The 135,124-nt window shown below is 43.0% G+C and overlaps 2 protein-coding genes and 2 long non-coding RNA genes across 4 annotated transcripts in view; 2 read left to right on the top strand and 2 right to left on the bottom strand.

Annotated features, from left to right (window-relative positions):
- LOC134475292 (uncharacterized) overlaps window positions 1-2,437 on the bottom strand; it is a 4,820-nt gene extending 2,383 nt beyond the window's left edge. The window contains exons 1-2 of the long non-coding RNA XR_010046432.1: window positions 2,102-2,437; window positions 1,101-1,273 (exon numbers count right to left, since the gene is read on the bottom strand). This is a non-coding gene — a long non-coding RNA (uncharacterized LOC134475292). The remainder of the gene's footprint in view (window positions 1-1,100; window positions 1,274-2,101) is intronic.
- Window positions 1-3,920, top strand: part of LOC134475291 (uncharacterized) — a 10,818-nt gene extending 6,898 nt beyond the window's left edge. The window contains exon 6 of the long non-coding RNA XR_010046431.1: window positions 2,929-3,920. This is a non-coding gene — a long non-coding RNA (uncharacterized LOC134475291). The remainder of the gene's footprint in view (window positions 1-2,928) is intronic.
- A 19,734-nt stretch (window positions 3,921-23,654) lies between these two features.
- Window positions 23,655-31,873, top strand: Glrx (glutaredoxin). Its single transcript, XM_003479439.5, has 3 exons — window positions 23,655-23,947; window positions 28,541-28,660; window positions 30,595-31,873. The coding sequence occupies exons 1-2, from the start codon at window positions 23,741-23,743 to the stop codon at window positions 28,652-28,654; spliced, it is 321 nt and encodes a 106-aa protein (XP_003479487.1). The 5' UTR covers window positions 23,655-23,740; the 3' UTR covers window positions 28,655-28,660; window positions 30,595-31,873.
- A 23,694-nt stretch (window positions 31,874-55,567) lies between these two features.
- On the bottom strand, window positions 55,568-122,723 carry Rhobtb3 (Rho related BTB domain containing 3). The gene is made up of 12 exons (XM_063245381.1): window positions 122,576-122,723; window positions 122,237-122,462; window positions 117,040-117,226; window positions 103,945-104,099; window positions 101,013-101,124; window positions 98,389-98,751; window positions 91,917-92,029; window positions 85,174-85,294; window positions 72,159-72,332; window positions 67,915-68,081; window positions 63,332-63,428; window positions 55,568-58,391 (listed from the first exon to the last, which is right to left on the bottom strand). Coding segments are annotated over exons 1-12 (1,833 nt in total). The 5' UTR covers window positions 122,578-122,723; the 3' UTR covers window positions 55,568-58,275.
- Window positions 122,724-135,124: the final 12,401 nt, after the last annotated feature.

The raw sequence follows: 135,124 nt of genomic DNA, 5'->3' as shown, positions 1-135,124 counted from the left end.
GGTGTTATGAGGAGAAATGGCACTATCATATTTAAGGATCTAGGTGAGGTAGAAGGAAAGGTGCCTTTGATTTGGATATGTCATTTTATCAGGACCACGTTGAGATAGAATCATTGCCACCATAAGGTACAATTCTGAAAAATAAGTGTGGGGTTATGAGAGGTGATTATTCCCCCATCTTAAAGGGTAAAAGTTAAGAGAGTAGGTAGGTAAGACTTGTCTCTGGCATGTATGATGTGGGATCTTTAAGAAAGACTGTGGAGAGTCCTGCTGTAAAAAAGGATAAGAAATTAGGAACCAAATTAGATAGCAAAACATGACAGCCTGAGAGTTGTGGCTGTGAGGCCTTGGTGAGGTGGAGATGAGCGGGCAAAAGGATGGTTAGATCTACGGCTGGAAGGGCACCACTTCGCCTGAGTGATGTGAAACCAAGATGGCAGTCTAGCAACTTTAACCACTGTTGAGGTTGCCAAGAAGACCAGGTATGGGCTGCTCTAACTTGATTGTAGTCCTTGGGATGATTTGCTGTAACAGGAGTTTAGTAAGTATTTTAGTAGTCTCCCAGGTTGTGGGAAAGGCATTTATTTATCTTGAAAAAGTATAAACAAAGGTGAGAAGATAAAATTTATCTGTCAGTCTTGATCAGGATTGTGTCTGAGAAATTGGTGACTAAGAAAGGAAGGGGTGCTATATATCCCTGAGGAGAGGTTTTACTAAAGATAACGGGTGTAAGCTGTTGAGGCCTCAGAGTGTCTGGGTCAGTCTGCATAAACACAAGCAGTCTGGAACCTGCACAAAATAGGCCCTGTCTGTAAAGGCTGCATAGGTTGGCCACCAATACCCGCTATAGAGACTGAGGACTTAATATGGCAGCCTGAAAGCTCAGGAAGAACTCTATACATGGTTTCTATGTCCTCAAGTATAGAGAATGTCTTACCTGAGACTTCTAGTGGGACTTGAGACTCTGAGAAGGACACCTTAATGGGGGCTGTGGACCCCAAGTCCTGTCAGTCTTCAGCAGCAAGTTTAAGCAGGTCTGTCAGTGATGAATCTGGCAGTGTTGGCATTTCCTGTGAGGGCTAGAAGTTAGGATGGCTTACCTACTCTCTGGTGGCTAGGACAGTCCAATAGCCCTGGGGTAAGGTCCCAAAGGAACGCCAGGATGGGGCACTCTCTTGCCCAGTGTCCTGCTGCATTCAAGGCATGGTCCATGGGGGCTCAGGCAGCTCCATCTTGTGTCAGTTTATCTGTCTCAGAGCTCCAAGTGTCACTGCTAAAAGATCAGATTGTTATTTTTATCTCTGTTGTTGAAAACACATATTAAGAAGGTCTCCCTATGGGGTTTGAGGGCCAAGTTTAGCCTTTTGTCTTGGGATCTGGCCCATAGTAGAAGGTATCTGTAGAATTAATTAAGTATGCAGGAGTCAAACAATACAATCAACAGGATTTTTTTGTCTTTTTGTTTTTTATCAGTACCAGGGATCAAACTCACAACCACACAATTGCAAGGCAGGGGCTTATGCCACTGAGCTAAATCCCCAGCCTCTCAACAGAGTATTTATAACTTTAGTAATGGCTTCCCATAAGGAGGATAAGGTCCAGGGAATTTTAGGAACTGACATGTCATTTATGTCATATATAAGATCTCTTTATGTTATTAAAACGTCTAATGCCATCTGATTTTTGGAGGATGGCCTGTTTTATTATTTTTTTTTATTTAGGAGAGAAATCAGCTATGGTGTCATTTAACATCAGTTGAGTACAGTTAATTATGGCTCAGCAGAGGGCAGAGCCAGGGCAGGGGGACAGACTGGGAAAGGCTCAAGCCTGGCCTCTGTCTCAGTGTTGGTCTTATTGTTTTGCATGCATCATATACCCTTTTTTTGGAAAAGATCTGGTGGTTCCCAGCAAAAGGAATCCAAAAGAAATTTATAATTACCTCTTAATTTCAGTTGCTAAACATCTAGAAGATTGATAACAGTACAGTACATTATAGGTAGTAAGCTTAACAGATTCAGAAACTTTGCTGATATTTTGTTTTCTCCTTAAGATCATTATTACTGCTCCTTGCCCTTTGTACTTCCCCAAACTTACTCCTGACCTTTGATGTTGCTGTCTCCTCTCCTCAAGCTGAAGCAGAACTCAGGGAAGCTCCCCTGCTTCAGGGGAAGTCACATTACTGAGCCCTGCAGAAAATACACCAGGGTGTTATGTCATCTGCCCCTTGCTGCTCCTCTGAGGGTTCTAATGTCATTACAGGAGGACCTGGGGACCAGAGAGATTAAGTCAGTTGCCTAAATTCAGACAGCCAGAGAGTAGCAGCTGAGGGACAGGAACTAGGTCTGCCTGGGCTGAAGAGGAGCTGCTGACTGCCACACCCTGTCCTCCGGGACCCCTGCTACAGGAACTAACAAGAGTGCAGGGACCGGCCGGCCGGGGGTATGACTCAGCATCATAACGCCTGCCCGGCAAGCAGAGGGTCACGAGTTGGATCCCTGGTACCAAAGGCAAAATGGTGTAGGTGTGATTTCAGTCTCATTGTCTGAGCGCACGTGTGCACACACACACACAAACATATGCCTCCCTCCCAACTGATTTCTTCATCTTGGAGTTGATCCTCTTTTCAGTAAAAGGGGCGGAGTTATCACCAAACATGGGACAATGGGGATTTCCTCCAGGGCTTACCAGCTGGTTCTCAGCCAGAACCACCCCCATTCACCACACCACACCGCTGAGTGTTTCTGGACCTCTTCAATCCAGTCCCTGCTCAGTGAAAAACTCTCATGACCATCGCCCCAAATTCCAGGGCTGTCTTCCTTCCCACTCAGTGACTTACATTCCTCAACCTTGCCAGCCAGTGGGTGGGGTGTTGCTGTGTTGCATTTAGTGACTTTAATTGTAAAACAAATCCTTTCTTTTATTTTCCAGATGTCAAATGACCGTGTAAAATTGCAAGTGACTTTCAGAACACACCCAGGCATATTTAAAGAAGTTAGCACCTCAGATGGCTTCAGCCTCACCAATCAACTGTGCTACTCCCTACTACACCCTGGTGAATGAATGCTGGCTGAGCTGGAGCCCTGCACACCCGGCCAAGGGTCCCCCAACACTGCCCAACCTCTGTCCCCCTACAGTTGAAAACAGCTGAGCAGGAGCGACTGCCTCTGCTCACAGTGTCATAAAACTCCACCGAATGAAGAAGAAACAAAAATGGTGATACTTTTTTTAAACGCAAACCTCCCTCACTGCTGATCTCTTCTTGTCTTGGAGTTGACTGTTCTTTCCTTCAGTAAAAGGGCCAGGATTACTATAGATGAGTAACAGCCAGAAGTGTCCCCATGGATCAGAATGCAGCCCTGTGTGTCATGGCGTTGTTATCGAGGGGCAACACCCTTCACTCCTCTCAAACCTCACCTATTGGGAAATTTAGCAGCTGTCTACACAGCACCCACCCACTTACTTGTCCTCAGAGAATTTGTGCTTGCTGTTGGATTATGAAAAAGTGGAAAGCCCTTGGTTTCATAGTCCTTGAACATTGACACAGTGCTGAGGAAATGAAAGCCAACAATCAAGCTGGAAGGTTTCCACCCTGAAATGTTAGGAGGAGCAGGGGACATGGCAGGGAACAAATGCCAGGGGCTCTGTTCCTGGGGAAGCAGTGCTTACAGGCAGACCTGGGTGTGTTATCAAAAGGAGGAGCCTCGCTCAGCCCTGCTCAACAGCAGCAGGCTGCAGAGATAGGCTGGGAGTGGAGAGGAAGATAAACTCACTCAGGACACCACATAGTCAGTGGACGGACTTCCTCTAAATGCTTGCAAAATGCCCTCTGTTGATTCCCAGAAATGACTAGAAGGTCTGCCCAAGGACTACACATTTCTACCAGAAGATTCAGAGAAAAAAATAATAAAAGCGTTATGTATTTGGTCACAAAAAAATGTTACAGTAAGCCTTTGGTGTCTGTGACTTTCACACTTATGAATTCAGTCAATCACGGATAAAAAATATTCAGAAAAAAATTGCATCTGTACTAAGAAATGGACATACTTTTCCTTATTGTTTCTTAACGAATGCAATATTACAATTATTTGCCTAGCATTTGAAAGAGTTTTGCCCTAGAATAAATTACACGATATTATGGAGGCTGAATCAGGGGAGGCAGAATCAAGGGATGTTTACCTTGAGATCACTTCCTCCTTCCCCTATTACAACAAGTTCCAATCAGCTCCTCACGCGTCATCAATGCCCACCCTAAGCACTACCCCATGATCAGAGGTCATATGTATTTCTCATACCCCACATTCCAGTCAGAGGAAGCTAGTCCATCCATGGTCATAGACACCTCTCCATGTCCTTGGAATAAAGGCTACTTTTACTTTATATTTTGCTCTTTTATCACACCAAAAACACTAACAGCATTGACATTGTCTTGGGTGTCATGCGTGATTTAGAGATGATTTAAATTACACAGGAGGATATGCGTGGTACTATGCAAACAGCATGCCATTTTGCAGAAGAGATTGTGTATCCAAGGATGTTGTTTTCTAGCAGATCCTAGAACCAGATACCAGATTCCAAGGGACAACTGCATATTTGATTCAGTGAGATTTTATGAGGGCCTTCAGTATAGAGAGCCCTTTCCCTTCCTCATCATGGCTGAGGAAGCTTATATTTGTAAACCCATGGAAAAGTTACGGGAATTCTAGCAAGCTAACTTTAATCTACCACTTCCAGTGCACCCCACCGTGAGAATAAAGACACTAAGACATATTTATAATTATTAGGAGTCCTTAGTCTGGCCATGCTGAAGGTTCATTGGAACAAAGGCCTTGACCCAGGGCCCAGCCAGTTTTTTTATTAATTCATGAAAAAGGGACTGGTTTGAGGATGACTGACTGTGAGAATGGCAGGAGACACATGAGTACTGTGAGCTGGGCTAGGTAGGAGGCCAGAAAGCACTTCTGCAATACACAGAGAGAAAGATATGCAGAAAGACCAATCTGCATAACACAACTGAGATAACATTAAAGTTTAAAAGGCTGGTGCTTCAGCTGTGATGTGCAAACATTTTCTGTTCTGAGAAGTCATACTTCTGTTTTGTTTTGTTTCTGATATAGTGTCTCACTATGCAGTTCAGGCTGGCCTTGAGCTCACTTTGTAGCCCAGGCTGGTCTTGAACTCCTGATCCTGCTGCCTAGCCTCCCAAGTGTGAGTTTGCATGTGTGTACCACCACACAGCTAAATCATAGCCTCTTATCTTAAGGCTCAAATCCAGTTGACAGTCCTAGAGCAGTGGCTATGCCATCCCGCTGGGCTCAACCATGTTTTGATGGAAGTCATGGGATTGGGAAACAGCAACTATCTTGCCTAGCTTCAATCAGCTAGCCCTGTTTACATTGTTAAGAGCTAATTGAAGGAAAAACACAATGGCCCAGCCAGTTCTGTGCATGGAGAATAGGGCCAGGCTTAGCCAAAGTAGAGGTAACTGCTCTTTGTCCAGGTTCCTCCAAACTTCAGGTCAAGAAACAGAAAAGTCTCCCTCCTTATGGCATTCAGGCAAAAACACCAAGGGAAGTTGGTCACATATTGCTGGGATTCTGCCAAAGGACAAAACTTAAATGTTGGCCCTTGAGATCTCTTTGGGGTCACCTCAACTCTCCATCACTTTGCCTGCATAAGCCCCAGAGTTCCCTAATATTAACCACCAGGATGAAATCTCTGTGAGTCCTTATGCTTCAAGCTCCTATGTCCCCTCCAGCTGCCTCTGCAAATCTGGTTGTCCAACACACTCGCACAAAGACATCCACTGTTGTTTCACTGCTAGCCTAGAAACCAACACTCCTCAAAAGGAAACTGAGTCTAGGTATTATGACACACTCCCACAGTGGAGTACTGAGGAGCAGTATAAATAAGGGCTGGAACTACATCTATCCAAAGCAAACTGTTAAGTGACAAAAGTAATAGCAGCAGGTAGGTTACTGTTTAAAGAAAAAAAATACTCCAAAAGCATCTCCAGAAAGACACACATGATGCTGAAAGCTGTGGTTGTCATGGAGAGAAGAATTAGGGCTAAGGTCAGCAGTAGGACAAAGTTCATGTCTGTACATTTTTTGAACAGTGAGCCATTGCTGATGAGGAAAGGTGGTTGGAGAAGCCACTCACCCAGGTGTCCTGGACAAGAGTTCTGGAGGAGGATGAGGAAACTCTGGCATCTAACACCCTCACACTCAAAAGATTTCTGGTGCTAAAGTTGCTCCCTGAACACCTGCTACCCATCGCTGCAGCCCCGCCTTCCCCCATGCACCTTCTGTTCCATGGTGTCTTCCACGCATCCTCATTCCTCCACACACCTGCTTCTATTCTGCACCCTCCCTCGATGATCATCTACCACAATGTCATGGTTTATGTTTGGGGCCCCCCAGGCCTCATGTGTTTGCATTATACATTTGTGATTGGTTCATTGTCCAGAGCCTAGATTGATGGTGTCAGTGCTATGCCCACCTAGGAGTGGAGCCAACATACAAGGTAATGGCAGAAAAAAGTGTGTCTCTCTCTCTTGCCAGTTTCCACCTTGCCATTTACAGCCACCATAAACTGCAGCCCCACCATGCCACCCCGCCTTCAATCCAACTAAAAATAGACTAAAACCTCCAAAAACTATTAAAAAAAAAATAAAACTTTGCTTTCCCAACTTTGGGCATCAGGTATTTTGTCTCAGTGATGAGTAAAAAATAACTATGACAGAATTTGGCACCAGGAGTGGGGTCCTTTGCTGTGACTATACCTGACCATGTTAAAAATAGCTCATGGGCAAAGTTTTAAAAGGTTCAGACATGTGGCTTGGGTGCATAGAGCTGGAGCAGATTAGGCTGTTCTATAGAGGGGATTCTGGTCAGAGCTCAGAAGACCAAAGCGCTGATAAAAAGCCTCATGATAAAGACCAGGCTTGGGAGATTTCTGCTTAAAAAAAAAAGGAATACATTGGTTATTGGACTCCCTAGAATGTGTGTTATGGCTTGGAAGAAAGTTTGTCTGCATTTTGTTCATGCCCAGAGACTTTGCCTGAGCCTGAGACTAAGGGCAATGGACTAATTAATCTGGCAAAAAAAATTTCAAGGCAGTCAAATGTTGAGGCTGTGACATGGATATTGTTGGGGGCTTTTAGCCAGCTTTATGTTACAAATCAGGAGCAAAAAGCCCAGCAAGATAATTTACAATGCTGTAGTTTGGAAAAACAAACAAACAAAAAAAAAAAAAAAACAAAAAAAAACCTCCAGTAAAGCTGTAGATTGTAAAGACAGCTGACACTTTGATAGCTAAAAAAAAAAAAAAAAACCAGATAAAAATGATGGCCAAGGGGCATCCCAACAAGCAGCGGGTCCCTTCCCTTTGCAGCCTCCAAACTGTAAAAGTAAAAAACTTTGCTCAGAAAAAAAGCTACAGAGTACCATGCTCCAAAATGGCAACAGAGACCACATGAGGTTCCAAAATGGTGGCAAGGTAAAAAAGCTTTTCTTCACAATCAGGTTCACAGAGCCCAACAATCCAGGTAATCCACCACTACGCAAAAAAAGAAAAAAAAAAAAAAAAACCTGGCTACTGCTCCAGCTGACAGCAAACCTTGGCGTCATCCACATGGTGCTGATTTTAGGTACAAAAAAATGCACAAATTCTGAGGGTAAAACAGCTTCCACCTCGATTGCAAAGGGCCTGGGAGGCCAAACAGTGTGCCCCAGAGAGGGCAATTTATAAAGATAAAATGATAAAGCCAAAGGTGCAATAGAGATCCCAAAAGTTTAAAGCCAAAAATGTGGATAATCCAAAAAAAGCTGCAAAAGGTGAGCAGAGAGGGTTTTTTTAAAAAGCTGCAAGAGCTGATATCCCTAAAAGTGCCATGGGGATGGAATCACCCAAGCCTTTTAGAGTTTACACCCAAATTACATCAAATGCTGAGTATAAAATGCTAAGACTTAATGTTCGCCCTGCTGGATGTTAGACTTGCTTTGTTTCCAATGCTTTATATTCCCCTGTTTGTAACTTTTGGAATGGTAATGTTTATCTTGTGTCTTTACATTTCAGAAATGTTTAACCTTGTTTCATTTATATAGGGGGTTACAGTTAAGAGTTTTCCATTGATCTTAAAAGAGACTTGAGACTTAGACTTTTCAACAATGCTAAAACTCTTAAGGCTTTGGCAACTCTTAGAGATAGACAAAATGTTTTTTATGTAAAAGATGTACACGAGTCCCGGGGGCCAGGGGTAAAATGTCATGGCTTATGTTGGTGGTCCCCATGCCTCATGAGTTTGCATTATGCACTTGTGATTGATTCATTGTCCAGAGCCTAGATTGATGGTGTCAGTGCTACACCCACATAGGGGTGGAGCCAACAGACAACGTAATGGCAAAAAAAAGGTGTGTCTCTCTCTCTTGCCAGTTTCCACCTTGCTGTTTACAGTCACACTAAACTGCAGCCTCACCATGCCACCTTGCCTTAGAGCTAAAAGTAGACTAAGACCCCCAAAAACTATAAAAAATAAGACTTTCCTTTCCCAACTTTGGGCACCAGATATTTTGTGTCAGCAACAAATAAAAAATAACTATGACACACAATAAGCCTGGACATGGGATGTGAATCACCCCCACTACCCCAGAGCACAGGAATTGCCACATTTCTTAATTTCTCTAAAGAAAATTAAGATCAGTTCAGTTCCACCCACTTGGCCCTGCCTTCCCTTGGGAGGGTGAGAGCTTCTGAGTTCCAGGATTCCTTCACCCAGCAGCATTGTGCATGAGCCCTGGTGCAGCATGGCAGCCAGTGAGCACCCAAGCACTGCCTCCTCCAGCGCAGTGACGGTCCCTGACACTTTCGGGTTCCCCAGTCATGTGACCTCCAGGCTCCTCCCCAGGTATCCACGACCCTGTTTCACTCTTTTCACCCCACATACATCTGGGCCCAGGTGCTGGATGGTGAGGGCACGTGGATTCCTAACCCTCCACACCTGCCATTCTCTCTCAAACTCGGGGTCTGGCTGCTAATGTTTCCCTCCTCTCAAAGCCCAAGGACCACCCACTGCCTCCCTACAGCTGTTCCTCATATTTTGAAACCAATATTGCCATTCTGAGACACAGAAGCAGAAGAGACTCTGCCAATTCCTACCCAAGACAAGAGGATTCACAGCTCAGAATGTCAGCAATAGGCCAAGCTTTGAAGAAGTTAAGTGCATGGTGAAGAATTTCACCTAAGGTTTATCAACCCAATACTTTATCACCTAAGGAAAACTTTGAGCTTTATATGACAGAAACATACTTCGCAGAAGTAAATGAGAATATTCTGAGGGAGTGTTAGAAAAAAAGCTACTCAGCAACACTTGTTAAAGCACAGTAAGTAGGATCTTTTGCAGGACCATTGGGAAAGGTATAGGACCATAGTGACAGGGTCTTGCCTTGGTGGGCAGAAACTGGGCTGGTTCCAAATGCAGCATGGGCAGTGGGTGGAAAACCCAGATACAGCCAACAAATGGCAGGTGGAAAATTATGAAGAGGAAGCATCAGGGGTTAAGGAGGATTCTGGCTTCCTCAACCTAACAGGATTCCTGGAGAGAATGGAACAGGGTGACTAGACATCACCTGGGAATGGGGGAGGAGGAGAAACCCGATCTCATGTCAAGGAGGATGAGGTCACAAGAGCGGCCAGGAATCAAAGACAGACGAGGGGGTCTTGCTAAACTGACTTTCAGGATTCTTTGCTAAGACTGAATTTTACAAAGAACTATAGAATTGGGCCTAGCAGAAGATTCAGAAACCTAAAGTTTGGCCAAGCAAAGCATCTTGGTCAGGAGGCAAAGGCTGTTCTTAGCAGGGGTCCCTGAGAGCTCTGTGCTTGGATTTAACATCATCGGAGAGCAATATTCATGGTCAGCCTGCACCTCACAAGGTGTGTCAGCTTCCCTGGAGCAGCCAGCTGCAGGACCAAGTGAATGCTCTGCCTCCCTACAAAGACAAAAAGTTCACCATTGAGAGTCTGCTCTGAGCAGAGAAGTCTTACATGGGAGCATAAATGTAAGGAGACTCCATGGTTTAACTTCATTGATGTAGGGTCAGGGACTGGTAATTTTAAAGCTTCGCAGGAGCATTTCATGGTGCAGACAGAATCCAAGGTGATCACATAAAGGCCTAAGATTTTAAGTTTCCTCTGTGCTATGCATTTCTCCTCCTCAGTCTCACTGTTATGTATTCTCAGAGTTTCTGTGCTCCCTAAGTCACTAGGCCAACAGGAATCAATGCCCCTGTTCATGTTCACAGACCTTCCTCCCCCTGGGTGCCCCTTATGCCATCCTGCATGTTGGAACCTGAGGCCCTGATAACCCCCTCTAGTCCTTGCAGAGGGACGGTGGCTGCCGCCGTTGTAACCAGCTGGCACCTATTGCCTTGGGAGCCAGAGGAGATGTGGGGAAGCAACACCATGGAGAAGAGTTAAGGTCTGCCTGCTGTGCTGGTACAGACAAATAAACAGCACTGTAGGAAGGCAGATAAATGAGAGGTAATACCGACTCCCAGGATCCTCCCAAAATTGAGTTCTCCCACTTCAAGGCTGGTGTAACTGATCTTCTGGATGTTCAACAATTGACAGAGAGCAAAGCTAAAAAAGACTAAAGGGATAAAAGGACTGCTAATATTTGGGCCCTGGCCCTCTAACCTCCTCCAGGACACAGGGCATAATGGGACTCCTCTGAGATGCGACTCTGGTGAGTTACCCAGCCTCCTGAGAAGGGGGATTGTTAGACCCCATTCTACAAAAAAACAAAAAAAATCATTGGTTATGCAAGATACTGGCCCATCCTGGTAAAGATCGGAGGGAGCCAAAAGGCTCTTCATGTGTCCCCAAAAGTAAGCCCTGAAGCCTTAACTGAAGGTGATAGTACAAAGGAGGTTACTTTCAATTACCTGCTCGATCTTAAATACACAACAGAAAAACATAACACAGAGTAAAACAGTTGATAACGTAAAAAATACTTAATGAACGTTAAAAGGGGGTGTCATGGTTTATGTTTGTGTCCCCCAGGCCTCATGAGTTTGCATTGTTCATTTGTGATGGTTCATTGTATAGTGCTTGGATTGATGGTGTCAGTGCTCCACCCACATAGGGGTGGAGCCAGGACGTGATGTAATGGCAGGAAGAAGGTGTGTCTTTCTCTCTTTGCTGGTTCGAGTTTGCTGCTGGCGGCCGCCATGAACTGCAGCCCAGCCATGCCTGCCTGTCTTGGAGCCAACTGAGTGTGGACTGAAACCTCCAAAAACTGTAAGAAATAAACCTTTCCTTTCCCAACTTTGGGCTTCAGGTATTTTGTCTCAGTGACGAGCATAAAGTGACTAAGACAGGCGGGATCTTTACCTATTCTTCCTAAAGATTCATGGGACTATTCTGATTAAACTATTCTGATTAAACTATTTCCTGAGTATTTTTTTTTAAATCTTAAATGGTTTTTACTAGAAAACCTTTCACATGAAGATACATAGAAATGTATCATCCATATGCAGTCACACACACACCCTTCGGTCTTACATTTTAAAATTCATACCCAAGGCTCCAGACTTTGACTTTTGGACTCCAGACTCACAGGCATCCCTTTGTTGTTGCTGCTGAGAGCTGCACGATACCTACCCCTGGATACCCCAGAAGGCACTATCCAGAAGCCCACTGAGGAACAGGTACACTTTTCATCTATCTGCGTGGCCATTAAACCTCACATTTTATGGAGTGGAAGTGAAAAACATGGAAATCATCTCATGAAGGCACAGATGCTGGAAGAAAGAAATGGAGCTGAGAAGACCGGCAGGCTCTGGCTTCCTCCGGATTCACTTCCTGCACTTCACCGTGGTGCTGTTCCATAATTACCACCAGCTCAGATTCTCATTTCCTGGTTTCCGCTTCTTTTGTTTTACCTCAGGCTCTTTGGACAAGCCATCCCAAACCCCAGGGCCAGCAGCTATTCTGAGTAGGACAGCCCGTCCTTCCTAACTCTGTCCCTGGTTTCCTTCAAAACTCTCAGTGCATACCGAGAGAAGTTTTTTACAACCAGTTTTGCATAAATGTAGCTGTCACTTCTGTTCCAGGTGGGTGTTGTACACCTGATGCTAACAGTGACAAAAAAAGAAACCTGAATGTCCTGATCTGCTGTACCAGTAGCTTATTAGCCCAGATTGCTTTCTCTTAAACATCCGCCTCCCTGGTCAAACAGAACTCATTACTCATGGAGTCATTCTAGGCGGTTCTGTTTCCCAAGAAAAGTTTGGAAGCTGGCTCTGTTGGTTGTGTTTTGTGTTTTTCAAATATTTATTGCTCACTTCAGCATTTCCGATATTGCTGCTCATATTCTAGTCATCTAGCAAGCAGCCACGGAGTGTTCATGTATGAGCCTGAATTTCCTGCCACTGAGCATTTTTAAAAATGATTGTGCTTTAATCTCTGCCACTGAGCCAGTTTTTCCGCCTTTCTATGATTTCAGTGCCTTCCTACCCTGCCCTTTCCTGTCCTGGCTCCACCTGTGTCCTGCCCAGGCTGGGCCCCGAAACTGACTGTTTCAGCCTTGTGTTCAGAGCCCAGGACCCTCTGTCCTCTTGGACTTGCACTGTGGCCATGTGGCCTGCTCCTACCTGGGGACCCTAAATGTCCCTGACACCCAGCACACACTGCAATGTGCCCCATCTATCCTGAAATAGCCCCAAAAGCCACTGTCCTGTCTTTCCCCTTTCTCTACCATAGTCTACACTGGTTTTCTCCACCTCCTTTCCCCTCAATCAGTTGTAAAAACCTTAAACATGAAAGCAACATATGCATATGGTAAACACTTAATAAGGAAAGATAGAAAATAAGTTCATCTTCTCCATCTGACTGTGTCATTTTCCCCAAAGACGATTAAGGATATTTATTAATTATATTAAGTAGTTGACTAACGTGGACCTTGAGTCTTACTTCAGAGAAAAAAATATTGATCTTCTATGTGTATTGTCTCTATTACATATTTTTTTACACATACACCTGTAGACATACAAGAAAACTTGTAAGTGGATCAAAAGATTGAATTTTGTTAAAAAAAAAGTTTCAATGTTCTATCCTGGCACTTGTGTCTGGTTGTCCCCTGGTGAGAGGATCAGAATAGACAGGGACAAGAGTAGGTAAAGAACAGCCCTCATCACTGTACTTTTTGTATAATTAGAATTTTTCAAAATAGCTGTACATTTCTTATTTGATAAATACATCATTTAAAATTTTTATTTTTTTTAACAAAATAGAACCTCTTCCAAACTTTATAAAAATGAAAAAAGACGAAATCATATATACAGTGAAATTCTGTTCATAGAAGTTTCAAAATCAATGCTTTAAACAGTTCAGCACATGGAATACCTACGTAAAGGTTCTAAAGAAAGCGTGTCAAATGTTAACTTCCAGGAACTGAGGTAAATAGCATGAACAGATTTTGTCTTCCTACTTTGCTGCTTTCCTTCAGGTTTGAGATTTTTCAAAATAAAAGGATAAGAAACACTTAAAAACCAGCCAAAGCTAATGCACCCCAGGGTGGTCACATGGGTATAAATAATAAAGAAAATAATTCAAAATCTGGCACAGAGCAAACTTGGGAGAGAGCACACGGTAATGATGGAAATCTTGTGCAGAGCTGCTGGTGCTGGCCGCTGTATACTTGATAAAAAATTCTTTGGGGTTTTTTTCTTTTTCCTTTTTTCAAGACAAGGTTTCATCCTGCAGTTCAGGCTGGCCTCGAACTTACTGTGTGGTCCAGGCTGGCCTTGAACTCGAACTTTGGCATTCCTCCTGCCTCATATTCCTGAGTGCTGGGACTACAAGTGTGCACCACCACGCCCAGTCTGGAGTTCTAAACAAGCACCAATTCTGCATCTCATCCAATTTGGTATTAGGTAATATATTCTTCTAATTAATTTCCAGGAACTGCAGTATGACACCTCAATTTTAGCTACCTTTTGGAAAGTATCCTAATATATGGAGTGTAAACTTTTGTTTTAAGACAACTCTGGATGAATGTTTTATAATTGCATAAATATCATGCCTGATTTATATTGTTCCCGTGACTTTTCCTTATTTTCTATAGCTTCTTCTGATTTCTGCACTGGGTTTTCATAGTATTTTTGTGTGCGTGATACCACCAAAGGCAAAAGATGATCAAAATCACATTCCTGGATTGACTTCTAATGACCCCTACATTAGTGCACTTGATTCTCATCCATGTCATCTAAATCACCATCAAAATCTAAGCCATCGTCACTTTCTTCATTCCTTTTGCATATCATTGATTATTTTCAGGATTTTCTGCCCTTTCTAATGTTTTATTAAATGGAACAACGCAGTCTTCTTTCCACATTCTGCACAAACTTCCAGTTCATGGTCTACACATTATGTGGTAAGAATCCTCCATGGTCTTCTGGAAACGTTTAAGGTACTTACTAGGTTTTGATCATGGTTTACATGTGCCACATTTTAAGAGCTTCGTGACAACACTGACACAATCCATCATGAAGTTTTGTGTTCATTTTCCAGCTTGTCCCCTCCAGGTCAGCCCATGTGACTTCCAGCAGAGGTCAAAGATCAAGCTCTGCCCTCTGGTTACTGTGTGGGAACTAGCTGTCTGGGTGCCCTTTTTGGGGGCTTTTTGTCTGAGACAGAGTCACCCAATGTGATCTCTAATTAGTCACCCTATTTTCGTCATCTCACCAGGGGCCCTGTGTAGTGCAAGCTGGCCTTGGATAGCCCAGGCTGGTCTCAAACTCACAACAATCCTCCTGCCTCAAGCTCCCAAATTCTGGGATTCCAGAGGTGCACCACCACACCCAGCCAAAATTTTTATCTTGATACCTTTCATATTAGGGTACACATATATAACTCAATTTTCTTCAAGAATGTTTTCTATTATAAAAGTTAAAATTGCATACCATATTTAAAAAGCAAAATACAAGTAATGATGTTAAAGTATTAGATCAAAATTATCTCTATAATGCTAAATTATTTAATTTTTTTTCAAAATTTAGCTTACATGACTTTACACAAAACTGTTCAGTCATAAGGTTTAGTGTGTATCTGCCTGCCAGAGGAAAGGACTGGGAACATGATTCATGCTCCTTACATCTGGACTACTTATCGTAAGTGGGGGGTGGGCTCCCCAGGAGATACTGACGCAGTCTGCAGACTTCATCTGTTTTTACAGTTTAGAGGTGATGCTACTGGCATCTAACAATAGCACGTTATTTTTAATGGCTTCAAAGTAGCAGATTGATCCTGATTTGGGTAATCATTTCCATATGGATGGATGTTTGGGTCATTCTCAGTTTTTAGGGTAGCTACTATCAGTACTAGAAACAATGCCATAGCAGAAGTCTTTACCCAAATACCAGTGGTTCCTCGGTGACATTTCTTCTCTTCCATTTTGGAGATCTCAATGAAGTGGCTCTGAGCAGGATTTAAAATTAACTAACTGACTTTCTATGTTTATCTGTGAGTCTGTTCTAGGCCTCGGCCCCTTGCCTTGTGACAGGAGCTGATTCAGGGTAAGTGAACCTCTATGAATCACTGGCCCTGGCTGAGGCATATAGTGGCCTGTGAGGCCAGAGATACCTCAAAGGGCAAGATAAGGCCACAGATGAGGACACATGGCTCAAACACCAATAAAGTAGACAGAGACGGCAGTTGTAGGCATCTTACTCCTGCAGTCTCACTCCTGCCATAAATATTATCGTGGAGATAAGATGGTTCTCCTTAATTGCCATGATTCACTACTTGGAGAAGTGTTTGAAGTGACTCCCAAGGTCCTGCTCATTGCCTGTGCTTTCCTCAATATTCCCACTCTTTGTTTAGAGATGGAATAAATATGGAGGGGGTGGACAGAGAAGCTCTTTGTCTTAGTCCTCATGAAAGCCACAGAGTCAAGAACTCTGAAAGAGAGTTTTGATCCTCCTGGAGCCCCAAAACCATACCACTTGTCTCATTTATTTAAGCCTTTGCCATACACTCATTTGGGAGACTAGGGATCCAGGTCAGAATCCAATACTTCCAACCCTCCAATTCCTTTCCTCTTACCCTATCCAAACATAGATCTGATCTGGTGATGGCTTCTTTTTGACTACTCATCCTTAAATGAGGGGAGTTTTTCTGGACCAGTCTTTGTGGGAGGTCTGCTGGAATTCCATGCCTTCCAGGAAATTCCCATCACCCAGGAGGGGCCAGTGAGACAAGCAAGCAGAGATAATAAGACCGGGAAGCTGTGACCCTTTGGGGGTCCATTGGCCCCAATGGAAACTCACATTCCTTCCAGTCCAGGCTCCACTGTTCACCTTGAGATCATTCATCCTTGGTCATGGGCACAGCACAGCAGGCCAGCTGGTGAGCACAATGTTAATCTTCCCTCTTCCAAACTCTACTTCTTAAGTAGGCTTTTCTTGGAGCCTGTCTTGTTTCCCTGGTTTGGGGGTGGGAGGCACAAACGCTAACATTTTCACCAGGCCAAGTAGGATAGCAGGGCAGGGAGTGTATGCTGATGGCCCTTGGGTCAGTTCTGTCACTTTTAGCCAGCCCTAGAAAGGAAGTCCAACCACTGCCAGAGGCTTCCTATACAGGGTGCAGTATTCACTCTCCCTTGTCCTCAGCTCGGCCTCCCTACTCTATGTAACTAGAAAGTGCCCCCTAGTACACTGCGTCTTGGCACTATACCCGTGACATCATCCCGTTCCACTTGACCTAGGTCTGCCTCCTTTTAAAAAAGCATGTTGTCATATTGGTATCTTAATGTGAAGCTGTCACCCCTTTGATGGGTATTTAAGTTGGGCTTTTGTCAATGTCTTATTTTTTACTGTCAACAGGGGGTTAGCAGGGGAGATCAGCCCTTTGAAAACAATTTGGGGGCATGAATAGGCCTAGACACAAAGCCTAGCTGGGCTACTAGATGCGGTTGGGGCATCCCATTCAGTTGTAAGTGTGATGGAGGCTTTGCCAAGTCCCTTCCACTCTCAGCCTTGCCTCAAGGAAAGACCTGGTGCTTGGTTAGATTTTCAACAACAGTATGTTTTCAAAAAAGCCAAGCCATGGGAATTTACCTTCACTTCCTCCTGGAATCATTTATTTATTTATTTATTTATTTATTTATTTATTTATTTTTTCCACTGGCAAACCTGTGATTCTACTTCCCACACGTGCACCATCTCTTCCTCATCCTGGATCTGTGACTCTAAACAAAAGGATAAAATGTCAGTCTTACTTGCAAGCTGTTCCCCTGTTGGGTTTGGACATTTAGTGCCGGGGTGGCGGGGGTAGCCTCCATCTCCCTGGGGTATGCCTTCTTCCCCGATGTGAATTCTCACCTGTACCAGAGAAGTCTCAGGACAAGCAGCCAGCAGAAAAAATTGAGGACAGTAACATACACCCAGCATTTCGGGTCAGAGCAGGTCATCTTCGGGACCTCATCCAGTCTCAAGTTGCAATCCTTCTAAGACTTTGGAGTTTGCACTGTGGAGTCGGAGGGGGTAGAAAGTACTTTGGACTCATTGACCTGGGCGTGACACCCATGCCTATGCCTCCCTGCCGGAAGCCACACTCAGAACTCCCTACCGGTCCCCACGGTTTCCTCTACTGCAAATGGCAGTACCCATACTTACTGTGTGGGGATATGCATGTGCTCAGTAAATATCACTTCAGCATGCTTGCTGAAAATGCTTAGGCTTGGAAAGCACTACACTGAACCAAAGTAGATAAAACTCTTGACTCTACAGAAGAAGCCCTGCCTTTTATTTCCATGTTTTAGCTCTGTTCACCTAAGAGACAATCCCATTGGTGGCTCCTTCCTACTTTGTCCTAGGAGCTGGCATCCTCCCTAAGGAATTCCTGTCTGCTCAGGAATCCATTCCTCTCCATCAGAAGTCTTCAATCACAAGAAGCTGGAAGCATCTCTGCACTAGAGACAAACCTAATTTTCCCCCAAAGAAACCATGGTCCAAGGTCAAAACTGGTCATTAAAAAAAATAGTCCTTGCTGATATTACATGAGGGTGTATTTATTTGAGGAAGTTGGTATGTTTATTTAACATATCTTAATTTCAATACCACTTCCTATTCTGTTACTTTCTACAACAAATGTCCTAACTGATAAACCTGGCTAGTTCCTGCAACTTCAAAACCTGGGTTGTCATGTTTTGCTTGTTCAGAACTCTCAGTTGATCTGCCTTGGCCCCAAGTACTCAAAATACATTAGAAAGAGTCCAAGTCACAGCCAGAAGCAGACACAAGCCCTGCATCTGTGTTCAACTTGGTCATTGCAAAGCAGCGGGGATGGAAGCCAGGCCTGAGTCACCATCTCGGCCAAGCTCCCTCTGTTTTTAATTTTTATTTTTATTAGTACATTTTTGCATTGCATAATGATTGTATTCATCCTGGGGACCGACTCCCTGTTTGACCTATTTGACCATTGCCTTTCATAATAAGACGGTGAGATTTGTTTTCTTTCATTACCTGCACTTGGCAATCACCAAGAGTGCCTCAGGGCAACTACCACCACCTCCACCACACCTCACTCCCCTCTAGACTTGCACTGCAGTAATATGTCAGGAACTGCAGGTGGGCAAACGAACAGATTATAAGATTAGCCCAAGGGAATAATGGCCTTTGTTCTTGAGATCTAAAAAACTGAGAAATACCTTATGACAAGGATCAGATATGTGTAATTTAGCCAGCAATTTCCATCTGTGGAAAGGTACCCACCCACCTATGATCCATACAAACTGTCCCTGAAGCGGCCTCCTGGACTGGTGGGCCTTTGGGATGAGAATCTCTGCTATCTGCTGATCAGCTGGTTCATCATAACAAAATTCTTTCTCCACCACCACCTTGCCTCTCCGCTAATTGGCTTTTCTCTGTGGCAAGCAGATCAAGTCTGTGTGTGGGAACAGGATATCCTGGGAGGTACGCTGCCTTGGCAGTGGGGGCTGAGAAAAGAGAAATACAATGCTGCTTCTCCTCACTGGTAAAGGGCTCAGTTTGGTTTACATGGCATATATACGGTGGGTGTTCTTCTCTCCCATGAGCCCAATAGCAAGAGTGAGACCACTATGGGCTGAACAACTACAGAGGTGCCAGGCACCATAGTCTTGAACCTAATGACAGCAAGAAACCTCAGTGGGACCTAGGGATTCTCAGAGCACCAGCACTGGCAGGTGATATTCCGTCTAAACTGTAAGTGTGGCCACCAGTCACTCTCCAAATGATAGACAGAGGGTGCTTCAAAGCAGCTTATTCTCCTGACCTTGGTTGAATTTAACGTCCTCTGAGTCAGAAACCATCTCCTCATGCCTCTAGTCAGTCTGGGATCCAAAGTATCTGCCTTTCAAAGTTACCCAAAGGGTCAGGGACAATGTCTATAAAGCTCTTAGCAGGGAGCCGGACGCACAATGGGTACATGGTAAATGAGTGTGGGCATTAAGAGACCCGCAGGGAGACTGAGGGTGACGGAATAGTATGTCAGGGACTCTGAGAGTCGGACACACTTGTCCTCCACAGTCAGATCTAGAGAGGGCCAGGGAGTGCTTCATGCTGGATCGGATCCTGGAACAGGGCTGAGCCACAGGCCAGCAGCTTCAGGTGGTCTGTGAGGCTGGTACCTGGCTCATTCACCTGAATCCCCTCCCAGTGGGCGCAGTAGGAAATCCTAGGGCAGCCCAGAGCACGGGCAGCTCACACCTGTTCTCCTGCCCCTGTGCAGCCACCCCAGGCTCTGTGGGAGTTCCAGGACTGTAAGCTCTGCCTTCGCCAAAGCATCCCTGTCACTCTCACAGCTCTTCTGTAATCCAGCTGCACTGAGCAATTTACTGTGTAACTTGGGAGATGTGATGCTGTCATTAATTATTGAAATGCTATAATTACAAATTTATCCATGTTTTAAAAATACCTGCTCTCCATGTACCTATTATGGCTGAAGATCCGGCCTCACTCCTCTTATAATGGGCCCTTTCCCTAAGGAGGGGCCACTCTACTTCTGCAATACTCTTTTATATCACTTGAGTCCATTTTCCAAATCTGTGTCTCCCACAGACCATAAATTACTAAATCCTGAAGCTGTATGTGAAGATCCTTGTGCCTGGCCCAGAGCGGCTGGTTAAGGAAATGTTCATAGGACAGACAGGTGGATGGATACAGACCAGTGTGTGGCTGCTCATCTGCTGAGCTCTGACAATTCAGGGATGAAAGCTTTATTTCTGTTCTCTAGGAACTCATTTTAGCAGGGGTTTTTGGTACCAGGAATTGAACTCATAACCTTCCTTGCTTGGCTGGTACTGTGCCACTGAGCTATAAAGGAAGTATTTTAGACAACAAAGAATTGAAAAGAACCAAGATGTGTCACAGGCCAGGGCCCCGCCTATCATGTGAGCTCTGCTGGAGGGTGCAGAGCCAGTGGGAGCAGGGGCTATGGCATCCTGCAGATCCTTCTAGTATTGCATGACCTGGACCCTAGAACAGGTGCTCTGGCCCAGCAAGAATCAGCTGCACAGAAGAGGGGAAAGCACGCTGGACGCAAGTGCCAGCAGGACAATCAGAGGGAAGGTGCGTGTGGCTGAGGAGAGGCAGCAGCTCACAGCCCGAGTATACATAGCTGGGGCAAAGGGAGGATCTGTGGAAGCACTGGACTGTGGCAAAGGACCCAGGAAGAACCAGTCATTGCAGCCATCTCTGAGGGATGCTGAGATCAGTCTAGGAGAAACTTAGGCCTGTAGGCACCGCAGCATCTGCTCTCCTAACGGTGGCCAGGCAGCAATGTGGATCCAGTTGCATGATGCGGGGCAGAAGTGCTCAGGGGAAGGCATGCTGGCCTTGCTGGAGCTGTTGGGCTGTCAGGCTGTGGAGGGACTTAGGAGGCCACCTGAGAGCACCTGGCAGTGTGCGTAAGGAGAAGCAGGAGCATAAAGACGCCCTGGCCGAGTGAGTGGTTGACCTGCACTGGAGGCAGCCAGGTGTGGGAAAGGCAGAGGAGAGGGAGGCTCTGGTTAGGTTCCAGTGGGGCTGAGAAGCCAAAGAACCTGCAGTTTTGGTTTCTCAGGAGCCAAAGCATTCCTGGGCTTAGGAGAGAAGCTCAGACAGGAAAAATGAAAGTCATGCTGAGCCAAAAAGTGCTATCGGGAACCACAGGTGGAGATAAGATCTCTCTAGGAGGCTGGGTCAGAAAGCCAAGTCCCAGCATATACCATGTATAGGCAAAATTTCTGAGACAGTCTGAATCTCTGGATAGAATGAAAAGATCAGGCTGCCCTTGGTGCTGGGAAGAGAGGCCTTCCGGAGGGGAACAGTGATTTGACAGAGGCAAATCCTGTAAGTGAGCAAATAAAGGAAAGCACCTGGCGAACATTTGTTTGTAGCCAGGTTTTTGCAGCCCTCATCAGCCTGTAGGTACAAGTGAGATCAAATGAATAACAGCAGCAATTTTGCATAGAGAACTAGCTTTCTGCCAACCATTTGGACAACAAAAACACTTCTCTTTGAGAAAGTTTCCTCCCGTCCCACTCAGCACTCCTGGAAGAACCTGTGTTCTCTCATGGGCTCTTACGCACACACAAAGGCGTCTGGCCCACAAGCCCTGGCAGAGGACCCTCAGCTCAAAGGGGCCCCCTCCTCTTTGCCATCTCATCTGTTTGTCTCCCGTGTCTCATGGTGTCTCACAGAAACACCTTCTTTAGCTTGTGTCTTATGTCCGTCTGTCCTATGGCTTCCCGCATCAGTCCCTCGGTTGAGCTGTGGAGTACAGTTGATCCCCCTGTATCCTCTACCCACGGCACCCCAGTTCCCTGGTGGTCTCCTGCTGACAGATCCTTGGGGAGATTCACTCCACCTAGACTTCCAGCTGGACTCAACCAAAGACCAAGTTGCAAGGTGATTCAGCAACCCAGAGGGGTTTCAACAGCATGGTCAGACTGCAAGAAGGTCAGACCACAATGCAAGGAGGAAAGAGGAAGTGACAAAAAAAGAAAATAAAAACTCAGGTGGCAAACAAGGCAGCAAGGTTCAGGAAAGGGCAAAGGCCAGAAAGCAAGACACAGGAAGTAGAGGTGGTGGTTTTTTAACCTGGGAGAGACTTACCCATAGTTACCTTCCGAGGATAAAGATGGTGAGAAGGGCGAGACCACAGCAGAAACTGAGGAAAGAAAGACTGAGGAAAAAGGCAGGCACAGGCCTTCAATGGACCGAGGGGAAGGGACTGGCCCTGCAGCCTGAGTCTGAGAGAGAAAGGAAGGTGTCTCGCCTTGACCTTATTCTGAGGGAGGTAAAGCTTCCAGCTCTGAGGTCTCAAGGCCTGACACAGATAAATGCCTGTAGCATCACAGCCTACCAGGGTGCTGTGGAAGGAGTTCTCTCAGCCCAGAATCTGAGCTTCTTATTTTGCCACTGTTATTTACATAACAATTACAGCCAAAAAGCTGTCCTTCCAAAAATGCTGCTTCTAAGAGAGTATTTTCTCTGCTTTCCCACAAAATGCTTGCACATCCACTAACAGGACAGTGGTGGCTTCCAGTTCCCACCCTGGCCCCATGCCTTTGAAGATACAGTACAGCAAGCCCCTGGCGTAACATCTCAGGGGACGTAAGCTAGTGACAAAGTGAGGCTTCACAGGACACCTGTGAAAGGTGGCCAGGGCCAGGGCCTCACTGTCCACCGGTTTGTATGTAACACGTCATGGGGGGAAGGATGATTGACTGCTCTTTGATTTGTGTATCTAACTTACTGCACCGGAGGAATCTGAAGGAGACCTGGGAGCAGAATCCTTTGCTCTGCCTGGAAGGGAGGACAGGCATCTGTGGGAAGAGCGGAGTTTCCTGTCCTCAGCCCCTGCCTTGTCTTCCAGTGTGGTGAATACAGTGGCTAAGTTACTATCCCACTCCTTCCCTAACAAGGAAAACGGAAGACTACAGAGTCAAAAGAAAATCCTCAATCTGCTGCCTGAATTCGCTCACAGACCAGACTGCTGTTGAAGATGCTGGTGGAGTGAGGCAGGAGACTCCTGAGGCAGCTCTGGCCAAGAGGGCCACATCTGGGGCCCACTGTCCCCTGCCTTGCCTGCTGCCCTAATCAATGCCAAGCTCAGTGCTGTTGGACTTGACTTTTCACAGAGAAGCTGCAAGTCCAGAGGCTTGTGTGCAATCTTCAGATTTTTAGAAGCTGACAAGTGATTCTAGAATGGTCAGCCCAACACCAGGCACCCATTGCTTGGGCCAAGTGGAGCATCCTGCGAGCACCAAGCCACCATCTCAATCCTACTGTCTCTACAGAGATGCCACAGCTTGTGCTTTCTTGAATAATTGTGTTTATATTTTAAAAACCAACTGTGTCTCTAAGAGGAAAGAAACAAAGAACTGGCCTCCTCCCCGAGGCTGTTCCACGCTCCCCGAGAAGGTGGCTGAACTCCGATTGGGGCCAAGAGCAGGCGCCCTTGGTGGTCGGAGCACAGGGGAGCAGCACAGAGCTCCCAAGGACTCCATAAGCAAGCTGTGCTTTCACAGGCGCAGTGAGTCCTGCTCTCGCCTGCAATGACTTCGGGGCTGTCCCTTTAAAACTGACACACTACCAGGCAAACTCCTCCCCCCCGGGAGGTTCCTTAGTAGATAGCAGCCAGCTGGCCCGCGGTTCAGCAGCTCAGAGCTGTATCTGCCTTTGGGGGTTCTTCCTAGGAGACTGAAGCCTGCGGCATGGCTCAAGCGTTTGTGAACGGCAAAATCCAGTCCGGGAAGGTGGTTGTGTTCATCAAACCCACCTGCCCCTACTGCAGAAAGACCCAAGAGATCCTCAGTCAGTTGCCCTTCAGAGAGGGGTTTCTCGAATTCGTGGATATTACAGCCACCAGCAACACAAGTGAGATTCAGGATTATCTGCAACAGCTGACAGGCGCCAGAACGGTGAGCTCCGGGTTCCTTTGGAAAGGATCCTGGCTGGTTTTTCTTCCCAGGGCTGTAAGCGAATGTGTATCTGTGCCTGCTCCAGGACCCTGCCAGCACTCTGTCCTTCAGGGTTTCCAGAGGCCTTTGGGGGTGTGGGGGAGGAGCCCAGACAAAGACACGGGTCCCTTGAATGGGCAGCTGAGCGGCCAGAGGGTCCTCTCTCAGTGGAGCCAGCGAGGCAGCCAGGCTATGTGGGCCAGCCGCTGGCTGGCCGGAGTCACCAAGGCTGCATCTGGCGGCTTTGTTTTCAGCCCTGCCAGGAACTGACAGTTTTCAGCGTGCAGGACTGGGAGCGGGAGGTGGGCTGAGAGGTCAGTATGATCTGCACATTTCTGCTCTGTGACATGGACCCATGAGCATGCTTCCCCTGTTCTCACATGGCCCCATGGGGCCTGCTGTCCTTCGGTCTTCCTCGTGGCTTTCTTTAACCCTAACCTTGTTTGCTCTTTCTTATCTACTCCTCCCAGTGGAAAAATCCAATCCTTCACTTTCTCTATTTGCTCCTTGTTGTAAGTTAACGGCAGTGGGACTTTTTAAGTGGGCTAGACTTCCGGCCAGACTCCCACAATGGCTTGCTTTGTGGTCCCTAGCAAGTCATATCCTCTGGGGTCCTCAAAGATTACAGCTGCAAGACCACAGTGGGTGACCAGGAAGTCTCCTTTGTGACAAGCACACTGTAGGACTGCGTGCGTGGATTTTCCATGGGATTCTGCTGCTCAAGGTGGGAAGACGAGGTATAGCCCCAGTTCACCTAAATTGCCCTCTGGGAGATGCACTCTAGGACCCAGCATCAGTAGAAGGAAGAGTCCCATCTCAGTGTGGGTTTGACTTATGACGTTTTCTCTGGGTTCTCTGTGTACAGCCCTGGAATTCACTCCCCTTCTCTCCAACCAGAAATGAGCGCTGGAACACACATAAAGGCGAACTATGTCACCCTGCTGCTGTGAGCGGAGACACAGTGACCCTCGTGGCCCTGCCTCTGTTCCTATCTCAAATCCTTCTCAGCCAGGGTTTCCCAAATTTTGCTGGTGAACAGAGTCATGGGGGGGGGGGCGTTTAAAATCCTATGCCCAAGTCCTACCTTAGATCAATTATACCACAAAGTTGGGGCCAGGCATCAGTGGTTTGAAAGACTTTTAGGTGATTTCACTTTGCATCAGTTTGGGAATTATTGTGCCTAGCACAGCAGTTTCTGTTCTCAATTAGAAAAGGCAAAGTTTGTTATTGACCTTTTAGTTTTCTTTTTAAGAAACCTTTTCACAGCAGTGTGTTGTTTATTTTTAAAAATACTGTTCACAGTTTCAGTCTACAATGCATTCCCTACGGAGAAGGACACGTCCTTCAAAATGATCTGCCTCATGATGGCTACAGTACAGTGTTTATATTTAAAGAGATTGAAAACGTGAAAGCAGTTACTGTCTCCATTACCCAGGGGTAACCTGGGCTGCCGGCACAGGAAGAGCTCAGCAGGACTTGACTGATGGTGGAAACTCAGGCTTCCATGAGCCGGAGAGCTTGGTGTGGCCTTTGTGTTAGGGTTTAGGGTTAGGGACCTTGATCAGCACCCTCGGCTACCCCTTTTTCCAGGAGTGGAGTTTCTGATCCACAGTATCTTCATTCTCCAAGAAGAACATCTTGGCATACTTTTTGTAAGGCAGGTGTATTGGCAACAAATTTTCTCAATTTTTACTGGGTCAAGAAAGCTTAGTTTTTTTTCTTCACATAAAGGATTTTGCTGGATGCAAGAGGAAAAAAAAAGGTTTTAAGCACCTACTATGTACTAGGCTGTTTTCTGGGAAAGCAGCCAAGGGTGGGGTGGTGTGTGGGAGGGTAGACAAAGCCTTTTCAAATTTGCATGCTAGTGGGAGAGATAACTATAATAAAATGGTATTTGGGTAGGTAGGTGGGTAGGCAGCAGGATACTTTTAAATGAAACCATCAGGAATCTAGAGATACAGGCCAGACAGCAAGAACAGAAAGCACAAAGGTCCTGTGGTAGGAATGTGCCTCACAGAATGGCAAAGGGGCCGGTGTAGCTGTAGCATTGTGAATTAGGAGAGTCAGAGGAGGTCCGAGAAGATGGATTGAGAGGTCTTTCCAATTCTATTACATGGACGTGGCTGGTACTAGAGCAGACCAGATGAGGGGTTTTCAAGCAGAGGGTGACTCCATTTGTCTCAGTCTTGAAAAGGAGTCCCTCTGGGTGCCATGGGAGGAGGAGACCTTGGAAGGACCCAGGTGTGGCTGAAAATAGAAGACATCTGGAGGCCGCAGTGGTGGTTCAGGTGGGAAAGGACTGAGGCTCTAGGCTGCACTGGAGAATGTTGGGAAACAGGTTTAAGTAGTCGCATGTAGGGCAGGGTGGGAAAGCCTGCCCCAAAGAGGAAGGGCCCGAGTGACCCAGCGACAGTTGGGACAGTGAGGGCTCCACAGCAGGGCAGGGCGGCACAGGGTGTGTTGTCTTTTCCTCAGCTGAGTCACCACCGCTGCTGTTTCCTGTGTCCTCACCCGAGAGCCCCCTACACTGTCCTGCACAGCCCAGAGGATGCTGTTAACCAAGAGATTTAAGGCGGTTTTGCTGCAGTTCTGGCTGGCGGGGGAGGGGCATGGGAGAGGAGCCTTCCTGCTCTCAGGCCCTACAGCAGCTTTACCAGAAGCTGTGTGAGCACAGACTCTGCCCTGGGGCAGCCCTGGGGCAGCTTGGGGCTGCAGTTTGCAAAGCCGTGGTTGTCCTGGAGGAATAAATGTCCGCTCAGTGAAAACCAGTGTTAAAAATGTGGTCCTCGGGCTGCGGGCAGCACCTCCTCATTTGTTAGAAATGTAAATCCTTTGAACACTGCACAGGCTTCCCAAGTCAGAAATCAATGAGAGGTAGGAGAGAAGAAATCTGCGTTTGGATCTGTCCTTCCAAGGTGCTGTCGAAGAATCGACTCCCTAGAGCAAAGGGTGCAATGTGGTGCCGAACGGCCGGGAGGATGGCGTTCTCCGTGAAAACACAGGAGTCCCAGAATGAATGCATGGCTTCCTCATTTAAAGCTCAGATGGTTTTAATTTTAGGCAGCGCCTTGAGCCGTAGGAGCTCTGCAGTGGAATCACAGTAGGCTCCTGTTAACTGTTACAGCCACAGCCAAGTGTTTCTGGGGAGGAAGAAGCTAGAAGGCCCCAGAAATGTGGGCAAAAGAAACTTTATTTTCTCTAACGCAGTGGCCAGGACTTGGGGAAATTTTTTGGTTTCTTCCCTACCCTTCTACAGTTTTTCTCATCTCAGTTGATGATAATAATTTCTGGGGCCCAGTGGATACTACCAGGCACCTTCCAGCGAAGGAGGCCTGTGGATCTTTTCCCAGTGTCAAGGCACAGGAAATAGCTGTGGATTGTGGTGCAGGATTTATTTTTAGTGTTAGCTTTTAAAGGCTACTGCCATTGGACACCCTTCCTAATAAAAATACTACAAGAACTTATGTACAAGAACTCAGCCCTTTTTTAAATCTTCTTCACTTTTGGAGCAATTTGCCTGAATCACAGTATTATGCTTTCTGAAGAAAATCAAACACTTTGAAAAATATTCTCACTGTGTTCTCCCTTTCCTGTCTCCCATCCCTCTGCTACTCTGTGTTCCCTGCGTTTGAGGAGAGGACCTGCCTGGGTTGGGGGCAGGGAGTCCCTTCCTCATTACCCATCAGCCTCTGGAAGTTGCCTATGCGCCATTGGAGGGGAACTTCTCTTCCCTCAGGTTTCTAAAAAACATTGGAATATGGAGATACTTAGCAGCAGGAGGAGTGTGATTGGACAGAAACCCATTATTCAGCAAGTACAATGGCTTTGTCAGGCCTTGGTTACTCACCCAGGCCATGTAAGAACTATACCAGATGGCTGTCTGTGGTCCCAGAGCTGCAGCAATTAAACATCGTTATCATGGGCCAGGGATCAAAGAATGCCTAGATACCATTCCACGGGCCCCTTGCACTGGCACAGCTCACCTGTGCTTTAACAACAGAGAAAGACAATTATATTTAAGAAAGAGCCAATCTGCAAGTCAGACACAGAGACCAAAGGCAAATACTTTTCTTTTTTAATTGGTACCAGGGATCAAAACTCACGACCAAGGCAGGCGCTTATGCTGAGCTAAATCCCCAGCCCCGGCAAATACTTTTCAAGCTGCACTTAGACACCCTCCTGGGTGGTGGCCCAGCTTAAGGTCTCTGGTGTGGCCCCACCTGCAGGGAAACCGAGTTGGACTAAGGTGTTCTGGTTGCAGCCATCACATGCTCCTGAAACCTGTTTCCATGGAGTGACACTTTTAAATCCCTGTGACAAGCTGGACAGTCAAATACACCATCTTCTCAATTGGAAAAACATTCTGGTTTAAAAGCCTTCTTTAATGATAATTTTCCTCATAATAAGAAGGTTTGTCCCCAGAGAATTTGCAGGGCGTGGTGTAAAGTGGCTTGGAAAGCACTGGCTCACAGGGAACATTTAGAAGAAGAGTAAATTACCATTCATTCTGATCCATAGTAATGAAACTGCCCAATGGCTCATTTGTTTCTGCAGGTCCCCCGGGTGTTCATCGGGAGAGACTGCATCGGGGGCTGCAGTGACTTGGAGACATTGCAGCAGAACGGGGAGCTGCTGACCCGGCTGAAGCAGATTGGCGCTCTGCAGTGACTCCAGGTGGGTGGCAGGGAGCCTGGAACTATGCCGTGGGAGGGAAAGAACGATGAGGGGGTGATCTGGGGGACTCTGACATCAATAATTTCTGAATTTCACATGTCACAAAAAGGTGGATTGTGCTAGTGGGAGAAACCATCACTCAGCCTTCATCTAATCAGTACTGATGGAGCACTTCTCATGTGCCAGGCAATGTGCTCACATAGATACACCTAAGAGGAGCGTGGGTCTTCCAGTCTGGGAGATTAGCAGCTCCAGAGGCAGTCAGTCACCCCTGGAGCACATGGGACAATGTGACAGAGAGTGCCAGGAAGCTGGTGGCGAGCTGAGCTACTGCAAGAAAGTGGGTCTTTCTCGGGAGGGGCTGGAGAGGAAGGAGACAGCTAGCAGAGATGAAGCTGGGGTTTCTCAGGCAAAGGGAGTGAATAGTACACACACAGGCCATGCAAGCAACTTGACAGGAGCGTCAGGGAGCAGAAAGAGAGCGAGAGCAGGCGGAGGCCCTACAGTGAGAAGGCACAGCTCCGGGAAGAAAGCTGCACGGGGCCAGAGCACAGAGGCAGTTTGCGTTTCCTCCCCTGCAGTGTGAAATCAGGTCATTTGTGCTTCACTGCAAAACCACCCTATCTAACTGGCTTCCCCAAAGCCAAAACGAAGTGTATTGGAGTCACTAACCTAAAGGGGATCCTCAGCTCAGAAGAAATCATGGTGGTGATGAGCTGTTTAGAAAGGAACCAGCCTGCTGTTGGGACGGATGAGTAACTCCCCCCACCAGCTCTCCAGCCCACAGTGTGAGCCACAGTCATTCCGCTGCCTCTGACTCAGAGGCACTTGGGTGTTCCGTAGTCAAAGGAGGAAGGAGTGGACCTTGAGCCAAGTGTTCTTGGAGGGAATCGATTGCCCAGGGATTAGTAATTTATCTCTGGGTCATATATAATGTTCAATGGTTACTCAGATTAGCAACAGAAGAGAAAAAAATGTTTGAAAAAATACAGCTGCATCCTCCAACATAAAATACTCAACAGCCAAATATAGAGCTTCGGTCACAACCTGGGAACTCATTATCACAGGAGAGTATTGTCTGCCTGGGTTCATTTTTTGGCCTCACACCAGGTTTTAAAAGCATTAAAAGCCCAAGTAGAAGCCAGAGTGGTGGCACACACCTGTAACCCCAGCATTCGTGAGGCTGAGGCAGGAGGATCATAGGGAGTTTGATGGCAACTTGGGCTACACCAGTGAGACCCTGTCTCAATAAATAAACTAATTAATTAATTAAATATAGTAAAAGTTAAGGAAACAGAACATAAACAAAAAACTGAATTAGTGGTTCCGAATTATTCTGGAGCTGAGCTACTGCAAGAGTAGCTGAGTGTCGAGCCGAGCTACTGCAAGAAAGTGGGTCTTTCTCGGGAGGAGCTGGAGAGGAAGGAGACAGCTAGCAGAGATGAAGCTGGGGTTTCTCAGGCAAAGGGAGTGAATAGTACACACACAGGCCATGCACAGCAACTTGTCAGGAGCGTCAGGGAGCAGAAAGAGCGAGAGCAGGCGGAGGCCCTACAGTGAGACATGTGGGTCATTGTTTACATATAAGGTGTGGTTGTAGTTTTTAATTTCCTATCGGAATGACAAATAACTTAAAGTGCACATTTAGCACTTTAAGGTTAGCTTAAGAATGGGAGGGGAAGGGAGAGGCCATCTCCCCAGCTCCCTGTATTTTGGCATGGGCTTTCATCAGCTGTTCACAAGGCCTCCTTGTCTGCATTATCTTCTTCCTTCATCCTCCTGTGAGGTCCCTGCTTGGCTGGCACCTCCACCCCAAGCCCATCTATGGCAAAGTGTGTTTAAACAGTGAGATTGCATGACTGGTGATGAGGGGAAGTGAAGATACAGTAATTTGTCTCTCAAGAAGATCCAATTCTGTGTTTTTTCCCTAACAGAACAGACCCCGTGCTGCTGTCACCCGTGAGAGCTGGATGACATCGAAAAGAATGATGGTACTTCCTGGTGACGGGATTTTTGAACAAAATCAGCTTTTTTTTTTTCCTTCTTCTTTGCCTCAAAAAGTAGACCAACTTGTCCCTCATGACAGGGCCAAGAAGATTGATGAACTACTGTGGGTTTCTTCTGGGTTTGCCCCGTAGCTCCCAGGAGACAATGACAGGTTCTGGTTTAGGAGTCACTCACTGATCCACACGATCTTTCTCTTCTGCGCATTTCTAACAAACTCTTCTCCGAGGGCCAGCACCTCCAGCTCTAAGGCAATGTTCCTCAGTCATGTGTATCCAGACACCCCATCTCCCAGGATGCATCTACAGTTGGTTTTCTTTTGTTTTTGTGGGGTTTTTTCTTCTTTTTTTGTCTTGTCTTTTTGAGATAGGGTTTCACCATGCAGTTCAGGCAGGCCTTGAACTCATTTTGTACCCAGGCTGGCCTCGAACTCACGGCAATTCTCCTGCCTCAGCCTTCAGAGTGCTGGAATTACACGTGTGTCCCACCGTGCCTGGCTATAGTTGATTTTCTGCTATTGCTATCAGCTGAAATTATTCTGAACCTGGCTCTGAGTGATGAAATTGGTGACTATTTTGAACATTGTTCTTCAAACCACACGCATGCACTCTCCTATCCTGTCTTCAGAATCACAGCCAGAACCCATCTTCAGTGTTCCCCAATTTCATAGAGGGTGTGAGCGCCCCATGTGAGAACCTATATGAAAAAATTAAGTCTTGATTCTCACTTGGTAGTCTCTGGGCCATGTGGGTGGCGATTTGGAGCAGACGGTACAGTCACCTGGCAACGCCGTTACATACAGAAGCTGTGTACTAATGCTTTAGATTACCAGAGATATTAAACCATGAAATGCAAAACAAGATTGCAGAAAACTTGCAGCCCCCACCCTAGAATATATCTAAGAAAGAAGCCAACTTTGAGAAACATAATCCTAAGTAATTCCTTCTATGGCTCACACACCTTAAAAATTACTGTGAAATTTGTGTTCTATAATTGCAAGATCAAGTTAATTTCTTTCTGTGGTCTCCAGTGAGGACAGTTAGTTTCTCTTCTAATAAAGCAGTAGCTATGATGTGATTTGTATCTAGTTTTGTCCACATTCTCAAGAATTTTTTAAGGGATAACATTAATGTGAAATATACTGTCTTAAAGTTTTGTGTTTGTCCCTGCCATTATAATAAAGACATGTGGGTCATTGTTTACATATAAGGTGTGGTTGTAGTTTTTAATTTCCTATCAGAATGACAAATAATTTAAAAATGTCAGCACTAACCTACTTCATAATGTTTACTTTTTCCCCATACAGGTTCATTAACCTTCTTTTTCCACCTTATATCCTATTTTTCCCATTACTCACATAATACCTTTATATTTCTGAGTCCCCCCTCCCACTGCATGAGCCCTGCCTACTCCCTTCAAATGAGATTGCTGTAGACAGTGGTGCAGGTTCCACACAGTTCTACACTGTGAATGCTGTCTGGAGATGGGGCACAGCCCCTGGCCTGGTCAGGACCATCCCCTGTATTTCCTTTCACACTTCTGGTTCCTGGCTCCTTGATTTCCTCCTCCTCATCTTTGTTCTGTGTTCACATTCCCCCCCGCTTCATGGCCTGATTTACAGACTCTTTATCCTGTTTAACTCCCCTCTCCCCTCCCGGCCCTTTGACTAAAAGTCTCATTGCTCCCCCTTCTGTAATCCAGCATTCAGGAACCACCGAACTCTGATGAGGTTACGCTGCCATCGATCACCAGAATGGGTCTTTTGCCAGATTCAGAAAGACCCAAAGGCAAGACTCTGGAAGTAGGCATCCTTGTAACCCAGTGCCTAGCCTAGCTCCATTTTATTAAGGCAATGCACTGTGTGCGGCTCAAAAAGCCAAACAATGGTAAAGCCTTTCCTGATCGGCTCCTTGTAAACCTTGCCACACACTTACAATTGCATAGGTGCTTGATCTGTAAAAGTACTGTAACATGGAGCCAAACAGAAAAGAGACTGTACTGTGTGCTTCTACTTCTCTGTTTCTATCTGCTGGGTCAGAAGTAAAACCTACACAGTGTTTCTAAGGTTCCTGGTAAAGTCCTAAGGCCCATGTGGTCCTCTAGTCGCCTCTCTTCCTCTGCACGGTGACCTTTAGTTCGCTTCTGCTGTGTTTATCCTAAAGGCTCCCTCTACAGTTCTCCCTATGTTATCCCTAAGCAGCACATTTTCCTTATGCACAGCAATAGCCAATGTCAGCCGAGCTGTGTCACCACAGTCATGAACAGTCACGAGAGAAGCTGGGGACCCGCTCCGAGTCCTATACTTGTTCAACTTCCCCAGGAGCTTATCAGGGCCTCCAGGGACGCCAGAGGTCCCAAAGGAGTCTTGGTGGCACAGGTCCGGGTGACCCCAGAAACATGGTCAGTGGGAATGGGCAGCTCTGCTTTTCCTGTTTCTCAGCACAGCCCGCTCTGCTTTCAGAAGCAGGTTAGAGCCCACCTCTCCACTGGGCGGGTGTGCAGTTTGAGAACAGAGCTGTCAGCGGCACTAGGCTTGCTAAGCACAAACATGCATCTTCATCAGTCCATCTGGGCACTCACTCCTCCAAAAGAAAATGAAAGCTGGGCCGTGGCTCAGTGATAGAGCACTTGCCTTGCATGCACATAGCTCTGGGTCCAATCTCCAGCATGGCCAAATTAAAAATATATATATATAACAGCAGCGCCTTCCCTATGGAAAACTCACAGCTCCAGTTGGGCCAGCTGCTCCAGGTCTTGAGAGCTGTCTTGCCATCTGGGCTGCATTTCCCTTCACTCCCACACCGCGGATCCCTTTGTCTCTCCTCTGCTGGGTCTTCTATTTCCCATCACCAACATAATTGGGATACAAGTGAAGATACTGTTACTAAGACATAAACGCCTGATACAAGCTTATTTCCCTTTCTCAGAACAGTCCAGAATAGGCACGTGGAATTTTCTCCCAGAGGTCACAGGACTTACATGCATCGCTTTGATTCATGCCCTGTATTAGCAGGCTTTCTTGTGACTGGGACATAATATCCGATGCCACAATGTAAAGGAGGATGTTTATTTTGGCTCATGGTTTTCAGAAGGTTCAGTCCATGGTTTGCTATTTCTGGGGCAGAAAGGGTGTGGTGGAAGCATATGGCAGAGGAGAGCTCCTTGCCACACAGCAGTCAGGACACAGGGCGAGAAGGGAGGAACACACCCACCCAGGTTGTGATTCCAGTGACCACCTGCTCTGAGCAGGACCCACCTCCCAATCCTGCAGTTAGCTACAAACCCATTAATGGATTAGTCCACTGATGAGTACTGAACCCCTACATCCAATCACCTCTTAAACATATGAGACTTCTGGGGAGCATTTTAGACCTAAACCATAATGTGTTCCATAGCCAGAGCAGTGTCTCATGGCCCCGGTAAGAGGCTAAGTCACAGGGCCCCTGGCTGGGAAGTCTCTTGCCTCTATACCAAAGTGTTTTAGGTAGGTCTATATCAAAAAAAGGAAAGAATGGATATGGAAAAAAAACTAGCCTATTGGGTCCTTCTCTTTTTCAGTCTTTTCCCTCTGGGTCCCTATTTTCTCTTTTACAGTTGAAAACCTTCCTCCAGTGTCTGGAGATCTGACTGCACAGTGAAGGATCCTGTCCAGCACAGTGGCCAGTGCCCGTAGTCAGAGCTACTTGGGAACTTTTGGCAGAAAAACTTCTGGGGGGATTTTTCCACATGTTAAATATTAGCCTGGGCAAGATTGGGGACACCTGTCTCACAGAAAGAGGAAGACCCCTAACCCTTTCCTTGTTTCATTTTTCTCTGTCACACTTATCACTCACCAAATGCTTGCTCTCTTCACTACTAGGATGGAAGCCCCTTGGGGCCAGGGACTGATGTTTCTTCATTGCGCTGTTCTCAGCACTGAGAAGAGACCCCGCAGAGTGGGCACTGGCCCCGTATCTGCCGAGTGAGTGAAGAAAGGATTTAGAGAACGCGTGCCCAATCACTGTGAATCCAGGAGGCGTCCTACTGTTGGTTGCTGGATGACCTTTCTTCTGGGCCATTCATTTTCTGCTGGGTCACAGCAGTGTAGCTGGGCTTCCTCACTAAGGTCCTGTCTGCCAAGCAGGGCAAAGGGACTTGGCAGTTCCCTGGCCCCCAGATCACGTCCTGTTTTCTGTCCTGCTTCCTGCTGAATAATTCTGTAAGATACACAGAAAGGACTATCATCCAAAGAGCAGTGTAAGGTTGGCACAGGGGCAGGCAGTGGAAGGCAACAGGAACAACCAAGCAAACATGCTGAGCGGCTATCTGCTCCTCTGCCATGACTTAAGGCAAATGCTTTGCTCCCTGGCAGTGTCTCCTTCCGAGCGCTTTCCCATGCTGCCTTCAGCCTGGCTCCTCATCCTCGACTCCTGACAGCAATTCCTCCCAGTCCATGGCTGTCTGAAGATGGCCCTGCAGGAGGAGGACCAGCAGCCAGCAGTGACGAAGGGTCTGTGTGACCCAGGCCACAGTGTTTAAATCCCCAAGGAGCATGATAAGGGCAGTGTCTTGTCATTTGGTTTTGAGAGAAAACCATCATCCCTAATTTACTTTGCCATAATACCATTCTCCAGCCTGGAAATTATTATTTTTTTTCTTTTTGGTCTTTTTGAGACAGTCTCTCTATGCAGTTCAGGCTGGCCTTGAGCTGACTTTATAGCCCAGGCTGGTCTCGAACTTGCAACGATCCTCCTGCCTCAGCCTCCCGAGTGCTGGGATTACAGGTGTGAGCCACCATGCCCAGCTCCTGGAAAATACTTTTAAGAATTAGGTTCCCAAGCTATTTTACCTAAAATTCATTGCTCATATTTATAGCAGTCTTTGCCTATTAAAGTCACAGGACATCTGAAGCAGTCAGATTTAATTTTGCTCCTCAGTGAATGAGAAATCTGGCCAGGTCCCTTTAAGTGCTGATTAAATGTGGGTTCGTATCTCCCTGGCAACTTTTCTGGCGAGCCATGGAGAGCTAAAGGGGGAACAAAAAGGGGAAACAGAAAAGATACAGAATGTTGTGCAACCTTGGGCTGTGGGGATTCACCCATAGTGACCTTCCTGACCACGGGGTCTCTGCTCTCTAGGTCACTCTGGATAGCCGCAGCTAAGCCTTGGTCCTGTGTGCTTGTGAGACCTGGAATATGGCTTTTAGGTAACAGTGAAGCTGCTTATAAGATGCATTGCCTCCCATCTTATTCTTCCAAGTCAGCCTTGAAAACCAGCAACTCCTGGGAAGGCAGAAGCTAAAGGGATCTGCTGGAATCTGTAGATATGAGGACTGTCCCCTCATATCTAGAGTGTACCCCATGTGTGGCAAGGGTGGTTGTGCAAAGCTGACACTGGGTGTCCCCTCCCAGCCCCTCTGAGAGGCACCCCGGTTAATAACTTCATAAGACAGGCATTTATGATTGGAGAGCTCCAGAGATTTAAAAAAAAGGAATAAAAAGGTGACTCAGAGGCTGTCTCCAGAAAGGGAGGAGGACAGGCATCTTCAGACAGGTCAGGGAAGCCCAGAGGGGTCCTGGCTCTCCTCTCCATCCCAGGAGCTCTTCACAGGCAGCTCTAGAGAAAGGACAAGGTTAACGGCTTGACGCCGTTTTGGAGGTCATGCCCCCATGTCTTGTGTTAAGCTGTGGCCTGGTGACTGGTAACCCTTCTGCCTAACCAGAGGAACAGTCTTCGTTGTCCTCTTCCAGGTGAGAGAAGAGCAAAGGGTATGAAGTGTTCCCTTATCCCTCAAAGAGAAATCTCCCCAGTACAGGGATTTGAGGAGGGTAAGTGTTCCTCACCGATGAGCATCTCCGTATGAAGACTCAAATTTTCTCTGCTGATTTTTCCTGGCCTGCAGGAGACTGAGGCTCTGTGGGCTGCAGAGCTCATGTGACCAGGCGTCCTTGGGAACACTGTCTGAGCATACACGTACAGAGTCCAGTGTTCTACAATTATATAAAGAGGCTTATTCTACATTCCTTTTACTGAATGCATTTCTCCCTATATTTTAATACAGATAAGTAATTGGTTTACCCTGCTGCAAGTTTTTGCTGGTGTATTTTCTGTCTGGCAACAGCAATAGCGAATAAAATCCAAACTCATTTAAAGGATCCATTCATAATATTTAATTTACTTTTTAAAAAGCATCCCATGCTCCCGGTCGCGTCTATCACTGTTTTCTCAATGGATACTCAAGCACAGCAGCACCTGAGGAGGGAGGCTGCGCACAGAGCATCAGCCCTCCATACCTGTGGAGGCTGACACAGGTGCTTCTCAGGTTTCCGCTTAAGCGTGGTCTACCACACAGATAGGTGCAGCCTCAGGCAGTCTCAGCTAACGGGCAGCGCTCACCAGTGCCAGTGGTGGTGGGCTTTAGGCAGTGCTTTCGAAGCATGTTAAAGGGGTCCTGTGGTTTCTCCATGGGGTGAACTACAATAAATGGAAGAGCCCAGACGTATTGGTGGAGGACAGTGTACAGAGAGACCTGGCTGCTCGGCTATCGGGAACTCACAACGTGCTATGGCCCTTCTAAGTTTGATGCATCTTTTTACTCATGTGATCTCATGGCAACCCGACAAGCCAACCTCTATGACCATTTCCATTTTACAAATGGGGAAACTGAGGTACAGGGAGGTTAAAGAAGTTGCCAAAGTCTATCAGCAGAGCTGAGATGTGAGCGCAGGAGGCTTCCAGGAACACATACTCCTAAGCACTCTGCCTTCCAGCTACCCTTTCACTCAAGGCAGCTGGGTTTCTAGTTGAGAGACCTCTCTAGGCTGCTGGGCTCTGAGCCACAAGCCTAAAAGGTACATCAGTACATTTCCACAGAGAACTGTCTCTCAGCTCAGAGTTTCCCAGAGCAGGCTCCGAAGGACACTGGCTCCATGGAAGGTTAATAAATATTACATGAGAAAAGAGGCTTGATGCTTAAATGAGGTTAAGAAATGCCAAGTGCCCACTGTACTGGCGCATGGAGAGTCTCTTTGAATCAGATCTGGGTAAGACTCAAGGCATGATTCGTCCTGCGGCAAATTCCTTCCAGTTGGGAATACTGTGAGATCGAAGCATCTTACTTATATTTAAAATACAACAGCGGGACACGCATAGGAGAGCCATTCCTTTCCATTAGTGAGAAACCAGTAAGAAAAAGAGGTAACCAGAGCCAAGTACATCCGCACATTGCACTCGGGCAAGGCAGGGAAGGTGTAAGTTACAGAAGGTGGAAAATGGGTGTGTTCTACGGGTGTGAGCAGGCCCGTGGGAAGCCTCACTACTGCTGGCTAAGGGAAAGGGGTCTTTAAAAATGTTTTCATTTCATTGGTGCAGTTCACAGGGTTCTCAATCATCTTGAGGAATGGGTACATGTGCATTCCACAGCTGGTTTCTTATTGTAAATCCTCTTCTCCATCCCTCCCTCTTCCCCCTCCTTCTCTAGTTCCCCTAAACAATTTTCATTCTCGTTGATTATCTTATTAATTACAACTCATGTGATGGCTTATAATGTTTACATCCATTGGGGTTATTATGTTCCTGCAGGTGGAATATCTTTTCTTATTTCCCCTTCCCTTACTCCAAACCCTTCACCCGTCGCTCCCTGAGTCTACTTTCCTATTGCAGGAGATCCGTCCCCCTGTCTCCTTCGAGCCACCCTTTAATATTCTGTTTGTACTCTGCCTCACTCAAATGAGAGATCCCATATGGTATTTCAGTTTGTGTCACTCAACATTATATTTTCCAGGTGCATCTATTATCCTACAAATTCATCATTCTTTACAGCTGAGTAGTGTCCCATTCTGTAGAGATGCCCCAGTCATCTTTGTCCAGCATCTGTTTTGGTGGGCACAAAGGCTGCTTCTAGGATTTAGCTATTACCAACTGTGCAAGCAATAAACATTGGTAGGCATGTATCACTAGGTGTGATGTCTTAGGTTTTCCAGGGCAGATACCCAGCAGAGGGATCTCCAGCTCATAGAGGATTTCTGATTTTTGAGAAATCTCCATACTGATTCCCATAATGGTTGTACTAGCTTATACTCCCACCAACAATGAAATAGGGTTCATTTTTCACCACCAGCATTTGTTACTGTTTTTGTTAATGGTTGCCCTGGAATAAAATGGAATCTTAGTATTGTTTTAATTTGCATTTCTTAGGTAACCAGAGATCTTGAGCTTTTTCCATATATTTGTTGATCAAGTTATATTTCTTCCTCTGAGAAGTCTCTGTTCTTTCTCTCATCTATTTCTTGATTAGGTCTTTAATTTTAGGGTTTTTTTTTTTAGTTCTTTGTATATTCTAGATACTACGCTTCTGAGTAGCTAGCAACATTTTCCCCATTGTTTAGGTTGTTTTTCAATCTACTGAATGATTCTTTTGCTTTAAGAAGCTATTTAGTCTAATAAAATCCCATTGTTTATTCTTGCTGTTATTTTTTGTGCAGTTGAGGTTTTGTTTAGAAAATCCATTTTAATATCTATGTCTTCAAGTGTTTTACATATTTGATCTTTCAGTAGATTAAATGTTTGTTTTAATGTTTAGATCTTTGATCCATTTTGATTTAAATGTAGTATATGGTGAGAGGTAAGCATCCAGTTTCAATCTTGTACAAACAGAAAATCAGTTCTAAATTAATAGGCTTTCTCCTCTAATATATACATCAAAGATCTGAATATTTCTAGGGTACTTTCTACAGATTTGATTCTGTTTCATTGGTCCATATATCTGTTTTTGTTCCAGTGCCACACTGTTTTTATCACTACTGTTTTGTAGTATAGCTTAAAGTCAAGTATTGCTATGCCTCCTGCTTTGCTCTTGTTGCCCCAAACTGCTTTTGCTATTCTGAGTCTCTTCTGACTCCATATGAATTTTTACGATTGTTTTCTCTAGATCTGTAAAGTATGCTGTTGGTATTCTGATTAGGACTGCATTGAGTCTGTACCACAATTTTGGGAGTAAGGCCATTTTGACAATATTGGTTCCATGTATCCAGGAGCAGGGGACATCTTTCCATTTTCTGGTGTCCTTTTCAATCTCCTTTTTCGGAGTGCTGTCATTTTCTTTGAGGAGATCTTTCACTTTCTTGGTTAATTCCTTTCATTTCTAGAAGGTACATTGAGTGATATTGTGGTCATAATTCCCTTCTTATTCAATTAATGAATTCATATACACAAATACTAATAATTTTATGTGCTGATCTTATATCCTGAAGTTGCTTATTAATTCTAATAGTTGTTTGGTAGAGCTCTTTGCGTCTTCTGTGTAGAGTATCATGTCATCTGCAAATAATAATTTTAGTTCTTCTTATAAGTATTCCCTTTATTTCTTTTCTTGCCTAATTGCTCTGGCTAATATTTCAAGTACTATAGTGACTAGAAGAGGTGATAGTGGACATCCTTGTCTGGTTCCCCATTTTAGGGGAGATGCTTTTGGTTTTTCTCCGTTTAATATAAAGCAGGCTATTGGTTTGCCATAAATAGCTTTTATCATATTCAGATATGATCCTTCTGTATCCCATCATTTCTTCAGTTTTCTTTTCTTTCTTTCTTTTTTTTTTTTCTTTTTGTCATTTGAAGACAGGGCCTTGCTACACAGTGCAGGCTTGTGTTGAACTCACTTTGTAGTCCAGGCTGGTCTCTAATTTGCAGTGATCCTCCTGCCTCAGCCTCCTGAGTGCTGGGATTACAGGCATGTGCCACCATGCCCAACTTCTTCAGAGTTTTTATCATGAAGCAGTATTGAGTTTTGTCAAAATTCTTTTCTGTATCTATTGATATGGCCATATGGTTTCTGACCTTGCTTCTGTTCACGTGATATATTTATTGACTTACATATGTTAAACCATCTTTGCTTCTCTGGAATGAAACCTACTTGATTGTGATGTGTATTTTTGACAATGTGCTGCACTCTATTTGCTAATATTTTGTTGTGGATTTTTGCATCTATATTCATTAAGGAAATTGGCCTACAGTTTTCTTTTTTAGTTGGGTCTTTATTTGGTTCTGGGGTTAGGGTGACACTGGCTTCCATAAATTAATTTGTGATTACTTCATCTCTCAATTTCTTTGAAGACCTTAAGAAGTATTGATGATATAACATCCTTAAAGGTTTTATAGAATTCAGCAATGAATTTATCTGGTCTTGGGATTTTGTTTTAGTTGGTAGATTCTCTATTATTGTGTCAATTTCATTGCTTGTTATTGGGTTGCTAAGCATATTTGTTTTCCTGGGTTAGTTTTGGTAGTTTGTATGTGTCTAGGAATCTGTCCATTTCTTCAAAATTTGCTAACTTGTTGGAATATAATTTTAAAAAGTAATTACGGTACTATCTTCTGGGTTTTGACAGTGTCTATTGTGATTTCTCCTTTTTCATTTCTAACTGCAGTAATGTCTTTTCTCTTGATGAGTTTGACTAAGGACTGATCTACTGTATTCTTTCAAAAACCAGCTCTTTGAATTGCTAATTTTTAGGGGTTTTGTCTTGATTTTAGTTCTCATTTTTATAATCTCCTCCCTTAATTTTGGTTTGGTGCCAATTTATTGTTGTTTTTCAAGGTTTTTTTTTTTTTTTTTTTTTTTTGAGACAGGGTCTCACTATGCACTTCAGGCTGGTCTTGAGCTCACTTTGTAGCCCAGGCTGGTCTCGAATTCAGAATGATACTCCTGCTTCAGTCTCCTGAGTGTCAGGATTACAGGCATGTGCCACCATGCCCAGCTCAAGTATCTTTTTAAAAGTATATTTAGTAATTGCTTTTTATTGAAAGAAATTTCATTTACTGAGAAATGTGAAAATATTGTATATGCTGCTCATTCTTAAATGTCTCAGAATATAATTGTATGTATAAAGGAAAAATTGGAACAAAAAAGGTATATAAGAGAATTCTTTTAACTAGTCTTACCTGTTGTAGCTTTGCATTTTATAGAAAGTATTTTAAAGTTATTTAAGCTTACTGTTTTCCCAGTGTGAGTGTTGACTGCAACGAACTTTCCTCTTAGAACTATTTTCATAGTGTCCCAGAGGTTTTGTTGAGTTGTGCAGTCATTTACTTCCAGAAATTTTTAAATTTTTTCTTTGATTGCTTCTGTGACCTATTGGTTATCTAGGGATATGCTGTTAATTTTCCAGGAGCTTCTGCCTTTTCCGAACTTTCTTCTGTTGTTGATTTCTACTTTCATTACATGGTGTTCTAATGATATGTGTGGGGTAATTTCAATTCTTTTATATTTATTTATGCTAGTTTTCTGCACTAGCATGTGATTTTTTGGGGCAAAGTATCATGTTGCTGAAAAGAATGTACTGTAAACTCTGTTGTAGAAGGATGGAATACTGTCTCTCTGTCTCTGTCTGTCTGTCTGTCTGTCTCTCTCTCTATATATATACATATATATATATTATCTATTAAACCCATATGTTCAAGAGTGTGGCTCAGCTCTGATATTCTTTATTGGTTTTATGTTTTGTTGATCTGTCTCCTTGTGAAAGTAGGATGTTAAAAATCCCCTAATATGAATGTTTATTTGGTCTTTTAATTTCAGCAGATGTTTTATGTAGATAAGTGCTCCAGTATTTAGTGTATACATGTTTATTGATATAATTTCTTCTCCTTGTATTGTTCCTTTAACTCGTATGTAGTGCCTGCCTTTGTCTCTTCTAATCAGTTGTAGCCTGAATCACCATGTCTTATATTAGAATTGTTACCCCTGCTTGTTTTCAGGGTCCTGCTGTATGAAATGCTGTTTTCCATTCTTTAATGTTTAGTCTATGAATATTTTTAGATGAGTTTCTTAAATGAAAGAGTCTGTTGGATATTAATATTTGATCCAGTCTGCCAGGCTACATCTTTTAATTGGAGAGTCGAGGCCATTAATGTGGAGAGATTATTACTGAGATGAGCTAGTTTTTTATTACCATTGCCTTCATCTGTTGGTGAATCCTTTTCTTTTCCTGACTTTTGTTGTTGTCGTTATTGTTATCCACTGACCCTGATCATTTCCTTTGTTTTTAGCTAGGTCTGTTTCATTATCTCTGTCAAGAGTATTAAGTATTTTCTCAAGACTTGATTTAGTATTTCATACATCTTTTGAGCTGGTTGTTTTCATGGTAATTCCTTATAGAAAGTGGTCTTTAGAATCCAAAATTCCTCGGTGCAAATAATGAATTAGGACATTTCTGCTATCAAAACATCACCTTGCCTGGCAGATTAAAACTTCCCTGCCTTGCAGAACCTTCTCAGATATAAGTGAAGGATCAGGAACAATGTCTTTGGATTGCTTGTGCCCACATGCAAATGAAGGTTGAAAAGACCATCTTCCAGTTAGTCTTGCGAAGATTACCAGATGCAAATGAAGGACTGAAAATAGCAACTTCTGATTGGCCCACAGTGTTCAGCCATAAGCCTGACATTATTCTGGGTCTTATGTTCTGTACACATCCTCTTTTTTTTAGATGTTTCACTCTGTTAGCCATGGGTTTGTATGGCCTTTGACACATTCCACCCAGTCAGTTGTGCAAGCTGCCCCAGCTCTAATCCCTAATCTCACCAGAGCTTGCCACTTGTGTTTTCTGGAGCTAAAGCCACATGTGAGTCTACCTGAGCCATGGCTTGAGCTGCTGAGGCACTGGGCAGATTGTAGAGAGCAGACTTGAGAGAGCAGCAGATGTATCCCCCTGGAGCCTCGCTAGGCTTTTGTTCTCAAGTCCTAGCTGGCCTCCTGGATCTTTGAAGTGCCTTGAAGGTCAGTCTCCAACCGATCTGAAGACATTTGGCAAAGGTCACTTGACCACACTGTTATCAGGTGGCTCTTTCTAAAAGTGGCTCACCATATAATCATCACCAGGTTTTGGGTTGCTCACCTCTTTCTGGAGTGAGATTTCAGGTTCTTCTCATCTCAAACATAGAACTGAATCAAATGTGCAAAAAGCAGCAGCAAAGTTTATTTGGGACAGTAAATGTGAAGAAGAGAAGATAAACTGGCTCTGCAGGAAAACTTGGGTTGAGTGAAAGAGAAAAAGCAAGATAAAAGTACAACCTGGGAGAATCAAGGTAAGCTATTGTGAGGAAAGGCCCAACAGCAAGCTCTTTTTGGCACCTGTGTTCTTCTATATTTTTAATCTCAAGGAAACCATGAGAATTTCTACATACGGGTCCTGAGATCCCACACCTCAGGCAGAGCTCAGACCTAGGCCGTCCTATTGAAAACCTGCCCAAGTTTTCGAGAGAAGTCCACAGCCAGAGCTTTGGGAACTGTTCTTTCTGGGCAGGAGTTCTGGGCTCTTACAAAGGACAGGTGACGCCTACTTTCCCAGCTGGTGTTGTCACACCCTAATCGCCTATGTCAACACCTCGGCACTCCTTCCTACACATGCCTTCTTCATTCCTTATATGGTCAGGCTGAAAGCTTTTCAACTCTTTCGGGCTTGTTTCCCTTTATTGTAAGTTTTATCTTTAAGTAATTTTTTTCTTTCAATTTTATTGTAGGCGGCCCAAAGATATACTTTGCTGCTTAGATATTTCTTCTGTCGGATGTCCTAGTTCATTGCTCTTAAATTCTGTCTTCTATAAAGCCTTAGGGCTGGTCAGAGTTGTTTCTTGACATGCTATAATAGAGATGACCTTCACTCCATTTTTTTATTATACCCACACCTCATCAGAATAGTCTACACCAGTAATGCAAACCTTTTAGAGCTTTTGATGATATAGCACGTTGTGGACACATGCCATTGGTTCACTAGCACTGGTCTGAACAGTTCCTGTTTGCACCAGTATCTGTCATGCTTACTTACGTAGACTCCAAAATGTCTCAGACTTACAACTCTCCTCTTCTAACTCTTTGGTGCAATCATGGTGTGGTCAGAGGCCACCTAGGGATGAGGGAAAAGTAGAATCCTGGGCCCTTATCATGTTACTCATAAAAGCATGATTTGTGTTTTCTAATGGGAGAGTCAGGAACTTAAAAGTCATTTTTGTTATGAACCATGACCTTCTCTTGGGCCACAGATGCCCAATAGATAACTAAAAGCAGAAACTTGACCTTCATTTTGTACCCTGTATTATTATAAATCTCTGATTAAACCTCTGTAGCTCTCCTTAGGATACGTTGATTATTTAGGGGATGTCTGTGTAGGAGTTGGCCAGACAGGGCTGATCAGGCCTGAATCTACAGATACATATCCCCCTTTAAGACTGAGGACATCAAGAGAAGAGGCTTATGTTTACAATGTTTAGGTTTTATTGGTTTTGTTCAACTTTATTATACCTAATGATATAGGCAATTCCTTTTAAGGAAGAGGCATTATGGTAACCATTGTTGATAACCTTGTACTTTGTTTTTACCTCATGTGTTATGTCTATCCTTTGGTTTTTTTTTTTTTTTTTTTTTTTTTTTGTCTTTTTCATTTTTATCGGTACCGGGGATCGAACTCACGACCGCCTGCTTGCAAGGCAGGTGCTTATGCCGCTGAGCTAAACCCCAGCCCCTATCCTTTGTTTTGACTGATAGTTTTGTTTTGTCATATTAGGTTTTATTCTCTTCCAAACAAAAAGTAATAAGAACTATGGGAGTAATAAAACTCAAAATGTGTAAATTTTGTTGTAAAAAAGAGAGCAAAAAAAGTGCTTTAAAGGATACAATTACAAGTGTGTTTAGGTGTGTTAAGATAGATGACCATAATCCTGAGTTTTTGTTGGATCACTGAACACAACTGTTTGCGGTCTCACTGTTTGAATGTCCACTTCGTATGCTTTAATCCTGTAACTTGAACAACTATTTCTAAGATGACAATATGTAATCTATTAACTAGTGATTTCTTACTTTTTTTTTTTTTTTTGTAATTCTGTATTACTTGTACCCTTCCCGTTTTGTTTTTTCTTTTTTTCCTTTTAAATGAAATTAAAAAAAAAAAAGAGAGAGGCTTACAGGGACATTTAGCTATGCACAGAAGCCTCCAGACGTGTCCCAAAGCTGTGATCACCTGGATTCCAGGAGAGGGGGAGCCCATGTGACTGAGACCCCCAGACACACACACTCTTCTCTTGGGAATGAAACCATCCCTCTGCCTTAAGATTCCAGAACTACTGCACCAGTTCTGCTTAAAGGATCAGTTGCACCTTCACCCTAGTCAGCTAATTCCTGAAAGCTGGCCTCTCCTCTTTGTGTGGGGCCAGTCTGAACCCCTTCATCCCAGAGTGCCCTCTCCAGTTATCTAAACTAGAGTCCTTCTCCACCTTCCCTCTAATTTTCCAACAAAAGCTTTTTTTCTGTAAATTTGTGCTTTGGTTTTAATTTGTATTTCTCCTAAAGCAAGAACCCACGCTGGGTAAGAACATATTCACCAGCATCACACTTCGGGCTCCCTTCAAGACAGCACAGGTTGCTCCCAGCATTCATTCCAAAACCATTCTAGCCTCTACCCATTACCCAGTTCTAAAGCTGCCTCCACAGTTTTCAGTATTTGTTGTAGCAACAGCCTTGCTTCTCTGACCGCTTTGTGCAGGAATACAATCAGCCCTCTGCACCTGTGGGTTCTGAAGCATGAATTCTACCTGTGCATGAAAAATATCAAAAAACAGCTTATTTGTAATGAACACGCAGACTTTGTTTTAGTTATTACTCCTCAAACAATTCAGCATAACAACTACTTACATAGTATTTGCACTGGCTTATGTAATCTAGAGATGATTTAAAGGGTATGGGAGGAAGTGCATAGCTATATGCAAATACCATACCATTTAATCAGGGACTTGAATATGGGTAGATTTTGCTGGGATTGCGACATCTTGGAATTAACCTTCACAAATCCTGAGGGGTGACGATCTGTTGTGTTTCTATTATTCATTTTGAATTACTTACTTCAAAGACTATAATTTTAGTGTATTAACCAGTCCAACTACATAAAAATCATAACCAGATTTGATTTAAAAGTTTCCTGGGGTGTATGGAACGAAACTGGGTGAGGGAGAATGACCCTGATGATGCCTTGACCTCAGAGTCAGCTTTGCTAGTATACTGAGTTCCTCAGTGATGTGCCCAGTCTTTGGGTGTCTTCCTTACACGGCAGGGCAGCAGGACGGGAAGTCTACTGACTGACAGCACCAATCTCAGATGGCTGATGACTGAGTATTTGTCTTGGGCTGCTGTGTTTGCCAGTTGGCAGGGTGGTTGGACTTTGAGTCAGGTCTGAGTTCTTCCCAGCTCTGCTGTTTTTTAACTATGTGGCCTTGGGCTGCAACTCACTGTGCTCATTGTGCAATAGTGACACTAAGGCCTGGGTGAGGCTTGTGGGAAAGAGGTGATGAACACAATCAGGATAGCAGTGATACAGAGTGTGAAGCGCACACAGGCACTGACTTTACCCCTCCCAACAATATCGTGAGTCTGACATGTTTCCTAGTCCTATCCCACAAGCAAGCAAAGGCCAGAGAAAGTCCACTTTACCTGTCTGAGGTCAGTAAGAGGGTAGCTGGGATTTGAATTCGGCCAGACAGCCTGGCTTTATCACCTACATGCTTAACCACTGTACAGACTGGAATCAACATGAATCCCTCTGGCAGCGCGACACAGGCACCCAGGTCTCACTGAACGTCAAACCCTAGTGGCAGAGCAGGACAACTAGGGTTCTGAGATCACAGACTGCCCCGTGACAGGAAGTCACTGCGGGCGGTTGAAGGAATGCCTACATGCTCTGCATTTCCCCACTTCATTACAGCTAGCAGGAGCTCCGCTGTCTCCTCACCCATCCTGTCTGACCCATGGCCCTCGCTCCAGGTGGAGGTATCTCCCAGGACCCCTTGTCCATGTTCTGTACCCCTCAGTGGCCCATCCTTCACCACTCTGCATTCTCTGGGATCAGTTCAACAGACAGCTGGCCACCTGAAAGACCCAGGCCCCACATGCTGTTATAGGCAGGAGAGCTACTTAGAAATGTTACAGGCAGCCAGGTAGGGCTGGGCACTCAAAGGAGCCAGAGCAGTTCAGATACCCTGCAGCCTTGGAAGAGACAATCATTTGCTTTGGGCCAGATCACAAGACAAAGCAAACATAAACACATCCTAAGGATTCACAGTCCAGATAGTTCAGTCACCCTGTGGAAGTCAGGAGTCAGCATCCCACCCCCTACAGGAAAGGTCACTGCTGTTAAGCATGCCGCTTACTATGGGACTCACTCCCCCATTTGCTCCTAATTTAATCAATTTTACCTGAGCAATTAATCTTATTGGTTGAACACAGTTCTGTCCCACCTTACGCCCACCTTGCAAATTCCCATTTTCCCCACCTTGGACCTATGTAACCTCATAATTTTACTCTATAAAAGTCCCTGGAAAAGACAGAGTCCTTAGCAACCCATTTGGGTTGTGTCTCTCTCAGACAGAAGCTTTTTCTTTCTCTCAATAAATATATTCTGTTCATAACTTCTGTTGTTCCTAGAATTCATTCTTCAATTTAGAGAACACGAACTCATACTGGACATAGTAGGTTGGGAGTTTCATTCCCTTATATGCTTTGGAGGTCTTCACCAATATCACTGGACAGAGGTAAGAATTTGCTTTTGCTTGATAGATTTCTGGACTAGCACTCATTTAGGTTATGAATTTTTATGCTTCAAATTTTTCTTTGTCTTTGCCAGTTGTTTATAACTACTCGTGATAATTGCTCACTATTTGCCCACTGTTTTTAATTGCTTTGTCTCATATAGTTTTATTAAAATAATGTAAACCTAAGTTAAAACATGGGAAATTTATAAAGTTATGATATTTCTTTCATGATATATTTTTATTACTTTGTTCTTGTACAGGTTTAAATTAGTTGTCAAAGTTACTGGTACTCCTTGACTGTATTTAGATAATAGCACTAGAGAGAAAAATAGAACATCTCTGACAGAATTTAATGTAAACTGTAAAATCATTCTAAAGAAAAATCTAGCTCAGACTTAGAAACTATACATACCTACAACAAAAACTGAGACTCCTTCCACCATTTAACTAGCACTAGGCTGGTGGCTGGTCCTCAAGCCTTGGAGAACAGGTTTCACTGAGGCACACTGGCTCTGCTCCTCTGTACTCTAGAGGAAATGTCAAGTCTGTCTGCTTCACTTTCCTTCCTTTGACTTTACCTCTATTCATTTCCCACTTTGTATTTTCATTATAGAGGCATGTGAAGTCAGCAAGAACTCTAGACTATTCAAACCTTTTCCTGAAAGGATTTTTGCCCCACATGGGACACTGTAGCCGGTGGGAGGTTGGGAGGCGGAACCAAGGGGCTCTATCTTGAGGTCACCTTTCCCGCCCCTAGGCAATTTACCTGTGGCACGAATTCCAATGGGCTACCTGTACATCAGTAATGCCCCTTTGGCACCACCCCAAACCTAAACTACATGTATGCCCCCACACCACGTGTCTGGCAGAGAAAATGCCAGAACCCAGAGGGTCATGGAGTCTCTCTCCACATTCTTAAAATAAAGGCCATTTTTATTTCATACTTCTTATCTTTTTAGCCGTGCCGAAAATTCTATCAGATGGTTCCCTTCAGCACTGAAAATTCTATCATTTCCTTCTAGGTTAAACCCATAGAAAATGAGCATTTCCTAATGCTGCAGCCAGGGAAGTCATCTTAGATGAGGGACACGTATCCCATCTCTGGGTCAGATGAGACGTTGGAATTGTGCCCCTTTGAGAACACACATAAGAGCCATGACTCACTCGCTCAGTGTTGTGTGCAAATCTCCCTTTGGAGATTAAACCTGAGACACAGTTGGGAGAACCGGCTTCCATGTGACAGTGGAAGAAGCTATCCCCAAAGGCAGCACATATCTGGGACCTAAACATTTAAAATAAGGAGGCTCTCCAACCTCTCAAGTCTTTAAAACCTTTATTGTAAATTCATGGTAATGATCTTGTTCAGGCTTTTAACTATCCCTTATAGAATTTTGATACAGTACTTACTCTGCCAGCTAGTTAATTGCTCTTATAGCAGCTGCCACCCTCAAAAGCAGAGGACAGCTTCCCCAGCATCTGGTGAAACCCCATTGAAGCCAGTGGCCAATGGAGTCGATGGAATGTTGACCAGACAGACAGCTGGATTCCTTTCTCGAGACTGATCTGTGGTTATCTGAGCCAACAGAAACTGAGAACTGAGGGTTCCTGCCCAGGGAAGGAATCCAAAAGTTTCTGTACATCAGTAATGCCCCTTAGGCACCACCCCAAACCTAAACTACATGGTGGACACCCAAAAGTTCCTCAGTGGACATTTGCTTGTGACCACTGAAGATCTCCACTTATGTATCATCCTTATTTCTTTGCCAGTAGACTAAGAGCTTTCTGCTAAGACTTTCAGTGACATTCAGATCACTTAGACTACCCCTCTTCAGAGATTAAACTGAGGTAGCTTGCAATAATTGCTTACATTCCACAGCAACTAGTAGGGAAATGATTTACCTATGTTAATTAAGAGTAATAGGCTTTTCCTTTCTGTGTGTCTATAAGGACTTATGTATCTTTTACTAACTTAAAATGTGATTGCTAATGTAAGTTTAACCTGTGAGCTTCAAAGGTATTGAAATTTAAATAAAGCCTAGCCATGTCCCTCCACTAGAAAAGATTGCCCAGGTGATTAGATGGATAATATAACTACCTTGGAGGATTCCTTGCCCTAGGGCCCAGGGATAGAATTCCTCAAGTTATTTGTTGCCTTTTCTATCTCCAGCGGTGATCTCCTTCACAGTAAAGTTAGAGAAATCCTCTAATTGCCAACTCACTTTTTTGTAGGCTCTCTTCTAACCAACAAAAAGCAGTGGTTTATTACAAAGTTATGCTTCCTTTTTTTCTTTATTGGTACAGGGAATCAAACTCACGACCACCTGTTTGCAAGGCAGGTGCTTATGCCGCTGAGCTAAATCCCCAGCCCCATGCTTCCTTCTTTAAGTCTTCCTTATGGAAACAAAGTTCATGAGCTATCTGGGAAGGTAGGATTGCACGCAAGGCTGAGGGTGGATAGGCTGACCGAATCCATCTTCCATTCCCTCCAGAAGGCATCCACCTGCCCTGGAGCAGTGTCAACCCAAGGGATGCCTAGGGAACATTTATCAAATAGGAATAAAAAGGGACACCTAGGGGGCTGGGGATTTAGCTCAGTGGCATAAGCACCTGCCTTGCAAGCAGGCAGTAGTGAGTTCGATCCCTGTTACCGATAAAAAGGAAAAAGAAAAAGAAAAAAAAAAAAAAAAAAAAAAAAAAAAAGGACGCCTGATTGTATTTCCTTTTTTGCATAGCTAGATAGCTCAGTATCATTCATAGCTCAGCAAAAGTTCCTGAGTTTGACTCCTGGTCGTGGAAAAAAGGTTTCATACCCTTATGCCTTGCTTTTACATTCCACACACACGCAACTCAATGCCAAAGCCCCTTCTTCCATTGGAATGCATTCTTCAGCACTGGAAGATGTTCAACCCTTCCATGTTGAAAAAGAGCCAATTGGTATTTCTCTGTGAAAGGATTTTGCCCTGAATGGGACGCTGCAGCGGTGGGAGGCTGGGAGGCAGAACCAAGGGGCTCTATCTTGAGGTCATCTTCCCCACCCCAGGCAATTTACCTGTGGTGGGAAATGAGTTCCAATGGGCTACCACAGTGCGTGGCCTACCTACCCCCTAGAACAAAAATGGAATACAGAGGGAAGTATTAATTATGATGTGCTTTTACCACTAAAATCAGTGTAAGAAAGAGGAAAAATGGTTAGAACTGCATTATGTTGAAACTTTCTTTACATTAAAAGATAAATCTTATCTATGCTCCAGATGTAATTATAATCCTTATGAGACCACTCCTATTCTTAGGTCTCTTTCTCTCAATGACTTAAAGCAAATTAAGCTAGAACTAGGAAAATTTTCAGATGACAAGTACATTGAGGTCCTTGGAGGATTTACTCGACATATGAACTAGATTGGAAAGATGTAATGTTACTCTTAAATCAGACATTGACTTCTAGTGAGAGACAGGCAGCCTTATAGGCTGCTATCGCCTTTGGAGATAACTACCACATTATTAACTTTAGAAGGCCAAAAGACAGACAGAGAGGGGAACTTCCAGTCCCCACTGGTACACAAGCAGTTCCTACCCCAGAGCCTGAGTGGCCTGACAACAAAACAGGAGACTGGAACAAGAAACATTTTCAAGTTTGTATTCTTGAAGGTCGAAGAAGGACAAAAACCAATCCTTCTTATTATTTTAAATTGTCAGCTATTTCTCAGGAAAAAGGCAAAAACCACTCTGACTTCTTAGATCATTTTTCAGAGGCAATAATAAAACATATGTTCATAGATCCTGATTCAATAGAGGGACAGATTTTGCTTAAAGACATGTTTATTAACCAGTCAACTCCAGGTATTAGAAAAAAGCTATAAAGAGATAGCCTTTTCTCCAGATGGTTCATTTGATTCTTTAGTAAAAACTGCTTCCTTAGTATTCTATAATCAGGACTGGGGGAAAACCAAAGAGAGAAAATAGAGACCAAAAATGGCCACCTGTATTATGGCCGTAAAAACACGAAGCCTGATTCTCAGGGTTCCAAGAAGAGCTCAACGAGGATATCTACCTGCTATCGCTGCCACAAGCCGGTCCACTTTAAGAGGGACTGCCTTAAAAGGCCTCCCAAGCCATGCCCCAACTGCGAAGGGGACCACTGGAGGCTGACTGCTGTCTGAGGCCCAGGCCCCAGGGTTCAGACCCATCCTATCAGCAGAACTGAAGGGCCTCGGGGCACTCGTCTCCTCCCTCTGGCCACACTGTCACCTGTGCCTATCATCTCTGCGGAGGAGCCCTGAGTAATCATGGTGAGAAGTGAAAACCAGCCAAGTGCTGGACATTGGCATATGTCGCTTTGTCCTTCTCAACTCTGGTCTTCCATCCAGGTACTATACCTCCAATACAGTACCATACTATTGTTCACATACAAAAACTTAAAAGAGTTTTATTTGTCAAAATAAAGTATTAATCTGCTTCTCATAAGTTAATCAAATTTAGAGATGATTATAACTAAAGCTAGAAAAATTTATGACAAAATGTTAGACTCCATCAATAAAAGGACCTAAGAGCCAACGGGTTACTATTGCTATAACTTAGAAACAGTTTCTAACCTTGTGTCAGTACTATTTCTCTTGCTTTGATTATATATGCCTTTGCACACAAACTTTGATTATATATGCCATGGTTAAAAACTGTTGTTGCCTAAAGGTGCCAAACCCTAAGGCATCATATGGATAAAAATCAGTAATATGCTAGATTCCTTCTAGATTCTTTTTACTGGGATCCACCAAATCTTGTCCAGACAAAGTCATATGATATACATTGAGATCTTAACTATACTCAGCAGGCCTTGAATGACACTTCAACTGGTCTGTCTCATAAATAAAATACAATTAATGAGGCAGGTCATCCACCAAAATCAGATGGCATTAGACATTCTAACAGAGCACAGGAGGGTACTTGTGCAATTGTAAAAATGAATGCCATGTATACATTCCTGATTCTTCTAATATCTCAGTAGCTCTTCAAGATATTAGATAGCAAATTAGTAACACATCTTACTCTAGAATTCCTTGGACCTTATCTTTTTCCTTCATATGGGAAGCCATTACTGGCTCCTACTGGTAGAAATCTTTGTTAACTATACTCATGATTATCTTGTTGATTTTATTCTTTGGCCCATCCATACTTAACTTTGGCTTTGTCTCCTCCAGACTTAAAGCTGTACATCTACCCAAGATGAAAACTCCTGGTGTCTATCGAGGGCCTTTAGACAAAACCTCTGCAGAAGTATCTGTGACTGCTGTTCAACCACTACAACCCTCTTTAGCCTGAAGAAGCCAGATTGGTCATTGCCCATTACCTCCTCACAGCAGTTCAGGTTACTTCTTCAGAGTGGGGAGTATAACAGACAGCTGAACTAGTTAGAAATATTATAGGCCATCAGACAAGGCTGGGCCCTCAAAGGAGCCAGAGCAGAAGTTCAGATACCCTGCAGCCTTGGAAGAAACAATCATTTGCTGTGAGCCAGATCTCAAAACAAAAGACAAAGCAAATACAACCACATCCTAAGGATCCACAGTCCAAATAGTTCTCTATCACCCTGAGAAATTCAAGAATCAGCATCCCACCTCCCTACAGGAAGTCACTGCTCTTAGGCATGCCCACTTACAACATGACTTACTCCCCCATTTGCTCCTAATTTAATCAATTTTACCTGAGCAATTAATCTTATTGGTTGACCACAGTTCTGCCCCACCTTATGCCCAGCTTGCAAATTCCTATTTTCCCCACCTTTGACTCATCTAACCTCATGGTTTTACTCTATAATAGAGTCCCTAGAAAAGACAAAAGCCCCTGGCAACCTGCTCAGAACCTATTCTGTCTCTTTTTCAGACAGAAGCTTTTTCTTGCTCTCAATAAATATATTCTGCTCATAATCTTCGTTGTTCCTAAAATTCATTCTTCAATTTTAGAGAACACAAACTCATACTGGACATAATAGGTTGGGAGTTTCATTCCCCTATATCAATACCAGCTGACTGCATCGACTCCAGACACAGGGCTAACAAAGCTTCAAGCATGAGCACATTTTTTACTTGCATTTGCCAGCATGTAGATTACCACTCCAGCTAAGTAACCTGGCTTTTTCAGATAACAGTTAATCTAGACCCTATGCCTGATGGAGGGTTAGGAAGACAAGTAAGGGAAGATCCTGTGTGGGAAACTTGGCAACAGGTTTGAGGCCCAGGTGACCTTCCCTGTGGACACGAAGGAGAGCTGGGCAAGCTGTTCCTCTCTGGCACATGGAGGTATGTCGGTATACTGCAAGGCCCGGGGAATAGTCCACTCAGCTGACATCTCATTTAGAGAAATACCTACCTAGGTATGCTTGCAAATAATAAGTGAATGGATTTTCCATTAACCTAACTGGTTGTTCCCTTGCCTCCTAAATTAATACAAGCGAGGTAACCCAGATGCTCAGAGCTCTTTGTCCACTAGAGGCAAGAGCCCCCAGGCCCTCTCTCAAAATTACCTGTGTCTTCTTTAATCTCCTTTCGATCCCTCCAGTTACACATTCCTAGCTGGCTGGTTTTCTGCAATCCCTACCATCGATCAGAATCAAATGGAGATTACCAACACAGGGTACCCAGGAATGCTGTGAGTACCATAACAAAGGCACCAAGAGCAAAGGCAAAGACAAGCAGAGGCCATTAATTCTTCCATGGGAGAGTCACAGAAAGGAAAAGAAAAGTGACATTTAAGTTGGGTTTTACAGGACACACAAGATTTTGCATCTAACCCAAGCTATAGGAAGACTGAGGTGTACAACTACACAGACACCTGGAAGGACAGTCTTTCCTGCCTGTGAGAGTTGTGGCCCAGCAGACAAGAAATGGCTGGCTGATAAAGGGCCTCATAGAAAGAAATGCAGATCTGCAAGGAAGAGCAGATTTGTGCTAGCGACATAACTGCACACCAGCCGTGGAGCCCTGATAGATGTAGGAGACACAGCCAACAACTTGAGTCTTTAGAGGATTGCTGTTGCACGGTGTGCAACATGTGCTTTCGGAGCGGCTGCTGTGCTCACTCCTCCTCCTGCCTATGGTAAACATAATTATCCAAACCCTCTAAATAAAAGCCATCAGCATGCTAAGAGAAACTCCTGTGTTCTCTAATCAGTTGTTAAAAGCAATGCTAAATTTTAAAAATCTCATCTCACTGTATGAGTGCATCTACAATATCAGCAACACTCCAGATACTTTACGGAACTTAGCTGCAAGACTTAATCATACCTGAGAAACACCGGGAAATATTCTCACAATCATTTCAGCAACATCCAAGGTAAAATAACTACAGGACACTTCATTAAACTTATTTTTAAAAAAGTTTATTTGTTATAAAATGTTAAATACTAAAGCTAAAAACATATAAATTCAGGTCAGGCTCTATTAAAATTACTCACATGCCCTTCTTTGCAAAATCATTAAAGATTGAATTAAACAGATACTTTAAATAAAATGAAATACTTTGAGGACATTTGTGCCCAATTAGCTATAGTAGTGTAGTAGTTTGTAAAATTATAGTTGGAAAGTTTAGCTACTGTGGAAATAAAATTTATTTTGCTACTACCCAATGTGAAGCCCCCCACGCTGGTGTGGATGGGCCGAACTTCCACTACAACCCCAGAAGTTCACTATTACAAATCTAGGCTCCTGTAATGGGAACACAGAGTAGCCAGCAGTATACAAAGGGTTAAACAGCATGAAAACTTGGCCCAGAAAGGAAAGGCCTTAGCTCCAATATAGAGTATCCTCTCTAATTAAAATGATTGGGAAATATAATAAAGCAGAGATCAGCAAAAGTATACATCCATCTAGAAATAATTGTTCAATTGAAAAATTCTCCTTGAAACCAGCATGCATTTCCCTAAAATAGTTTATGAGTCTCTGAAATTTCTCATCATTTTAAATTGAGTCAATTAAAGGTATTAAAGATTCTACACTCAATGAGTTCTAACACTAATTTGATCATATTTTAATTAGCTCTGGAGAATTGATGCATCAGGCTGAGTCACCCACATAGGTGGTAAAGAACTTTCAAAATAAATACTACAGATCAGCACCCAGGAGTACCAGCTTCCAAACTCAATTTCACTCAGGCCAAACAACCAAAAAGAACTAGCTACTATCTACTTATTCAATAGTATTTTCAAGAAAATATTTTAATTTGTTTTGCAATTGGTAACTTTCCATTTTAAATGCTGTAATATAGTGATGAGAATGTGCTTCCAAAGAACAAAAGGTTACCATTGCATTTTAAAAGTTCATAAATGTGAAAGACTTTATAGAAATTTGCTATAGTAACTATTCTTTATGATATTAATCCTAACCAAATGGGATTTGCTAATAATTGATTACTGAAGTGATTAAAACACAAAAAATACAAAACACATTCCAGTAATCTTCATTAACACAGTCCAATTGAAAGCAGGTTTCCTGGAATATATTTATAAGGAAGTTTTTACTTTCTTCTGATAGTATTGGTACATGTATCAGCTGCATGGAATCCTAATACTACATTATAAGACTGTTCAATCAAACATTTGAGAAGTTGGAAAAAAAATATGCGTATTCTAAAATCACTCGAATTTAACAGAAAAACATATTCCAATATTAAATTAAAGATGGCAATAGCATGAACAATAAATACTAAGTAATCTGTTTTCTAACTTCAGGCTTATGAGCTTCTGAAATAATCATTTGTGTACACATGTGCTATGAGAGAAACTACTTCTGTCTTCTATCCCAGTACCATTTTCTCTACACAGAACACATCTTTGATTTATACCCTTTCTTTAACTTACTGAGTAACCTTAAAGGATAAGACTCAAGCCACTCCACATTAAATAGCCCTATATTTCTTGGAAAGAATTCGAACAATTCAAACCACTGACAACCTAATCTTAGCACACTCTGAAGTACTGAGCCTCCACAGCAAATTCTTCAGAATGCATCTTTTCCTTTTAATACATCTTTATAAATGTGTACTAAAATCAAGCTAGTCATCACTGTTACCAATACCTTGGCCTTACAGAATGATCAAGAAAGTGTTTGTTCATCAGCAACAGAGCCAGGACTAGGTTTTAAAGTTAATCCAACACTGGTGATTTTCATGCACTAATGGAGGTGGCACCAAAGGCCCTGTGGGACAGACACCCCAAGAGCAAGAATCACCACTGTCCTCTCTCCCCTCTGACAAGCCCTAGATTCCCTGGACACCAGTGCCTCTTTCAGCTTTCAGAGAAAATGATGTCTGAGCAGGAAAACATGGTATTTTTCCTGCCAGGAAATACACATAATTTTAGGGGCCCAGTGCAAAGGCAAAATGGGGCCCCTTCTTCAAACATTATTAACAATTTCATGACAGCCGTAGCCAAGCACCAAAACAATGAAGGGCTTCCAAGTGTGGAGCCTGTGTGACAGGAACTGGTGGGCTTCCTGCCCAGTCAGAACCCGGACAGAAGACAGGTGACCCCTCTGGAGGGAAGAGATTTGTTCATGATGTTGATTCAAACACTGACACTAGTTTGGAACCAAGAAAGTTAGCATGACACTCTCAAAATCTCGAATTTTCATTTCAAAAATTTCACATTGGACTGATTAGTCTCTACCTCAAGATTTCTCATTGTAGAATTAGTTACATGGGATTCTTCATTGCTCCTGGTTTTAATACAGCAGCTAATCAGATGTGATGAATTTCTGTATTAATCCTAATAGATTTTTTAAAAAATTTTAAGGATTTCTTAACAAGGAGGGGTCACCAAAGCAACAGAACATCTTAAAGGGAAAAATATAGCTGTAGAACAGTTTTATATTCTAGAGTAAAGCCTTAGTTTTAGTCTGTGTTATATTTTGTTCCCTTTTAAAAATACAGTTTTGGTTTTTCAAAGAGAACTAATAAACACATTAAGCTGATTTTTAACATCCACACTGGCATTCAGTCATAAGAATTCCACTGGAATCCAGCAATATCCCATTCTTCATAATCATGAAAACATGTATGTATATAAAAGCTCCACATTACATTACTAGGCAACGACATTTCCGGGAGTGAATATATTTCCTGTATTCTGCAAGCTGCTTCAAGTACAAATTTGATGGCCATCTGTGCTTTTCAACGAAACTGCGTTCTTCCACTGAAATTTGAAGAAAAAGAATATTGACTGAACAAATTTTATTTTGAATCAGATTAATAAATTACAATTTTTTTTTTTTTTTGGTCTTTTTCATTTTTATCGGTACCAGGGATCGAACTCACAACCACACACTTGCAAGGCAGGCACTTATGCCGCTGAGCTAAATCCCCAGCCCCCAGATTAAGATATTAATGGTTGATTTTCTATGTGATAGATTTTGAAATCCAATCTCTATTATATTCACCCTGCCCTTCCTGGAAGCTTTCCAGAATACAATTTTGGTTAAACCAGTCATCAGCACTGATACTATTATGTGATTTACAATTACACACATCTTGCCCAATGCCTCATCAAATAGTTTATTATATTAATTTCTTTTTCAGTAAACTTTAACTTTTCCTGGAAATAACAGATTCTTTTGTTAGTTCTGTTTTCTTGCGCTAACTTACCTTCCAAACGCCGCCAAGTCCTCCTGGCTGTTTCCTGTCCAGCACAGTGGTTAGGAATCCACCCATCCCCGCAGTACTGCTGCCCCCCAGAGGCCTGCCTGCTCCTCGGAGCCCCACACTCTAGCTTCTCAGGCTCGCTCAGGCATTCCAGGCCTTAACTCTGGCTCCTTTGCTGTATTTTCCTTAGTTTTGGGGGAAGCACAATCTTTGTTAGCTTACTGCAAAACTGATTTGAAAAGTATCTTTGAGAGCCTCTTGGAGATGAAATGTCTTTAGTTAATCCTCACTCATGACTTACAATGTGGCTTGGTATAAAATTCCAGCTTAAAAATTCCCCTCAAAGCATTGAAGAGAGTACTCCACTGCGTTCCAGTTTCCAAGGTTAAAAAGTCCATTGCCATTCAGATTTATCGTGCTGGTTAGGTGTGGTGTGTGTGTATGTGGGTACACAAGCAGTGTTTCGGTCCTAGAAATTTAGATTTTTCTCTTTATACTCAATGATATGTACCAATGTACCCTGTTCATTTAGCTGAACACTTAGCAAATTCTTTCAGTGTGTTGCCTGGTGTCCCCAGTATTTGGATAACTTCCTTAGATTATTTCTTTGGTAAATTGCTTCCCATTGTTTTTCTATATGAACTTCTGCAATGTACTGCACTTTCCAGAATGAGTCTCCAATTAGAAAAAAAAGAACTGGCTCTCCTGCACCTTTGCTCCTCTAACTTCATTTTTTTTTTCTGTTTGTATTTATTGTTTCATTACTGGTACTTATTTTTTTGTGTCAGCAATTGCTTCAAGCTCTCTGTTGATTTCCAATGGTTCTTTCATAGTTAAGAGCAAGACACTGGAAGCTGCTTGGAAACCTTTGGGGCACGGATGGAAAATGCCTAGTATGACTGAGCGGACACACATGCCCACATGGTCATCAGATGTGGGCAGAGAAGGCTGCTTCCACTTCATGCCCAGGATATGGGAGCCAGGCTGGCAACTGCTAAGCTGCCAGAATTCTTGAACCTGGATAAGAGAGGAGGCTGGAGACTTGGTATGCAATGCACACACTTCACATAACACCATGTCAGTTCAGCGCCTCACCCCTGATGTCAGTAACACCCAAACTTTACGACTCTGTAAGCTCTGTACACTTGAATTTCTCCAGAAATAAATTCCCATCTCCTGCAAAGACAGGGAACCACTTGCTTGTGTGTGTGTGTGTATATAGGAGGCAGTAAAAGCTTCTTAATATTCAACCAATTCTACTGTTTTCCTCTCTGAGCCTCATCCTGGCTTCAGAAACACCCAGCACCTCAAACATCTAAGACTTTGGAGATCATGCTTGGGCAGTCTCTTTGCTACCCCTTTCTGTGTGCATTGAGGTTTCCTCCTGCTAAGCCAGTTTTCAGTCTCATCTGACTCAACCTCATCTGCTGGAATCTAGACAGAAGAGCCCTCCATCACAGGTGCAGGCCTGGATGAAAGAACCAAGCTGCTCAGGGAAGGAAGTCCTCTAAGTTTCACTATGAGGCAAAAGTGACAGGAGGTGGTTTCTCAAGTAAGTTAGCACAGATGAGCTCTAGCAGCCAGCAAAAACAAGATAAAATCTCTATACCATATAATACACAGTATGTTACTGAGCTAAATTAAACTAATTGTGAGAAAAATAAACCCACAAACACCAAGGGTAACATGTTCCTGTGTGTTTCTGGTTTCATCAGAATCCAGTATTTCAAGACCTATGCAATGAGCTACTTAATTGGGGTCTAAGGTTTCCATGCTCACATGGATATCAGCTCTTTTCCAGTCTGTCTAATTTCCAAACACTTCTAAAATCAAAAAAAATTTGTAGTCAAAACAATCTACAGAATTCCAATGATAATTTGCTAACTTCTGGCAGTGAGAATGGCCTGTTTTACAAGGAAGCTGTAAAGAAACTGTGACAAAAACTCTTTTGAACTTTAAGAGACCACGTGAGGTGACCCAGACATAAGGCAAGGGAAAGGACAAGCACTTCCCAGTGGTGACCACTGCCCAGTGCCTATGCTGCATAGCCAGTGCTACATGGACAGATGGATGAGTGCCCAGGTACTCTAACTGTTCAAAAGAGGCCAGAAATCTAGCGTTCTAAAACAGCAACACAAGAAGTGATCGAACTATATAGTGACTATATTTTAATAAATTATTACAGTAAAAAGACACATGGCCATTAATCCCCCTCGAATTACTTCCTCTTGCTCTAAACACACCTTTCCCATCACCTGCTACTTTCTGAAGTAGTTCCAGAAGTCTTCTTTCATGAGTGTCCTTACAAGGTCTCATCTAATATCTCTTGTATCTTATAAAAGGTTGTTTTATTTAAAAAATACAGTACATGCTGCTGCCAAATACTTTGAAGGGAAGGCAAGCTCCGGAGAACATGCAATCGTCCTCGCCCGCCTGATTCACCTGATTCACCAAATCAGCCACCGTGGGACTCCTGGCTCCTGCCCCCAGTCAAAATGCCCAGGAAAGGGAAAGGTTCTGAACCCACACTTCACAGGCAACCGCATCAGCAATGAAATGTAATCCAAATTGGTAGCCAAAGAAGTGTATAGAGCATCTCTCCCCCAAGGCTGTAACAGTGCTCTGTGCGTGCCACACAGCTCTGCAAAGTGCAGGCAGAAATAGCCTTACTCTTCTTTACCAGTGAAGATGACCTAAGTAGCGAGCCTCTGAAAATGGGTGTAAAGTGAAGACAGATACTGACTTTTAATTAATTTCTCAATAACTATTGGGGATTTAGCTCAGCAGCATAAGCGCCTGCCTGGCAAGCTCGAGGTCGTGAGTTCAATCCCTGGTACCAAAAAAAAAAAACAAAAAACAAAAAACTACATAAGAATGTTTCCACTGACAGAAACCAGAAGCAGCCTAATCTTTATGAATGGGCTTTGTCTTTACTTGAAAAAACAATTAACAAAGGCTGTCTTAGCAGCTTCCCACAGGCACACAGTGTTTGCTGTCTGACTGAATACACCTGCCAGGATCTGACTGTGTTTCCTAGTTTCCACAATGGTATAAGTGGCAGAATGAAGAGATTTCCACATCTTTTACCAGGAGAATCTTTTTACTTAGGAGAATTTTATGTGGAACTCTAAGACCTTCACATGGCTCCTTGGAGATTTCTTTGTCGAAGGTTTGAAAGTACAGACCAGGTTGTCTTTTAGTTCCTTGTCTCTTTAACTCAACTTTACTTCAGTCTATGGTAGATAAAAACAAGACCAAACCACTGCATCTCGTTGACTGATTAGTCTGATTGTCTACTATGACAGCTATTCTATTTTCTTTTTTTTTTTTTTTTTTTTTGGTCTTTTTCGTTTTTATCGGTACCAGGGATCGAACTCATGACTGCCTGCTTGCAAGGCAGGCGCTTACGCCGCTGAGCTAAACCCCCAACCCCATGCTATTCTATTTTCAATTTCATGTGTCTTCCACTTGTTGCAGTACTGGGAATCTCACCCTTTGCTTGGTTTTTATTGTACACTAGGAAAAAGAGCTTCGTTATATTTGTATTATACCAAAATACCTGTAATGTGACCCTAAGTGTTCTGTATATGTTTTCCTTCTCCTTTCTCCCTCTGGGTGACTTAATTGATATGTTAACCATTGCTGCCCTGTACAAATAACAGATGTGGTGCTAAAATAAGGTAACAAAAGGTTGTTAATTGCTGCTAGACTCTTCTGTTCTCTGTAGAGGAAAACAGAATCTTCCCCATTAGCCTATCTCCTGATCCATGCCCAAACCCCTTACTCTGTAAACAGTGATATATATATATATAAAGGCTGCAAGTATGGGGGTGGAGGGTAGGGGGTGGGGACACACACAGCTTTTGCAATCTCCAACTACACTGTGTCGCTGGGCCCAGGATAAAATAAATCAGCGCTGCTTTTTTTAAAATATGTTTTTGCCGCATATTTTAAACTCAAGTTTGGGTGCTCGTTTGTGGATTACAAGAGTTTTAATCTTTATAATTTACCTTACAAGCACAATACATATACTTCTGAATAGCAATTAACAAACACTTATTACTCCAACATAATACATGGGACTCCAATAGATACACTTAATATAGATATCTAGTAAATGAAACTATGTTATAATAATAAACAATCAAAATTTAAGCATTGTTTAAATTTTGCTTCTTAATGACAACCAAGATCTCATTTATCAAAACCAAGTGCCACCTGAGGACACTTTTGGCCACCTTTTATCTATTTTTTATAAACGCATTTAAAATTGAATGTGAGCAATAAAATAATTATTAGAAAATGTCTTGTGTGACACAGGTCACGCTGCTTATGTAACACTGGTGACTATAAATTAAAGTGTCCTCAGTCACCTCACTGCATAATTTAAAAGATACATATTACATCAAGCATCACTGGGTTAAAACTATGGTTTATAAACTATAATCTCAAACCTAAGAAGGAAGAACATAAAGTTATTTTCTTTCCCCCTACCTGAAAGATCTTGAAATTCAGGCTTTTGACTAAAGATGAGGTAGTTGGTGGCAATGAAATGAAGTAGCCAGGTTGAAAGGCAATCAGAGTGGTGGAACTGCAAGAGAAATGAGAAAGGAACCAATATTGCACGTCATGACCATCAACATGAGCAGAGGGTGACAGTGACCTAGCAGAAACCGGAGAGAGCCGGTATCTGTGTTTGTGTGTCTATGTACAATGCACCCTTCCAACTGTCACAGCTGCAGGAAGGAAACGGGAACATCACCCATGAATACGAATATGTGTATTAGTCAAGAAGCTGAATCAACAGTGAGTTTCAAGCTATGCCTGCCCCGTGGGTAACAATCACTGTAGATGCTTGTGGACTGCATCTAAACTTTTAATCTAAGGTCAGGACTTCTTCACCAACTACACCTGTAGATTGTGGTGAGGAAACCCTAATAAACATGTACACTGAGGAGCAAGTCAAAATACTGACGAGGATGCATCCTCAGCCTAAGGGCAGGGGAGGCCACAGGCCAACAGTCCTAGGAGGAAGTTCTACCTGAACAGCCACTTTTAATGGACACCCTGTCACACCAAGCTAGACTTCCTGCATGAGTCTTCTTCTGAGTTCCAATAGCAGCTGGACAGGGAAACTGAGTCATCCACCGCCCCCCCCCCCCAGTTTGAGTGACAATAACCTGCTGGTAGGCAACTTGGTATATAAGTATAGTTCTTTTTTATTACTATTATTACCGTGGTCCAACAGGCATGATATAAGGCAGTTTAATAATCTGTGGGTGTACAGGTTAGTGGCATCGTAAATTTATGTAACCAGATTTATGTAACCAAATGTGTGTAACCAGAACCACTGTCCATTTCTAGAACTGTTCTGTAACCCAAAGTGAAATTTTGAACCCTTTAAATATTAACTCCCCTACTCCTCTACCCCAGGTCCTGGTAACCATTACCTTACCTTCTGTCACTATAACTGTGACTTCTCTAAACACTTAAATAGGCATTGTCCTTCTTTTGTAGGCTTATTTCACTTAGCGTAATGTCTCCCAAGGGACATCCATCTTGCAGCATATACCAAATTCCTTCCTTTCCACGGCTAACATTCTGTGGTCTGCACCTTTCACTCATGCATTTATCCTTAGATGGACACCATTTTGGTTAAGTATAATTCTCAGAAAACTCAAAAATGTTAATTAACCAATGAGCAACACTAAGCTGAAGAGTTGTAAGATGAAATCTTAAGGAAGAAACTCAAGATCCAATCTTTTAAAAATTTATAACATATACCTTCATAGATTTATGTTCAGTGTATGAAAGGGATATTATAGTTTGTCTAATCTTACATGACAATCTTTTCTTCCCTACTTCTTAGCAGAGGAATGTGATCTCTTAGGAATAAAGTGGAAAACTCGCAGCTACTTTAACAGGAGCCACCATCACTATTAGATGATTAACCCAGAGTAGTTAACCTACAACCAGGTCAGAACACTGCCCGAGAGCTGTGTCTCTGAAAGAGAAAAGAGATTACAGAGACAAACAAGTAGCTGCAGAAACATGCTTCAAATGTAGAATTTTATTTTTGAGAAGATTTAAGATATCACCATCATGAGCCTTTGGCAAGAGACAGATCGTATCTCCTTGTAAAAGAATACATTAAAATAAACTTAGGTTATGAAAACACCAGAAATGAAAAAGAATTTGTAAACTAAATTTGGAAGGCAGCTACCTACTGAACTCAAGCTCCATGTAAGTATATTAAAAAGAGAGCTGAGGGTTCTTCGATTTTTAAAGTATCTGTAGCCTTCATACTGAATACGTGTAATTTTAAGATGATTGTGAGAGAAATGAAGTCCAAAAGAGTTGTGGAGACAGTAAACAAAAGAACTTCCCCTCTATGACCGGAAGTATGTATGCTGAGAGGGAGGGAGCCTTGAGGTGCCGAACTTCTGTCCTTAGACCCATCTTGTGTTCCAGCAATTTGCATGAAGACAAAGCACCATGCTTTCATAAAATCCTGGATGTCAAAGGTGACGGGAACAGATTGTCGTACACCAGATGATGGTTAAGAAGCCCTGATATTCTGTAGTGCCAGATCAGAAGGATCTAGAGGGGTCAAGGTCAGTAACGGCAACAGTGTACCATAGCCTCAAGTCCTCAAGTGCCTCCGGAACTGAATGGAATGGTGAATAACCACAGGAACCGCAGTGAGACTCGCCTGGGTTAGTCTCTGCTCCCAGGATAAGAATGGCAAGTACGAGTGGCAATGAAGTGACGTTTTCTTTTCTTTTCTTTGTGGGAGTGCAGGTAGCATGAAGGACTAAACCCAAGGCTCTACATTGAGCTACATCCCCAATGCCCCCTCTCCTTTCTAAATTTTTGAGACAGGGTGTCCCTAAATTGCCCAGGTAAGACTCTTGCAAATCTTCCTGCTTCAGCGTCCCAAAGTGCTGGGATTACAGGTGTGTCCTACCATGCCAGGGCAATGGTAGACTTCTGACTGGGCCACATCTGACAATTTGAGATGATTTCAAGCAATCCCAGTTTATTTACAGACCTGGCTCAGTTCTTTGTCAGATCCATGATATCCTAGGGTATTTGAAAATACAGTCACTCATGAGTAATTTGTATGAACTCATCTGTTCCTAAAATTAGCAGCAAAAAAATTTTTTTCTTTTTTTTTTTACTTAGCACATGTTTGCAGTATATGCAGTTGCAAATCATCTTGGGGAGTAGTACGCGTACATAACACAGCTTGCTTTTTCTTTTCTAATTCCCCGCTCTCCTTCTTCTAAATCCCCTCTCCTTGTTTTTTGTTCTTGTTGCTGTCACTGATCTTACATCACGTGTACGGCATGCAGCACTTCCACTCCTTGAGGCTTTTAGGCTCCTGTGCATGGCACATCCTTATTCTACTCATTCCCTTCCCTTCTCCCGCATGTGTTCCTCCTCCCCCACGTGTTCCCCCTGCCCATTTCTAAGACAGCCATCCCCTTGTCTCCTCCTATCCAATCTTCACTGTGCTGCTTGCGCTTTGCCTTATGCAATGAGAGACACGGCATAGTATTTACACTCATGTGTCTGACTTATTTCACGCATTACATTTTCCAGGTGCATTTTCCTACAAATGACTCAACTCTGTCCTTCTGTATAGCTGAATAGTATCCCATAATGTATAGAAATCACATTTAAAAAATCTAATCGTCTGCTGATGGGTAGGCCAGCTGCTTCCAGGACTTAACTATTCTGAGTAGTACTGCTATGAACACGGGCCTGCATTTGTTGCTAGTTCAATGTCTTTAGCTCTTTGAGAAAGTTGCCTAGAAGGTGAATGACTGCGTCACATGGTATTTCTAATTTGAGTTCTTTGAGGAACTTTATTTGCATAATGGCTGTAACTAGTTTACATTCCCACCAACCACACAGGAGGGTTCCTTTTCCGTCACAGCTTCACCAGCATTATTTTTTGATTTCTTGATGGTAGCTGTTCTTTCTGGTGTAAGATGGAATCTCAGCTATGTTTTTATTTTCATTTCTCTATGACTAGGGAACATTTTTTCGTATGTTTGTTGACTCTTTGCATTTCTTTCTGAGAAGTATCTGTGCATTACACTTGCCCATTTCTTAACTGGGTCTTTTGTTTAGGTGTTCTAATTGTTTTGAGTTCTTTAAATATTCTAGACATTAGTTCTTAAAAAACAACAAAGTCCCATCTTAGAAGATGCCCAGAGGGGCTGGGGATTTAGCTCAGCGGCATAAGTACCTACCTGCCTTGCAAGCAGGTGGTCTTGAGTTCGATCCCCGGTACCGATAAAAAGAAAAAAGAAAAAAAAAAAAGAAGATGCCCAGAAAAACCAGGGTGACATACTGAAGTGTTCCTCAGTCTCTAACTTTTCAAAACTGTACTCATAACTCAGTGAAACATACTAATGAAAGACATTTTGCAAGAATAAATGAAATACAATAATATCTTGTATGAACACCTGGAACTTCAAAACATGTTCACAAAATGAATGAATGAAGCAGTGAATCAGTTTAACAATGCCATACCTATCAGCATTAGATCACCTGCCATTTTTCCTTCTGGGAACCCTGACATGCGATCCTTTGGGGAAATGCAATACAAACTGTATTTCATATAATAAGTGACATAGTGCTGCACACATCCAAATGACTCTGCTACAGGTCACTGCTAGAAAACCCTTCCATCCTTGTCACCTTAGAGGGGGACAGAGCAAAAACCCTTAGGTTTTCTTCAACAGTAGCTAATGAAACTTGTGGAACCTCATTTAATCAAACTTTCTGACCAGGAACAGCATTGATATATACTGTCTTATTTTATTTTTGTCTAGTACTGGTGATTGAACCCAGGGCTTTTGCACTGAGCTATATCTCCAGCCACTGTTTTATTTTTTAATTTTTTTTTTTTTTAATTCTGAGAGTCTCCCTAAATTGCTAAATTGCACAGGCTGGGCTCAAACTTGCCATCTCCTGCCTCTCTCTTAAAAAACAAAGTATTAAAGGAATAGTACAAAATTTTATCGCTTTTACATCAAAAGAACTAGACCCGTCAGGCCAATTACCTTGGCCTTCTTGAGCAGGTCGACGATGTCCAGGTTCATGGAGGCCAGCTCCCTGCTGGGCATGCTCTGCAGCTGTGTGATGATGAAGAGCTCACAGATGTGCTGCAGCCGCGACACCTGGTACATCTCAGCACAGATCAGCAGGCACATGGCCTGGAAAATGCCAGCTGCAAAGAAAGAGGAGACGCACAAAAGGGCCGGTGGTAAAACCACTGCCGACATTATTACAGACAGCCAAGTTAGGCAGAAATATTGTGGGCAGTCAGACAGGCACAGGCCCTCGAGGGGTCAGAGCAGAAGACAACTGTGGCTGGAGGCGCAGTCACTGAAGTCAGGCTTCCAGGAAAGAAGAACGCCTCACTCATGACTTCCTGGGAATGAACAGCAGTGACTGAGATGCCTAGAAAGCACCAGTCGCCCTGGGGTGGAGGACCACACCTCCTCAACCCACCCCCTGCAGGAAAGTCCTTGTCCGCCCAGGTGTGCTTGCTCCAAGAGACTTGTTCCCCACTTGATCCCCATTTAGTCACTGTGACTAACACTGACCTGTTGTATACTTACAGACTGACACAGTTTTGTTCCACTTAACATGCATCCTGTGATTTGCCATTGGATCAATATTACCTAAGCAACTATACTTACGTTACTGATTAATTCCTACCCTGAGCCTGCCTCACCTCATGGCTTTGCTCAAAATATACCTCTGAGAAGCGGGATTGGGGCTGGGAATGTAGCTCAGCAGTACAAGCTGAAAGCGGATTGGCAGGCAACCCACTGTATGGGCCCCCTTCAGTCCCTCTCAGACAGAAGCTCCCTTTCTCTGAAAAAATTCTTTCTACTCTTAACCTCCATTGTTTCTAGAATTCAGTCCTCGAATTTAGAGAACATGAACTTAACATTTTAGACATCTAGCAGGTTAGAAGTTTCATTCCCCTACATCAATATGACCTAAACACACACACACACACACACACACACACCAAAACCCATGCTGGTGGGATCACCCAGTACAGACTAAAGCCTTGAGGCAGGAAGCAGTCTATACCATGATTCTTATGGAGGGGGCCACAAAAGGTTGAGACAGGGTTTTGCCACATAGTTCAGGCTGGTTTTGAACTCACTATGTAGCCCAGGATGGCCTTAAACTTGCAGCAATCCTCCTGCCTCAGCCTCCCTAATGCTAGGATTAGAGGTGTGCACCACTGTTACAGGCAACTGAGTTAGACAGGCAGTCAGACAGGGCTAGGTCCTGGAAGGAGCCAGTGCAAGAAGCCCAGATACCTTGCAACTGTGGAAGAGACAGACACCTCCTGCTGTGGGCCAGGCCTCAAGGCAAAAGATCAAACAAATGCACCCAGACCCTAAGGGGGGATATTCTAAATAGGTCTCTATCACCCCGAGAAAGCAAGGAGTCATCATTCCAATCCCCAATAGGAAAGAGCCACTGCTCTGGGACTCACTTTTCCATTTGTCCAAAATTTAATCATCTTTACCTGAGTGATTGATCTTATTGGTTGACCACAATTCCATCCCACCTTTCAAGTTCCCATTTTCCCCACCTTTGACCCATCTCATCTCATGGTTTTGCTCTATAAAAGTTCTGAGAAAAGAGAGAGTCTTGGCAACCCACTCGGGACCCCTTCTGTCTCTCTCAGACAGAAAGTTTCTATCAATAAATAAATTCTGCTCTTAACCTCTGTTGTTCCTAAACTCATTCTTCTATTTTAGAGAGCATGAATTCGTACCGGACATACAGGAGACAGGAGTTTCATTCCCTGTATCAGTAGACTGGGAGTTTCTTTCCCTTACATTACCACCACGAAAGGGCCCACTGAAACCTTTACCCTCAGAAGAGAATTACTTTGTTAAATTCTCCAGAGAAGTGATTCTATAATTATCCTCAATAGAGTCAACTGAGAGCTCTCAGATCAGTCCTTCTCTTAGCTAAATTCTTGCAACTTTTCTTTTTTTGGATTTAGTCCCTAGGCTTGGTTTTGTTTTGTTTTCATTGTGACAAAAATAAATATAAAATTTATTATTTAAATTTTTTTTTCAATTGGGAATTGAAGCAAGGGGCACTCTACCACTGAGCTAACCCCAGCCTCTTTTTTTTCATTTTGAGGCAAGTTGCTCAGGTGGGACTTAAGATCTTCCTGCCTCAGCCTCCCAAGCTGAGGGGTTATAAGTTAACACCACTTTGTTAGACTTCATTTTAATCATTTTTAAGTTTACAGTTCAGTGTCATGAAGCACCATCACTTTGTTGAGCACCCACCACTGACACCTGAAAGAGTTTTGGCACAGACAGGACACTATAGCTGGTAAAGCCAAGGGGCTCTATCTCCCCCACCCCTAGGAATCTACCTCTGGCACCAAAAGTATACCAATGGGCTACCTGTGCATCCCTAATGCCCCTCAGGCACCACCCCTAACCTAAGCTACATGTATGCCCCCACTCCACGTGTTCCACAGGGAGATCACCGACCCCGGGATGGAGATGCCGCGCCCCAGGGATCGGGGGTGTCTCTCCCCACATTCTCAAAATAAAGGTCATTTATATTTCGTATCTGTTATCTTTTCAGCCGCCACTGGTCCCCCACAGTTCTATCACCACCCATCTCTGGAATATTTTTTTTATCTTGTCAAACTAAAACTCTAGACCAGTGATGAAGAACCTTCTAGAGCTCTCAAAAGCATGCCACTGGTTTGCTGTAGAGTCTAAACCCCTTAAACAATCAGCCTCTGGCCATCTACATTTTTCCATTCTTTTTTTAAACACTTGAGGAGAAGTCTGCTCTTTCATGCAATTCTTTCTTACACTTCCCCAAATTCCTTACATTCTTTTGTAGCAGTGAAACCAAAAACAGCGTGTATGGTAAGCAGTTAACAGAACAAACATTCTGTGACTTTCCCAATGCATCTATTCTAGTATATAGCTCGTCTGTTTTGATTAATTTTTTCCATTATACTTTTACCAACTTTTAAAGTACTTTGTTCTATACGTATTGCTTTCCTGAACATTTTTTCCTAATCAACAAGGTAAAACCTAAAATAAGTCAGTTCAGTTACTCAAATGAGACGACGATGATTGAGAAACAAAATTTTCCTGTTATTTGAAATCTGCTTGATTTTTTATTGAATATACAAATTTATGAATATTGAAATAATAAACAATTACATTTATTTCTATTTAGAACTAACGCTTTCATTTTTGCCAAGCAGAAAAGAAAAGCCAACCTGTAACACTGACAGTAACATTTGGTTCCAAAATACTCCATGGTTAGCAGTAAGACCTCAATTAATTCAGTTTGAAAAGGAGTATTCTTTTTCAGAACTTCAAAAGCCTTTCACTACTTATTTCAGTAACATATGCAGGAAATCTTTTCTCAGTTAAAAAATTAAAGCAGTGAATATGAAGAGAAGCATGGTCTGAAATGTGTTTTCTTTTTATATTTTCTAGGGCCAGGTTTTGTAAAAGGTCTCAGGCTCTGGGCCCCAGTCAGTAAGCTACATGGGACATATTCTAGCTGTGGTCGTGACCAGAGCCACCTGGTGGCCAAAGAGTAAGAATAACGACCAGGCTTTCCATGCCTGCATCACAAGGCTTTACATCTGCTGAAAGGATTTTGCAGTTTCTCCAGGGAGCTTTAGCTAAAGGTAATCTGCAAGATCTGCTCCAATCTGTAGCTATGACAGATGGCTGTTTCCTGGTCAAAGACAGTCTTTGGTCAGTGAATGTGGAAATAATTTCAAAGTCTTCAGAAGTCAGTATAGTAACAATCTGACTTTACAAGTCAGAAGGATCCTTTAAAATGGCTGTATCCTCTACCAGAAACAAACAAGGGTGTATCTGCACACAGGAAGCCCTTAGAAATGTCTGAGTCAGAACTCAGACACAAGGGCAGTCATCCAACCTTCTTCCTGTGGAAGACAGAAGGATCCTTGTGCTCCAAGAAGCCTTCTGCCCCTCTCTCTAGAATTAGCCACTGTACCCCAAAACACCTCCACTGTTGGGGTATCCAAGCCATCGCAACATGTTGTCACTGCATGGGGCATGCGTGTGAACCACAAAAGGCTCCCAATCATTGTTTTTTACTTGAACTAACTGAAAACTCATTGTTGTCCCAAACACCACCTCCAACTATTTAGCATATGCCATGAAGTCAACTCTGGTAAATGCAACTTCCCAAAATGAATATCAATGACAGAGGAGAACTGTGACATATTATATAGAATACTACTCACCTGGGCAACAGGAGTCTGTGTATAGGTACTCTAAAAAGGACAAGAAAGTCTCTTTGGAAACACCATAAACTGGAATCAGGACACTCTTTGCCTCCATGTAATTACCATTGAACATGGCCGCCATCACTTCACAGCGGGCTACCAGGATGGCCCTGTGGGCTGGCACTGTTGTACCTGAAAGGCGCAGAAGGGAAACAATGGCAGGTAAGGCAGACTTGCAGAGGTAGTAGGCTGGCAATTCCCTAGTGTGGTATTGCATCAGGCACAGCTAAGCTGAGAGGCAGCACCTGGTGGTGATTTTCAGTGTGACCAGTATCACCCCAGAGACTCCTCAGTTTTGAGTTGAACAACAGTTGTAAATCAGGTAACCATGTGTTATTTAACTTACATTTCTTGAAAGCAGAAACACTGAAATAGTATATTCTGGTTTATGAAGCAGCTCTCCTTCCTAGCTGGCTTGAAAATACTACCACTGCTGCCCGTGTTCTTCCTAAGAAAACAACCTATGACCCCTCTTGGCCAAACTGGCAGAACAGTCTGGACCAGGAGGGTTACATCTAAAATGCCCCTCAAAGCCTCATCACCCAGAGGCGGGGCTTGTGATAGCTGACGGGATTTGGGGGCCACATCTGCTCAGAAGAGGTGGGTCACCGGGTGGTGGGTGACCAAGAAGATGCATCTCCTTTCCCAGCTCCCCCAGTTGGATTCCCAGCTGCCCCGACGTGAGGAGCTTTCCTCTGCCTGGACCCTTCCGCCAGGCCTTCCTACCTTGGAAGGCTTATTTTAACCTCCCCTCTTCTGAGGAGTAGGTGCCACCCACAGTGCCCCAAGAATGAGAGTGTGACTAAAATGGCAAGCTTCCCTGTGTCAGGAGTAAACCACCAGCAGTCCAGCCTCACAGGAAGAACAGCCAGAGGACCCTGGTGGAGCCCAGGAGAGCCTTTCACATGCTAGAACAGAGTGAAAGGAGATGACTTTGGTCCCTGCTGCTTCCCCACGGGCTGAGACCCTACCAAATCCACTCTCTTCCTCATGAAAAGTGCTCTCTTCTGGGGGAGCAGGCCTTTGATGTTCAAGGGTCCTTAATCCCACATCCAAACTGAGGCTCACTAATCTAAACTGTGTCTCTCGGGAAAGCTGAGCTCTCCAGCTCCCGCACCACTGCACAAAGTGGTGCCAGACAGGCACACAGGCAGCCTGGGATCATGAAGGAGTGAAGCAGCTCTTACCTAGCAGACCACACTGCGGTCACGCTCCACAGATCATCGCCACACACCCACCATACGTAGGTTATGGGGTTTGGAAGTGAAGGTACAAAGACCAGGAAATCAAAGCCACCCTTGTTTGGAACAGGATACATGAACAGGGGAGAGATGTGGCTGTTCTCTTCCAGAAAGCAACTCAGTCCTCCTCCAAACCAAAGTCCTCCTCCCGCCTGCAAATTTGCTTCCATGTCCCCAGCATTTTGAACATATTGGCTATACAGTCATGTCTAAAATATTTCCAATTATCATGTTGTCTGTCTCTTTTAAACCCAAGCAAAATGTCTCCTGGTTCAGGGAAGAAGGGATCTGTCTAAGCCCAGTGGCTCTCAGGAAAGCTAATAATCCTTCCTGACCCACAAGCAACCCGAGCCCGGTGGCTGTGACCAGTGCTTGGCTCTGTGACTCAGTGCAGATCCGCATGGCCCCCAAGGCCAGAAAGAAGCTTCCAGAGCACCCACCCTACCCAGTAGACACCACCCACAGCAGGCATCCCCACTTCTCTGCACACTCGCAGGCCTCAGTATGAAGTTGGCCACCACCCAGAGGACAGCTCCATGATTACAGCACACAGGACATACCTGCAGATGGCAGTTAACAAGGAATTCAAACAGGTAATGCAACTCGACTCATAATATTAAAGTTTTAAAATATTGAAGATCGATAGGGCATCATTTAAAAAGAGAAAAAAACAAAAAGCAAAGCCTAAACAAACTAGACAATCCACTGTGTCAGTTAAGACTTTTGACTGAAACTGACAGGTAGATAGAGCTGGGGGTGGAATTTGATAAGCAGATCTTGATATTTCAGCAGAAACTTTTGCTGATGATATTACAAGGATGCTACAAACCAGCAACAACACACTCACTACTACCTTGAGGCATTTTTAAGATCATGGTAAGCAAAGAAATTCACTTTCCATTAAGAAGACAGCAACTTCTGTTACTTAGCCCTTTACTATTTTAGTGTTACAAATTAAGCTGTGAAACGTAATTCAACAGTCCCAGTATAGTTACACTTTTTAACACTGCAAATCAAGAATATAAATCACTGTTTCTGTGCAAACTAGCAATAAGATACTTAGGCTTACAAAAAAAGACATGGATTTTCTAGTTATAAGTACATACTGTGAAAATGCTAGGGCCAAACTACTTTTTTGTGTAGGATTCATTTGTCATTTTAAGAAGATTTTCTAAGGAAAAGAGCATTAACAGTGAAACAAAACTAAAAGCCCAAGTTTTTTATTCACTTTACATAGATTTGCATTTCAATACAAAATATTTGCATTTGTCATGCCTTCATATACATTCCAGGTTTCAAAAGTGAAGCTTTTAGAATTATGGTTGATTTCATTCTGAAAAAAGGATACCTATTTGGAAACTGTGTAGATGGTCTGAGTTCCTTCAGATTGATTAGGAGGGTAGAAAGGCCTAAAGGGAGTGACCATACACACCTTGAAAGAGATTTAAACACACACTACAAAAGTAAACAGGAACAGAATTCTGTACAAGAACTTTGCATGTGACACAGACTGAAAGACAGCAAACTCCTATCTTTCTACACCATGCCTAAACATTTACCAAGACTTACTTTACTAGTACTGCTCTAGTAACTTCAAAAAAAAATTCAAATGAATTGCAGGTGGCAGTGAAAATCTCTATTTCCGAAGGACAGCTACTACGGGGATAGTACCCCACGCTGAGGTTTTACATTCCAGTCAGCTCCAGCCAGTTACGAGTGGTGGCCTGGAACATTACAAACCAAAGATTAGCTGTGATGCCTGGATTCAACAGGAAAAACTTCAGGGACCTACTAGTGTTGGCCGGCCCCATGAAACAGAGGCACAGACTGCAGGTCAGGCCTCTGGTCCCCTGCGTGCACTATCTCCAGCCTTCTCACCATGGAGCCGGCAGTAAGAGCAGCCCCATTTCACAGGTGAGGAAACAGAAGCTCCGCATCATGAATGGGAAATTTGTTACAATGTCAAGGTTACTGATCAAATTCCATGCACATCTATTATCCGCTTGGTCTTTTTGGTCAATCTTAAAGGATTACAAAGGGAAGTGACACGGCCAAGGCTCTGGAGTAGGTATGCATCGAGCGAAGAGCCCAGATGGTCTTTCTGGTCTCCTCCAGGCCTGCCAGTGGGTCAGCTCTGCTCCAGCCGTACCAAAGCCTCCATTCTCTGCTACATGCTCTCCAGCCTCGGATGAGGTTGAGTGGTATTTATGTTCAAAAGCAGAGTGAAGAAGTCCACGGACTTCAGATTTACTAGTATTGCACGAACAGAGAGAAATTACATTTAAATGAGTAGGTATTTAATTTTAAAATTATTTTTCTTGTCACTTCACATAAATTTGCATTAAGGATACCAAAGTTACACTCCAATGTGAATTATTTCATAAATACAAATCTTTTAGAATATATGTTTTTCAATATAAATATTCTACATAAAGTGTTTACTGAAAAAAAATGGAAAATTTAAGACTTCATTATAACTTTAAAAAATGTTGTAATTAAGATTTGAGATGGTTTATCATCCAGTCATTACTCTGAAGATCTGATTTAAGTCAAAGGCCAGTCATTTAAAATATAAGAACATTTCCCCTCTCTGTTCTTGATCAGGACATCTGAATAAAGACGCTGGACAATTTTTCACAGTGACATTAAAATGTGGCTGCCTATTAATCATCTACAACTAGAATCCATATGCTCAAAAGTGGTCACACTAAGAGGCGTTTTTATGACTGAAACAGCAAATCTTCCATGCCTCTCTTAAAGTGAAATAAATGAGACACATGTTTAATTTCCAAATTGCTTCTCTGGTGTGATAAACCGAGCGTGTAAATAAAGACCAAAGTATATGGCAGGTATTGGAAAGAAAATGTTCAAATGAGAAATGGAGGGAGGAGGAGAACATGGCGGACAGACAACAGCAACTACCGAAGGCTCTCTGGAAGACTCGGCTCAGAGGCCAGGAATGATGCGGACTAAGGAGTCACGAACCAGTAGAGATATGCTCTGCTGACTCAGGAACGAACTGGGCTGAGAGAAACCAACTTAAAATACAGTCCTGGCGCTAAAATAGGAACAGAAAAGGCTCGGTGTGGAGGCTCGACTACGCGCCATTGGAAACCGCGATTTGGGTATCCCGCCGCGATTTGGGTTTCCCGCCGCCCGGCGGCTGGCTGCCTCCACAAGCGGCTCGGCAAGGAGAGACGCGCAGAAGCTCGGGAACGGGAGTCTGCGAACGGAGTCGAAAACAGGACGGACAAGAAGGCGTACACGAAAACTGACTGGTGGCAAGGTGAGCGAGAAAACTGAGCCCCTACCACAGTTTGACTCCAGCGGAGGTCTTTTTGGGCTCGGGCAGTCCTGTAGGAGCAGGGCGCCATGGCAACTCCAGCCACACATTCCCCTCTCGGACGGGATTGGTGAAAAGTCCCTGGCCTGAGTGACGCTGCTGGCGGACTCCCTAGGCTGGCCTAACCCAGATCCCAGAGCCTGACGGTGGCCCGGAGGAGCGACTGACTCCCGCGTAGGCTGCCTCCTCCGCGACTCCCTGGTGCGCAGCGGTGGGCGGGAACAACTAGCCAGCGCAATTTGACCAGGCTGTGGCTGACAGGCAGGGAAGCCGGGCTTCCTTTGTAAGCTTGCATTTTATAAGGAACAGAAAATATGGGGAAGGGAAGCAACAAAAAAGGCTCCTCGGCCCCCAATCCTGAGAAACAGGCAATAGTGGACACCGCACCAATATACATTAAGCGCCATCTAGAGAGCCTCATAGACCAATTCAGGAATGAAGTTATCAACGACCTGAAGCTAGAAGTATGCAGAATAGTTAGAGAAATGCAAAGCACCACCCAGGAAAAAACAGATGGTGGAATGGAAGAACAGAAAAAGAGGGGAGAATTGCTTGATGGAGAAAACAGAGAAAACATTGAGTATGTGAAGCAGGTTCAAAGGGACTATCAAGAAATTAAGAAGTCTATCAAAGACTGGCATAACAGCTTGAAAGAAACTAAGGACAGACTATCTGAGCTGGAGGGCAGACTTGTAATATGGGAGAATGAAATGAAAAACTTCTTAAAAATGACAAAGAAACAAACAGCAATAATACAAAGACAAGAAGATGATAAGAGGAGCCATAACTTAAGGATTAAGAACATAAAAGAAGAAGTAGGGACACAAACAAGTGAACTACAAAAGCTACTCACAGAAAGAATCCAGGAGAATTTTCCTAATTTAGCAAAAGGTAAAGATACTCAGATGTATGAGGCATACAGGACCCCAGCTACCTACAACCCTAACAGAGAAACACCCAGGCATATAATAATAAAAATTCCAGAAATTCAATACAAGAACAGAATATTAAAAGCTGTAAGAGACAAGAAACAGACTACTTACAAGGGAACACCCATCAGAATTACAGCAGATTTCTCTTCACAAACCATCAAATCACGAAGAGCGTGGGGGGAAATAATTCAAGCTTTGAAAGATAATAATCTCCAGCCAAGATTGAGATATCCTGCACAACTGTCCCTGGAAATTGATGGAAAAACGAGGTGCTTCCAGGATAAAGAGGAACTGGGGGAATTTGCAACCACCAATTCAACCCTACAGAAAGTATTGCAGGATATTCTAAAAAAAGAAAAATACAAAGAACCCAGAAATAGTGGCGGGGAGGCTACAACGAATGGAGCAGAGAACAAAATGAAGAAGACAAACTGACAGCTACTGACAGAAACAGAGCTCAACAGAAATGAGACAGAGACGATTGGATGATAGGAACAGCTATTTTGGAGAAAATGACATCTTAATAGGTAATACTGATTTAGTACCATCTTGTTTTGAAGTCTCATCTAGCTTTTGTTCTTCTGTCTCCAATGGTCTAAACAGGTTGTATCTTATTGGATTTTATTATGTACGATAGTATAAGCAAAAACCTTGTAAAGACAAAGAGACTATACAGAAACCATTGTTCATTTTCTGTTAGTCGATTCTAAATACTCTATAATGCTGTCATTCTCTTAAATGGTTTTACATTGTTTTGATATACTTAATGCTACAGTATACGAAGTTGTACTCAAGGACTTCAAGGAAAGAGTCAATATGGTAACTACTTTTGGGTCGGAAATATCTGGTGGTGAAACACTATTCTGCTTAAATGGTTATGTTTTGATCTGCCCTGTTTCGCTGTTATGCCCTCTTTTTTTTCTCAATCTCCACTCCATTATTTACTTTTTTATTTTTATCCGTTTAATTAAAGGGAAAAAATAGCAGGATATAATATAGTAACCCACTATGACTTTCTATTATCTCGATTTGAAGCCCTGTATTACTCTCACCATCTTGTTTTTGACTCAGGTTCCTCTATTCTGTTTTGCTGGATAGTATCAGGTTCGAAAGTTTAGGCATCAGCTGAGAAGATAATGAGATTCATTATAACGCCCATTCTCGTTGACGTTTATCTACTTTTGAAGACCTACAATATCTCCAATGTTTTGGTTTTGTCGGTTTTATTCTATACTGTTTTGTTCAATTGTATTACAACTAATGATATAGGCAATTCTATTAGAAATAGCGGGAGGCATTATGGTAACCATTGTTGATCACCTTGTATTATGTTTTTATATTATCTATTATGTCCACCCTTTTGACTTGACCGATTCTGTTCTGTTATGTCACATTTGGTTTTACTCTCTTCCAAAAAAGCAATAAGAACTGTGGGAGCAATGAAACCCAAAATGTGTAATAGTCACAGTACAAAAGAGAGGAAAAGAAAGTGCTCTAAACTATATAACTGCATGTATATTTAAATGTATGAGATAGAAAATGATATCACAGAGTTTTATTGGATCAGTGAACAGAACTGTTTGCAGTATCATTGTTGGAATGTCCACTCTACAGGCTTTAATTTTGTGACTTGAACAATTATTTCTAAGATGGCAATATGTAATCCATTAACTAGTGACCTCCTACTGCACATTTTTTTCTTCTGTAAATCTGTATAACTTGTACCCCTTCACTGTTTTTTTTTCTTTTCTTTTCTCCTTAAATAAAAAAAAAATGAGAAATGGAACTAGAGAGTGGGGAGGGGAGAAGGAAAGAAGAGACAAGAAAAAAAGAATAGAAGGAAAAAATGGAAACAAAGCTTTTAAAAGTAAGGAGAGAAAGAGGGGTTGAAGGGAGGGGAGGGAGTAGAAAAAAAAGAAACAGCAAGATATGTCATGCAAGGTACAAATTCCCTGTGATCAATGTGATCATTATGTTTATCTAAAATGTACTAATAAAAATAAATCAAAAGAAAAAAATCTTTAGTGCCTAATACAAATTGTCAGAGAGTGACAAGCAAATAAAACAAGATCCCCGGGAGAAAGCCGTCTGAAGTTTTAAATGGAGCAACAGCTTCTGCTAAACCGTGGTAAAGTCAATCACTGTTCCAGCTGTGCTGGCCAGATGTCTGACACTCATTCTTGGTGTGCAGGCTGGAGTTAGGTGCAAATCTCAGCTCCATTGTCACTAGGCAACAAGGGCTACAATGATGACACCAAAATACCAGGCAAGTGCTAGAGTAACAACACTGAATCAGTACTGTGACTTTACATACATGATTTTTACGGAATGCTGCTAGAAGCTGGCAACTACTACATCATACATGCTATATTAACAACAGCTGGCAGGCTGGCTGTGGTGGCACACACTTGTGAGCCCATCACTTGGGAGGCTGAGGCAGGAGGATCATTTTGAGTTTGAGGCCAGCAGGAGCTACAAAGTGAGTTCAAGGCCAGCCTGTACTACACAGCAAAACCTTGTCTCAAAAAATAAAAAGATAACTGGCATAAAAATTTCTCAGCATCAAAAGAGTCAACAGATCAGAACAGATCTGGCCTTTAATTTGCATAATCTGGGCTTCTAGTTGTAGATTAGAATATTTAAAAAAAACACAGACATTAAATTTCAGGGAAGTGGGAGAGGAGAGAATGGGAAAGGGAAGATAATCAAAATCGATCAAGATACAAAGTATATATATGTACCAATTCCCCCAAATGAATACAACTATTATGTATTGCAAATATATACCAATAAACTCCACAAAAAGTTTAAGATTCAAGCATACTTAATACTGGGAAAGATATGTTAAAATAGTACTCTCACACACTGCCAGTAGCAATGTACAATGATATATAGTCTTTTTGGAGACATACAATCTAATAGCAAATACTGAATCCTACAGATGTTTATATCCTTTGACTAACAATCTAACCAAGGCCGGGGATTTAGCTCAGTGGTGTAAGCACATGCCTGGCAAGTGTAAGGTCATAAATTCAATCTCTGGTACCAAAACAAAACAAAAGAACAAAAAACAAAAGCAAAAAACAATCTAACCATGGAAGCATTCCTAATTTCAGAGTGAAATATTTATACTAGATCTTCCAGTATAGCCACTATTTGTAATAATGAAAACTTAAGATATATCTAAATTTATAGAAGAGATGATATAACCACATAATAACATTTGAAATGGTAAAGTTTTAATACTATGTAAACTGATTATGACACACATTTAAAAATAAAAAAATCTTCAATTCAAAAAATAGCACTTGTTACCTAGTCCCCTCCACTTTTTTTGTTTTTGTACTAGGACTGAATCCACTACCTTTACACTAGACTACATCATCAGCCCTGTGTGTCTGCTTGTTCATTTGTTCATTTATTTAAATTTTGAGACAGTGACTAAGTTGCCCAAGCTCGGCTTATACTTGTGATCCTCCTGTCTCAGCCTCCTAGGATCTGGGATTACAGTTATGTACCACCACACCCAGCTCCTCATCCCCTTTTTCAAGCAGAGGAAAAATAGTAAATATGCCAAAAATCAACTAGTGGATGTCACAGGAGAACAGAATTGTGTAATTTTTTTGCATCTTAATATATCATCTTGACTATCCTACAATAAGTACTTACAGCATTTTTCTAATCAATACCATACCCATCTCATTTTCTGAATATAATTACTGCTTGTCATATGGTCTATCCCTTGCTGACTGTTTCTATCATTTATGAACAACCCAGACACATTTTCTATAAATGAGATGATTATGTGGACAGTGGGTACTGCAGTCATATATGAGCTTCATAATCAGAATGGAATAATAAAATTTCTTCATGAATATATTCAGCCATCTGTAATTCAGGGACAGGAAGCAGGCCAGTGACTTCTCTAAGCCCTCTGCCCTTCTCTCACGTAGGGTGCACCTGGTATTCTACTTCTCACTACACTGCTTGGAGAAGTTAAGCCAGCTGCTAACATGATCACACAGAAGTGAGATCAAATCTGCTCCATTCCAGGCAGCAGGACACGATGGAGACATATTTAACATTGAAAAGGGGCAAGATTCACTCAACTTTTTTGTAAAATTTTATTTAAAGAAAGACTAAACAAAACAGAAAATAGAAATAATACATATGTTCAGAGAAAAAAATAAACAGTAAAAAATCACTAGTTGATGTTTAATATTGTCATTTTACAAATAGTTGTTCAAGGTACAGAAATGGAACATGTAAAGTGGGAATTCAAACAGCAAGACCGCAAACAGTTCTGTTCAACTCTCCAACAAAAACTACTCAACTTCTTCCAACTGGAAAATTCTCCTTAGTACTGTCACTGCTACTGCAGGTACCAAGTGACTACAAGGAAGGCCATCAGTGAGTCATACGACTGCCACCACTAAAATGGCTTTTCAGATCTGACTCTCTTTGCATCATGAGAAAGTGGGAAAGACCAGAGCTGACTCATCAAGTGATTTGTCCAAAGACACCTTGGTTGGGAGGCAAAGCAAAAGTGGGCTAGGCATGGTGGTGCACTCCTGCAATCCCAGCACTCGGGAGGCTGAGGCAGGAGGAGCCCTGCAAGTCCAAGTCCAGTCTGGACTACGTAGCAAGACTCTGTCTCAAAAAAACGAAACAAAACAAAGCCGAAGTGGGAACTGGGATTCCAGACCCCAGCCTCAGCCTCCAACGCCCCTGCCACCTTCCAGAGCAGAAACAGAGAAGCTATGGCCAGATCCACTTCCGTCCATGCCTCCCTCCTCTCTGCTTCCAGTCTGGCTTCTGGGTGGGGAAGGCTAGAGAGCCTCACAGCAGCCACTGCGAACTCTCAGGACAGGGAATAACCCGTTCGCTCTAGGCCGAACCCTGACCCGCCTTCCTGACCCCGTGTGCATGAAAGATCAGAAGGTGAAATAATGGAAGAAAAGCAGAACTCTGAGGAGAATGGGCATTCTCCGTTCTCTCAGTGTTAACAGGTAAGCATTGTGTATTCCTTCCCACTGAAAACCACTGCCGCAGGCTACACTGACAATGCTGGGGTCTCAGTGCGTCGTCCTGTGCTAATTACAAGCAGGCATTAATGCCTGCTATGCACATTTTGCAGCTATGTTATAGCACAAGAAAAAGGTGGAAAGGGGAATTAACCACGATCTATGAATCTACGATGGGGCCACAAATTCGTGTTTGATTTACTTAGGAGGCTCCCAAGCTGTGCGGCACGGCTCCCCTGAGGCTGAGCAGCCGCCTGCTCCACCCAGCTCGCTGCCAGCCGAAGCCTGCAGCCTGTGGAAGGAGCTTTTCTGCTGCAGGTTCTGCTGCCCAGCGTCAGGAGCCTCGTCTCATTACCACAGCCATTCACTGAAGGCAGCCACTGTTCTGGGGACCATAGGGAGCACAGTGATGGGACAACACCCACAGAGCCTTCCTTGGTCCAGCTGCTGGGTTTTCTCCAACACTGGAGCTATGGCTTCACACATACCCACATGTACACACACACACACTCTGACACACACACAGAGACACACATGAGTGAGCTACTCATTGGGAAATAAACCCAAAATTCTGTACGTCAATGAATGAGGGATTTGCAAACATCAAAAACTTCAAGGAGACCTAGGTGACAAAACCAAAACACAAAAGAAGCCCAGAACATCCGAGGGCTGGAACCTAATTACCACTTAGACATAAACACTGATGCAACGACACGCGGCCCCCTGTAATGCTGCACTGCTCCACAGGCGCCAGGCGCGCCAATCAGGCCTCTAGTATTCACCCCACGGCCTTCGCAGCACTGCTGCGTCTTCACCCCATGGAACGCGGCGCCAACTGTCACAGGGCCACCGTAAGGACTGCCCGCTGCCCACGCAGGAAGTCACATGGGCTGCAGGACTTCCTGCCCTACAGGGAGTCACGTGGGCTGAAGGCCAGCCCTCTCCGTAGGAAGTCGCATGGAAAAGAGCACTCAGCCATCTCCAAGGGCACCAGGCACTTATTTCAGAATACAAAGTGTTAACTCTATTCCCACATTCTAAAATGCAACTTCTTTTAAAAATGAATTTTGGAAAGATAGAAATACTTGTTTTATTTATGAATCATATTTCCTCTCAACAATGGGTATAGTCCTTTCTGTTGGAATGAGAAGCTTCTTTAGATATCATTTTCCTTTTATTTCTTTTAAACAGAGGGAACACACCAAGCACTTTCTGTAATTATTATCAGCAACAGAGATTTTTTTTCCCCTAGAAGCTAATAAGGAAATTTTGTAATCACCTGGGCCTTTCTCACTGACAAGACTTACTCTACCCGTAATGAATAATTTATGGAAGATAGCTTAAGATCTACATTTTGAAGTTTTATTTTTGTATCTGACAAATCAAGGTGTAATTGTATTGAGTTGGGTCAGAGTCTGTTTTCAGTTTCCCTAACGTGATGAGAGGGTCACAAAAAGTGTATAACTTCTTGTTAGCTGTTTTCCTCTCCATATTTTTTTTTTAAGTATTTCAAGGTCACTCACACTGCCCCATCTTGGGTGTCCCAGGGTCACACTGCAGTAAGGTGCTGACAGGAGCTCTGGGAGGTGCTTTGGAAAGTTCCCAATTCACTGTTTGTCTTGGCAAGAGACCAAAGTTAAAAGTAAAATCAACCTTTCTTGGGAAAGACTTCTAAAAGTAAATGATTATATTACCTGCTCTACATTTCCACCATAAAATTAGAATTACACCTTCTTCTTTGTAACAGGCCCTCTGAAGTCCTACTTAATTCATTTGCAAATAACAACTTCTATCCTTGCATAAATGAAGGCATCTTACAACCCCGTTTTTAAGTTTACGTATTTAGTGTACTGAAGTGACAGAATTATCTATGTGAGTAATCACTACTGGCCATTATGACAGTTCATCTTTATTAAAATTAGATTAGCAGCACTTTCCCACGGAGATAAATGCAGCTTTCAGTTGCTCTGGTGATAACAATTCTGAGTGCTCGCTGTGGGAAATAAATGTAGAGGATGGATGGGTGCCTGGTGTAGGCCCGGCATGACCCTCAACTCACTGGTATTTTTTACTCAAATAAAGAGCAATGAACAAAATAAGTAAGTTTTAAAGGAGCTGTTTTTAGATGAATAAAAAACTAGAATCTTAAAGACAAAACAAAACTGTATGTGACAGATCACCCCACCCTTGCAGATTCCCCCCAAATTAATTGTACAGTCAGAGGAGGAGGGAAATACTAAGAAAAATGTAAATAACTTTTTAAAAATATATACTATACATTTCCCTGGATTTTGTTGAAATTGGGGCGGTATTAGTTTGTCTTGCAAAAGGCAAGCATCATCCCTTCACCCCAGGTACTCAAGCCTGGAACAAAGTACGGAAAACAAGAAGAAATAAAAATGCACAAGGAACTTGGTGAAAGTGAAGCCATACCTTGTATTTCGAAGACAACATCAGCAAGCATTGGTTTATTTAGGAAAAACTTGAGGGAAGTGTTATAAAACCACAGAGGTTTTCTAGCTTGGTAAGTTTTGCAATTCCGTAGGCAATTAATCTATAAGAAAAAAAATAAAAACACAGACACCAGGGGAAGTTGTTCAGTACATTTTGATAAAACCTGCAGAACTGCAAATTCTTTGAAGAAATAATGCCCACCTGATGGTGAATGTGATGACACTCTCACAAGACTGACCCTCTGGCCCCTCAGTTGCCACCATCAAAGGGCACCCTCAGCCCCCAACATTCCCGGCAGCATGGCAACTGTGCCAAAAAAAGTCAACATGCAACTGGCAAGCTATAGGATCCAGAGTCCCCACAAACTAGTTCAAACTCATAAATACCTACATATACCTTCTGATTCCTTGCCCCCCCCCCCACACACACACAGCGGGCAGCTGGGATTGAAATGAGGGCTTTTGCACTGAGTTACCTTCCCCAGGCCTTTTTATTTTCTATTTGGAGACCAGGTCTCACTAAATTGCCAAGTTGTATGGCTTGAACTTGCAATCTTCCTGCGTCAGCTTCTCAGAGTACTGGGATTATAAGTGTGTACTACCTTGCCAGACTACTGTATTTGACTTTTTCATTAAGCAAATACACGGACAAATTGGGTGTGGTGGTGCATGCTTATAATCCCAGCATTTGGGAGGCTGAAGCAGGAAAGTCCTTCCAAGCAGAAGGTCAGCCTGGGCTACATAATGAATTCAAGGCCAGCCTGAACTGCATAGCGAGATCCTGTCTCAAAAGCAACAGCAACAAAAAAAGTACATAGACAAATTATATATGTGCTAAGCAAAGTATATTTTCCCCTTATGTACATATCCTTTTCCTGCCAAGGAGCTCACCCTTTTCTCCTAAAGGAATGAACCTGACTGAAACGCCTGAGCATGCCTAAGTCAGCACCGTGCCATCTTAACTGCTGCAATACCACTCTGAGCAGAGATGCCACAGCTGGAGAAAGCCGCCTACGTCTCTAGAAACACCTCTGTCCTCCCGTCCTGTCACTCCTGCCTGCTCCAGCGGGCAGCCTCTGGGATGCGGCCACTGTCCTGCTCAGGCTGACCTCCTCCGCTATCCTGCCTGTGGTCTCTCCTGACATCCCTAGGTTCAACTCTAGGAGCTGAGGGCAGCCTTCCTTTTCTCATCTTCCTTCTCTCCTTTCTTTTTCTCTTTCTTTCTTCCTCTCTACTCTTAATTATTTTGTTGAAATTGGGGCGATTACAATGAGTAAGAGGAAAAAAGCCTGAACAACATTTGCAAGTAGAGCTGCCCAAAAGAAGAAGTCCTAAATCATTTTAAGTAGTATCTGGATTCATCAGCACCGTGACCTTACGTGGGACTACGTAACCCCTCATTTTGGATTCACTATTGCACTCATTGCTGACGGCTCTGCCCATTTCCCTGGCTGAATCGTAGAACCTCCGTCCTGGGCAGAGCTCTGATCCCCTGCCTCCCTAGCTAGGGAGATCGGAAAGCTTGACGCCTAAGAATAATCAGAGCTGTAAATTTAGCAATGAGGAAAAAAGTGACACCGGCTCCCTGCTCTCAACAGTATGAATTTTTAAATTTCTGAGAGAAGGAAGTGTGACTCAGGACAGAACCTCAGAAAAGCCCAGGAGGAGAAGAGGAAGGACTCTTTCCTCCCTCTGTGCAAAAGAGGGACATTTAGATCAGTATTTTTGAATCACAGAGCCTCACACGTCCCCAAGGGGGTCCCTTTCATTCTCAGTACTCAGAAGAACATGCGCAGAATGGGGCATACAAAGTGATATTCAAATAATGACACTGCAAACAGTTCTGCTCCATGATCCAACAAAACTTAGTAATATGGTTATCAGTCCTACACACTTGTTTTTTATCTTAAAGAGGGTAAGATTAAACATGTCAAAACAGAACAAAACAGTTCATAAGGAAACAATTTTTAAAAACACAGATTTCTAAGCAAGTCCACTGGAGATCTTCACTGTCTATCTAACTGTCTCTAGTTTATTTCCAAATAGCTGTCCCCATCTTCACACACATTGAATATATACTGAACATTATAGAACTAATCATCAAATCATTACAGGATGCTGAAGACTTTTTAGGTCTTCAAGATCTGATTTTTGGGCAGTCAATAATGACTACCATAATGTCTCTCTTTCTCTTCGTAGTAGCTGTCATTATCTTTACGTATGCTGAAACTGAACATGGGAGACCAGACTAATATCACTCTGAACAGCAAATACTATTATTGCTAGATTTTATATCATAATGCTATAAATTAGCATTGGGTTTCTTAGTGTTGCTTCTTCTTCAGAGTATCTGTTCATTACATCATGCATTATATAATCTGTTCCCATAAATAGTTTAGAAATTCTTCCCATGTGTGAATTTCTACATGTATATCTATCCTTTCTGTATTTTAGAGAAAAACGTATCAAAACAAGACAACAAAACAAATTCCTAGAAAAACATGCAACGACAAATACATATAAGACCACAATATTAGGTAATCTACAGTAGTTACTATGCTTTCTCTTGTTATTTTCAATAGAATTTTCTACATCATCAGGTATTATATAGTTAAGCATAGCATTACATAGTTATTTTTATTAAAACACGTCTTTGGAGACATTGTAGGACTTGAAAGCTGTTAATAATCAAAACTGGAATGGATATCTTTTACATCTTGTCCTCTTCAGAGTAGTTGTCTCTACTCTTAGACTTGATACTATCAAGCTACCAAATTCGAATAAAATCAGTCAAGGCAAAATAGCAGTCTAACAAACCAGCTGCAAATAAGATCAGTCATAGTAAGACAATGTAAGTAATCCAGGGTTTCAGTGTAAGTTAACAGGAAATTAAGGATAGTCACCGTGGTATAACCTGTTATTTTTGGGTTAGCTACCTGTGGCCTCAAATCTCATATGAGTAGACAGACCAGAACAAAATATAATCAAACTAAACAGAGCAATAAGACTACTGTGGCTTTTAAATTCTGATACACTATTAACAATGTCCTCTGCCTTCCTTTTTTAGGCAGTTCCTCACCTTTCCCCTTCTCAGGGTGCTTTGGATATTTTGGGTTCTACTAGCTCCTATAGTTTTTAAACTAAGGGATCAACCTGTTATCTATCTGAGTGTGCTGAACCTTTTTACCCCTGAGCTTGATCTTGAGCTGTACTCCTTTACTTACTAAAGTCACAAAGGTTTTTCTTCCTTCCAGCTGTGTAGTTCTACACTGCACATAAGTGTCATAGCTTTCCAATTTACCTGTAGCTGCTGGACGAGTTGTGCCTATTTCTCTCTGGTTTCCTGTCACACACAGCATTGTTTTCTCACCTTTGACTCTCAGTTTATTAACCCTCTTTCTGGTTGAGTATATTTCCTATTCAGAGCATCTCGATGGATCCTGCCTCCTAATCTACTCTGTCTGTGTTTCTTTTTTGTTAGTGTATCAAGACAATCTATATTAAAAATTATAGCTTACCGTCTCTGCCTCATCTCTGCTATTCTATTCTTCTGCTATTATTTGTCCACTTTACTCCTTCATTCCATTGTCTGCCCCGTTCATTGAGGCCTCTCTGCCACTGTTGCTGGAATCTTGGTATTTTTTCCTCTCTCTCTCTGGAATGTCCTTCAGTATTTTTTGAAGGTTGGGTTGGTGGCCATGAACTCCCACAGTTCCTCCCTGTCTTGGAAATATCTTGTTTGTCCATTAATTTTGAGAGAGAGTTTTGCCAGGTACATCAGCCTTGGTTGGAAGTTATTTTCTTTCCCCCCAGGTTCTTCTCAATTTGAGAGTTTGTGTTGATAAGTCGGTCATTATTTTGATGATTTGTCCTTTGTAGGTAATCTGTTTCTTTTCTCTGACCGCTTTTAATATTCTGTTCTTATGGTGGATTTCTGGTATCTTGATTATTATATGTCTGGGTGTAGATCTGTTTTGGTTGTAGGTGGCTGGAGTTCTGTATGCCTCATTTATCTGGATATCATTTCTTTTTCTTTTTCCTATGCTTGGAAAGTTTTCCTTAATTATATCTGAGAATATTCTTTGTAGTTCATTTGTGGTTATTCCTGCTTCTTCATTTACATTTTTTATTCTTAAGTTATAAACCCTCTTGTCATCTTCTAGCCTTTGAATTGTTTCTTCCTGGTTCCATGTTATTTTTAAGAGATCTTTTCTTTCACGATCACATATCATAAATCTCTCTTCAAGTTTCGAAAGGCTAACTTTAGTTTCTGTCAAGGAATTTTGCCAGCTTTCAATGAAGGTTTTAGTTTCCTGGTAATCTCCTTGGATCTGTTTCATGTATTCTAGATTTTGTTTATATTCTTCATCAAAGGTTTCTCTTCCTTTTCTGAGTTCCTCTGTTCTTCCATATGTGTCCTCTTGGGAGGGGCTTATCATTTCTTTAATTAATCTTTAATTAATCTTGCCTCACTTGGATCAGAAGTACAGTTTTAAGTTCATCTATGAGGTTATGAAGGTATTTCTTTACGTTCGCTGATGCTGTGTCTAATACTGCATGATTACTGCGCTGGTTCTCTTCTGTATTTACCTCTCCTGGGCTTATTTTCCCAGAGTCAGTGGCTGGAGGGTTTTTTTTATTTCTATCTCTTATCATGTTTCTGGTTTCTTTCAGACAGGCGTGCCTGGGGATCTCTTGCCCTCTCCATATTGCTTAGGGTCTTTCCGAAGCTTGCTGACTGGGGTTTTGCTGCCTTCCCCAATTTGCTGTTATCTGAGGTACAGGCAAGGATGCCGGGACAGTGCAAGCTAGCTTCTAGCCTCTGAGCCAGTCCACCTGCAGTTTCCTTCAGGGACTTATGTTGTACCTTGTGGATGTCACAGAGTCATGACCTTTTTGTCCTTGGCTATTGGGTCCCAACCAGAGGCGTAGCTCAGCCCCAGCAGAGCCCACCTATCCTCTCTGCACCAGGGACAGCCGACTCATGCCGCTGCAGTGCCGGGCTCTGCCCAACTCCAAGATGTCCTCCAGCCAGCGACAGCAGCCACGGGACCCAATCCCCAGCACTCACTCCGAATCAATGCAGCTTCTCCTCATGACTCTACTCCACGCCACACCATCCTCTTGCCAAGGCCTCTGGACTCAACAATTCCCGTTATCGGCAGCTGTGGCTTCAGCTCCACCTTGAATCGCCTGACTCCACGGCCCTCCCAGCACAGCTATCAGTGAGCGCACAGAGCTCCAGCCCTACACTCGTGTTTTTCCTTCCTCCACAGAGGTAGATTCTAGCTTGATGTGGTTTTTCCACATCTAGATCAACATCCTGCCTCTTCAGAAAACTGAGCAGCGCAGCGCCCAACTTTGGCACCCAGGTGCATGGTCCTCTCCATGGTCTCCTCCAGCGTGGGGCCACGGGACCCAATTTCCAGTACTCATCCAGAGCCAATAAAGCTCCCCCCTTGGCTCCACTTTAAACTGCTCCGCATCTCACTGACAGTCAACTGTCTCATTGACTGTCAACTCATTGACTCCCATTATTGGCAGCCGCAGCTTCAGCATGACTTTGGATCATCGGACTCCAGGGCGCGCCCAGCACAGTGTGGAACGGTCCTAGGTGAGTGTGTTGGGCTAAAGCCTTCCATCTATGCTTTTCCTTCCTCTTCCTACTTTTATTTTTTCCCTTTGGTTTCCTCCTGGCTTAATAAAAATCATCCTCGAAATGTCTGGCCCTCTTCATGCTGTCAAATTCTAGCATCTGAGCTGCTTTCCCCCCACAGAGGCTCTCAATCCAGCCCCCTATCATTTTTCAGCAATTTATAAACTATGAACTAGAAAAGGTAATAACTTAGGCTCTAAAGTCATCTGTACGAAAAGAAAATGAAGGAATTACCTTTCCCATACATTCAATGTAAACCCATATTTTGATATACACTGTATACAACTTAACTTTTTTATTATAGTCAAGGTGTTTATCACACAACCTGGCTAGATTGTGTAATACAGTTGTCTTAAAATTCAACAAATCTACTTTTAAAGACCCTACCGACTCTATAATCTAAGTAACTGGAGTTTTTTGTTTGTATTTTTGAGACAGGGTTTCACTAGGCAGTTCAGACTGGCCTTGAACTCACTTTGTGTAGCGCAGGTTGGCCTTAAACTCATAGAAATCATCCTGCCTCACCCTCGTGAATGCTGGGATTACAGCATGCCCAGCCACCATGCCCCTCTGTTAACTGGAGTTTTAATGTGCACATTTGATGGCTATATAAAATATATTATCTTGAACCTAGTTTATAATTTTGAATCTATACTTGAATGAACACTTAACTGTCCACCTGATTAAATATATTTCTCAGAATTCTTACCCTATTCCTGAAACCTATTTGGACTTAAATTGTGAGGATGAGGAAGCATCCCCTCCCAGACAGACAAATCAAACCACCTTTCATTCCTGACATGGACCTTGTCTTCCAGAGCTCACTGGTATGTTCCAGAAGATAGAATTCACAAACAAATATTTTAAAGACGTGACTCACACATCGTTTAATTCTTACATAAATTAAAATGTAAGTGCAAAGCAACCTGTGTTTCTATTTAAAATATTTAAATGGGAAAATATAATCAGAGAAACACATTTATATGTATGTATGATTTAACCCTTCTAATGACTAAATATATTCATCACAGTATATCGGCTATAACTGAAGAGTCATATTAACTTACCTTTCCTGGTGTCTTTAAAATACATTTAACTTTCTCAATGACATCAGAAACATCTCCAGAATCTTTCAACTTCTTCCTGATATCCTCTTCCAATTCTTCCCACTGAAAAGCACCTGTAACAGATTAGCACGTGTTAGACTTTGCTGCGGCAGCAGGGGATGTAAGAAAATAAACTTACTAGATAGCAATATCCCCTTTACTAGGAACAGTATCTTAATCATACGTTTCATTTACCAAACAAATGTCCTCATAATTAAAGGATATGTTTATCAACTCATTTCATTAAATGATACATTTAAATCAACTCATTACAGGACACATTTAACAATGCATTTTCAAGAGATCAGTCTGCCTTCCTTAAATTCTCTCTCCAAGTCTGACATTGCTGGCCCAACCCCGCCGCCACTACTCTGTAACAGTTGCCAGCCCCTCCCAGCTCTGAGTTCAGCCCTACCAGAGCAGAGCGGTGACCTCTGGGTAGAGGGCTACGCAGACGGAGCCCAAGGCAAGCAGAAGCTCTAGCGAATGGGCAGATCAGAACAGGACGCTGAGCGAAGGCTGCAAAACCAGCCTGGGGAAGACAGCCAGATCATTTCCTGATGCGCCCACCACATGACCATGCCAGCGAGGCAAATCACCCGACCCAGCCCTGCTCACCCATTTCTCACTCCAGCCCACTTCCAATCATCCCTTCCTGAGCTCCCTTTAATGTGCCTCCACTCTATGGACCCCTTTTCCTCTGGGTCTCCTCAAACTCCTATTCTTACAGAGTCAGGGAAATGTCACCTTTTCTCCCTCGGCGGTCCTGCAGTAGCCTCCTAACCCGCCTCCCTGCTCCCCAACGACCTCTTCCCCTTGGACTCTATCCTATTACTTGATGCTGAGAAGTTTGAAAAGCATGATTCTGATCATGATACTTCTGATCATGATACTTCATCCATGCCAAGACCTCAAGAAAATCCTAGCTCCTTAAAGTAGAATTCTATACATGCAGTGAAGGGCACAGGCAGGAGACCCAGAGTCTACTCTGCCTCTGCCATTAAACAGCCATGAGTTTAAGCCGAACACGTCATCTCTCTGGGGAATTTCAGGTCCTTCTCTAACTGTCTGCAATCCAATTCTGCTGTGCCCTGCCTGTATCCAGCACTTTGCCGATACCCTTGTGCATACTGAGGAAAGGGGAGGTCATGGGATGCATACATATTAAACTGAGACCAGGCAGAAGCAAACCAGACCAAAAGGATCCGACTACTAATCCAGAGGTTTTGGGGGCTCCTTGCCGCTGAGCCCTGCTGTGCCTCTAGTGTGTCCTGGGCAGATGGGGCCCTGACACGTAGCATTGGCCATTTCTGTGAGTCACAACTCCCATCAAGAATACTGGAATGTCTGTGTGTGGTACAGAAAAGAGCATACTACAAATAATTCCAAGAAGGGGAGAAGGTGATCCAAAGTGACCAAGAAAGCTCTTTCCACCTACTCTTCCACTCTGGCAGAATTTTAATACATGTTGGGAATTCTAAAGGCCATCTGTGACAGGAAGAGCTAAAGCTACATTCTTGAGGCTCTGACAAATATTTCAATTCCTGACTGTCTGAGATCATATGACTCAGGAATTTGTAAGCACAAGACTGTATTAAGTATTGTAGGAATGTTAACAACTATATCCAAGGAAGGATTACCCCCCAAAACCCAGATACTGCAGGTCTCACTTTGCCAGGACTCCTTCTCCTTGAAGCACTAGACCTTAAATACACTTTATACAGTGTTTCTCACTTATTGTAATGGTTAATACATTGTGTAAACTTGACAGGTTTAGAAGTTTAAGGATTCAGCAGGGGCCAGGGTCCTCACTTTGTAAACACCCTCATCCTGTGCAACCGGAGGACAGGAGATGGTGTAAGCCGTACACCCGCCCTAGAGTGAGGGGCCTGCTTACAATGTTAGGGGCAAAAAAGAGTCTTGCTCTACCCCACCCCTGTGGCCCTTGGTGTTTTGTTGTCTGCTGCTGCCTTGAAGTGTTGCCCCTGTGCCATGTCACCCTACCGTGGAGCCAGCTCAGTGGGGACTGAAACCTCCACATAGAGAAAATCCCTTCCCTCCTTAATTTTGGGTACTTTGCAGCAATGAAAGAAAAACAACGAAGACACATCCAACGGAAAATTCACCTTTACAAGATGGACATAGCTGGATTGTGATTATTCATTCAAAACTTTCATCCAGACAATAAATGGAAGTGATACACATTGGTATAAATTATTAAGCAGACTATTAAACAGGTCCCTCTTAAAGAACTAAATGTCCATGGTATATAATATATACAAAATTTCAACTCCCTAAAGATAATAAGTATGTCACTTACAAACAATTAAGATGCTCTTTTGTCATCGAGTTCTTTTTTGGAAGAGGGGAGGAGAGAAACCAGCAGGACACAGGTTTACTGTGGCTTTTTAGCTCCTGTTTGCTCAGGACAAACACTTCCTGGCCCTGCCTCCCTGCGCCTGTCCAGCTGGCGTGACTCACAGCAGTCCGCCTCAGCCCCAGTCTGCCTGAATATAACCCCTGGAAAACTGCTGCTCTTTAAGGAAAACACAGAATAGAACTGGTTTGTTTGTTTTGTTCTGTTAGTCTTTTTGAGACGGGGTCTTGGTATGCAGTTCAGGCTGGCATTGGGCTCACTCTGTAGCCCAGGGTGGTCTCAAACTTGCAAGGATCCTCCTGCCACAGCCTCCCAGCGCTGGGATTATAATCATGCACCACCACGCCTGGCTTAGAGCTATATTTTAACACGGTGTTTTGTTTGAAGGTTTTAAAATGTGCCAGAGGAAAAAAGCATTGGAGACTCTAAGAATGCAGATTTAGATGTCTTCTTCGATTTGATTAAATAAAAAAAAGAAACGAAAAACTTTTTTAAAAAGAGTAACCTCCACAAACAAGGACTGGGGGGGGGGGGAGTAAAACCTCCTAATATGCAGACATTTTCTTTAAACAGTGGATTTAATAGTGATTTTTTTGTTTGCCTCTTGTAACAAATTTTATGCATTTTTCACGTATTTTTATACACTGTGTAAACACAACTTTATATCTTTTTAAACAGAATGAAATACAACTTTTGAGCCAGGCATGGTGGCACATGCCTGTAGTCTCAGCACCTGAGAAGTTGAGGCACCAAGATGGCTGTGAGTTCAAGGCCAGCCTGGGCTATGTAAACAAGTTCAAAGCCTGCTTGAATTGCAAAGTGAGACCCTGTCTCAAAAATAAAATAAAATAAAAAAGCAATACAACCTTTGCTAGAGTCAGAGGTTATCTTCTGCGTTAAGGTACTTGCAAAACCAATTATTTCCATTCTCTCAATCAGCATCAGGGTCTCCTATAGCCCTAGACTGGGGCCGTGCACCTCTCATACCCAGGGCACCTCCAGCCTTAGCTGTAACATAGAGACAGATGAGGACGGAGCAGAAATGCAAAGGCTCCATCATGCTGGGGCAGAGAGGGAGCCCTGGGCAGACTGAGTGGCTCAGGAAGCTTTGCACACACTTGCCACACCCTCCTCCCTATCTCTTAAATGCTTTCTCCTGGCTCAGTTGGTTTCTCCCCAGTGGCTAAGCACCCAGCTTCCGGCACTTTGGCAGAGGACCCAATAGAACCCCAGCTCTGAACAGCTCAGGGTCAGTCAACCTTGTGGCTGACGTCACCTAGACTCTGTGCCTTAAATAATAATAGAGCCCTGCCCTCCCCTCCCCTCCCCTCCGTTCCTCTTCCCTCCTCTCCCCTCCCTTCCCCTTCCCTCCCCTCCCCTTCTCTCCCCTCTCCTCTCCTCTGCCTCAGACTTGAATTCCAAGCCCTGACTTGCAGGCTGTGGTGGATCCCCACTTTTCCCCCCAGCACTGATTAACTGTGAGATCATTCAAAATACAGAATACTGCATCCCCCAGTCCGGGCCTCCTCAGAATCCAAACCTGCACAGAAGTAGAGCACCAGGTGACTTGTAGTAGCTTAGGATCTGAACGCACTGGGCCAGGCCACACCACTCGCCACCCCAGTGCTGGCCTTCCTGTGGCAGTGGGCCAGACGATGGGCCACCCCACTGGACTCCAATCTTGCCTGCTCTTTCACAGTCTCTCACCATCAGAGGAGACAGAGACAGATGCACTTTCTAAAGCCCAATGAGGACTGGGCATTCGGCTCAGTGGGGAGCATTTGTGAGGGCCTAGACTCCAGCCCCACCCCCAGGGATGAGGGATCCCCCAGCACAGCTTCCAGGGAGGACAGGAACAGTTCCCACAGGCCTTGCCTGGCTCCCCATCACTGCCTCCTCTATGCTCTGGCCCCAGGAAACTCCCTGTGGTCTCTTGGAGAGCACAGTTCCCAAGGACTACATTTCTTTCAGGCAGAATTGAGAAGCAGACTAATTTTCAGAGAGCAGCAGCGAGAATGCAAAAAGGACTCCTCACAGGTAACTGACTGGGCAATGGGTCTGGGGTACAGGAGCTTCCCTCCTCCCTGCCTTTTTTCCCATCTGCACACATTCATTTTGCAACTTCACAATACACTCACGAAGAGAAAGTCAGGAGGTTCAGCCACCGGAGACATTTTATTGCTATTGTATTACAGAAGATGGAACTGCCTTTGAGGGGTCCTGCACCTTTGAAAGGACTGAGTGGATACTGTGGGAAACTTGCTAAATAATTCATAGAACTTCAGCAGTAACATCACTGGAAAGTCAAACACATCCTTCATCTTCCTATACGTGTCAGTAAAATCATTTTTTCTTTTAACCTGCGAACATTTTAGTTTCTCAATATTAATCTTAAATTCTGAACTGTGATAGTCAAACTAATCTGTAGCACTAAATGAAGTCCTCAACCAGTCTGGCTTGTTCCTATGCTGGTCCTCAGCTACTAGAACCTGCTCCGTAATGCAACTGAGATACGGGAACCTGCCTTACTGGAGGCGTGTGTGGGATGTGGGCATATTTATGTTTTTCAACTGAATATTCACAGACCACTCATTAGATTGCTGTTTGAGATAGATACAGATATTTTATATACATATATATTCCCACACATATTCCTATACATTCCCATATATATACATACATAATTTTTTACTCATATAAATCTGCATGTGACAACTGTACTTTTCGAAGCCATAATTCAAATCTTAACTACCAAATTTAACTACCAAAGTTATGTAACCACAACTCAAATGAAAAAAGTTAAATATGGAATAGAATTTGTTGTAACATTAAAGAAAATTTTACAACTGTATATGAAAAACTTATGAACACAGGAAGGAAAAAATGTTTAAGATAGTCACAGCTATATCTGACCAGATCTTAACTAAATGTGCTCCTTTCCAGCTTCTAAACTGAATGCAGTTTTCTTCTTCAATTTCTTCCAAAGTTAAGCATCTAACTAAATGAATGAAGTTTCTAAGGTACAGATGCTGACTTCATATGCACTTGCAAAATTTTCTTTCAACAGACAAACTCTATTTCACATTTTGGATTTTTTTAAAATAAAATATGAATAATCCTGCTTAGCAGGAGATTATCATTTTTACAAATAGATCTAAAACAAATACAGTAGTGTGCCCACAAAAAAAAAATACAGTAAGGGTAAGAAGCGATGCTCAACATAAGCCATTATGGAACTGCAAATCAAAACTACAAATGAGATTACCGTCTGCAACCCACGAAGGTACAACTATGAAAAAGCAGAAAATCACAACTGTGGATGGAGATGTGCACGGAATGTGGCACAAATGTAAGGGGTAAAGACACTATGGGAGAATATAGACATTCCTAAAAATTAAAAATTCAGTTACCCTATGACCTGAAAGGCCTGGCTACACAAAAAAGAATGGAAAGCAAGGTACCAAAAGAAATACATCTACAGCATGCTAACACCACAGCAGAATTAGTCATGTGCAACGCACACGTCCCTAATGGAGAAATAGGTAATACGGCAGGCTACACACATGAAAAGCCCTGGGTTCAATCCAAGTCCCTAGAGGAGCAGTCAAAACCACACAGACCCAGAGCAAAAGGCTGGGAGACACGGAAAGGAGTCAGGGCTTCACAGGCACAGAGTTTTATTTTCACACAATAGAAAGTCACCAACTGTTGGTGCTGGTTGTGCAACACAATGCTCGTGTTTAACAGGACTGAGCGTACAGTTAAAAATGGTTGAGATGAGTATTTTGTCACTACTTAAAAATCTGGTTAAAAGCGGAGTGTGGTGGCTCATACCTGCAATCTCAGCGCTCAGGAGGCTGAGGCAGGAGGATCGTTTTGAGTTCACGACCAGTCTGGGCTACAAAGTGAGCTCAAGACCAGCCTGAACTGCACAGTGAGACCCCTTCTCAAAAAAAAAAAAAAAAAAATCTGGTTAAAAAAAAAGTGAGTCTGTAAGGCAGGCAGACAGCCCAGGTGCATTCACATGGGTGTGTCAGTGCGCGTGCAACCAGATACCTGAGTAAATGAAGCGCAGGATGGGGGCCAAGCAAGAACAGAAGACCACGTCCTTGACAACCACGCGCAGCGGCGGGTTCCCCGGGGAGGCCCGGCCAGCGGGCGCTGCAGGGTCCCGGCTCACGGCGAAGAGGTCCTGCGCCGTCCGCACGATGCTGGCGTCCTGCACGTCGGCGGCGCTCTTCACGCTGAACAGCAACATGAACACGTGGCTGACTGCGCACAGCACGATCTTGTGCGCCTGTGCCACTTCCTGCAGGTCGGGGTGGAAGAACACCACATCCACGCACTGGCAGCAGAACAGCAGCTTGTTCAGGTCCGAGTTATAATGCGAGGCTTCGGCCTTTAGGACAGGCATCTTCTCTGTTTCAAAAAAGAAAATTTCCCAACACAAGTCACAGACATCACAGGACCCGTGTTTACAGCAACACAACTCAAATAGCACCATCTTGGAAGTGGCCTGTATGTCCATCAACAGACGAATGGATAAAGATAAGATGGTTTTTGCACACTGGGGAGTACTACTCAGCCATAAAAAGGATTAACGCATCATCTGTAGGCAAATGGCTGCATCTAGAGGCCGCAATGTCACGTGCAATAAATCAGACACCCAAGCATACATGTCACATGAGAAACCCAAAGCTTAAAGAGCAAAATAAAAGATAACAGGAAGCAAAGAGATTAATATTTTGCAAGTGAGAAGGTGATCAGGAGTTGAACGGAGGGAGAAGGGAAGGGACAGGAGGGGAAGGGCATGAAAACAGAATTAAGATGTGTTAGGTACACCCACCAACACCACACCAGAATGCAATCATTAAGCACTGCAAACATGGACAAACACAAATTAAAATTTAAATTAAAAAGAAGATAATAAGCTTTTTTTCAGGTCTATAGATTCAGTAATTTCAGATCTACTTTAAAAGTAGAGCATTTTTAAATATTGAGTTGAGTTGTAAGAAAGGTCTGGTACTTGACCTTTTTTCACCTACAAAACAATTTCAGACAGCTTAGCCCACATACGCGAATAATTTTTCAGGGATTGTGTAACACAAAAACACAAATCCTGTGTCAATTTTATAGTGCAAATGAGCACATGCCCATAATCCCAGCACTTGGGAAGCCGAGGCAGGAGGATCGTTGCAAATTTAACACCAGCCTGGGCTACAAAGTAAGTTCAAGGCCAGCCGAACTGTCTCAAAGAGACAAAAAGAAAAAAAAAAAAAAAAAAAGATAGTCAAATGAAAAAAAACCTGATAACATAAAGAACCATAAAATAATAAAATAAATTTCTCATTACCTGTGTGCTCCAAAATAAAATACTCCAAATGCTAAACTTTAACATTTTGGTAATCACCATTGTTTACTTCTCCCAGATAAACTATTCAAAGTACTGAGTAAGTTCGGAAGAATCGGCTTCCACCTGAAGTCCTTTGTGTCTTGGGAAGGGAGACAGGTCCAGGGCTGAGCTGTTCAAATGCTACAGCTTCCCAGTGCTGGCCTTGAGGTCTTGGACTCCACCTTTTGAAAGCGCCATGCCTGTTTTATTTTGATCTGGCGTTTGTCTTCCTACTAAAACACTATGCTCCCCAGAATAGCTTTTCCTACTCCACACCCTGGCAAGCGAGATTTCCCATCAGTTTTGGCACCACAGACCCCACCTTACACGCTCCACCTTCTGGCTTTTCCCCATGGCCCAGCCAAGGGAAATGAAGAGCCACTGGAAGGACCTGCAATTGTCTCAGTCCTTGGAATTCAAACTTCCGTCAGTGAAACTGAAAACCCTTTATTCTAAAGCAAAGCCCAGACTCTATACAGATAACAAAGGACTCTGGGCTCCCTGCACTACACCCCACCCACCCTTTCTTCTGCTGTCTGTGGGAGCCTCCAGCCTCCAGTGCTAAGCAGCATCTGTGAGCTGCATGCCCTGGAGCCCAGGATACATCTTTAGAACAAGTCAGCCCCAGCGCACTTCCCCGATCGAGATCCTGGGCCCCGCCTTGTGTTTAGTGTTATACCCATGGTTCTCTTTGCTCAAGGATAGAAGAAACAGCCCTGTGAGCCAAGCATGGTGGCACAGACCTGCCATCCCAACACTCTGGGAGGCTGAGGCAGAGGATCACAAATTCTAACTTAATCTGGGCAACTTAGGGACTTAGCACAACCATGTCTCAAAAATAAAAAGGGCCGGGGGGCAAGGTGGTACATGCCTGTGGTCCCAGTGCTTGGGAGGCTGAGGCAGGAAGACTGCTGAGAGTTCAAGGCTAGCCTGGGCTTCATAGTGAGACTTTGTCTCAAAACATAAAAACTAAATAAAAAAGGGCAAGGGATGTAGCAGTGTGAAGGCCCTGGTTTCAGCTTGTAGTACGGCCCCACCAAAAAACAAGCTGGGCATGTTGACACATATCCAATGGCCCTTTTAAAATTTTTATTTTGAGCAGAACCTCACACCTTGCTCAAGCTGACCTCAGGCCTCAACCTCCTGCGTTCAAGGACCTAATTTTTGAGGGAGTCCAAACTGGGCTCAAACTCGCTGAATGAGTGGGCTCTGGGCATGCCAATCCAACAGTCATCCCAAGACCTGTGAGGAGTGATTTATAATGAACTCCACCCCAAAGTCTACACACCTGGTTGCTCAAGTTGCGGTGGTCGAATGCCGTGAAATGAGCTGCTCATTTTCCTCTTCTTCATTTTTTCACTTGTCTTGTGGTTTAAGGCTTGAATCATAAAGTATTCCAACTAAAACAAGAATTAAATCTGAGTTAGAGCTCCCAGAAAACAACCTGTTATGATTATTTGTATTTGAAATTGTATTTGCCAAGTGATTTTGTGATGCTAGGGACTGAACTCAGGGCTTTTCCACTGAGCATATTCCCAGCCCTTTTTAAAAAAAATTTTTTTTTTGAGACAAGGTCTTGCTAAGTTGCCCAGAGTGGGTTTGAAACCTCCCAGAGTTGTACCACCACGCCTGGCTTTCCAATTATTTTTAAGGTCATTATCATGCATTAGTAAATACCTGTAAATAATTTGTAATCTTAAGAATGTATCTAAGGGGAACAGGTTGTACCTTCTCTAAACACAAATAAACCTACCTAGTCAAGAAGGAATTATTTTCTTGAATAATCAAGAAGCCACAGACTACAACTGGGAGGTACCACTAATTTTCTTAGTGGCCAACCAATGCAGGGGATGGTAGTGACATTCAAGGCAGAGCAGAACTGGCTTTATACCTCTAGATGTATAGGCTAGAAAACTTACTTTTTTCTCTTAAACAGGTGTCTTTGAAATCTATCCCCTACCAATCAACCATCTCATGCACATGCCCTCTCTGGCTCCAGGCCTATGATCTTCTTGCAAGGCCTGCGTTAAAAGCACAGTGGATGTCCCTCCACATAACTAGACATTTAAATGGTGTAAATCAAAAAGCAAAACTGGTGTGGAAAAGATATGCTATGCTCTTGTGTTGACAAATATATTAACATAAAGGCCTGGACAAGCAGACTGAGATTCAAATTCTCAGACCCCTGGGAGGGTCGTGCAGCACAAGGAAGGAAGACCCCACCTCCTGAACCTGAGGACAGCCTCTCCTTTACTCAGCCCAGCTCCATCTGCTGTCCCCATGTACCCAAGTGGCCATGCAATCTCTGCCCTCTCTCTCCTCCTCAATCCTGTAAAGCCACCCCGGATCCCCAGTCAGGCCTCAGCACTGCAGGCCACCATTCGGAGGACAAATCCAGGAAAAACACATCCATGAGACCAGGGCACAGACTCTGGGCCAGAGATTCTGGGACCTGGGGTTTGGGAACAGCGTCACAGCACCATCCAACAGAATTTTCTGTGCTCACGGAAAAGCTGCACCATCCAGTAGAACAATTGCCACCTACATGAGCCTACAGAGCACCTGAAATCTTGAGGAACTGAATTATTTTTTACTATTGTATCTCAATTAATTGACACATAACTAGCCACATGCAGTGGCAACCATCAGAGCTGGGGAAGATCTCAGAGGGGAACTGGCCGTACCAGTCCCGGTGGGCACATCCTCTTGCCTCCACCAATGTGTGCCCTGTAAGAAAGAAGGGATGCAGTGGGACAAAGGCCAGGCAAGGCCCCCTGAAGCTGCCAGGCAGGCGCCCCCCGACCCACGTCTGGAGGAAGCACTCGTAGCTCTTCTCGTCTGACTCCTACACACCAGTGTTAACTGCCCTTCCACGCCAGCACTATCACCGCCATCCACATGCTGCAAATGCCTTCTTCCTTACACTCATGATCTCAGCTGCACCTTACCGTGAAAAAGAGTCTAAAAGGAGAGATCTTTCTGATCCTATTTCACATTCCTGTCAAGTCTTGGGTTTAGTAAAACAAAAGAAATGACCATGTCCACCTGCCAATCTTGACCACATCTTCAGTTCTGCTCGTACCTCTATTCCTGGATGAATGGGCAGTGTTAGGAAGGAAGAGAAACAGACAGAAAGAAAAGAAAACAAAGTGGAGCTGGAAGGTGGGAAAAGGGATCCTCGTGTTTCAGGCTTGTGAACTAACACGGGCAGCCAGGAGATCCAGGGCTCCCCATAGAATGGGGATCCCCATCTTTAAATGAAACCACATCCAGCCAACAAAACATTGAACAAACAACCCCAAAACAACTTGTTTGTCCCAAGCCACTAGGTATTTAGGGAAATGCACAATTCTCTATGCAAATTAAGATTTTTAAAGGCCACTACCATAAAACTCCTGAATAAATCATAGCCATGTGCATTTGATAAAAATCAGCAGCATTTACACTGGTTTATTATCTCAGCCGGGTGAGTCAGCTCTGCAGCTACTTGTGGAAACCTCAACGTTTCCACACGGATGCACTAGTGCAGATTCTGACACACTGGGAAGAGTACTGAGCAAAGAGTCACAACGGATGGAGAATTTCCAATGGCCCTGCTCCACACGGAGCTTGGCTTTAACCCCTTGTGAATGGTTATCGGATTTGTCTGTTGAGTCATGACTGGAGCTCTAAGTGAGTAAAATCTTACCTGATCCAACTCCCAGGTCCTTCTCCACAGACCTGCAAGACCGAGTACTACAGATTGGGAGCTATGTGAGCCTCCAGTGTCTGTGAGATGCAGTCAGTGCCTTATAACTGCGCAAGCCTACCCTCGCCCCACATATCCAACACAACACTGTGTCAGTGGCCCCGCTGAGAATGTCTGAACCCCAAGGAGGTTAGGATGTGAAATTTTGTCAAAGCATGGACAGAGAAGGAAAAAATCATTACTTTCAAATAGTTGATGGACTCTTTCATTTGGGGAGATAACGAGTCATTTTACTCTGGTAAAATCTTTGCTGCTTATTTTCATTTCATTTCTCTAGGTCAATGATGGTAAACATTTTAGGGCTTTCAATGATGATGAACAGCCGGCTCAGCACACGCACAATGGGCTCGCCACCAGTGGTCTAGTTGAGACTAACCGTCCTTTTAAAACTAAAGCTCTAATTGATATTCTAGAGAGCAGCTGAAGAGCTACCGGGCAAACGACTTCATCCACAACAGGCATTTCTACTCACCACACCCCCGAAGTACTTTCCTATGTAGAAGTCATCCAGGCTGTGTAGTTCAAGGTAAGTCGCTCCTAGTTCTTTAGCCAGCTGGATGCCTTCTGTTGTACTGACACAGCTCCCTCGGTCGGAGGTACACAGAGGGCAGGTACAGGGTAATTCATCTGAGAGAATGAATTGGAAAAGAATAGAAGCTTGAAATTACACCAAAAAAATGCACAGAAAATAGGATCAGTGAATGGCAAATTAAGTGATCAAACTAAAGCCACTGTGTGACTAGAGTGTCAATAACAGAAAAGTCCCTACACAGCAAGTATTCACTGCAAGGAAAAGAAACAGTATTTCACAAAACAGAAGAATTTAAACTGGGTGTTGGTGTTGCATGCTGTAATCCCAGCACTCGGGAGACTGAGGCAAGAGGGTCGCTGAGCTTGAGGCCAGCCTGGACTGCACAATGAGTTCAAGACACTCTGAATGACACAGTGAAATGCTGTCTCAAAGAAAAAAGAGAGAGGGAGAGAAAGAGAGAAAAGAATTTAATAATAGTTGCATGAGTGCTACTAACCTGGTATAGCAGTTAGACTAACCTGCCAGTAATGTTAGACATGCTGCTTTTTACACAGCCTTGACATCCTGACTATCATGTCTCGGCTGGTGGAAAAGAACTTAAATTTAGTAACTATATGGCCCATAGAAACCATGAAAAGCAGAGGGCTGGATTTTTGGAAAGTAATAAGTATAAATATATTCACCAAGTTTGAATCAATCTCAGACTCCTCAGCTGGACCTCATCTCCAGGCTGCAACCTGCCACTCTCTTGGTTAATTTCATACGGAATACATTCTTACTAATCATCTGACTCTGAAGCATTCAACTTCAGAGGCCAAATGCAATCACTTTTTATCCAAGATTAAAACATTAAAACCTGAAGGAAAAAGAAGTATTTACTCAAAAATAAACTGCCTCAGGCTTTGAGATTGCATCACACATGTATGGCTGCAAAGGTGTGGACAGCCCATCCATAAGAACAGTTCTTACTAAGGCTAAAAATACATGTTCAACTCGAATTCATCAGCTCACTTGGTTTCGTTTTAGTTTTTGTTTTTCATGACCACATTGGTTGTGTCACCGTTCAAAAGGCAGCCGATTCAAAGGACAGGAAAGTCACTTCTAGAAATGTTCTCGGCTGCAGGCTGGCTTCCTGGAATCGCCCACCTCAGGGACTGGCAAGTAGGAGGGCTGACCTGGGGATGACTCTTCTCAGGCCTGAGGGATGCGGTCTGGGTGGAGGGAAAAGCTAAACTGCCGTGCAGCTGTACCCGAGACGATGGCTGACCCCGCAGGGCGCCATGGGCCAGCCAAGACCCGCTCCTCTATCAGTGAAAGGCAGCTGGCCTTTGCATGCTATTCCTAACTCGCCCAGAAACTAGCTGAGGGCCACATCCACGAGCAGCCCACCCGTGGGCAAGGCAGTTCCATCAGCTGAGAATAGCAGCTGGCAAAGGGCCCGGCTGGACTCACTCCCAACCAGCCTGGGCTGAGGCAGTGGGGATGATGGCCCTGAGAGGGCGTTTGATGCACAGCCAACTTCCTGGCCACGGCCTGACACGGGTGGAATACATACAAGGGGTGATCAAGATATACGGTGAATGTGCAGACTTTTAAAATATATTACAGTAAAAGACACATGACTGTTAATCCCCCTCGAAATCCCTGCCCTCACTCCACACACACTTCCTGCCACTTTCTGAAGCAGCTCTGGAAGTGCTTTGCCATGAGTCCCTCGTAGAAGGTGTGATCGAAAACTTGGTTAAGGCTGCTGCTGAGTGCCACCCAGGAGAAAGCAGGCTCACGAAACCACACAGGGTATTCTCATCCACTTCATTCCCTGGACAGGGCACTGGGTGACTTCTGGCTCTTCCCCAAAGACAAATGACCATGAATGGGCAACATTTTCAATCAGCAGAGGAAACCAAGGCAGCCACGACAGCGCAGCTAGACATATGTCACTGCTTCAAAAATGGCGAGAATGATGTGTGGTGAGTGAAGGGAGATTAGTGACCATGTACCTTTTAATAATAATAATTTTTCTGAAAAGTTAACATTTATGGGATTTTTTTGGTTACACCATGTGTGTCCACAGAGGCAGCATATGCTAAGGATATTCAGTGTACTACATGCTGTGTATATCGGCACATAGTAGGTGTCCACATGTGTCCACACAGCGACCCATGTGACTTAATTTTACCATCATCAAAAAAGTATTTTTAAACTCAAAACTGATAAATGTCCAGCCTCACTTTAGAGAAAACAGAGGCTCTGAGGGGTTATGCAACTTGTCCATGTCTCCTTGTGAGTTAGATGTAAGGAAACAACCAACTGTCACCTGCTCCACCTGATAAAATGCAATGACACTGGAAGACTGGATAATCAAGGCATGGAGGTACAAGGGCCTTACGTCCCCGCTACTTGAAAGGCTAAGGAAAATCTCAAGTTCTAGACCAGTCTGGGCACTTAGCAAGGCTTGGTCTCACAAACACTTTCTTAAAAAGGGTGCAGGGCTTGCTGAAGATGTAGCTTAATATTCTGTGGGCTCAAGCCTCAATACTGGGAGAAAAACAGAATAAAATTTAGCCTGGATAAAGAATTAACGGTTCCAAAAATGCATTCATTTTAAACCTCAAGAGTGGTTCTTTCATTATGCCATAAACTGTACTTTTTCCAAAATCATTTCATGTTTGGAGCGAGGTTTTCATCAAGAATTTAATCTCCCTTAACAAATAACACATTACCATTTTGCATTCTTTACAAAGCCTTCATAAACGATGTCACTGCTTTTCTGAAAACAGAGGCCTTCTCTTTCCTACAAAGGTCTCCTTATGTTCACGGAATGCGGTGGGCGCACAGATCATCTGGTTAAACTGTATTTCTGGATAAAAATCAGTAGAGTTTCAAACGAAAAATGAAATGAACACACTATAAAATAATGTCACAAATGGAGGGGGAAATACAACTAATTTTAGGTTTAAGTCAGGTGAGTGGGTTCTCCATTGTGTACTATAAACATCTTTCCAACACAAAACCCTGCCTATATCTGGTCCCTCCACCACCCCTGTGTCACCGAGATACTTCTTTTGGTTCACTCACCAAAATGAACAATGCCTGCTCACCATATTCGGCTACTTATTTGTCACTTGCCTACCCATCTTTTATCTGTATTTTTTTAAATGAAATCTTTTTGATAATTCTGGGGATTAAACCCAGGGCCTCACACGTACTAAGCAAACAGTTAATCACTAAACTATACCTGCAGCCCTTAAATACTATTTTTAAAAACCTTCTTCAACAGGCCTTTGTTTCTAGTTATTAGTTTAGTTTTGTTTTGTTTGTACCAGGGATTGAACTCACAACCTCATGCTTGCCAGTCAAGTGCTTGTGCCACTGAGCTAAATCTTTGGCCCCTATTAGCTACTTTGTGGTTGTCTTTTAAACCACTCCTATAGCTGGGCATGTTAGCAATGCCTATAATCCCTGCACTTGGGAGGCTGAGGCAGGTGGATTGCTATGAGTACAAGGCCAGGTTGAACTGCATAGTGAGATTCTGTCTCAAAAAAAAAAAAAGAAGAAAAACCAATGCCCATTTTTAGGAACTTAAGGCTATGAATAGCTTCTAGATACATTCTGGGGAAGAAAAAAAATCTCTTTTAAAGATAAACTTAACATTTAGTAAAAGCCAAAGTGTATTCAGAGCCACGTGTAATGAAAAGTCAAACTTGTCAAAAATATGTAACAAACAAAAGAGATGAGAATGATTATATTTGCTGAACAAGTTCTAAAAAGAGTTCCAAAGAATTAGCAGGAGAGCACCCAGAATAGTTTTATGTATTACAAGGGATGGGAGGAAGGCTGGCAATAAGCATTCTTCAGTTGAACAGCCAGATTTAACTCCGTAATTACTTTGTAATCATATCAAATATAGAAAATCAATTTCATCTTCCTAGTAAAGCAGATTTTTTCACCTACATTAGTCATAAAATCATTCATTCACTTATTGAACAAATGTCTATTGAATATCTACCACACATTGAGCACTAGAGATACACAGAAACATAAAAGATGCGCATAGTAAACCAAGCCAAGATAATCATGATTTCAACATAATATAATAAGCACTAAACTAAACGTACACAAAGTTAACACGAGTATCGGTCAGATTTCCCATTACTGGGACACAATAAACAATACTCACTATGTAAAGAAAAAAAAGCTTTAATTTAGCTCATGGTTTCTGGGAATTCAGTACATGGTTGGAGGTTCAAGGCAGAAATAGCATGGTGGAAGGTCATGGCAGAGCAAAGCCACTTAGTTCAAGGGGGCTAGGAAGCAAAGGTGGGGAGCAATACCAAAGAGGAAGATGCCAGCAATCCCGTACAGTACCCCAGGTCCTACTCCATGACCCCCAGACATACCAACAGTGTTCTCCTAATCCCCTGGGCATTTCTCAAGAAATCAAGTTGACACAAAGCCAACCACTGCATCCCATTCCCTGTTAATTTGATTGCCAGACACTTCTCCTTAAAACTATACTTAATCTCCAAACAAAGACAATAATAGCAAGCTCATAATTCTAAATCAGCAATCCTGCATACAATAAAAGTGCAACAATCCCTTCCCAAAACGTCAACAGCCCTAACATTGCTAAAATGTATAAATCAAAGTCTCCTCTGGTACTCAAGATGAACTTGTATCTGTGAACCCCTGTAAGAATCAAAATTAAGTTACAAAATACATGACACAGGGCAAATAGTCCCATTTCAAGAGTGGAATAAGGAGGTAAAATAGAACCAATGCAAGAAGGAAACCTAGGCAGTCAAACATTACATTTTGTAGCTCCATGTCTAAAATCTAGGACACACAGCAGTGAAGTTTGAGTTCCAGAGGGTTGGGAAGCCTCATCTCTATGAACTTGGAGGTTGTAGCCACAGAGCCTCTCTTTTGAGCTAGCTCCACTCTTAGGCTACAGTTTCCCTCAGTAAATGTCCCACATTCCTGGCATCTCTGACAGGAGCCAAGTCCTCCACTGCACCTTCAGCTTCATTCCCACAGCCTCATGCACTGCTCCTTGCCAGGCCTCCAGCTTTTTCTTTGAAATCTGAACAAAAGCCTCCTTGGCACAATAACTCTTGCATTTTGCATGCGGTAAAACCAGCATCATATGAACAAGATCTGTTACCAGCTTGAGTAGTGGTTGGGACCCCTGCATCATGGTTGTAGCAGCCTCTGAGTGCCTGGATGACTGAGTACAATGAAAAGAATCCCAGGGAAACAATTCCATGGGAGGCCCTTCTCAAGCAGGGAACATAGGGCCTCTCATATCAAACGAAAGGTTTATACTTTTGCACCCTTAAACCTGTGATGTGTTGGGTTCTTACTGATTTCTGACACGCTCACAAGGTGCTTCACTTCTTGTACAAAACACCTGGTTTCTTTTGAACGGCACTTATCCCTTCAGGGACCACATCTCCTTGGGCCTTGACTTTCCAATATGGTTTGTTTTTGTTTTGGGTCAAAATACATTCTTTCCAAACTTTTGTGTTCTGTTTGTTTTTTGCCCTAATTCTCAGTCTAAACCTAAAAGCAGGCAGCAGTGCACACAACACAGCCTGAATGTTGGGCTGCTTTGAAATTTTACCCACTAGATGAGTCCACTGCCCTTACGCTCCTATAAGGTCTTAGGACACAGGCAAGATGCTGACAAACTTTCAACCAGAGCTTAACACACATGACCTCTAGTCCAACTGCCAATGCAGTTCTCATTCCCAAGTGAAACTTCCTGAGCCTGGCCTTTGCTGCTGCATTCCTATCAGCATTCTAGCCTACTGCATTCCAACCAAAATCACCCAACAGGCTCTGCTTACAACATTCCAAGACTGCTCTAGCTCAGATCCCCAAACCTTTCCAAACTCCTGTGTAGGAGACTAGATAATGAAGATCAAGGCCTAATTGACCTTCATTGTGAGTACAAAGGTGAGAAATGGCAAACTGCACTCCTTTGGCAACACTCAGGCATGCTGGCACACTGCAAGACCCAGGGAAGAGTCAACACAGCTGAGATCTGGCTGTTTATCTGGCATATACTACAGGTCACAAGAGACAGATGAGCCTTTATTACTCTAATTACTTGTTCCCATGTCTAAATAAATAAAAGGAGGTGAACCAAATACTCAGAGCTTTTCGTCCACTGGAGACAAGAGCCCTTCTTGCCAATCCTCTCTCAAAATTATCTGTGTCTTCTCTTTAATCTCCATTCACACGTTCTTGTTAGGTATTTCTGTAGTGGTTTCCTACACTTCTGCAAACCAGTTCCAAATGCTTCTGAACAACACAGGAACAGCCACAGCAAAGTCTCCACTTTTGGTATCAGTTTTCTGTATTAGCTTTGTCACTGCTGAGATATAATACCCAATAGTCACTAGGAAGGGAGACTTAATTTAGATCACAGTTTCAGGGGATTCAGTCCATGGTCTGTGGTTCCATGGATAGACCACGGCAAAATGGCAAAGCTTCTTAGTTCATGGTGGTCACGAAGCAGAGTAGGAGAGAAGCGTCACAGAGAAAGGAGCCAGGATTCACACATGATACCCAAGTCTCATCTCCATAATCCACATAGACATTCTCAGAAATGTACTTTATTCACCCCAAGTATTTCTTCAAACAATCAGGTTGACACAACTAAGGCTAACCATCACACTATAGGAGCAGCACAAGAAACTCTACCTTGGTAAATTACAAAAGGCTTCATAGAGAAGGTAGTGATTTAAAGGATAATTATGAATTTACTAAGCAGATATGACAGGGGCTGTGTAAAGGACACCTAGTTATAGGACATGACATAGGTGAAACATTTTCATTTCCAGTTTCACGATGGCAAGCTGAGGTTGGTGTGGTGGTGCACACTTGCAATACCAGCAACTTAGTGACAGTAAGATAGTATTTCAGAACTGAGGAGAGAAAAAGAGAAGCAAAGCTGTAAACAGGAGACTTCCCGGAAGATGGCAGAACAGTCAGCGGCGAGAAAACAGCCTCTCTGAGAGAAACAGTAGGGGGGGCTGGAATACAGCATCATGAGGAAGACAAGAAGGAAGGAAGTGGGTGCTCTAGACCCAGGAAGAAACTAAAGTGAGAACTGAAGCCCATAGAGAGAGTAAAAAAAACCAAAGCTGTAAATGGAGCTCAGTGCAAAGACCCCGGGTTCAACACCCAGCACTCCCCACTTCACCACCTAAAAAAAACAACAACAGCACTGTCATCTCCTCTCCCTGCCAAACCACAGAAATGATTAAATAATGAGGCTGGGAACAGGAAAGAAGGAAGGAAGACAGGGATAGAGGGAGGCAAAACAAAGAAAGGAGGATTAAATCTAGAGCAATACTAAAAAAAAAAAAAAGTCACAGAAAGTAGCAGGGCCTGACAGAGTGAAGGCAGACAGGACAGGACTAGAGTGGTCTGTAATGCCAGGGCACTGGTGGCACCTCACACATGACAGCAACAACAAAAACACTCACCGCTCAACAAAGAGGGAGCAAGAGTTTGCGGAGGCCCCAAAAGGACTGACTGGTGATTAGCTGGGGTACAAGGAGAGGGCAATAGGTCCCTCGGTCCTGTGTCTTCCACCCCAATCCCACGACAGCAGTCAGGAAGAGGAAGGCATTGCTCCATAGGGAAAGGAAACTACAAAGGCAGGCAAGTTAAGAAACAGCAAAAAACATTTATACTATAAAGCAAAATCTCATCCATGGAAGGACTTCGATGCCCACCCAACCAGACTTAACACTCCGATGAACTGCATCCTTCAGCCTGGGCTACACAGTGAGCTCAAGGTCAGCATGAACTGCATAGCAAGACTCTGTCTCAAAACACAAGAAAGAATTGCATCCGTAAGACAGGAACAAGAAATTAGGAAGGATCCAGTTAGAGTCACTAAATATGAATAAAAAACTGTCAGAGTAAAAATTTTAATCAAGCAGAACAACAGAACCGATCCAGGAAAAAGAATGCATGAGCTGGGGGAGAAAAAAAGGCCAAGGACAAATGCAACACAAAGGAATAAAAACATGAAAGTGACAAGATAAAAGAATCAGAGGACAGGCAGAAGTAACAAAACTAGCCTAACAGGGATAAAGCACAATTTAAAACCAGACAGATGACAATTATTAAAAAGTCAGAAAAGTTGAGGCTTTCCCAGGCCCCAGAGAAAAGCACCGAGTTCTTCAAGTGGTTCAGTGGGACCGGCAGACATGGGATTGTGCCCTACACATTTCTAGAAGTAGCTGGAAGCTAGACCATGAAGGATCTTATATTTCACATAAGGATTTCACTGTAAAAATTATTGAAGTGAGAATCCAAGTACTGGATTGGAATAAGAGTGTCAATGGAAACCCATGACTTAAAAATATACAAGGGGGAATCAAAATATACAGTGAACGTTTAATTTTTAAAAGTCATTATAAGCCAGGCGTGGTGGTACACTCCTATAATCCCAGTATGCTAGAGGCTGAGACAGGAGGACTGCCATGAATTGAGGCCAGCAAGGACTACGTAGTGAGTTCAAGGCCAGCCTGAATTTCAAAGCAACACCCTGGCTGGGGATTTAGATCAGCGGCGTAAGCAACTGCCTTGCAAGCACACAGTCGTGAGTTCGATCCACTGTACCAATAAAAAAAAAAAGACCTTGTAATCAAAGCAATACCCTGTCTCAAAATTAATTAATACACAAAGTAAAAATTTATTACAGTAAATGACACACTGACATTAATTCCCTCAAAATACTCCCCTGCACTTCACACACACTTACTCCACTCCTCTTGCCTCTTCTGAAGCACCTCCTCAAGCCCTTGTATAATGTCACGGCTGCCCTGATGTCCTGAAGCAACTCAAAACATTTACCTTTCAAGGTCATTTTGACTTGAGGGAGGAGCCGTAAGTTACAGGGTGCCAGACCTGTAAGTATGACGAATGAGGACATGCTATAATATTTTTATACCTTTTCATTGATGGTAGTAGGCAGCAGCATTCCAAGTTTTGATCATACCTTATAAGACACTCATGAAAGAGGACTTTCTAGAATTTTTACAAAAGGACTGAAAAAGGACTGCATAGTAATGTGTCTTTCACTGTACAGTGAAGTTTTTAAATTTTAATTTTGCAGGGTTTTTTTCTTTGTTTTGTTTTGTTTTTTGGTTTGTTTGTTTGTTTTTGGGATAGGGTGTTTTTCTGCAGTTCAGATTGACTTTGAACTCACTACAAAACCCAGGCTGCCCTTCAACTCATGGCACTTCTCCTGCATCAGCCTCCTGAGGTCTGAGATTATGGGCATGCACAAGAGCTGTTTTTTGTTTTTGTTTTTAATTTAAACATTTGCTGTACTTGTACATAATCCCTGGCTCTTTCCAATGAAAAGAATCTGGAAGCAATGAGTACTTTAGAGTCCGGATATTGGTTCCTGGATATTATCGCACACTAAAAAGAACCAGGGCTCCCTGAGAAAGAGGCAGTTGCGGGGTCAGGATGGCAGAAGACAAGGTGAGCCCTGAACATCTTACATAGGAAAATAAGAACTTAAGAACTGCTTGGAGCTACCCTGAAAAAAGCTCCCTCAAGGCCAATGGGCATAATCAGAAGAATGAATTATAAAATGTTGAGCTGAAAAACAAATTCATGAACCACAGTGATTCTAAAGGAAGAGAGTGGGAGTAGAAAGAAGGGAAAACTCTATTTACAGAAAAGAATACCAACTGGTAAGTGTAGAAGGAATAATATAAAAATCACTGCATTACCTTATGAGTCCATTTATCACTAATGAAGAAAATAAGCAAAATAACAGGCCCCATTCTTTAAAAATTACCAGGGTCATGAAAGACACTGCCACAAAAATGGAAACAATGCAAAAAACTAAAACATACTGGGGAACCACTCTAGATTAATGGACACTATTGAGACATGACAAATAAATCCAATGTATAACCACAGCCATAAAACACATTATTGAAACAATTAGGATAATGGAAATATGGGTTATATTCTGAACCATATAATGCATAACAGTATGCTAAATTTCCATGACAATTCATTATGGGTGATAAGACAGTGACCTTTTTCTTAAATGACGCACGCTAAAGTAATTAGGGGAGAAGAAATCCCATAATTTACAACTTAGCTTCACATGGTTCACACACCACATCTATGTGCACTTTCCTAAATTGGCCCACTTGTCCTTGTCAGGGCCTTGTCCCTGGAATTTATTGGTGGAGGTTAGGAGGAGCCTTATGTACCAGGCTGAGTTAGTGATTTACCCAGGGCAGTAACAGACTGGCCCTACAGGGCCATATATATATATATGTATGTATATGCATTGGTATTGATATATCTTTTTATACCATAGAGAAGAGTCTTCTTTAAGTGGCCACCTCTTGCCTCCTCTGCGTTTTACTGGAGCGGGGCCCAGGTTTGGAGCATATGGTTTCCCTTGTGCTCTGCCTGCTGATTCCCCTGATATCTTATTAATTGCTTCCTCTAGTAAATTTTTAACTCTTTCTAGTCAGAATTTGACTAGAAAACCTGATAAGGCCCTTATTTTATATTTTTTCCTGTCTAAAGACCCCTTTCCCCTAGGATTATAAATTTTGGGGTTCAATGTCTTGTTCTTTAGAACCTTCTTAGGTTTCATATTTTGCAAATTAACACTGAGTGAAGTAGGAAGTTCCTAAAGCATTCCAAGCAGTGGATGTCACAATCTAATCTTTATTCTAGCATGATTATTCTGAGGAATTTATTTCAGAAAGGGGAAAACTCAGAATAGGAGGCCGGAGAGCAATTTATCCTGAAACTAACGAAGCTGAAGCCCTTCCTTTTCTCCTGGTTCATTTCCAAAGCCCTGGGAGGAAAATGAACAATATTCGTTCATATGGTCATGAGATTTGCCAAATCTGTGATGGAACTGTACTCGATTGAGACCACTGTCTCTTTCCAATTTAATTAAATTTATCTCATACCAGGCAGCTCTCCAATAACCATGGTTATTTGAGGAATTCTTCTAAAAGGGGAAACTTAACTTTAGGTTTTGTAACTTCAGGTTTTAGAAGAGGTGTGCAGTCACTTCCTTGTGCAAGGAAGTGTTTTCCTAGTACAGCAGTGACTTTCAGGGACATCTCTGCAACCTACAGTACACGCTTACTTGGCAGCTGACACTAGAAGCCTGAGTTGAAATATGAACACAACACAAGCCAGCATCTCAGGCCAGAAAGACGCGAAGAGTGAAGAAACATACCAGGAGAAAAACTGATTACCGCCCTCTTCTCTCTCAGAGAATACCAATCACAAAGCGCTCAAAAACTACACAGCCCCAAAATATCATGGAGTTTGAGATTTATTTAAAACCTAAAATCTGGCAGCCTTCTCAATCAACTAGACGTCTAGGGTGGGAGAAAAAGGGGAGGCTGGCGCAATTCTAGCTCGGTCACAGGCAGAGCTTCACATTATCCCTGGAAGCAGGGAATGGGGGGGGGGGGGGGGCGGAACTGTACGGATGGAGATTCAGGTCAGGACAGAGCCTGGGCGTCACTGTGTGCTCACAGAGGAGTGAAGAGCAGCTTCATGCTCTGGGTAAAGAGCAAGAGGGAGAACCACAGGATGGACTCCTAGGCAACAACTTCATCCTGCTCAGTGCTCCATGTTGGGGTGGGGGAGAATGGGAAGAATGGGGAAAGAAAGAGTAACATGATTAAGTTAGAGGGAGAGGTCTGTCTGAAAAATTTCAAGGAGACAACTGTAACTGAAACGTATTAAATTGGTTCTATATAAATTTGTTTATATATAAAGTGTATTAAATTAAGGATATAACTGGCAACCCTGCATGAGAACTTGGTGTGAATGTGAAATTCAAAGTGAGACTATAGTAGGCTAGAAAAAGGAATAGGAAATGGACTCAGGAAGTAAGGTTAACTCTTTCAAGAACCATGATCAGAAAAAAAAAAAGCAGAAGGATGGGAAGGGGAGGCGAAAGAAGAGAAAAGACAGGGAAGTGGAGAGGATGTGGGTCAACTGCGGGTCAAGCCTGCTTTATTTGCATCTCCCAGTGCTAAACACGCACCAAGCCTTTGACCAGCAATTCTACTCTTAGGCACGACCTTAGTATCACCAAGGGGAATGAATACGCAAATTACAGCATATTCACACAAAAGAAATTAAAGCAATAAAAAGAGCAAACTCCAGATAAGCACTACATGCAGTACTACATAATTCCATAATGTATAAAGTTCAAAATAGGTAAAACTGATCTCTATTGTTAGAAGTGGGAAGAGCAGTTCCCTCTGAGGACAGGGGTAATTATCTGGGAAAGAGGCCTGAGGGAGTCTCCAGGAGCACTGCAAGGGATGTGTGCACAGCAATAGATGCACTAAGCTATACTCCAGAATTAATGAGCTTCAGGTCCTTTACTTTGCTAAACAGCAAAAAAAAAGTTAAAAGTTAATGAATAGAAATGTCACAGGCAGCTTTACTGAGGAAATGCCACCAAGCTCTGTAAAGCACTACCAAACCTTAGCAAATTCTGAGCTGGCCCTGAATAATTTAACAACTATACAGAGCAGCAACCACTGGAACCACCAAATTTCCTCAGACGCTGCTGTCAAGGGTGTTAGGTCATCACCTACCTCAAAGCCCTGTTTCCACGCCCACTTCTATATACGGACAATCCACCCTTTCAAAGGGGGAGGGAGGACCTCTGAACTGTCAAGAAGGGCTTTCTAGAGCTCCACACCAGCCTAGCATCTTTGGTTCATCAAAAGAACAGGATCACTAGCTTCTTTCAGAAGTCCACAGAAAACAATTCAGGACACAGCTGCAGCAACAGATTCACGACAGCAGTTGGTGGTCTGTTTCTTTTGCTGTCGTATTATCATATCCAATGATAAAGAGGTAACTGCTGGCATTTGAACCTGTGATTTTGGTTTTCAAACAAAACCTTTAATCATTAATAAACTTGGCTCTACCTAAACTTATTATCTTATGTGGATCCTCACGATGAAAAGACAGTTCAATGCTTACCATTTTGTCTGGTACCAATTGCAGCAATGATGACTGGGATTGAATTTAATGCTCTTTTTATCACTGGAATATAATTATCCTTTACTTCGTGGAAGGAAAGCTTGTCATTGACGTTGTACTTGATCACAATGATGTCAGCACTTCCAATCAGGTTTCGAGATGTATACCAATCGCTGTCAAAAATGTCCTAGACCAATGCAAACAGCAATCAATCATGAAATACACTACAGCATACTCGTTCACATTTTTTGCTATCTTTCAATTTTTGGTATAATTTGTTTTTCCATAGGTCACTACATAAAAATAACTACATAAAATTAATGTTTGCTGCCAACTTTTTTTTTTTAATTTGTATTCATTTAGCCTATGCATTGGCTAAACAAGGTACTTAAAAATTCTTGAGTTTGATAAAATAAGCAACCTCTTTCAATGTCCTTACTCAAGAACAGGCACTTGTTTTAAAAAATTATGCTGTTTTTAATCACTCGTAATTCCAGAAATATAACAACATAGCACTGGCTGCAAGAGTATCAGCAGGAGCATTGAAGCTTCAGAGGATTTTCTGTGACCTAGTTAAACAATGCAGAGTTTTCTGGTATTTCAAATCGCAACACACTGTGATTGCTGTGTGTTCCCCAAACTATATACTATATACTTTCCAATTCGTATGTGTGGTAAAGGGAATGTGGAAGCTATGTGTCCAAAATATATGCTGTGTAAGATGATAGCATGGGACGGTCTCTAACTGTGATTCATGTATTTTGCTCACGTAATTCAGGATAGATCTTTCTAGTTCTGAAATCTTTACTTCTGTACTACCATTTATAATGATTATATTTAGAACCAGGGTCATAACTTTGTCTGCAAATACTAGTGTGAAAAAATATTATGTATCCAAATTCTGTTGCCAAATACGCACGAGTAGCATTTTTCTCATAGTCTAGTTAACTATTAATCATCATTTGCCCTTTCCTATGGCCTTTTGGTATGTATTTTAGGAAATAAGAATGCTAATCAGTCCAAACTCGGATGGGCTATGAAAGTTTGCACTTTATAATATGAATTTAAAACAGAAGTTACCAGTGTTGAGTCAAGAACTCAAGATCAAATTGATGAAACACACCTTTCACCCTATGATGGAAAACTCTACACCACCGAGGCATGTACATGGAAATGCCCTTTGGGGAACAGAAATGCTTTTGCAGCCCCTACACCTGACCCCATCTGTCTCTCACAAGCACCCTCTGAGAATTGCAGGATTGTTAGATAATAAATGCATTACTGTAAGTGGAATGGACTGAGCAGGTTTGAAGGAAGTTTAGATGAGCAACACACAAAAAATGGCAAAATGGACTAGCCACACTAAAGAGAAAAGACTGACCCTAGCGGAACACAAAGGACTCGGCCCAGAACCACAAGGAATGCAGCCCAAGAGCTCGCGAACACTTCCAACAGACCCTCTGCCAGCTTCCGCCTTCCAAACCACAAAACCCATTGTGTTCCAACTCTATCTGTTACGCTATTCAAGTACAACAGAGTATGTAGCAAAAAAATTATAAGTCAGAAAAATGGGATTCAAAACTAAGTAGGACCAATACTAAGTAGCTATGTAACTCTGAGAGAATAAATCAAAAGTAGCAGCTTTACACATTCCAAAGAGTTCAAATTTTAGAGTTACTGGAGAGGCATATGAGCGAAAAGATGTTTCCGGGAAAATGTCATGGGAAAAAATGTATTTGGGAGATGGGTCAGAGGTCCATGCCCATAGTCCCAGCACTCAGGAGGCTGAGGCAAGACGATTGCTACTAAGTCTCAACCAGCCTAGGCTAACGAGTTTAAAGCCATCTTGAAATACATAGTAAGATCCATCTCAAACAGAAAAGGTTTGGGCATCATTAAAGTGTACAGTACTGGGCCGGGGATACAGCTCAGCAGCACAGGTGCCTGCCTGGCAAGCACGAGGTTATGAGTTCGGTCCACGGTACCCAAAACAAAAGAATGGCAAAATGGAGTATTGGGGACATAAAAACGAAGTACTTCTACTTGTAAAACAAACCAGAAGTTGGGTGTGGTGGCACACTCCTGTAATTTCAGCACTCTGGAGGCTGAGGCTGAAGGATCACTGCCACTGTGGAGGGCAGCCTGGGCTAGATAGTGTAGTGAGTTCAAGGCCAGTTTGAACTACAGTTTGATCTGCAGAAGAACCAGGCATGGTGGCACACGCCTGCAATCCTAACACTTGGGAAACTGAGGCAGGAGGATCATTGAATCCAGCCTGAGCAACACAGTGAGTTCAAGACCAGTCTGTTTCAAAACCCTGTTTCAAAAAGCCACACAAACAAAACAAACCCTGCAGAATAAAATTATGCACATATTACTTCAATGCATTTTTGTAAACTATGTTTAATAAACAAGAAACAACTAAAAATGTGAAATAAAATATTAATATAACTATTTTAAAAAGAGGCTGATAAGAGAATGATACTAAGCAACAGGCCACATCTAATCAATTTGAAGGGCATTTATTTTTAAAATGTCACCTATGTACAACAAGGAGTCACAGTGAGGTCAAGAATCTACACGAAACCTCATTCCAACCCCAAGGCAGCAACACCACATTTCTGCCTGAGCTACGCCAAAGGGAAAAATGCTCCACTGACTTAGAGAATTATGAAGGAAATCAAATTCTCCCACCCCTTGTAAATCAGTTCCAGGATTTCCTCTAGAGGGTTATGCAACACAGGGCTTTGAGCCACATCTGGAGAAATGAACTCATCTTCTAAAGAAAAAATCTAAATTTCTATAATGAAATAATTTTATTCTACTTGTCTATGTGCTTATAAACACAGCACTCACCAGGTGCTAAAACCGCTGCCCAGATGGCTGGGTTGGTATACATTTTTGAATGATGCTAGGAAACTTTGTTTAGTATAAGTGATACATTATACACTAAGGTTATGATACTGTGTTATAATAGTAGCTAACCTTCCCACCCACTCCAGGCTAGCCACCATGTTTCAAAAACTTTACCCTACTGCCTGACTTACTCCTCAGCACAACCCTAGGGAGCACAGATTATTATGATTACTCTGTACATAGGGAATTAAGACAAAGAGAAGGTAAATGATTTATCAAAGACACACAAACATCTGAAATCATGTCCTTTTGGTATCAAAATTTGTGCCCTATCTGCTCTGCTATGGTTAATATTCTGACTCAGTACGTCAAAACAGCTAACAATCAATTCTAGTATCTCTGTAGTCTTTACTTACTACCAAGACAGGGGGAAAAGAAAAAAAAAAACACCTTAGAATGAGGAACTCTGTAAATGTAATCTACTATGTTTGAGGACCCATTACAAACTGGCCAATTATTTTCTGCATGTTAATTTACTCCTTTCATTAACCATTTGATCAACTGTATGTAGAACCAATAAGGCTTTAGATTGCATGATCTTTCAAAACGACAGGGCCAAAGTAAAAGAAATATTTCATTTGCTCCTGCCAATAAGTTCTCCATAGAAGCTTCTTACAGACAGCACCATCACTGTCTGTCCTAAGAGTTCAATAGTAGCCATCACACTGAAAGGGCCTGCTTTTGCTTATTTTAGCACATTAATTTATCCTTTTTTTTCCCACTGAAAATGGATGTGCGCAAGTGTTTTTTTTTTCTTTCCATAATATGGAAAGTGGCATAAGAATTTTTTAAAGAACATTCTATTTTCTTTCTTCTTTCCTCCTCCTCCTCTTCCTCCCCCCTTCTCCCCACCCTTGAAACAGGGTCTTGCTATGTAGTTCAGGCTGGCCTTGAATTCATTGTGCAGCCCAGGCTCAGTGATCCTCCTGTCTCAGCCTCCAAAAGCTGGGATTACAGGTTTGAACCACCACCCTCAGATTATGTATTTTATTTATTTATTCTTTTTTTTTTATCGGTACCAGGGATCAAACTCACGACCACACACTTGCAAAGCAGGCACTTATGCCGCTGAGCTAAATCCCCAGCCCCAGATTATGTATTTCTTTAGAAAGGTATGCTAGTTCTCTATAGTCCTTATTCAGTGTTTTGTTTTGTAATCTTTTTTGAAACAGGCTTTCACTATGTAGTTCAAACTGGCCTTGAATTCACTTTGTAGCCCTGGCAGTGATGTTCCTGCCTGAAACACCGCTAGGATTACAAGCATGCACCACCACACCCACCTTGATCTAGTGTATTTAAACTACCATTTAAACATAAAATCTCACATAACGCTAACTTGCGTTTTCTTTTCATACAGTATCTTGTTACAAAATGCAATTTTTCGCTGTAATAGCTATAACTCCAATACCAGTAAAGAACCAGACATTTTCAAATAGGATTATATACTTATTAGTATAATACTTATTAGTATATTTTTAATGTTACTGGGTACTGAAAATATTTATGCTTCAAGAAGCAAATTCCTTTATCATTTATCAAATACTGAAGAATCCATTTATCTACTACAATTTCATTCAACTAGCACAAATCTTAAGGACTTTTAAATTTTTATCCATTTACCTACTTTACTACAATTTTATTCAATTAGCACAAATCTTAAGGATTTTTAAAATTTCCAAGCAACATGAGTATCATTTCTGATTTATGGACCATTAACCACGAATGGCCTATATAAACCCAAATGGCTAATGTCAAAACATATGCATTATTAAAACTGAAAGCACTAAACTTCTTCAGATGTGCTACAAAGGAGTCATCTGAAATTAATTCTCGGTCCCTGTCTCCTTGCCCCTCCCACCGTTTCCAGGGATACTATTTCTGATGGGTCCCAGAGCTTGTGTGGTGCTATAATACCAGGGCTGTATTTATAGCACACTAATACTACCCTGTCCCTCACTGGGCTGGCATGAAAAACTATTGCTCTCTGATAGTGAAAGTTGGTGACCCTGTCCCTGGGGCTGGCACGTTCAACTGTCAGCCCTCTACCAAAGGACAACTCACGGCGAAGCTAGGAGTAAAAGCTGGGGATTTACTCGGGCCTCTTAGAGGCAGTGTTCTCTGCCCTGTCCCCCGGGCCTGAAACAAAGGCCCTACCATTTCCACAAAATGCCTCCCCAAATAAAGAAATAAAGAACTCTAGCTAGGCAATGTGCACACTCCACTTTCACAAAAGTGGGAAGGGGAGGCGAGGGGACAACAAAGCGCAGCCGCCGCCGCTTACCCAGACGGGACAGTCGTGGACCAGGAGCTGGACGTTCCCGAAAGCGCTGGCCTGGTACTCGGTGAACACCGGCCGCGCCACCGTGCCGGCCGCGTTCAGCAACAAGCTGCTCTCATCCCCGGAGACCAGGGGGCTTCGCCCCAAGTAGGTGCGGATGAGCCCCGACGGCCGCGGGTCCTGGTGGAACGCGTCCCCCTCGTTCCCCAGCGCCACGATGTGAATGGACCTGCGGGCACAGAGCGGGCGGGGCAGGGCGCGCGGTCAGGGCGCCGCCGCGGGGGACAGCGGCCCGCGCCCGGGCGCACCGGGGGGCCCGCGGCACCCGCCACGCGTACGTACATGGTGTCCACGCCGCGGGCAGGGCGGCGCCTCGGGGAGCAGCGGCTCCTCACGGCCTCCCGGGGCCCGCGGGCGGCGTGGGTGCCCGCAGTCCGCTCATCCCCGGCCGCGGCCGCGTCCCCGTCCGCCTGGCGCGCCTCCACCGCGGCGCGGCCGAGCAGCGCGGGACCCGGAGCCGGCGGAGCGCGCGGCCCGCCGTCACGGCGCGCGCGGGGACATCGCGGCCGCCCGGTGCCGGGCGCGCGGCAGCTCCCTCTGCGGCCCCGGCCCGCCGCGCCTCCCGAGCCGCCGCTCCTCCCTCCGGTGGGGCGGGGGCGCCGGGCTGGGCAGGGCCGGGCCGCCCGCCCACACGTGCTGCCCGGGACGCGGGGCCGAGCGGGGCACGCGCTCCTGCCCAGGCCCGGGAGCCCCGCGCGGCCGCCGGATACAAAGAGCCGCGGGCGAGAACGAGCAGCAGCGCCCGGCCGGGCGCGCGGCCCCCAGTCCGCCTGCGGCAAGTTTGTTCAACTCGGAGGCTGCGGAAACCCGAGCCAGACGGGGGTGGGGCGCCGGCCAGCTCACCCCGCGCGGGGACACAGGCCGGCGAGGCTGGGGACTGCAGCCCGGCCGCCCCGGAGGCCCGAGGGTCCCCCGCCCCGCCCGCCTCCGCTTGGCCTTGGGCGAAAGTGTTTCCACCGCGTCTGCCGCGTCGTCATTTGTCAACATGCGCTCCAGCTGTTGGCTAAAATCAAGCTCGAGGAAAAAAAATAAAGGCAACATTCAAGCTGCTGTAGAAAAGGGTCTTTGTTCACAAACCAATTAATTGACTAATGTCGCTGCTGGTGAATTATTTACTATTTCTATTTGGCATATTGTATCAAAACCTGCAAGTTTTTGGTTTTTTTAAGTGCTGGGATTTTTAGTGTGATCGTTTTGAAAGCAAGCTGTGCTAGTCTGCTAGATTTCTCGGCACATATTATGAGTAATATTAGTAGCTGGAAGACCAACTGAAAATAATGACCGTGTTCATGCGAGGATACCATATATATGTATGTCTTTTTGAGACCGTTTCACTGGGAAGTTCAGGCTGACCTTGAAAATCGTTTCTTGAATTCACTTTGGAGTCCAGGCTGACCTCAACTCCTAGCAATCCTCCTGCCTCTGCCTCCCAAGTACCGGAATTATAGGTGTGTGCCACCACACCCAACTAGATTGTTTCTTGGTGACACATTGAGTTTGTGCTTGTGGATGACTGCTAATGCCAGAGGGGGTGGGCCACACCTCGTTTCCTCCATGGACATTAGAATTCTTGCAAGTACTCTGTATGAAAAGAGTTCTTGTTTACTCGTTGTTTTGCCCTACTTAAAATTGTGCAGTTTCTTTTCTTAACAGAGCTATTCTGAGGGTGTGAAGCATCAGCTACTGAGAAGGGGTTGCAAAGACTACAGAGGTCTTTGGAATGTCAATTGCTTTTTATTCTGGGCCCTAATTGCTCAGTTGAAAATAGTCTCCTGCTCAGGTGGAAGTAGAAAGGAAGGCATTCTCTACATGGTCACTGACTTTTCAACAATTATATTTCCTTTTGCACTACCTGTAATTTTTTTTTAGTCCCTAGAAACTCAGCTGTCTTGAAAAATTCACGCATATGACATCATCTTTTCTCACAGGTCCAAAGTGATAAAAGTTATCAAACCCTACGCCAAGAATCAGAACACACACTGCAAGGTCCACACGAGGGGTTTTAATCAAAGGAAGCAGAATCGGTTGCTTTATCACAAAGTGAATATATTTTTAAAATTAGTCCCCTCTAAGATCCCACAGGTCAAACACTGAGACACAGAATGGGTGACTGAATAAAGAAAATGTGATATATAAATACCAGTAAACTTCTGTTTTGCTTGAGATAGGTTTTCACTAAGTTGCGCTGGCTGGTCCGAACCTCAAGGAGCTGTGTGCATCAGCCTTTAAAAATCAAGGAAATCTAGATATAGCCTACAGATGAACTTTAGAATATCATGCTAACTTCTGGTCCAAAAGAACAAGTCCACTTCCATGAGATACCTAAGCTAGTCAGACTGTTAGAAATTCAAAGTAGTACAGTGCTTACCAGGGCTTGGGGGTGGAGGAAAAGAGGGAGTTGTTCAATGGGCATAGAGTTTTACTTTTGCAAAAGGAAACAGCCGTCTGTTGCCCAACAAAATGCATATGCTTAACACTACCATACTGAATGCAAAACCATGGTGAAGGCACTATGTGTTTTATGTTATGCATTTCTTACCACATAAAATGTACAAGAACAAACAGATACCAGCTGCTGACAACTAGGAAGTTGCAAAAAGGGAAAAAGCATTCATTTCTTTCCCTCACTTCTCAGGCTAATGCATTCAGAAATAGTGTTTTGTACAAAGTAGAAGCATAACATTCAGATGGTGTTAAGGAGAATTTCCATGCTGTGTGCTGTCAAAAAAAAAGTTCATAGAAGAAGTGAACCTTGTCTTGAATCTTAAAAGATGAGGAAGAGTTCTGGAAGAAGAGGTCGGTGGAAGGAATATTTAAAAAGCATTGGACAAACACACAAATCGCATACAAAGGTGTGGTGTTGGGCATGATCATGGCTTGTTCAAAGAACAACAAGAGCCGAAGGGACTGCAGGAATGCAGACACCTGTAGTAAGCCAGGCAGAAAAGAGAAAACTGGAGGCTTCCCAAGATGTTGTCAAAGTCAAGTCAAACCCAAGGTATAGTTTGGGAATCCCTGGTGTAGACTAGACCACCTCCTCTCGAGTCCCCACAGGTGACAAAGCCTGCGTAGATGCTAACACTTACTCTTCCAAGAAAGCAAAACTACATTTCCTAAACTCTTTATCATCCATGGAAATATACCTTCTCTGAGTAATATACCTTCTCTGCTTGCTTTTATCCGCCTGTCAATCAGATGAAGCTATGTCAACCTTGAAGACATTATGTTTGACAACGCTGACCCTGCAATGTGCAGCCATTCCTGGGCGGCTGGTTACAGCAGAGCTTCCTCCCAACACTCACTGTACTGTGATATCAGTGAGAACTAGATCTTTAGTGCATTAAATGAGATGTTTTCAGGTCAATTATTATAGCAGCTGGTGTTACTTGTTTTGGCTAACAGACTATCACAGATAGTTCGTCTCCTGACATTTTAAGATACTTTTCATTTAAGATCACTTTTTAGTACTTTCCTTTTATTTTAAATTTTTATTTGGCTTATGTTTTTCTCAATTTTTCCTCACTGTGACAAAAAGACATGAAATAGTTTAAAGGAGGAAAGATTGATTTTGGCCCAAAGTTTCAGAGGTTTCAGCATTTAAGGTGAAGCAGAGGGGCCTGACATTCCAAAGCCTCTCACTTGGTAGCATCTGGGATGCAAAAGAAAAAAGGAAAATGTCAGAAGAAGAGTTCAGGGACCAGAGATAGCACTCCAAATCAAGCACTCCTGACCCTCTCCCTTCAACTAAATCCACTTCCTGTTTCTATCACCTCCCCAAAATGACGTCAAATTATGATCCCATGAACAGATTAACCCACTTGAAGTTAGGGGCCTCCATGATGCAGTTGCTTCTTCCAAAACCCATCAACTGTAAATAAGCCTTGGAGAATATTTCAAGTCCAAACCACAGCAGTTTATGTTTCTAATTTTCCCTATTGGCAGCATTTTAAAAACATTACTTTTACTAGAACAAATTGGAACATACTAGTTCATTATATAGCCTCAACCTCAAGGTCACTGGGGAAAACATAGGAAAGGCTTCCAGCCCAAACAATACTTTTTCCTTAAAGTTTTAGTGGCCACAATGCTGCCATTTCATATTCACTGTTAGATGTTTTTATCCCAGCGTGAGATGTGGTGTAGGATCAGGTGATGTAGCTCAATGCGCTATTGCTGGTCAGCACTTTTGAAAAGTGTGCTGGTTCCTTTATGGCTAAAGAGGAAGCAAATGCTGGTGATGGCAGCCCTGCAGAGGGAGGCCTAGCACAAAACGTTTCCAACTGTGTGTCATGGAAACCAGGTTTCTACAGGGGTATCTGCAAGTCTTGCTGAGGAGGCAGCAGAGAAAAATACCAAAGAAGTAGAGATCTGAATTCTGCTGTCCTCATCTTATTAAAGTTGACCAGGTCATCTTTATCAGAGCCAGCTTTTCTTTTAAATGTGAGTGTTTAGGTTCATTTAAACTAACAAGTTCCTAAGGTTAAAAACATGCAAAATTTTTAAGACTACTTATCTGTAGTAGTGGTGCCCAAAGTGGGACGTGAAAGGTCCCAGTGAAATTCCAAACTATTTAAGTTTCATTGCACAAGTGCATATTCTTCATCGAAGAGTAGGAAATCAAGCTGTACCAGCGCATAATGTGTGGATTGGCAGGCACAAGGTGTTCTTAGGCAAGGGCTGATCAGGTCTAGATCTAAAATGTGCCCCGAATGTCTCCTGTGTGTGGGAAGTGATGGATCATAAAGGGGTTATATTCATCTGTGCATTCATCCGTTGACAGTTCATAGCTGAATGTGCTGATAGGAAGTGGCACCAGCTTGCAGGTGGTTCGCTGGGGCCCTGGACTAGGTGTATTCTTGTCCTCAGCTCCTCTCTTCTCTCTCTGCTTCCTGGCTGCCATGGCTGAGGAGCTTTTTCTTGTCCTGCCCCTCTACCATCCTGTTCTAGCTGCTCAGGGGCTGAAATCAAGAGCCAAAAATAAACCCTCCACCTTTAAATTGTGAGTGTTGGGTGTTTTGTTCCAGTGAGGAGAAAGTGACTGAGATAAGATTAGGACAAGCAGTGCAGTGTGGGGCAGGGAAGGGCTGCCCCTTGTATACTTTCATCTTGTGGCCCGGGTTATAGCTTCTGTGGCTAGCGGAGAGGATTATGGATGATCCTTAAGTAAACCAACTCTTACAGCATGGGGCAATGGAGACTGTTAAAAACACAAGCATAGCACACACAAATGGCTAGACTGACATTTCTGATGTTGTAGGAGCCACATTAAGATTAGAAAAAAAAAAAAAAAAAAGAACAGTCAGATCTGAAAAGAAAGTGGTTACAATAATTGGACACTGTTTTGAGTATGAATAATTAACATTCACTTTTGCAGCCATCAACTACGCCCTCAGTGTATACTATAGTTAATAAGTAATGTTATCTTGAATCATTCACAATTATCTTATCATTTAAAAACTAACCATTCAGTAAAAGCAGAATTGAGGAACGCGTTGAAGACTGTCCTCTTCAAGCCAATCATTTAGAGAAAAGGCACCAATCATAAATGCTTAAAAAAAAAAACAGAAAAAGTAACTGTTATGGATTAAAAACTAGTGATCAACTTAACACCAGCTGAATTAAAATCAGCATGGTGCTTAGTGTAGATGGCCCACCTGAGGAAAGCAGCAAGCATAAAGAGAAGTGGAGAAGAAGAGCGAGGTGCTATGGGTTTCTCTAAGTGTTGCTATTTGAGCCATTGGTTCCCCTGGAGGAGCTCATCAGGACTAGCTTCCCCGGTGTGAGTTTGACCATTGTCATCGGAGGAGCTCAGCACCTTGTTGCTGAGAGTGGCTGTGGTTCACTTTGGGGAAGCACTGGTCCTTACATCAAGCATCACTTCCTGGCTCTAGAGGGGAAGACATTTACTGCTTAATCTCCAAGAGAAACTTGTCACGCAGGCTTTCTGGCATGTATTTGACTGTTCTTATTGTCGGAGGAGCGTGGAACCTCCATGTTTTTGAGGATGGCTGTAGTGTTTTTCAGGGAAGCCCTGGTCCTTATTTTGAGCACTTCTTGGCTCCGGTGTAGAGAACCCTCAGCCAATCAGCACAGCTCCTTCACTCTGCTGGCATAGACTTTCTAGCTTCCACTGCTGACCTTTGGGCCTTCCCAGCAAGGATCCATAAAACAGACTGGTGTGAGTCCTTCTCATGGGCTCTAGATCTCCAGTTAGACTCATGAGAGGCATTGTCACGGGCTCTAGGTCTTATCTGGATTCCTGCAGGACATTGCTGTGGGATCCAGGCCCTTCATTGAATATTCTGAGTCTTTAGTGCTGTGGACAGATTTCCTGCACTTTCTGCATTTAACTCTGGGTGACCATCATAAATAATATTATAAATTATGTGACCTGCTTCTAATTGTTCTCCTCACAATCCCTGACTACAACAGCAAAACACCTTTGTAGAAATGGTTTTCTTCTTGCCAAAATAAAAGCGTCTGAAATAACACATGGAGCACAAATGAGGAGAAAAAAAAAACAATTGCAAACACAATAAGGAAAAAGAAGATTAAGAGATGGAAGGAGGAGGGGCAGGAAGGAAGGGAAAGGGGGCGGAAAAAGGAATTAAGCTGTGTTACATCCATCTACCGACTCCCCAAGAAGAATAGAAACTTCATGTACTGCAAACACATGCTAGCTTTAAAAATATTCCATTTCTTGATCAGCTAGCAAATAAAGTACGCATGAAGCTTGAATGCATGTAAAGCCTTGTTAAACTGTGAAAGAGTCATGTATCAGAACAAGTTACACAGTATGGGAAGTTTACTGTGAGATTAAACTGAAAGCTCAGATGTTTTGAATGCATTTTACTTTACAGTATTGATAGGTTCTGTTTCAGTGTGCTGTTTACTAGATGTGTTTCAATAATGAAATACAGTTTTGACTTTTTTCGTAAGCCATTAAAAGAAAACTGTAATGAAGAAGATAGAAATGCTCTTGTGCATATTTGAACAATATTGGAAACTATATATTGTCTTTTAAAAATAAAAGTAGTCTTTTGCAAAAGTTGTAGGTGTAACCGCCAATGAACTAGTGGTTTTCACTAAAAAAAAACATTTTGAAACAAAGAATTCCAAGGTAAGCTCATAATGAGAGCAATCACATGAAATTCATTCACAGAGTATCTCATAGACAGATATTCCACAAAGCTGCAGCCAGAACATACAATCTAAAGGAGGTTACAAAGTGGTTAATTTGTGAAAACAAGATTTTTATAGCATATTAAAATTGCTTTCATAGGGAAAAATAACTTCTCTGTATCGTTGGTGGGAATGTTAACTAGCACAACCTCGGTGGATGTTAATATGAAGGTCCCTCAAAACTCTGAAACTGGGAATTTCATTTGACCCAGTTCCTCTTTTAGGTATCTTTCCAAAATATTTAGACATTATGTTATAGTGTTTCATATACTACCTATGTCAGTAGTAGCATAATTCTAATAGCTAATCTTGGAAGCTCCTAGATGTTTACCGAGGGATGAGTGGATAAAGAAAAGGTGATATTTAAACACAATTGACTACCACTTTTCCATAAAGAAAGACATATTTGCATCATTTAATGAAATCAGATATACCTTGAGATGATAACGTTAAGTGAAATAATTCAGACACTCAAGATTAAATATCACATGCTTTCTGTTGTGTGAGAACCAAAAGTATAAATAAACAACAACAAAAAAGATAGATAATAAGCAGTAAGGGCCAGGGGTGGTAGCACAGGCCCATAATCCCAGCCATGGAGAGGCTGAGGCAGGAGGAGGAGGATCTCTGTGAGCTCGAGGTCAGCGTGGGTGACATGGCAAGGCCCTGTCTCAAAAGAAAAAAATTAAACAAATAGATAAGAAATAGGGAAGTAAATCTTTCTTAAAGGAAAGAGATGGAGAAATACAGGGAGAAGGAAGTGGGGAGGAAAAGAATATGAAAAACGGAATTGGAATGTTTTATGTACATACACCAAATTCACATGAGGAATCTAACATTATGTACTGCACGCATGTTAATAAAACATAAAAATAAATAGAATTCTTTTTGTAAAAGAACACAGAAAAGTACATAAACACTATATTTAGTAAATAATTATAAACAAAAAAATTCCTAACATCTTTCCAGTTTTGTTTTGTTTTTTATCCTTCTAGTACTGGGAATCAAACTCATGACCTCACAATGGCCAGGCAGATGTTTATGCCACTGAGCTAAATCCCCAGCCCTCTCCTTCCCAGTTTTTTGTTTTTTTTTTTTTTTTAAAACAGCATTGGCAGTGTTCATGCCAGTAAACATGCATGCGCACGCGCACACACACATACACACACACACACACACTTGGTTCCTCCCCTTCCCTTCTTGTCTCAGAGAGAATAAGCCTGACCTTGTGATCATTGTTTATTTTTCCTTATAGTTTCCCAAGTATATGTGCATCTCTAAACAAGCATTTAGGTCTAGCTTCCTTTTGAACTTCCCATAAATGAGGTCACATTGTGCACACTCCTCTGTGCCTTGGTTCTTTGGCTCACCATCACATGCAAGATCCACCATGTCAGTATAGCTGCAGCTCTTCCTTTCATTCCTCTCATTACTAAATAGCATCCAATGGAACTATCGGTGACCATTTATTTATCTACTCCATTGTAGGTAGACATGGGTCACTTTTAGTGTTTGCCCATTATAAAGCGGGAAGGACCACTCTTGCTTTACAATATACAATGCTTGTAAGTTTTCTAGGCTATAGGGTATGGGTGTCCACCCACAGTGAGTACTAGCTGGTTCCAAACATGATTTTATCCATTGCTCTGCCAACATCAGGGCATGAGAATTCTCAAGGATCTTTTATGTACTTAAATATACTTACTGTACTGCAGGTATTATGTGAAGTGCTTTACAAATACTGACTCAACTCTTACAGCAACCCAGTGCAGTAGCTTCTACTACTACCCTAATGTATAGGAGACAACACTGCGACCCAGAGAAGTTGAGTACCCTGCCTACCATACTCAAACACAGGTGGGGAGAGCAGGGGTAAAACTCAGGTGACTGCTACCAGCATCCAAGCCCATACTCAACTATGGTGTGTGGATCTTTAAAAGTATTTCCTTCGTGATCTAGTTTCTGCTATTGGAAACAATGCATGTAAGCCATAAAAGTTCATGCTTAATATGATTTTCCACCACCTTTATACATTTTACAGGTGCAATTTCAATGGATTTTGAAGATGTAAGTTAAACATGTTAAAATGTACACCACCCCTGAATTAGTTTGCATGGACAAAGAACAATACTAGGCAAGATGGAAATGTATTAACAAAATGTCAAGCAAAACCTTTGCATCACGGTTGATGTAACTAAAAAATAAGTATCATGACTTAGTAACCCAACTAATGAAGCAGCTCTTCCATTGAAGCCCGCGGATCTTTGTGAGTTCTTTTCACAGCCCCATTAATTAAACAGAGCATAAAATCAGGCATCTACATTGCTCTGTCTTTGTGCAAACAACATTTTAAAAAAATAGTGCCGCATACTCCATTATTGTTCCTTTAAAAGCTTTATGATAATTACATCTTATAGAAAAAACATTTTGCTATTATTCATACATTTCTGAATTATTTAAAATAGTATTTACTTGATAATTATCACATCTATTGCAAAGTTGCTATTTCAGAATGTTAAATTGTGCTTCTATTGAATGAACAGTAATATATGTACATAATTTACAAAACTCTTCAGAGCATGCTTAAAATCATTCCGGGGTGCTCAGTAAGAAAAGGTTGGAGCCTACTGACTGGAGCCTTAGACTGTGCTCAGAGGGCAAGCCTAGAAAGACACCAAAGTGAGGTTGGGCTTCCTGTGCGATAGGAAGTAAATAGCAAAAAGAGGGACAAATATCAACGACAGATCTGCTTGCCTAGAAGTCAGGTTGCTGAAAAAATGTATTTGTATTGTCTTAACTAATCTAATGGGAGATAAAGTTTGCAAATTTACACAAAAGTCATAAAATTCAAGGTTAGCTTTTTCTTTTCTCTTCAGTAAGAACTTGCGTGTACTTTCTAGGGGTTAAGCTAAGCAGTCATTCTCCAGGATCAATAACGTTTGGTCAGTCATAAGGAAAGTTGACTTAACTCATTTTATTACCCGGTGATTCTTCTCAGAGGAGTAGCCCACAGTTTTTTCTCATCTACGGATTTCTTCCAAATTGCAAGCCTGAAATCGTAGCTATGTTTAAAGAAGCCAAAAGGAGAATGCAGGAAGCTATGCATATGTACTACCCAACAACTCTACGTTCTTCCAGTGAAGGTCTAACATATTTGTTTCTGTCTTTTTGAATTTCTGTTATCCACCCACATTTGTCCCTGGGGCTAATGGTGTTTTTCGAACAACTGTTCTGATTGTTTAAAATGTTACATAAAAATACTAGAACATATGCTCCTTTGAGCCATTACAATCAGTTATTTTCCAAAGGCTCCATCTTCAATGAAATCTGGTTTAATGTGCCTGCTCCGTCACTTAGCCCTTGAGAATTAGACTATTTTGAATTACAAAATATAACTCCCAGGAGTGCATATAAAATGTGAATATTACTATCAAGGATACTGATCATCACTTTTTGATGAATAATATTTTTGTGACGTTTTCCCAGTAAGTTCTGCTTACCTTCTCCCCCTTTACGCTCCTTTAACTTGCTGAGTTGGGACACATGCATCTCTGCCATGGCCATCCACTGGGCACTGGGCCATCTGGAATGTTGAGCAAGCATGCTTTGAAATTCTCTCCTTGTTTTGCTCAAAGAATACTACAAGCCACTTTACCTGTCCTCTTTTGGCCTCACACAATATTTCTGACCCTTCCTTTTCTAAATTTGTTTTCTACTCTTCATTCCTGAATCTACAATCTCAGCTGCAGTTAAAAACCCTATTTTACAGTGACAGCCACTGAAATTTTCTGAGAATTTTCTTTCTGAGGAAAGCTCAGCTGATGCCATTAAATAAATATTAAGTCACCAGCCCATAACCTTGGTGAATAGCGCCTTAAGGATTCTAGCATCATCCAGCAGAGACATTTAAAACATTTGGGTTGTGTTTAGGAAGGTTTTCTGTTTTTATTTTTTTAACTTCACTTTTTTCCTGCTGTCACCTTCTCCAGTGGTCCCCCAGGTACCATCTTATTGATACTGGTCTTCATGTTCCTCTTTAGAGCGTGATTAAATTGCATAACTGTTATGCTAGAGCTTGAGTATTACATTTGATGGATGCACTCTCCTCTCCAGACATCTGGAGTTGGCAATCATCATCATCTCTCTAGTTGTCGTCAAGCTTTCTTCCTCACTGTACCTCACTCTTCCAACCTCTGCTCCCAACTAATCACTGGCTCCACTCTGTCGGGGCCTGGGTTGTTCCTGCTGAGGTTCACGTCCTGTAAAACACTCTAGTGTTAAAATTTCCTGGGATTTAGGACTGAGGTAGAAGAAAAGCAGCCTCAATTTCCACTAGAAATCATTCAGCCATTACTCCATGAAATATGCAAGGACAGCAAAGCAGTTTCTGGACTCATCCCAGAACTTTTCTTCTGGTGGAATCTCCCAAGAAAGGCTTTTTATTGTTTCTTTCTTTTTTTTTTTTTACCTAGTCTGAAACTATCTTTCCTGTGGTGAACAGAAACAAGAGAATAAAAGACTGTTACTGAAATGTTTGTTACATTAGGAAAAAAATCTACTTTTATAGGTCTTTATGTGTAACTCTTCTGAACCATGGAAAAAGTCCATCAGTGAACAGAAAGAATGAGATGCTCCGAAATGTAGGACCATGGTGCATCAGGAGAAGTAATGAGGCATAATGTAGTATAAGCCAAACAAAACAGGCAAAAGGAAAGTTGTTTTGCTCCATTTGGTTTGAGTAGTAGCATTTTACTACTCACTAGCTGTAGCCTCCACAGGGAACAACCTGTTACTGAGGCCCTACCCATGAAGAGGTACAAATTATACACTATTAATAACTCTCCATGCTAGAATCTAGAATGAGGAGACATTTTTCAGCCAGTAAATTTTACTAACTCACTATGATCTGGTAAATTACTCAGCTCTTTTACATTAACTGGGATTACAATGGTTTGTTTTTTTTTTTTTTAAGAATCACCATCATGATCTCCAAGATCTTTATTGCAGAAAGTCAGATTTATCTAAACAGTTGTCATTCTACTCCATCAGCTAGAAATGTCATGAGGCGAAGCCAGCTGGATTCCTCAGATGGCCTCAGGCTGATGTTGCCCTAGTTAAGTCTGAGGCTCATTCCTCAGTTTTGCAAGTCTGGAAACTTTATTTTGTCAGGGTGCCCATGGTTAATTACTGTCTGGGGAGTAGCTTGTGCTAACTCAGTGTACAAAAGCCCTACATGTAAACTCTAACACCAATTTACTAACATACAATGAGAAGGGAGACTACCAGAGGAGTAGAAACTTAGGACATGTGGCCATCACCTTCCTCTGTAGGAAAGGTTACATGGAAGCCCATTATGATCTTTCTGTTCAGCAAAAGCTTATTAAACACATCGAGTACATTTTGATACCAAGAATGTTTTACAAAAAATTTTTTTAAATGACAATTATATTGTTATGGTTTGTGTCTAGATGTCCCCCAAAGCTTCATGTAGTCATGGGGGGTGGGCTTTTCAGAGGTGGCTGTATTTAGATTGTGCAGTGCTGGGATTAAGGGTACGTGATTAGTAAACTCAGTCCACTGATTAATTTGGCATAGTTGTGGATAGGGTTAAGGGTGTGAGTGCTAAACCCACCCTAGGGCAAGTAGCAT

The sequence above is a fragment of the Cavia porcellus genome, unplaced genomic scaffold, assembly GCF_034190915.1.
Source record: "Cavia porcellus strain 051 isolate PalLab524CR breed Dunkin Hartley unplaced genomic scaffold, mCavPor4.1 scaffold_2, whole genome shotgun sequence".
NCBI lineage: Eukaryota > Metazoa > Chordata > Mammalia > Rodentia > Caviidae > Cavia > Cavia porcellus.
Note: the sequence above shows the minus strand (reverse complement) of the source record. Positions and strands in the feature narration are given on the sequence as shown.

Excerpts from the sequence above, each read along its gene's own strand:
- Glrx (XM_003479439.5), top strand. The coding sequence starts at position 23,741 with ATGGCTCAAGCGTTTGTGAACGGCAAAATCCAGTCCGGGAAGGTGGTT. Across the intron at positions 23,948-28,540 it reads AGCTGACAGGCGCCAGAACG|GTCCCCCGGGTGTTCATCGG; the intron begins GTGAGCTCCGGG and ends TTGTTTCTGCAG.
- Rhobtb3 (XM_063245381.1), bottom strand. Across the intron at positions 68,082-72,158 it reads CACAGACTCCTGTTGCCCAG|CTGGCATTTTCCAGGCCATG; the intron begins GTGAGTAGTATT and ends CTTTCTTTGCAG. Across the intron at positions 58,392-63,331 it reads TGAATTTCAAGATCTTTCAG|TGGAAGAACGCAGTTTCGTT; the intron begins GTAGGGGGAAAG and ends TTCAAATTTCAG.